This window comes from Drosophila teissieri, chromosome 2L (assembly GCF_016746235.2).
Source record: "Drosophila teissieri strain GT53w chromosome 2L, Prin_Dtei_1.1, whole genome shotgun sequence".
NCBI classification, from domain to species: Eukaryota; Metazoa; Arthropoda; class Insecta; order Diptera; family Drosophilidae; genus Drosophila; species Drosophila teissieri.
Window position 1 is genome coordinate 4,134,973 of NC_053029.1, and position 129,764 is coordinate 4,264,736.

The window sequence follows — 129,764 nt, forward strand, 5'->3', positions numbered from 1 at the left end:
TTACAACAGGTTGTACCGTGGATTTCTAATCTTCGGTAGATAATACAAAATTTAAAAAAAATTTAGTTTATTATGTTATATTTTAAATAATGTAAATTGCAAGTTGCCAGAAAAACAGTATGCTTTTGTATTTTTAAACAGCACTAAAGAGCACTTAAGCGGCTAGAACTTTCTTTTTGTTCCCAGCTGCATGGCTAGTCGAGCATACCCCTTGAACTAACTGCAAAAAAGGGCGTTCTAAACAAAAGTGAGAAGCCAAGAAGGCCTTTCGGCGACCCTCTGACATAACTGCGAGTCAGTCACTCATCGGTGGCAAAGAACCTGGCCACCTGTGGCCACCGCAACAGAGAGGGCAATACGCCGCGCGAAAGAGACGGCTATAGCCGGGGTGCATCGGCGTTCCGCTTGAGATGCACTTACAAATGGAATGCTTTGCATATGAGACGGGCAACGTCGCAACTGAAAGACAACACAAAACCTGACCTAACCAACGGCAACTTCCGGTTTCTCGAAGCGCGTTGAAAGTCAGTCCATTTCACTGAGTCCGTCTCTTTCTCCGCGCCTATCGCCATCTCTTTCGCCATTGTTGCGCACTTCACACACATGCGATAATCATTTCACATTACGGTGAAGATAATGATTTCATTATGTATTTTTCATGTTATTAATTATATATTTCATACTCACCCGCGCCCGCGCCGCGCTCCGCGTTGGAAAATAGTGGGAAAATAATTATCGGTCTACGAAATTTCCCTCCTTAAGACAATATCATGCGGATAATTGTATGTGCGCGCCCCTTGTGAAAAGGAAGTTGAGCTGGGCTCGAAGGCAGAGGAAAATACACGGCATCTCCTAACGACAGTTGCGTGTTGCTTGATCTTGGACCAAAACTTGTATCATTTTCCAGTTTGCCACTGTAGGATGTTAAGATGGCTTTTTAATGGCATTAGAAATTAACTGCGTTCTCTCTTTTAGCATGGAGAAGAAAATTGGAGTTGCGATCAGTGACCCTGAACTTGAGTTCGATGGTAAATAGTCTTTCATTTGGGGTTGTAATATATTGAGTGAGTTTAATAGTAAATAGTCATTAATTTGGATTGTAATATATTTATGGAGTTTAATAGTAAATAGTCTTTAATTTGGGTTGTAATATATTTAGTAAGTTTAATAGTAAATAGTCTTTAATTTGGGGTTGTAATATATTTAGTGAGTTTAATAGTAAATAGTCTTTATTTTAGGGTTGTAATATATTTAGTAGATCCACGAACTTTATAAACATATGCGTTTCTTACTTTTTTGAATATATTTACTGTTTAAAAGATTTCTAAGCCTAAATAGCTGCATTAATATTTAGAATTTGATGCCCAAGTTTTAAAAATAGGTTAATTACCACCATTAAATATTCGATCAATCAAAGATAGAACTTTCCACCTTCAGGCATAATTATTCAAAGCAGACCAAACTTAATCCCTGAATTCGAATAGTGCTATTGCCTTCAGGTCAGCTCACACTTTCTTTGTTGGCTTTCTTTGATCTTCTGAAGGCGTTTTCATTGGCGCCAGTTTTTACTTTGCTCCCAAATTTATATGGGATGCTACTGCCATGTGATGGTAATTAATCAATTAGAAAAGTGAACACTTCAGCCGACAGAACTGAATCTTAAAATCTAACAAACCTTGTCATTAATACGATATTAGTTGAGTTTTCAGACTTTCCAAATGAAAATGTTTCTTGGTGTCTGCCATTTTAGAGACACTCTTATTCACAGTGCTTGGCATGGCATTTTCCTGGAAAATTCGAAATAGAAATTGCGGTCAGTAACTTGATGTGTTTTCATTGCCCAAATCGAAATCAAAGGTTTCGATGTGTTTGTTGCCCTTGTTGAGTTTGCAATTAAACCACAAATGAAGTCACTTCGCCAGAGACAGAGACACATGCACATCGCAATAAGTCACGCACAATTGCACAACCACTCGAGCACCCCTCGTTGGTGTTAACCCTCCGCTGGCCACCGCTTTGCCGCCCTTAACCCTGCAAACGCCTGCATTTGTTGTCTGTCCCCGAGGTGAAGAGAAGCCAACAAGAGCAATTATTAACCATAAACAATTGAGAAGTTCCCACAGTTCGAGTGGGTTTCCCTCGAGGAAAGAGCAGCTGTACAAGCACTTTGAAAAGCGGGGGGTGGGGTTCCGCCTACCGGGGGGAGGGCAGCGGACGGGGTTGGGACCTGTAGCAGGTGCAGGGGCGCTGCAGGGTTAAGGGTACGGTCGAAGGTGAGGGTGAGGGCGAGGGTGGGTAAGAAGCCAGTGAAGAAACCCAAGGAAAACTTGTTGAGCTGGACGACGTTTTCGTACCGCTTCGTTGACTTTTTGCCTGCACGTTGTTCCGGGGGTTATGGGTTAAGGCAGCAGACGGGGGGGTTAAGGCAAATGATCAGGGTGCGAGGGTCGCAAGACATATTACTTAACCCTGGGGAGTTCCCGGCAACGGTCCACTCCTCATCATCCTCAACCTCATCCCCATCATCATCATCATCGCCGCCATCAACGGTGCTGAAACAAAATAGCTGTTAACACAACACAAGGTGGAAAAAAGAGTGGGCTGCGGTGGGTTAACAAGGGGTGACAGGGGGCCAAGGAGGGTGGTTTCCAGTCGACAGGGGGTGGTGGTTGGGTCACACGGAGAATAAATCACGCAAAGTATCAATTTCACAGTAAACGGTGAGAACCACACTCGCCACAGGATAAAAAATATTCTGCATTATTTTATTGAAAAAGCAATTTTAAATATAAAATACATTTTAACTTAAATGAATTAATTACCTAGAATTATATTTTTTATAAACTTGTTTTATTTTGACAGTGCAGCGAGCATTTCAGTTGAGACTTTTGTTAGTTTGGCTTCTTCGGCGCCCCCCAAAAAATAAACAAAATCAAATTTCTATAAACAAAAACAGCGGCCTGCAATTGGCAAATGCCAAAAAGGGTCATCAGGTGAACAAACAGTGGTAAAAATAACAAAAATCAAGGGGTGCTCAAGGGGTTGTCCCGACAACCTGAAGACCAATTAATTGCAGCCATGGCAAAACAGTTTTGCCGGTCTTCCTTAAGTAAGCAACCCAAGACTGCGGGCGGGGAGAAGTGGAAAATGCCAAGGACGCATCGAGTTTTCCACTTCGGAAAAGGAGTCAATGCCTCACAGAGATGCGGAGGTGTGGTGGGGGGAACAAAAAATGGGAGAAACTGAGGAGTGGATGACGTGATAGGGACGAGGGCTATAAAAGTATCAAAGGCCCGGAGAGAGGAGCCCATTTTAAAAGCCTTTAATGGAACCGGCGCGTTAAGAGGTTTAGCCGGGCAAAAGATAACGCTTGGAGTCGACAAAGGAATATGGCTTCATAAAATGTGTCCAAGTGGGAAAACTACACGATTAATGCTAAGACTGCCTATTGCGCCATATGCATCTAGATTATTTCGTTTTCTTCATATAAAATGCATCTAGATTATTTAGTTTTCCTTACTAAAATACATATTTTCATCTATTTTATTTTGTTTTCTTCATATAAAATGTATATTTTCATTTAGATTACTTCGTCCTTTTAAATAAAATGCATATTTTCATATAGATTATTTCGTTTTCTTTACTAAAATGTATAGTTTCATTTATATTATTTAGTTTTCTTTATATAAAAGGCATACTTTCATTTAGATTATTTCGTTTTCTTCGCTATAATGCATATTTTCATTCATATTATTAAGTTTTCTTTATATAAAATGCATATTTTGATTTAGATTATTTCGTTTTCTTCACTATAATTCATATTTTCATTTAGATTAATTCGTTTTCTTCACTAAACTGCATATTTTCATTTAGATTATTTTGTTTTCTTCATATAAAATGAATATTTTTATGTAGATTACTTCGTTCTCTTTACTAAAATGCATATTTTCATTTATATTATTAAGTTTTCTTCACTAAAATGCATAAGTTCAATTAGATTACTTCGTAGTCTTCATATAAAATGTATATTTTTATTAAGATTATTTCGTTTTCTTCACTAAAATGCATATTTTTATTTAGATTATTTCGTTTGCTTCACTAAAACTCATATTTTCATTTGGATTATTTCGTTTTCTTCATATAAAATGCATTCTTTCATTTAGATTATTTCGTTTTCTTCACTATAATGCATATTTTCATTCGTGTTATTTCATTTTCTTCACTGAAATGCATATTTTCATTTATATTATTTAGTTTTCTCTATATAAAATGCATATTTTCATTAAGATTATTTAGTTTTCTTCACTAAAATGCTTATTTTCATTTAGATTACTTCGTTCTCTTCACTAAAATGTATATTTTCATATAGACTCCTTCGTTTTCTTCATAAAAAATACATATTTTCATTTTGAGTACTTCATTTTCTTCATATAAAATGCATATTTTCAATTAGGGTTTCTTCACTAAAATGCCAAATTTCATCTAGACTACTGCGTTTTCTTCATATAAAATGCATATTTTCATATAGATTAATTCGTTTTCTTCACTAAAATCCACATTTTCATTTCGATTACTTCGTTTTATTCATATAAAATGCATATTTTCGGGATTGCTACTACCTATTTACGAGTATGCACCACCTATCGACCAGAATTTGGACCGCTTTTCCTCCCTTTTAGCCACTTTCACGTGCGATCGGCGATATTGCGGTTTGCTGGCCGGCAATTTGCTGAACTTTGATGTATCAATAACGAGTCTCTCTCGAAACGGGCGAAACAGTATTCCCTCGCTACTCCTGCCAGAGTTGTCCCCATATGAGGTCAGCTAACGGGACGCCGGTTTTCCCCCCTTTTTCCGCACCTAATTTGGCTCCATTTTCGTTCGTCTGCCGTTGGCCAAAAACGAGTCTTCTTCTTTGTTGCATGCGTCTCATAACGGCAACCGGTCGCATGAGTATGCTACTACACTGCGAAAAATATTGGCAAAATATATTCTTACAAGTATAAATGGTTACAAATAAGTTCCAGAATGAAGAAAATCATTGTTCATGTCTTGACAAAAAAAAATTACTTTTGTGATTCTTATTCTTTCTTTATTGGTTTTAGGCTTAGATTTTCTACTACAGTAAACATTTTTCCAATTTTAAAACATAATTTGGCTGTTTAATGTTTACAAAATTTGCTATTTATTTGATATGTATATAACATCTTAAGTATTTATAGTAACTATTTAGAGTAATAATGATAGCTTTCTAAGTCTTTGATTATCAAAAAAAAAGTTATTGGCTAATTGTAATTGTTAACTGAAACTTCCCTACCATATTGGTAAGAGCATCGATGAGTTGGCCGAATGATGGGGGAGTACAATTAACCCACTGGGAACTGGTAATGGACTCAAAATCATTAATCCAGAAAGCCGTCACTTGGGTGTGAAAATCACTTCTCGGGAGAATCGAAGTGTGCGGAGCAAACTGCTCACCGAAATTAGACGCTTTTTGGGGTTTTTCGTAGGCTAAATCGTAAGGTACTTTTCGATTGTAAGGCAAAAGGTAAAGGGAAAGGAGAAATGGGGGAAAAATCGAGAAAATCGAGACACACAAAGTTGTTGATACATTGGCCCCGAAAATGCTGGGTATTGTGCCACTTGCTCCTAATTGAGCGCCAGTTTCAGTTTCTGTTTCTGTTTCGGTTGCAGTTGCAGTTGCAGGAGCCAATCCAATTATGCAGGCACACTAAACGGAAAAGCTCTGACCAAGGCATTTTCCTACTCTCCATTTTCCACATCCCATTTCCCAATTTCCCCGGTTTCGCAGTTCTCAGTTTCCATTCCGTTTGCCTTCAGCTTTGTTTGCTGAGCTGTTTTGGGCATTTCGATCACGTAAAATGTGTTGAATTAAGCCATGGCGAATTATTAATTTCCAGCAAAGACAACGTGTTTCGTGTTTAACCCATGTTCCAACCGTGTGGATCACTTGCCTTTTCCTTCTCGCAATTAGTAAAATTAGCCAAAAAACGGATACATTTTCCCCCCCTTTCCCATTTTTCTCACCTCCTTCTTGCATTTGGATAATTGTGTACATCGATTGAGGTGGGAGTTTCGGTTTTTGGCTCACTTCGTTTCTTTCTTTTTTCTTTTTTGGTGGTCGGGGGCCGCAATTAGCAACTCGAAGCGGGCCAATTTACACAAGGCCAATAGCAGTTGCTTCCGCTGACCATCGCCCACTTTTCCACCGCTTTCCCGCTTTTCCGAACCATCCTCTTCGTGTGTGTGTCTGTGTGTGTTTGTGTGGAAATGAGCCATTTTTGCATGTGAGTGGGCGGTCTGCGAAACTTCTTCCGAGTTTTACACTGTAATTCTGGGCGGGCAGTTTGGGGGAGAGGTGAGAAGGGCAAATAGGGGTATGAAGGGCTATTTAAGTGGCTTGGAAAAGATTACTGCCGGTTTGTGGTAACAGTTTCTTGAGCAAAAGGCCATTGGCCCTTGTTATATGTTTAAAATCATGTAAGTCAGCTGCTAATAAAAAGAAAATTTGTTATATGTTTCAAATACTCATTAAAAGAGATTAAAAGAGATCTAAGCTTATAATGTTATTAAAAGATATTGAGCAATATGCCACATTAGTTTCCCGAAATGAAGTTTATCTACCATCTAATATTAGAAACATTTTGTGGCTGCAAACAGACTCCCACTCATCTCCATTTGGGGTCATTTTCCCACCCACTTTCACCCATTTTCCGCACCCAATCCCTGGGAGCAGATGACTTCAAGGGGAAATTGCCTGGCAAATTGTGTTTCGCAAATGTCAAATGAAATATGCAATGCATCTAATGGATTAACTGGCTACGAGAACCATCAACCATCAATGCATCAACCATCAATGCATCAAACTCGCTCCCAGGGAAATGACAAGGGGATATATGTATTATATTTTGGAGGATGGTAAATGGTAGATGGTAGATGTTAGCTGGTTTGACGTTTGGTCAGTTGCTAAAAAGTTCGCAATTACTTTTTAGTTTGCCCCGCAAAGTTGGCTGCAAGTTTTTATTTAATTTTTATTACATTTTTATATGCCATGGGAATAGTGCGAGTAAAAATGAAATATAAACTTTGGTCCATGGATTGGCATTTTTGAGATAAACTGCATACTATGGTTTTATTATATAAAATAAATAAAACGGCATAAATCTAAGCAATTTCTGTGAATGACACATTTGTATTATATTATTTTCTATGCTTCTGCACAATAAAATGTGGCTTGAAATTTTCGATGAAGCTGGGCAAACACCTTCCAACTCTCTTTATGCGCATTTCCCTCGGCAATTACAGAGTTTTCCTATTATGTTCTCTTTTCTTTTTTTTTTTATTATTTACGCATCAAAATTTCACGACAAATACTTGAAAGGCCCCAAAACGGATTATGTGCAATTCGAAATTAAATTAGAGAAAAAAATGCGAGGGGCGATGAGTGGTTGTATTTTTGGATTAGCAGGAAAAGGAAAATCAATTGGAGATCTCAAGTGGCGGGCACAGTGGGCACCAAAAGAATTTGTACACCACTGTGTGTGTGTGTGTGTGTGTGGTTATTGTTCCGCCAGCTTCTTATTCTTCGATTTTGTGCTTGGAAAAGGAAAACAAACATTTTAATTCCCATTGAGTTCCTTATGGAGCAATTTCCAGTGGAGCTGTGTCCGCAGCAGCAACAAAAGCACTGAAAGAACCCAGAAAATTGCGTTCTAATCGAAGCGAATGAGCAGTCCCCCTCCCCCCATTTTCCGAAACCCCCCCCCCTCTCCCCTCCGCTGCTGCCATTAAAATGCATCCCTCAAGTGATTCCTCTTTTTTTCCTGCATGTTTCACGAGTCGAGTTACAGCAGAAGAAACATTGGAAACAGAAACAGCAACAGAAACGCACACGAGGCAATTATATAGAACTCGATTCCTGGTCGGAGGTCCAGGTACAGGTTACAGTGAGCATATCTGAATAATCGCAGCAGTTTTTGATAGAAATTATTTAAAGAATTAGTAACTATAATCCTTGGTGTCTGAAAATAGTTACATATTTAATTATTCATTTAATAAATAAATGAACTAGAAATCCTCCATTAGTAAGTTATACACACTTTGAATATGGTTATTTCAACTTACATATTTAATTATTAATTTAATAAATGAATGAACTAGAAATACTCCATTTTGAAGTGTATAATTGTAGGTAAATATTAGTTATTTAATTGATTTTAGTTGAGCTCTACTGTACCTTTGTGTGGCATATGGTTACGACCCCCGACCGCAGGCTGAACCAATTTTCATAGAGATTGCAATTTAGCCCCCAACCTTAACCCTCAACGCCCCCCGTCCCCCTCCTCATTCCCCTGCTACCCCACAAAAGCCAGCCGTCTCTTTCCTTCGCAATTTCTTCTCCTTCTGCCAGCTGCCGACGCTGCGGACGGAGTTGGGTTCGAAAACCTCAAACCCATAATTAACTTGGCCAACGCGAAGTGGCCAAGACAGGCGACAGGCTGCACTTTGAAGAGCAGAAGACTGGAGACAGAAGACTGCAGGCAGGAGACTGGAGACTAAAGACAAGAGACTGAAGACAGGAGAGAGAAGACTGGAGACAGGAGACTGAAGACAAAAGACAGGAGACTGAAGACTGGAGACTGAAGACTGCGACTTGTGGCAACTAACTAGTCATGTATGTGCTGTGAAAAGAGAAGTTTTCAGTATTATATTAACAATAAGCAAACTTTTCTATGTAATAAGAAATCATTTATAAGAATAATTCTTTCATAATATTAAATATTATATTAGAAAAAGGATTTACCTTTTTTAAACCCCTTGAGTGTAGCAACTTTGTATATGTTTGTATTGTTGTCTTTTGAGCCCCTTTATTTTACTGCTTCTTTGGACTTCTTGAACTTGACTGACAGGGCTGCTCCATCTCACTCGCTCACCCTTTTTCCCTCTCTTTCTTGCCAATCTTCTTACCCATCTTCTCTTACCAATCTTGGTTACATGGAGTGAGTTGCAACAAGAAGTGGTAGGTGAAAAGCAGAATAAGAAGGTAAGAAACGAAGAAGTGGCTTAGGTAGAAGAATTGCTCCTTCTTTCTTTCGTCTTCCACTTTTTTCTTTTCTTTTCTTCATGGATATTCTTATTGTACTTTTTGGTGGTTGTCTTCTTGTTGTTGTCTTGTTTACTACCTGTTTTTTTTGTACTTAGCTTATACTCCTACAACTTTACCTAATTTTTTTATTATTTTGTGTATATTTTAATCCGAATCTTATTGTAATTCAAGTAGTCTTCAAAACCGCAGATCATGTTTTGGGTTCTCAATTTTGACCGCCAGTTTCTTTTTCAGCTTCATTTTCAACTTTAACTCCTTGTTTTCAATCTTTAGCTACTTCTGATGTTTTTGTTTTGTTTTTTTCTTCTGATTCCAGATTAAGAGTTGGGTTTCTTTTGGAATTACTCTTTTTTTCTGCCCTTTGATTTTTGATTTCCAATAAGAAGATTAAGCAATCAAGTCATGGAAATGGGCATTGATTTTCAGGGAGAAGAGTTGTAGTTGTAATAAATTAGATAGACTACGGAAGTATAAAAATGTTTGCATATTTTATCCTTATTCCATGGCGATTAATATGCAAGGAAAACAAAGTTAAGGAAATTACCAGGACCTACGAGAAATCAGCAGCGAAAAACAAGGGATAGGGATAATTAAGCTGGATTTTCGTGCGTTCCTAGTGAAAAGTACCAAAAGTGGGCGTGATGTCTAGTCGGTAGTCGGCTTTTCACCTGAGGGAAATGGGGGCGGGGCCAGGCCGCCCAGAGGTCATTTGTATGCGTCTTAAGTAGCGGGACATGTCCGGCGTGTTATGATGAGGAGAAATCGCCCCCGGGGCCCAAATCAAAAATCAAAAATTCAATAAACATTGAGCAGCGCCAAAGAACCAGACAGAACGAGCAGAAAATCTGTTTTCAAATTATTTACCATTCTTGGCCCGCTTGTAAGTCCCATGCATTCATTATGCAAAGCGCGTGGCCTGACTTCTAAATCAAAAAAAAATATATTGAATATGCAGGCGCACTTCAGCTGCTCACAAGCAAAGCGGAAAAAATCAATCATTCGCGGTATTTACTTGGTATCACTTTTTAAATCATAAACACTTGCGTTTAATACATCTTGTGTTTTCAGTGTATAACTAACAGCAAGTGTTTCTGTAAATCTATGCATCTATTATCTATATAATACTATCAATGATAAATGTTAGTTTATGTACAGAAAATTTCAATGTTAAATACATTTACTTATTTAGTGTATAATTAACATCAGATACTTCTTTAAATCTGTAAATCAATTATCTATGTTATTGAACAAAATGTTAGTTGAAAGTACACAAAGTTTGAAGGTTTTCATTAACATGCGTTTAATGCTACTAACAACAGATATTTCTTTAAATCTGTAAATCTATGTTATAGAAAAAACTGTTATTTGAAAGTACAGCAAATTGTAATGTTTTTTTTGTTAACATGGCTCGTGGGTGTGGTCACATAAAAAGTCTAAGAAAGGTTTAAGCCGCCGAGTGTCGCAACAGCGAGGTTTTCGTCTGGCACATAACGTGTTTTATAGAAAACGGGTTTACTTGAGGTGTGGAAAAGGTGAAGGAGTGGATGGAGGGAGGGTGTGAGGCAGGGGAACAGCGGGCAAAGCAAACATGAACTCGGCGACGAAAACCGCAAAAAGATTGAAACAACAACTTGTACCTTTGAAAAGGGCTTTGATACAAAATACAAGACCAGTAAGCTATTCTAATGTTCTTTGCGCAAGATCAAACAGCAAATCAAGAAATTACCAACTAAAAACCAACGTATAGCTACACTTTTTGTTTAGTGTATAACCTCTTTCTTTTCATACTCCTTCTTCTCCTTCTGTTCGCCTCCTCGCTGCACAACGTCTTAAGATAACTGGTTAAATGTAGATCGCTACAGGGGGTGCGAAAGAGACGGACACACACATGTGTGCGAACTTAACGAAGTTTACTTGCTCAGACTCAAGCTCAAACTTGTTGCATGTACACTATCGCCGCACCTTTCGCACCTATTTTATACCCAACTTGTTGCTGGCCGTTACTATTTTTATTTTTCTTGACTAATTTTCCCGACTGGTTTTTCTTGTTGGCCACAGAAACTAGTTTTCTTGGAAAAACGCACTCAAAACCTCTGGCAAAATGCAACATGTTGCTAAAGGCAAGCTGAATTTCCATTAAAACTTTTCTTCTATTTGTTTTTGCTTTGGGCTCATTTTCACTATTTCTCTGCATTTACCAACGGCATACAAAATATATTATTAAAAAATATAAACTCATAGGATTTTTAAACAAAATTGTGCTTGCGCCTCATTTAATGTATATTTTTAGCTGCTTTTCCAACTGCAAATGGAACTATTTACATTAGCCGCAGATAATAATAAAATATTATTTTTAAATATTTTTAAATCTATTAGTGTTTTAGGACCGCCTAAAAATAAATGTAACTAATTTATTATTTGAATTCTGAACGTATTCAAACTTAAGAGAACTATGGTGTTTGGTTCTCTTAATAAAAGTCGCATCGAACATGTTAACTCCTTTTAACAGCGCTGTTAGCCGCTCTCATCGAACGTGCTCGATTCGAACGTGTGCGGACTGTGTGTGGAACTTGAATTTTGCGGCTGCGGCTCAAATTTTCGTTTCTCTTTCTCTGTGTGTTTTCCCATTTCGGATCGAACGCTTCGTGGAAAAGTGAGTGCGCGTTGTCTGAATTTCCCGCCGCGTTTTACGTCGATTTCCGCGTGTGTGCGAACAACAACTCACCAGCAGCAGCAACAACAGTCCCAAATTATTGGGTAAAACACAGAAAATATACTAAATTTGAGGTATACAATTAATATTTTACAATATTACTGTGCAAAGTGTGTGTGTGCTTTCAGTGGCATCAAAAGACCAAAAGCAGCGGAATACAAAATCAAAACAATACAAACAAACAACAGTAAATACTATAAAAAAATGTATTTTATTTAAAATAAACAACAGTTAAAACTTTAAGAAAAGGAAACAAAGCTAAAATAAATAAGAAAAAACGCAGCATCTGCGTCATCTCTATCTCGCTCCCTCCCTCCCGTTCAATCCTCGATCTCTGGCGATCGCGCTGTCCCCCTCGCACTCGCACACCTTTACCAATTTACCTGGGAAACAGGTTTGGCGTCGATTTCGTGTGTGTGTGTGCGATTGTGTGATTGTGTGCTAAGGTGTATTGGTGTGTTTCTTGGAAACCTTTTAAGTGATTTTCTTACCTGCTCAAAAGTACAACAAAAGCAATAAAAACATGTTGCAACTCTGAAGCAACAACAACCACGAAAAAGTGTGAAGCATAAATGCAGTTATAACTGTGAAAAAGGAGAGGTAGATAAAGGTGAAGCAAAGATATGTGTAGATAAAAGTGACGCAAAAGAAAACTCAAGCAAAGTAAAGAAACCTGTTACTTTTTTTTCGAAGTCTCTCGCATCAACAAAAATTAAATAAATAATACAAAATATTCAAAGAATTAGTGCCAACTTCTAGTAAACAATGCCTAGTGCAAATAATACAAATGTATTAGAATTTAAAAGATAAATATAAATAAAAAATAACAAATTATCTCTACAAGGACATGGATTATTAAGGACCAAAAAGCGATAACTTAAACTAAAACATCATTTGAATAAACAATTAAATGCAAGAGTGTCCATCTTAACCCTACAAAGCCGAGCCAGTTCTAATCGACATCATCATTCTTAACCCGTTTCAGTTGTTCTCCTTCGTTTTCGGATACCCGTTCAAAGTTTCGAGTGCAATAAATACAAAATTCTACATCATCGAACGCATAAAAACATTTACCAACGCAATGGAGCGTTGCAACAACATCAGTAACTGCGAATCGGAATCGGAATAAGAAGTCCAGCGAAAATCGCAAACTTGTTTTTGCACAGGGAATTGGAAGTAGCAGCCACCCAACGATAAGAAAAACATCAGAAACACATAAAATATATATTCAAAATATAGTCACAAAATGAGGCGAAAAACTGCCATGAAAAGGATGGCAATAGTCAGCAGCAGGAGTGCGAGGAGTGCAGCAACAAATATGTGCAACTTTTTTCTCATCGGTGAGTTTACTTTATTGTTTTTTGTTTGCAAGAAAACTATATACAATTGCTAAGAAGATTACGCAGATTTTTTAAATATTTATAGGGTTAACACTGAGTTATTTTACTTATCAGTAAGATTAAGATCTCCCTATAAATCCCAATCCCTTTTTGTTCGGCACACGCATATCACAAATCAATTAAAAGTTTCGGTTCCGCCCTTGACATCTCCTGTTTATGACGGCTCCCCATTTTCCGCCATTTTCTTCCGGCGTTTTCCCCCTGTTTTTCCAAACTCGCCTTTGCTGTTGTCACCTTGCGACGTCAGTTTAGTTTTTTGTTGATCTAGGTTGTTGCAGCTTGACGTCAGCGTAAAGTTTTTTATCAGCTCCCCAAGCCTCCCCCAATTTTCCACGCCATTTTCCGCCCCCCTGCCCCGCTCTGTTGAATCCTGTCAATTGGCAGCATTTACTACGAAGCTATTGAATCTGAAGCTGAAGTACAGTACATATTCCATAAATAAAACGGGCTTATATACTTTACCGCTTTAAGGAAACAAGTATCGTTTTAATTAAAAATGCCATCGTAATTTTTCACTTTCCATATGCTCCGCATCAGTTAGAAAATGCGCTTATTATGCAAGAATATTTACTGTGTCACAAAAAAAAAAAAAGACGCATAACTGGGGGAGCCAGTGGCATAAGTATAAGAAAACTTTAGTTTGGCACGCTTCGGCAAAGTTTTTCCCCTCTCACACACATAATACTTTGCTTACAAAATGCTTTTTAATACTTAAAGAACCCCTGGAAAAACCTGCTAACCGGCAAAGGGCTGGGGCTAAATTTAAATGTGAATTATATCCACTCAATCGGGCAAATCGGTCAAGGGAACTTGAAAAAGGGGAGCAATTCCTTTATTAATTTGTCTGCGATTAGTTGGGGGCTCTCAGTTTCCCGCTGAGTTTTCACCCCCCTCAAAAGATATATTGCACCATTAACTTTATGGCACTTTGCCGCGTTTTCAGCTTGTGTTTTCTGTTCTCTGTTTTTCCTGTGTGTGTGTGCAATCAGTTAATAAACAAAACGTGTTGATTTGACATCTTAATTGGGCCTTTGACACGCGTTTTCCAGCGCTTTCATACGAACTACTCGTAAAAGTCGACTTTGCAGCTTAACTGTCAACGCCTCCGACCAAAAAAAAAAAAAATAAAGAATAAAGTGGCCAGAAGCAGAAATCAATGAACTCTCTGTGGAGGTTTTTTGGCCTCAAGCTTCTGGGGAATTGCTCCACTCGGGGGCATTATTGGATTTGATGACACTGGCCAAGAGGGAATTGACATCATTCAAGGGAGGCGGGGGGATCAGGAGATCAGACATTAAAAACGCATTAAAAGATTAGCAACGCGGAATGTGCAAAACTTGAGACCTTTTGCGGCTTAGGATAATAATTACTGGGTAATGGCAAATAGGCTGAACTAATAACCTTGGCTTCCAAGTACGCAACTGGCATTAGTTTATAATTTTAAATTCATTTCTTTATTTATAAAGGTTCTATACCACCATTTTCCCAACCGCCCTTGCAAGATTTAGTTTTATCCTGGTCTTGTGTCTTTTTCTCTACACCATCTCCTCGATTGTCACCACACATTTATCCTGTTGATCCTGTTGAAGTGCATTCCAATTTGGCTGAGTTTTCCTTGGAAAATCCTCGGTGCGCCTCTGTGTGTGTACAATAAAATGCTCGAGGAGCCGCACAGGATATTGCTTAAGAAGTGCTTGAAAAGGCAGTTTGCAACAATTTGTGTGCGTCTCCTTCTTCGGTTTTTATGTTTATTTCGCCTGCGTTTGGTTTTTATTTTCGTTTGTCTACCTGCTAACTGTCGTCCTTTTCCTTTATTTCCATGCCGCTTTTCCCTTTGAGTTTTCCACATTCATTTCATTTCCTGGCTTTTCCAAATGCCTGCGCTCCTAAAATTTCCTTTGCCCCGCCGTTTTTCCACTTTTCCCTTCGTGTTTTTAGCGCGTGAATTATGATTGTAGCTTAGTTTTTCTCACTTTTCCGGAGTTGTTATTGTCCCTGTTTTTTTTCTCTTCTTTTGGCCTCTGTCACATCCTTTTTCACACATACACACACACACACGTTTCTGCTCCAAAAATATCTGCAACTGCTGCAACTTTGAAATTAAAATAAATTAAACAAATATTTTGTTTGTTTCAAACATTTTTTACGTGCAAAATTCAGCGACGTGAGCGGAAATGGGTTGCCCCAAAAGAGAGCAAGAGAGAAGGGTGTAGGGGTGGCAGGGGTGTAGAAAGAGACAGGTGGAGCTGAGGCTAGCAACAGATGCAGTGGAAATGAGAAGCGCTTTTCCTGCAGAGCAAAATTTATCTATATGCGCAATTTGCATTTGCAAAATCAAAGCTGGAGTCGAGTCCACAGGAAAGTGGAAAAGTGGAAAAGAGAAGGCCAGAGGCAGTGGCTACAAAGGGGTTTTCAGATACAATAAATTGGTTTAGCTAGCTGGCACTTTGTTGTGCGTTGTGGCAATATTGATACTTAGAGGGTTGGGTTTAATAAACAACACAAGAAATGACAAACTAAAGTTGAAATGTGTTTTTTGGGCATTTCTGCACAATTATTCGAGTTATTTTGCGCACAAAGAGGCATTAAATCAATACTGTCACTAAACTAAACTAAACAAGCTGTATAGATGGAGAAGTAGTACTGCGTATTATAAGTTTGGAATTTAAAAAGTGACTACAATTTAGTTTATGTTTCCCCGAATTTCAATCTAACCCCATGGCATCAGCCACAGCTTTTTTGCCCCTCAAAGTTTTGTTTTGGCAGCGCAGAACTAAAGAACTCGTACCCCTTTTTGTTTTGATGCTTTGGCATATGGAATTTATAACACGCAAGCGGAGAATTTATATCTCTCGGTTCGTATATCTGTAGTCATGTTTATGCACTCCATATTTTTCCCTTTTTTTCTTATTTTATTTTATTTTTTTGAAGGTGGGTGGCGGATTTAAACTCGCAGCTGTTTAAACACGTTTCGTACGCAGCCGAAATGCAGTCTGAATGCCACAACATACAAATGATGTTGCTCGCGGGTCGTAGACAATAAAATAGTGAATAAATATAAATATTATAATAAAAATTCAATAACATTTGCTGACTGATGACGAAGCTGCCGGGTTTTATTTTGTTTAACCCTCCCAGCGACCTCGTCATTGGTTTCGGTTACAGAAAAATTTTCACCAGCACTTGCAGAAAATAAATATTTTTCTAAACTTTTGTACTTCTCATTGCCTTTGCACGCGGTGTTTTTTGAAATCGACATGGCAATGATTTTTATAGTTTTTTGTCGTCATTGCAGCAAGCCAATTTTGCTCTTCGCTTTGACGATTGGCAGTATGTGAAAAATTAATTTCTGTAAATATTTGCATGAAGCGTTGATAGAAAAGCGCTTTTGCATTTCAATTAATGCTGAATAATCTCTGTAATGGTGTTCTGCATTCCACAAAGCTGCAGGTTTGCAGTCGCCAAAAGGTGACTACTACAGCTACTGGCTCAACGGCTTATGAATATTAATTGATTTACCATTTTATGGACATTTTATTTGTTTATTTATTTATTTTGTTTTTGCATTCCACATGCGATTAAAGTCGCTGGAAAGACGCGTGACGTGATGGCATTTCTTGACCAACTCCACAGCGATTGTCATGCCTGAATAACCGAGCGAACCTCACCCAAAAGTCCCCTCACCTTTCCTCACCTTTTGCTAATTGCGTGGCTACTGGAATTGGAAATGGAAATGGTATTGAGGGGGGGGAGGGGAACCTGTCTTCGAGACACTTTGGATCATTAGCATGGATTGTGTTTTGGGTACTTGATGATGCCAATAGTTTTTGTGCACCTCTGCTGAATTTCTATGCGAAATTCTTGATTAGATGGCAGCGTTGCGTGTTTTTGCTTTAAGCATTAATGCTCTTTTTTACCTCCGAATGTTACTTTTGTGTTGCTACGCATGCTAGGCTAGTGGTTTTCATAAAATATGGTACAAAATATATTATAAATGGTAATACTTTATTACAAATAAAGTAAGTGCAAAAAGTTCACTATCACAAAAGAAATCAATAAAATATAGAAAAAAGCATGCAAAATAATGTAAAACACCTATTGCGCATTATATGATTATTAAAATTGCTTATTCCATATGAATTTGAAAGCATTGAATAATGGTTTCTGTTTATCAATATCAAAATGTTTGATAGCGAGCCTGCCTTTTGAAGAGCATTTTTCATTCGCCCACGTTGTGGGTTCTTTTGAATGTTTATTTTTTCTGGATTTTGCGATACTTATTCGTACCCTTTCAGCAATTTTTTCACTCGCTTCTTCGTTTTGCCCATGCTGTTTTTATTTATATATATAATTCTTTCTTTCTTTAACTGCTTCAATCTTTCTTTGGCTTCTGTTTGCCGCGTTTTGCTTTCAGTTCTCCTTTTCTGCCTTTCCTTGGCTTCTTTATTGGGGATTGCTTTTCGCTTTTTCGCTTTCAAATGAGCCGCAGAGAGAAAATCAGAGAAAAAATGTTAAAGGCTGGTGGCAGCAATGAAGGGGCAGCCTGCTCTAATTTGTATGCGTAGCATGTCAAAAATCGTAGTGGTCAATACACTGATTGCTTTTGCATGTATCTTTATATTTATCTGGATCTGGATCCGTATCCGTATCTATATCTGCTTTGGGTATCTCTCCCCCATCGGAGTATCTCACACTGCACAAACGTATCTGAGTATCTTTTTTTTTTTGGCCACTCGCACGTTTCATGTTTCGCTGATAAATTTATAGCTGACTGTTTTTCGCCACCGGTTTTTTTTTGCCTTGATTGGAGTTAGCGGGTTAAGTGGACTTGGGGCTTAAGAGGCTGAAAAGGCTGGTTTCAGGTTGAAGAGGGTTTTTTTCAGAGGGCGGAGTATCTATGGGGAAGTTGGCCAAGTCTTGATCAACTGGAATGAGCTTAGAAGGAGGAGGGTCTATCTCAGAGTTTTTCAACTTATTTCGTTGTAAAGTACTTATGGATTTATAAAGAATGCTTCTCTACACTGAAAAAGTGCTTTTAGTTTTAAATAATGCATCTGCCCATGCATAATAATTCCTTATTAAATGACTATATTTATATTTTAACCACCCTTTTGGGAAATTATTCTCTATTATCATAAAATGCCTCTGAAATGCGCAATCCGCCTAAATAAATAGATTAATTAGACCTCATCCGAATGTTTCGATTTCGCAGTTAAAGCCTGCAGGCCATAAACCTTAACCCTCTACAACCCCCGGTCTGGCTAAAACCTCATAATGATCGTTTAGCACTCGAATTTGTTCAAATCGCTGTAGAGCGGGGAAAAGAACAACAAAGGCGGTGGAAAATGTGTAAAGTTTTCCCAATGGGCTGCAACCCTCGGTGGAAAATTGAAGACACCGAAATCAGTGCATCCCTTAACCCACTCCATGCGCTAAAAATGTACAAAATGCAATCCCCTTTGGTTCAATCCAATCCAATCCTATGCCTTTGTTACTTTTGCCGGGTTTCTCAAGCATATCAATTCGCTTTTTTAGGGTTGTGCATCTGCCAGAAAAGAGCAGGGGGTGGCAGTGGTGGGTTAAGGGGTTTAAGGGGGCTTGGGGGGGTTAAGGGGTGTCCCCGTTTCGGTATCCGTCTGAGAAAAATGCAAAGCAACATTGTAAAAATTACGCAAAATGAACTGTGAAAACCTTTTTTGTGAAACGCATTTCGTTTCCAACGTTTAAGTCGTCACACAGGGGTTAAAAAAGTACTCCCCCGTCCCCTTTCGACACGCCCATTACGAATGGGGAAAGGAATATAAAATTTTACGCTATGCGAAACATTTTTCTAATCAAACATTCCATTTCATTTGCTCAATCGAGAAGAAGAGGGGTAGGATTTATCCTAAGGGTGGCTGTGTTTCAAGGGTTTTTGTCTTTGGCCACAGTTGAAGTTTTAATTTCGTCTCAAGTGTAAAAAACTCATTTCAAATCCGGCTGCTGACTGTCATTCTTCATTCTAATGGGGAAACACACACAAAAACACCCCTCGTAATGCTCATTTGGCCGACAGAAATTAAGACTCGGTGAAAATATTTCAACTCCACAAATAATAAATTCTTAAACTGGATATTAAAAAAAGAAGAAAGGTTGGGCTATAATTTTGCAACCCCCACGAATCGAATCGATCTGGCGAACGAACCCCAGAAGTGTTTTTATTAATTTCACTTTGCACTCGGAATATTTATATATTTTATTTTTATGCATTGCACAAAATTGATTTCACTACGGAATCAAACAGAAAAGATTGGCGCAGAATGGTGGTATTGTGGAAAAAAACCTGCGGGAAAAGTGTAAAAAATTGCATTTGCTTATTTCCATTTTTAATCATTTCGCCAATATTTTTTCTATCCATTGTTTGTCGTCTGCATTTATTATATAACACTCATTGCACTCTCCGAATCTACCAACCCCTTGCCACGATTTATTTTTAAATTTTTGCATTAAACTGGCCTTTCGTTTTCAACTGGGGAAAAAAATGTGTACATTTTTATTAAGTTTCAGTGAAGCGCATGAAATGGCAATAAAAGTCTATGAATGGGATAAAAACCCAGCTCTCTATCCCCCGCTCCTTTTCACTTGATCATTTTTGAATTATAAATGGAAATACAGAGCAATGCGCGTTTAATTAAAAACTCTAAAGTTTCCTTAATCAGCCGGGTGTGGTGGGGGGTGAGTTCAAGTTGGGGGGTTAAATTAATCCGCAAGACGCGGAAGAACAATAAGACTACGAAGAGAATGGGGTGAGAAAAGTTGCTTCGATAAATTAAAGATGAATTATGAATGCGTTAATTAATTGCTGTTCAGCTTCAGCTGGGTTTAAAGATCAAAATGATTAATGCAAATTATGCGCCGGATCAAATTTCAATTTATGGTTATGACGGCCAACGAAAATATAAGTCAAACTTAGATGGCAATTATATTCTTTAATTATTTTCATCTTGTGTAATGCTCATATTAAATATCCAGTATTATTTTCCGCTACTGCGCATTTTATTTAGAGTATATATATTTATATATATTTTAAGGTATTTAATTATCCTCTCGTAATCACCTGCCAAAAGCGTAAAAGGCGCTGACAAATGATGGCTGTGCTTGAGTATCAGATTCTTAAAAAAAAATGAAAAAAAAATTGAACCAGAAAAAATACAAATAAAATAAGGAAGGCAAATAATGCGCACTGAATTCAATTGACAACCAAGAAGGGCGGCAAAAAATCAATTTCCAGTGAAAATGTATGCGAAACATTTTTTCGGCGCCAATTTGACTTGGTCTTCGCCCTTATTTCCCAGCCCTGATTTTCCCTTGCTCTTTGTCTGGCAATGAAAATGCGCTTGTAATAATAACTTTGGGGAGATGGGTGGGAGAAATTCGGGTTGGCTTTTGCGGCCATAGAAGGCTAAATTCAAGGACAAACAAACAGAATGTGAAGTCAAACAGTTTCGTTTCTTTTCTGGCTCCTTACTAAAACCCCCGCGTTCCACTGATTTTCCATCGCTTTTTGGGCTGGCAAACATTTTCTCCTTCAGGCTGCCGAGCAGGCATAACTCTGCTTAGAAGTACAAGGCTGTATTTTCCTGCCTTCTTTTTTCTTGTTTAAGTAATTTTCATTACACTAACCTCAAGGCTGGGAAAGTGCACTTCAACAAAATAACTATGACTGCTAGATTAAGTAACAATCAAACTAAAATAGGTTTTAAATGTAACATATATTATTACACAACAGTTTACAAGCTACACCTGAAAATTGTTTGTTGTTGTACTTATTTTTCCAGTGTACCGCCCCCAAAAATCGTGGTAAATGCTCTAGCAGGTTGAATAAATTTGGGAATGGCTCGGCATAGGGAATTTCAGTTTCAGCAAAGGCAGCAATAAATTTTAAAGACGCCTCCAGGGCAATTTTAAAGCCTAATTTCCATTTTGGGGCGGTTGGGGTTGCAGGTGAACAACGAGGAGGGTGTGTGTTGTGGGGCAGGTCTAATCTAAGTTGAAAAACTTTTGCCTACCTTGAGTGAAAGTCTTGGAAATGGAGAGGAACTACTTTGCGTAATTATGTCAATTGCCATTAGGGAAATGTTTTTTGGGGGCCAAATACCCTTAAACCTCCTATTTAAACACCCCCCTTTTGGCAGCCATCGATATGTTTCGCCTTCCCCCTCGGATTTTCACCCCCCGCGTTTGCCTGTCTGTGTGTGTTTTGTCCTTTGACTTCCATCTATTCGAGGAATATGTCTTTGTCTGCTTTCCCGACTAGAATGCTTGGGGGATTGCTTTCGTGGAGGAGGGAGCCTTGCTAACCAGCATAATCCCTAACACTTCAAGGACGAAGCGGGTAGAACAGAATCGCTGTTGCGTGCCCAAAGACATTCCAGTCGAAATACGCTTAACTAGTGCCGCAAAATCAATCAAAAGTCAGTTTACGATAGCTGGGGATTCAAATGGGTGGGTGGTGGTTAAAGTGGCTGGGATAAGCGAAGTAAAGCCTGATTAACAAACATGCCGCCAAAACGTTTGTCATTAATTTTGCACATAATTGAAAATTGATTACACACGCGTGGAAAATGTCAAAAAGACTGAGAAAATATTCACTAAATTAAAAATAAAAGCGACCTTTAAGCATGGCACTTTTTTTTTATATTTTGCGGCGAAAGCTTATTAAATATGAATTAATTTCAATTAATTTGTCATTTGTGAAGGTGATGCGCACCACTATGATCACACATGATTTTATGTTGATATCTAAAGGGGTACTTGTGCTAATTGGATTCTTAGCATAAGTAATAGTTAAGTGGCTTTAAATAACCAAGAAATGCTGATTATTATACATTGAGTGACTTGGTTTTGTACGTACTCTTGTTGTCTTATATCACTTAAGTAAAATGATATGTTTAAGGGTATTTAGCAGGTCGCATTTGCTGTTCAAACAGCACTCCTGTTAAATTTCATAAATAAAATGCATTTTAATTAATTTTACACAATTTGATGCGTTTGTCAGAGTCTGTGAATGTCCTCAACTCACCATTACCATTCAAGCCCACATTTATGTGTTTGTCAATGTTTACATAAATGTTTAATAGACCAGATAAATTTCAATGAATTGACTTTGCAACGGACACTTTAGCCATTTTAATGCCAGACATAAGCAAATTAATTTATTTATTTGCAAAGATAAAAGTTTGGCTCGTTTGTTTGCAAATTATATATACATTTGTTATGTTATAGGAATATTTCCCTTTTTATTTGCCCATAATGTGTGTTTATTTCGCTTGTTTAATTATAACTAAAAATTCATCGAAAGTGTGTCCTTTTATTTTTTTTAGTTCCTAGCACAGAGAATAATTTAATTATGCGAGCTGAAACTGGCCTAAAGAAAGAATTTGGAAATTATTCATAGAAATTCCGTATTCGGTGCCAGAATTTGTATGTTTTTATTGCGAAAATTTAAACAGGGAAAAGCCGAAAATTAAGTGAATTTTTTATGAATAAAATAATTGCCCGAAGCTTTAAGGATTTGTGCGAATGTTTAATGAACATGCAATGCACATTCAAGGTTTTATTGGGGCAAATGAGTGGCTAAAAGCATTTAACAAAATCTTTAAATGGCAATTAAGTGTGTTTTCATTTTATTTCAAAGTTATTATAAAATATAATTTTTTTAAATTTTCACCAAATTTTAATTATTTGCTGGCAAGATATCCGCAACAAAATAGCTGGCTGCCTTTATTAGTGGTTTCACAGCAAATCATAAAAAGCTTGCAGCACATTGCTAATTTATTCATTGTTGGTAGATTTTTTATGCCCCGGCGACAAGGGGCATATAAAAAGCAAAGAACTTTACACTTCACAGCCAGCGAAATGATAAATAAACAAACTGCAATACTAGAAATTCTTCACGATTGTTTATTAGCGAAGTGTATAAATATTTAAAAGGCTCTAACCAATTGCGATGACGTGCCTCACCTTCCAATTATACGTGCCCCAATTTCTGGGCTTCTTTTTCTGGCCTCCCGCCTTGTTCTTGTTCGTTACAAATTTTGAAATGAACCCGAACTCTGGGAGAGAAAGCAAACAATAAACAAAAGCATAAAATTGTCGGTGTAAATGGGGTTTATTACAGCGCATCAGCACGAAGGGAGAAACCTGTACATAGCTACATATGTACCTACATACATACATGTGTGGAAAAGCAGCTGTCCAAGCAGAAAAGTGGGAAAAGGTGTGAAAATTAAGCACCGCACCTGGGGAGAATGCGGCCCACCATCGATTAGTACACTGAAAACAAACATTGCATTTGCTACGCAGATGTCACAAAAGTATAGTTGCAAGTGCATAAAAATCAGTCCTTAGCTATCTTTGCTTTAGTTTCTGCACAGATTTGTATATTTCAGCTGCAGAAGATACATTTAGTTAGCTTTAGTATTTGTTGTAGATCTTAAGTCATCATTGGCATATACATATAACCTATTCATTATGGTAATACTAGAATGTGATTCAATTTGCTGGTAATACGCTGTCCCACTTGGCAAGCGGTGTACAGTCGCAGCAACAGCATTTCTTTTTAGCTTTAGCAACACTTACAGTAATCTTCAAAGGCAATGAACACTGTACGTGACTTGCGCTTGATTTATAACAGTAAAAAGAATGTCACAAGCGGAAAAATAAATAAAGTAAGAGAACATACAAGAAGTGTTGTAAGAAGTGGCTCAAAGAATCAGTGGGAAAACGGTAGTTGTGGCTGGTTTTGCTTAGTCAGTTTATGTTTATCACCGGAGCGTTGCGAGAAGACCGAAAAGACTGGTGACTAAACTCGGAAGACCGAAGACTGAAGACCAAAGACACTCTTCCCCCGCCTGTGGTACTTAAAAGATCATTAGCAAGCGAAAGAGTGGCAGATTGGGAAAACAGCACAAGAACTAGAGAAGCAGAGAAGAGGAAATGAAATCCAGCTAAATTGTCAACTTGTTGCGCCAGCCACGCCCACACAGACACAAATGGGAAAACACATCCAATCATAACGCCTATAAACCACAAAAAAGCAAAAAACACAAAAAAAACAAAAAAAGCGGAAAAGAAAACTAACAAAAAAAGGAAGAACGCTGCCAGCAGCTGCCTAAAACAGTTGGCCTACAATTTACTAAACCGAGTGCCCTATCTCTCGAAGTAAATACTCTTATTTCGGGCTATAATGGGTTAAGGTGATGGAGTCAGTGATTACTATCTTTTTTACTTCCTTCAAATAGTTTAGATTGAGATCATATAGGGTAATATAGAGAAGGGTGCCTCGTAATTCGGCTATTATGCTTTTGGGGATTTTGTCAGCTTCTCCTCTTTGAGTTGCCACCAATGCTAAATCCACTTGTCAAATGCAGACGCCAAAAAAAAAGAAGAAGCGAGTGGCGGAGGGGGGATATTCTGGGGGCTGGGGCTCCACATGGAGAAGTGGATATAGGAGAAATGGACAGAGGAGCACTGGACTGGGAATTAAGTGGAGAAGGGAGCCGCAGATGCGCCGCTGACATCTCCGCCTTAAGAGTGTCAAAACAAAACTATTTCTTTCCCTCACTCGCAACCGACAAAGACGAAGAGTGCATTCTCTATACCCACTGCCACTTCCACTCCCACTTTTTCCCCTTGTTGCATTTCTTTTTAAATTGCGGCGACATTGAAATTAAATTGTCTGTGTGGCGTCTTCAAAAAAAAAATGAGGGGGAAGTTGAGCACAAAATAAATGCTGCTGTGCGGCAATGAAGAATTATTCGTAGAGTCGTCAAGATCTCATCTAAATTGCCAGCTCCACTATTTTTGTGTACGCTTTTTTGGTCGAAAGAATGGCCAATTTCGAGCGATAAAACGCATTATGAATGAGTTTAATGCATAAACATTTTATTTCGTTTCTATGCTTACAAAAATGTTATCAATGGTTGCATTTTTGTACGTTCTATTTGATGGCTGAATTATTCGTTTTGCTAATAGCCAATAAAGCTGTGCAAAAACAAAGTATACAATTTTGGATACACATAAGAAGATTATAAATAAATTGCGTTGATTACGTTTATGTGAAAATAATTGTATGTGCTATATGAAAAATCAGAAGCAAACTCTTTAAACTAATAAAATAATTGAGTTAATATTCGGTTCAATTGATTGCCGGTTGCCAGGTTAAAAGAAACAGATACTTTGCATTCACAATGTATAAATCCGCACAATTAGATTGTTTTCGAAAATTTTTAAAGCCCCCCTGGAATAGAACTGAAAAATTGTCGGAAAATTCCACAAAAGGATGTGTACCTCAAATGGAAAAGTAGAAAATCCACAAAAAAGCCAACCAGCAGCACCAGCAACTTGCAACTGACAACATGCAACTTGTGTTGCTGCCGCTTACTTTAAGTGGCTTTTCTGCTGCTGTGGCAAAATAACTGGAAAAAGCATCAGCCACATGAGGGGCGGCAGGGGGCAGGGGGCGTGGCCGGAGGCGGTGGGTGGTGCTATATTAGCAGGGGGATTCCCATGCGAGGGGGGCGACAGAGAAAGCAGAATGAGAAACAGCAAAATTGACAAGCGCAACATTGAAATTGCTACAATGACAAACTGCAATGTGGCACAGGCGGTGCGAAAGAGAGGGGCGATGCGGCGGGCAAAAGAGACGGGCGCTGCAGTGCCACTTGACAGAGACGAATGGTGAAAGAGAGGAGAGGGACATGGTGGGTGGCAGGGGGAGCCAAGAAGTGCTGCACGTGCGTCTCTGGCACACAGACATTTAAATATAACCAAAGATTGCCGCAGATGCTGCAGATGCACTTAGGAAAATGAATACACTTTTTGCTGAAAACCGAAAAGAAACACAAGTTTTGCAACTGAAAAATGTTGTCTTATCTTATATTAAATCTTCTTTCATTTGAGTATCTGAATAAGAAGAAGTGTAGTTTCCTTTTTGATTGTAGTGCTAGTTTTTTTCTCAGTGCTTCTGAGGAAGAGTCGAAAAATCTACACCAAGTTGATGAGCTGGGGGACGGGGCAAGGAGGAGGGGGATCTCTGAGTAGGTGGCAGGGCATGTTTAATTAATGCAAAGTAAATAAGAAAAACGAAGGAGACGCCAGAGGAAACCAACAAAATTGATTGAGGAATGCACCACAGAGGGGAATATGCAACTCCACCCCCTCTCCCCTTTCCACGCCTCTGCCTTCCTGTTGCATTGTTTTCCTGGCTATTTATAAAGTTCAGCTTCCTCCGACGCCCGTAGATCGAGCAAAAATTGCTGGTAAATTGGTTTTTGGTGTTTTATGGTCGAAAATTCCCGGGGATGAGAGACAGTTTCGTAATTGCTGTGGGTTCCGTTCTTAAGACTCATATTGGTTCCAATAAAGATCTACTCTAAACGTGTGTGATTGTAATTTATGCAGAAACATCGATTATTTCAACAGAGGTAATTGCGCACATCATAATTAATACAGTCTTGACATTCTCGTTCTGAATGAACTTTATACAAACTGGTATTCAATGATGATGCATTAATAAAACTACCACATACTTGATGATAAATGTCGGAGATATAAGAAACATTATTACCTTAAAGGTCAAGTTATATGCTTTTAGCAAACTAAAGTCAGTAAATTGCATTTAATTTAAAGCACATTTACAGCATTTAATTACACAACTTATATTTTAAAGCGTTACTTTCCTCATTTAGATAAATATATTTTTATTGTTGACAAAGCAATTAATGATAAAATATTGACTAATTAATTTTATTTCCATCTCATTTTAGGTAAGTCCACTTAATGATGCAAAATTCAAATAAAAAGCGCCTAAAATGTCTTGTGAAAGGCCTTTTTTTGTTGTAAGTTTTTCCACTTCACTTCGTAAATTAACAATGCTTTTCCAAGATTTATAAATTATTTTCACAGAAAAAAAGAAAGTGCCAACTAAAATAGTTGAAAAGCAGTACAAAAATAACTAATCAACTTCAAATATTTCACTGTTACAAAAGCGAAAAGTAAAAGTTGTCGCTCCATCTCTTTGCACTAAGTAGCTTTCGGCAGCTGCTCTCAAAGTAATTGTAATTGGCAGAAAAAGCAGATAGATAGATGAAATAGAAAAACATAAATAAATCCTAATCAAGTGTAACCAAAAGAGGAAAGGAGTAGTAAATCGAATTATAGCGTAGCAAGAATTAGTTTCGTATTTCGCTCTGCAGCATTTTAAATGGATGCGACAGACATCAATCTCCTCAACTCCTCATCTTCGTCACATGCGTAAAGCTCATTTCATTCATGACAAATAACCCCATGAAAACCCCGCCGGAATACTACACCCCCTCCATTCTCCCCTCTACTCGCCAACCAAAAAAACAAGCTAGCTCCGAGTTCAAATTTCGAAATTCGAAACGCTGCAAAAGAAGAGCTGTGAACGAGCTAGTCTGAGTTTGCTATTGGTTTCATCTCGGCACAGTTGCCATCATTGATATGAGTCTTAGCCCCTTTTAGCCCCCCTCTTAACCCCTCCTAGCCCCCTTTTAGCCAACCCATTCCACCCCCCTTTTAGCACCCCGCCCCTCGCTGTGCTGTCCTCGATTCAATGATGCGCAATAATTAGCGCAGCTATCGCTCGTTCCTGGAAGTGTACACGATCTTCACTCTGGGTTTTCATTTACCAGCACCCACCCACCGCCCTTTGCATTTCCCTCTTTGACGTCTTTCAAATCAAAAACAGACGCATCCAGTGCATTTTCCTTCGTGCTGCTGCATTCGAAAAATCAGCAATGATTCTCGCTGTTTTCCATCGTTTGCACCACATTTGCAAGTTTACCAGAGCAGTGAAAACTTTTCTTTGCACGGTGAAAATAGGGAACTTGTATGCCATTATTATGGAATATAAAAAAAAAATAAAGAAGGAATTATTTTAAATTTATAAATATACAAATGAAATAAACTGTAAGACCCTGTAATTCCGAAATTGTATCTTAAAACTTGTGAGAGACCCAATTTAGTTTTCAATTCAATTTCATCCCTGAGTTTCAATCAGCTGTTTTTGCCCCAGAAACAGTTGCGTAAATCAGAAAATGCAATGCACTCTGCACTCATTTCCCCATTAGCTGCCATGTTTTCTCTGCTGTTTTGCTGTTTTGCTGCTCGCACATTCACAAATTCGCGCATAAACAATTGACCCACGGATGCAGCCCTCTCCATTTTCCGAAACTTGTCCTGTAGCCGTCCATGTGTTTTCCCCTTTGGGCGACCAGCTAACCGCAAATGTACAGGCAATAAAATGGCTCATCTGCCATGGCTGGCAATTCGCGATGTCCTTGCCGAGCCACGCCCATAAACCCCCCTTTGGAGCCCCTTTTTGGACCCCCTTTGGCGCCTTCCGTTGCATGTTTGCCAAATGCCAAGCATCATCATAATAATTATGGCAAAAATCGTCGCTGTCAATGGACACATGAACACAGTCGGGAAGTGGGTGGTGCTGGGCGCAAAGAAGCGGTGGATTGTGGGTGGTGTGTTGGGTGTTAAGTGGGCTGAAAGGATGCCACTTCAAAATGGCAGCCAACATTCGATGGTCTCTCGAAGCCAAGTGGGTGGTTTTCTTTTTTTTTTTTGTTTTTTCGGAGGTGCCCTGATGAGCCCCCGAACCACACACAAAACCACAATTTCATGCGAATTTTCACCAGGACCACGCCCGCTTGGCTGCACCAGCCCTTTCACCGCCCACTTTTCAGGCCTTTCACTTTTTTTGACCCTATTTTCGCATTTTTGGAATGCGTGTCTCGTAAAATTTTCCCTCTGCCGCTGCACTTTTTTTTTGTGTTAGTGCTGCAACAAAAACAGGTGCCTGCCAATTTGCCGGCCACGCCTACGTTTTTCCACTTTTCCAGGCATAAAAAAAAAGAACAACAAATGTGACATACAAAATCCTTTGCTCGTCCGAAAATGGAGTGAAAAAATTATACTTTTACATTCCAATTTTCGTTTCTTGGTCCTTTGTCATTTGGCCCATAAATCATTTAATATGCACTGCCTTTCCTTTGGCACCAAAAATACCCTGTTCTAAAAGTCAGTTTTCAGTTTTTTTCTAAATGCTAATTAAAAAAGTCTTTGGCAAACAATTCGCTAAGTACTTTTTTTTATTCAAGCTCATGTGCTTGTTCGTTATCTGTTTTCGTCGCAGTGCATTTGCCAAGAGATTTCACTTCACCTGCATTGTTGGATTAAGATAAGAAAATGCATTTAAAACGTTTCCCACACGCACTTAAAAAAAAAGTTGAATTCAGAAAAAAAAACTTTAAACGAAGAAGCCAAGCCTAATGCTGATATAAATCTGTTGACGGTTTATTTTGGTTTTTTGTTTCTTTCCCATGATTTTTTCTCTGTTTGTGCACAAATGTCATTAGGTCTCTTCTTCTCCATCTAGGCACTTGTCTCTCTTTCTAGATATTTTCCTATCTTTGCCACTGCACAAACAATGCAACAATGCTGCGGAGAATTTTCCTCCTAAGCTGCTAAAGTTTTTCTTTTTAATCTTACGGCAAGTGCATTTTGTGTGCCGCCATCTCTTTCACTTCCCATCTACCCGTCTTTTTCGTCGTGTAGCAGATTGACATACAAACACAATTACAATGATCACGAAACACAGCTCTAAAAAAAATCGAGGAAAAAAAACCTTAGAAACCTAAGAAGCAGTAAAACCTTGTGATACGATTTTGGCCTCCAGTTGATGGGAATTGAATTTTGACTTCAGTTTATCGAATTGCAATCATAAAGAACTGAATGCAATAACCGCAGATGGCATCAAATAAATTTGGGAATAAAATCAAGTTTCCCATACTGGCTGCTTCAACTTTAATTTATTATATTTTCAACAATATGTAGGTTATATTTCTTGACTCAACATCAAATTATATTTTCTCTCTGATCTGCCAATGGAATATTTGTACTTGGCTTAGTCAGCGTGACATTGAGTCAACGTAACAAACTGCTACTTAAACTTACATACACAAGCTACCGAAAAGTAATGAAAAAAAGGGGGAAAATATTTTACGCCTTAGTCAGCCGTCTATTTAGACCAACTTTAGATGGCACACATAATAATAATAAAGTTTATAATTATAAAAACCAAACGAGCCGACATTTCCGCTTTCAGTGAGTCACAAAATTGCGAAAATCCCAGAAAGAAACTTTCTGTTTAAACTTTTGGCTTAATGTGTGGCGTGAGTCATATTTAAGCCAAAATAGGTAGTATATTTTTTACATTTAATTTCGGCAACAAAAGCTGCAGAAATTTAACCCAAGTTCTTTAAGATGCGCTGGGTGTTGGGAAAACCGTGTCAAGCCGGAAAATTCGTTTAGGTGGGCGGTAGATGGGAAATGGGGGCGTGGCGGGCGTCTGTCTACGAAAGAAAAGAAAAACTTGTCTCTCGCTTTTCACGAGCGCGTCATGCATAATAAGAGGAAAATGGAAGGTTGAATGGCACGGAGAGGGGGTGGAAAATCGGGAAGAGGAAGCACGGGGTGCCACACATGTGCGTAGGTGCGAATGAGACGGTTGCGTGAGGAAGCGAAAAGGAGCAGGAGTCACATGAGTGCATTCAAATATTAAAAAACACCTCAGGATACTAGGTTAAAGAGGTGGTGGAGGGGTGATGGGAGATGGGGGGAAAATGGGGCGGAAAACTGAGTGGGATGCCTGAGAGGCGTGAAAGAAGGGGTGTGCCACTTAGCCGAAATTAACTAAAGTTGAGTTCGCCACTTTTGTTGCTGAAAAGCAGCAACTGATGACAGCTGAAAAGCGGCGAAAAGCTACGAAAAGCGCAGCTGGACACGGTGAAAATGCGAGGGATATGCCCGCCCTGTAAGCAAACTCCTCTGCCTTACTCATTTTCCACTATTTTCCCCTCTTGCGCCTCTGTGCCAACTCTTCTTTGTCACCATTTTCATTTGCCAAAGTGAAAAATAATTAAAAAGGCGTTAAAAATGACAACAAACTAAGCGACAAGAGAAAGGGGCAAATATACCAGGAAAAGCGGTCCAACGACCAAGGACCAAGATATCCTGAGATATCCTTTTGGCCCAGCCGTTCTGGCGTTGACACTTTAAATCATTTTGGTGCTGGCCCAGGATATTTTAATTATTAAATGCAAAGGATCCGCAGGATTTGCCGGGTTTGCCACACGGGATGGAGGTGCAAGCAACACAACTACACAACGGGTGCAAAACGGACGCCACGCGTGGAAATTGCTGAGGAAAGCCTGCGGCAGCTCTAGCCTTATCTAAGGAAAAGCGAAATGAGAGCGAAGGCAGTGGGGGAAAGCGGAATAGGTGCGAGAAAATGGTGGAAAACCCACCTGCTGCGAAGTCACAGGTGCAGGTGCAGACTGTTTGTCAAGAACCGACCAGGAAGTATTTAGAGCGACCGAATGCACAGCCAGAAGAAAGCGAAATGAAGCGGAAAAGTCTAGGGAAAACAGGCTTAAACCGAATAATGTAGTACCTTATTTAGATGGTGCAAGATGCAATTCCCCGCGAACTATTTAATTTATTTTCAATGAACTAGCTTTATTTAAGTACATTTATATTAGACAAGAAGTTAAGGGATATAGTCTTTCCATGAGCTTGATTATTCCCTGTAACAATATTCTACATTCCGCACTAAATATGCCTTTGGATGATAAATACCCTTTCTACCCGCAATTACCGAGCAACCGAGAAACGTCAAAAGAAGAGCGCAGTGAAAGCGAGAAAATCTAAACGCAAATGGAGCGACAAGGATGCTGAGCCAAGGATAAGCAGCAAGCAGCAAGCAGCCGCGGCTTTTCCAACTGGACGAAAGCGAAGGAAAAGCTGGGGAAATCGTGGGGGAAAATCCCAGGTAGCCCAAGGATTTGTTGGGTGCCATAACAAAGTGTCTGCCTCTCACTCAAGGATCCTCTTTGGCTTTCCCCGGATTGCTTCTTTATACAATATATATATATATATATTTTTTTTTTGTGGTAAAATTATGGACACGCGACAGAGGAGAGGACAAGCCGCATCATTTTCTAATTTGTAGCTAATTCCCCGAACAAGTCGCTGCTTCAAAATAAATTCTCCCATAAATTATAAATTTATATTTCCATTTCTTTCTGGGGACTTTAAGGCGCAATTAGCATTAGCCTCGCACTGGGAATTCTCGGAGCCAACTTCTTTGGCCCCTTGTCTTGGTCTCTGTGACCCATCAAATGCCTATCAGCAGCAGGTCAGAATCGGAATTGCCTGCATTTACATAATTCTATAAAATTCCCATTAGAGCCAGTCGATGACCAAAAATATCTCGCAGAGCCCATAAAATGACTAATTAACTTTAAGCGCCTTTTTGGCTTTTTTTTTTTCTTTTCAACTTTGTTGCCTCGTTCGACTTCTTTTGTTAATGATGATTTCGGTTACACCTGCTCTTCGGTTTGCATATCATATTCATATGTATATGTATGTTTTATGCATATGTAGATGTGAGCCGAAAATATCACATTTTTGAGACATTGGCTTATTATCTGCCGGTTTCATAATCGCTCAAAACCCGTCCTCCAAACAATACAAAAGACGAACTTGTCTCTATAACAGCAACATGAGTTTTATGTGGACAAGGCTTAAATGCGCTAGACAATAAAAACTTCAACACAATTCAATAGAAAAATATGATATAAGAATCAAAACAAGAGATCAACTAATTTGATGTTGGCTTTTTAATGTATATTAATATGCAAACCTGATTACATTGCTTTGCAATTAAATAAAAAACCAACTTTGATCGCCACATCTGAACATCTCTTAAATGGCTTCAAACCACTTTTAAATTGTATAATGCCCCTTGTCTTGAAGCACCATAAAAATATAAAATATCATCTTCAAATTTAACCACAGACATGCGACTACTTCGCATGCATATTTCGGTTGTTGGTTTTTTTTTCGTGTCTGTAAGATGAAACGTCATAAAAAAGACAAAGCCAAAAAATGGGGGAAAAAACACAAAAAGTGTGGAAATATTACCAGCGAGTGAGGCAATGGGTTGCCATGTGTTGTGACGGCTTTCGGACGTCTTCTCTGATGCTCTGATGGCTTTTGATGGAGGAATACGGAACATGGAATACGGAATACCAAGGGGCACCGAGGGACCAAATAAACCCAGCACCACATAAGAAACAAATTAGAAACGGGCTATTAAAAGTGGAGTGGGAGGCAGGAGCCGCGGGGCTGACTTATAGAAGATGATTATGATGGATTAATCGATGGGTGAATTTTTGGGAAGATTGACTGAGTTAAAAGTGGCATGAAGTTGGGCAACACCTAGTGGAAAATTGCTGTGCTCTTAACTTTTAGTTGAAGATTTTCAGCTTGGGAAACTTGAATTTATACCACAGTTTGATGTGGCAGCGTTATATATCACGCCTTATAGAAAGCATCTTAACTTTCTCATTATAGCATCTCCGTTTTTAATATACCTTTACTTCCTTTATATTTACCTTTTAAGCTGTTGTGTTTGCATTGCTGCCTCATTATTTGTATTTTCTCCAATTTCAACTATCCCAGTTTTTGATTAAATTTGATTGTTGTTGGCCTTTTGTGTGCTGCCCGCTTCCTCTTCATTTTTTCAACTTCTAATTTGATTTTGGAAAGGTTATCGCGCCGTTTGGGCCTTCTTTTAGTCTTTTTTTTGCCTTGCCCCCCATTTTCTATTTGTTGTAGGTGTGGAGACATGCGGCTTCTTCTTCTCCGACTTCTATATACCACTAGTGTTGTTGTTGTTGTTGTTGAACTATGCAAATGACTTTATCGCTTGCCTATCATTCTCCTCCTTTTTTTGCTTCGCTTCTCTGGGGCTTCTTTGCCTCTTGGCTTTCAGTTCTATTCTCCAAGAGATTTATAGACGAGCAGCAGACAAAAAGGGGGAACAACAACAATAGGTTCCACAGCAGATACAACTACACTTGGAGAAATTATAACAGTTTTTCAAGATATGCGCAATCATATTTCATTTATTTATCATAACTCTTTTATTTGTCTTTTCCAACATGAATCAACAAATATAAATACAATTTTAAACTGAAACTAACAACTAAGTTGTGCAAATTGTACCTAATTTTTTTTGCCGTGCACTACAAATATGGTCCATGACTTGACTCTTGTTGGCTCTTCCTCGTTCACCTACCTGTTTCCAGCTGCCCCTTCCTCAGCTTCTTCTTCTTCTTCTGGCCCAACTCTCTTTTTGTATGTGGATGTATGCATGTACATACATACCACATGTTTGCTTGTTTGTATGTTTGCTCGCATCATCATCTTCTTCTTCTGCAGCTGCTGCTGGTGCTGCGGCTTCTTCCTCATCTGTTGGCATTTCGTTGACCTAAAAAACGTTCAAGCCAAGAAAAAAGCCGAACAACAAATTGTTAAAAAATGCCAGCGAAGGAGACAAACATAAATTGTTATTGTTGTTGCTGTTGCTGTTGCCGTTGTCGCCGGCGTTTATTAAGATTCGTTGATGATGCAGCATGCAGCATGCAGCATGCAGCCCAGCAGCAACATCAACATCTGAGGCAGTTGCATATTCCGCTGCAGCTTTCTTACCTGTTTTCTTTTCCTTCTTTTTCCTTTTTGTTGTGGCTGTTATATCTTTTACATAAAAAGGCAACTGCAGCAGCAGCTGCTTCCCTAAAAGATACTTAAAGTGTGGCGCCCCTTCCTTCCGCAAGTCGCCGTTTTGTATGTGCATCGCTTCCCTGTCTCCGTTTCGGCCTTCAATCTCGGCTTTAAAGTGCCAATCTAAAGTGTAATTAAGTCTTTTTTTTGGCTTGCTGCTCTGGCAAAACATCTGCCTGTGGAATTTTTCGCTTCATTTTAAAGTGGTTAAGAAAGGGGCGAAGCGCAGGGCTTTTTCATGGAACGGGGCAGTTTGGTAGGATACGCCTTCCAGGAACTCCTCATAATCGTCTTCATTGTCAGCATCACTTTTTGCGCTTTTTTTATATAGCTTAGCTGGTTGCCAAATATTTACCTCCTGCCTTCCAAGTATCGGTATCTGAAAAGAGATAAATAACCACAAAAAAAGACTTCAAAAAAGAAAGTACAGAGTAGCTTAAAGTTTGAAATTTTAATGCTTAAATAGATACCTATAAAAATATCCATAGATAGATTGCTTCCGTAATAAAGTTGCCATTAACACTCGGCTATTCATTTTGTGCAGCTTGTGTTTTATAACTTTTACAAACTACGCCCAAATTACCAGAATTAATTAAAAGTGTTCGAAAAACCTGTTTGAAAAATGTCCATTTCCTTTCCACTTCTTTTCTCAGCTGGCCCAAAACTCGAAAAAGAAAACATCTGCCCCTTTTTTGTAGTTCTTGTTGTTCTTTATTGCCGCCTTTGTTTGGGATTCCTCATTTCGTTTTAGGCTCTCAAACATTTACCTAGGCCATCCAAACATTTCCATTTCAACTTTCCGCCAGCTCCCGTGCTCCTCGGAAAACGTGTGCTGCCCTTTTTCGAAATTTAATTTTGATTTTAATTTGATTTGGGCTCCTCTTTTCTCGATTGTGTTGTGTAGCTGCTCTTCGTTTCTGTATCTGCCGGAAATTGTTTTTTAATTGGCGGGCGAGGGGAACGGGTGTAAATCTGAAATGATTTGTGGTCTAGGGCTGCATATAAATATTTATTGCGGGTCAGATGGGATCGTCATCCTTATCGGGCGCATCAAAAGTTGCAGTTTGCAGTTTGTAGTTTGCAATTTGCACTTGCTGCTGCAGTTAGCAGTTTTCTCTGTGGATTCCCTTCTTCTGTTGATTTCTTTGTTCCAGTTTATCAACTTTTGTCATCTCTAAAGAAACACCGCAGGCCAAGAGAATATGTGCATCTATCAACTTCAGACGGTTTCCCATTCTTCTTGTTGAGTTTTCCCTGGGATTTCGCCATCAAACATTCTTTGGTGGCAGATTCCTATTGTTATTTATGCACAGAAAAAACTTAAACAAAATAGTTGGCAATACTGCTCAATTGTTATTTACTTTTTATCTTATTAACTTTATATCAATATAATTAAAGAACCCTTTTTCTGTTGAATTAAAAATACACTTTGAAGCGGAGTGTTTTCTTTTTAAGAGCCTCTTTTTTTCCAAGTGTCGTGTTGCCGTTTGCGAGTTTCTTTCCTGAGTTCCCACTGCATTATGATGCATATTCATATTTCTCTGCTGCATTTCTACCCTGCTGCCTGTTCGTCTGTCACATGTAAATGTTATTATTAGCCCTGGTCTCGTTTTCCTGGCCCTAATCCGCACTTGTTCATTTTCCATGTAGTGTCCCATTACATACTTCTTTTTTCTGCTGTTTCTGCCTGCATCTGGGTTTGAAATCCGAGCTTCCTGTTCAATGTCAGCTATACAAAATCACACACATACCTGCTAGATGGCCATCTCTTTCGCTCACCCTCGTGCTATCTCGCTTCGAGCACTTGGGAAAATTGTGTGTAATTAGATGAAATTTTACACTCGCCATTTGAGGTGACAACCAACGATTTTGTGTTCCTTTTTTTTGGTTACCTTTCTATTAGAGTCTAATCTTTTAATTAAATGCAAATTCCAGTGACTTAGCAGAATGATTTCGCTTTTTATCTGATACAATACACTTACACTCTTTTTACTATCTTCTCTTTGCAGGTAAGCTTTGATTTCGCTTTATTGGACCAAAGAGGAATATTCAGACTGAGGTTATATGTGTAAGCGGGCTTAGGAAAATCAATTTTGTTTATAGCTTTGAGTGAAACTTAAATTGAATCAACAAAGGAAGGACGCTTAGTGTGCTCCTTTCCTTCTTAATATCAAAGCAGCTTGAAGTGCCTCGTCCTGCTGCCTTAGTATCCTTTTTCCACTGCCTTCCCCCCATTTCCCCTCCTGTTTCCCCGCCTTCTACTGTCACGCATCACTTATATGGGGCCCACAACTCACTCTAGACTTCTGTAGCACGTTGCTGCCATTTTCAATTTTGCATTTTAATAATAAAATTTTGCACAGCAGCAGTGCATGGAAAAAAGAAAGCACAAGAAAGTAGGAATAAAAAACACAGGATGCTTCGGCAGGAGAAAAAAAAAGCCGACAGCTGGGCAAACTTTTAACGCCAGACGACGATGCATGATTACTTTGTTGATGATGACAACCCTGGTGTAACCCGAAAGGTTACTGAAAAATATCAGGGGACACGAAAAAATATTCAAATATTTTCATTTTTACTAAACTATACAAGAAAAACATAAAGCTCCTTTGTACGTATTCCAATCGATAGTGCCGTAAAAACACTGGAGATTTAAATTCGCGCATAAAGGCACTTAAAAATAATCCCCATACTTAATATTTAATGCATTTTTTTTCAAGCGCATCTGGTTTATAAAAGTAATTCTTCAGCTTACGATTACGCTGTTGTATTTATGTATGTACTTTATATGTTAAGTCCCCCTTATTTTTTCTGAGTGCACGTGCTGTGCGAGTGCATGAGTGATGGGCGTGGGGCCGTGTGGGCGTGGCAACATGCTGTTGTCTGCGCCACAAAGTATGCAATACATTTTGGCACGTGGCTTGCTCTTTGTCTCAACTTTTTCGGCAGTCGAGTCCGTAGTTTGGAGTTTGGAGTTTGCAGCTTGCACTTTTCCCCTGTTGTTTATCATTTCGCTGCGTGCTGCCTTCAATTTGCTGCAACATTCTCCCTCCACTAAAATGCTCCTCACGTTTCCCGCTTCTCGTACCTATTTTCCTCTATATTTCTTTTATTTTTGGGTCTTCTTAATTACGCTTCGCTTTGACGTAGACTTTTTTTCTAGTTGCTCAGCAGAAACTGGCTGCTCCGACTTAAACGCGATGTTTACATTAATTTTACTTATCGGAGAGCACGGGACTTTTGTTTATTTAAAATTTCCGCTCGCATTCTTGGGCACTTGAAGTACGTTTATTCGGAAATTTTGATTGTTGATTTAGACACAGCTTCTTGTTTTCTTTGCGGGTTTTGCGAAACGCAATTCGGTTGGATGAATTACACAACCTTGTGTGTCATGTGCATAAATTTCGCGATGGTTTTTGTTTTATCTTGGAACACATGTTTCAACCCTATTTTTGAGGGCGACCGAAAAAACGCGAAAAGCGCTTCAAATTTTACACTAAATTGACTTTTGGGCGCACAAATTTCGCATGCACAATTACACATTCGCCGTTCTGCGCTGTAATTGTTGAAATATTTCACAAATTAAATTATGCAGGAATGACACTTGTGAAGCATTTGTCATATAAACTGGTATTTTCGTGTAAATTGTTCGCGGTCAAACGAAAGCTAATCGTTCGATTAAATGGGCGTTAATATGATCAAATGGGTTTTTCATTGCTTTAAATATTTCAAATTTCTGTATGTAGGGCAACTCAATATGTTCGACTTTAAGCAAACTATGCAATCATCGTTACTGATGCACACTTATATTGCACAACAAGGCTTCATAAGATTCCAACCTAAATGTGCACTTATTTTGATAGCTATTTTGTAATGTCAGTCGTATATATTCAAGTCTAGACTAATTTCCCAATTAGGCAGTACAAATAAGTTGAGAAAGTGGCCAAATATTTGACCATTGAAGATAAGATGGTAATTATAGTTTGTTGAGCAAATTATGTGCGGGTTCACTTTCGGTTTTTCACCTGCTCAGCTGGCCGTAAAGAAAATTGCCGATGGAGGAGGGGCCAAACATGTGTGGCAATCCCAGGTGAATGAGATGTAAAGCAAAAATCGTGTAAACTTCATGCACAATGAGCAGATATCCATGGTCAGTCGGTTGCCACCCCCTTTTCGCCCCTTTTTCGCCACTTTTCCATCACTTTCCCATCACTTTTCCTCACTTTTCTCCACTTGTCTGGTTGTTCATAATGCGCTTAACAAAGTTTTTGATTGCATTACAACGGGTATTTAGATGGAGAGTCTGCCTCTGTCTCTTATGCAATTTATTTAAACGCACACACGTACATGTATATAAATTGCATCGATTATGGGATTACATCTTTAATATAAATAAATGCGTTATGTTTTGCCGTCTTACACAACCACAAACAATTTGCTCAAAGTGCGTTTAAGATATTTGTCTAATGTGCAGCAGAAGTTTCACAATTCAGAATTCCGAATTTCAGATCACTCTGTGCTGGTCACGAAAACAGATTAAAGTTTCATAATTTCTGCCTCAGAAGGAAAGATTAAGTTGTCATTCAAATTTTCCAAGATTTTTTTGTGTCTTTGCTTTGAATTTTTATCTTGTGCATCATTTACAAATTGTTTTGCTTGGGAAAATCCACATAATTGCTGGCTTAAATGTAAATGAATTTCAATTAGTGTGGAGCAGAGCAATATGCAAATTTAAATGTCTGCGTTTATCGTCTTCATTTTATTTCGATTTATACATGCCCAAACTTTTCCCAAGCCTCTCGATGCCCAAGACTCACACATAATTCTTTGTCGTGTCAGCTGATTAAGCTTCTTCGTTCTGTCAACTCGACTCTATAAATATTTTATTTAAATCACTTTTAACCAAGTTCGAGGCTTGAAGTCTGTGAGAATTCGAATATCAACTTTGAGACCGCAAATCTTTTTCTGGTTAAAAAATATCTGCACCTAAAGTGAAACTTAAAACGGAGCACTGAACAATTGCACACTTTTTGTTCTGCAGCATCCAAGCAATTAAAAACCTTGCACCATATTTTCTCATAAAACAATGCAGGAAGGCAAAAAATGGTTAAACAAAATATACGTGTAAAAGTATGGAAAATATTTTGGCACTTACTTTGACCAAAGCCGTAAAATGTGCGCACTAAAAAATACAAATTTTCCCCCTCTGGTAAAAACCGAGCAGAAATGGTTTCATTGGGACTAAGGATTGTGTTCTGCTCCATTAGGGGTGCAATCCCTCCTACTTTTTTTTCGCTTTATTTCGTATTGATTAACCAGAGCAAATCCATCATTGTCAATGCGGTCTGGTTGCCTCAGTCTCATTAGACATTTGTGGGGACATAATGGGGAGATAAATGGAAGGGTCTCTGTTTTTGCATCCAGCCAAAGAGAAAAGGGGGCAACAAAACCATTAGATGCCGGCACCAGTGGATGAAGGACTATAAAAAAAATGGCATGGGGACTTTGACCAGGTGAGAATGTGCGAACAGCGACGGTCGAAAGGGGGAAGCTGGGGACCCTTTCCTTGCATAAACTTGACTTAATTAGCTGCGCAACTAACTTGGGTATTTAAACAGGTGCAAAGGGGACCAAGACTTGAAAAAAAAAGAAAAAACACAGAACAGGAGCATGAGTAAGTGCAACAGGAAAGGAGCCAAACAGGAGCAAAAAGAACAAAGCCCCGCCCGACAATTGCCATTTTCCCATTTGCTTTTGGGCTTTTAAGTGCCGCAAATGGCTATTAAAATGCAAAAAATCCTGTGACTTTAAGCCTCCATTTGGATTGTGATTGCGATTGTGAGTGTGAGTGTGGAAAACGCAAAGCCGAAAGCTCATGTATGCGAGTGCAGTGTAAATGGGGCTTAAATACAGATTTGGTCTTGGCCAAATGAAAACCAAATTCAATTCCGGACCACAGCAATTAAAGTGAGTGTAAATGGGACTTAACTCCAAGGAACGTAAAGGGGTTTTACACGAAATATCTATGTATATTAAGCCCATGGTGTCACAGAATTCACTGATCATTTTAATTAAAAATTGGAATGTGAATTGTTTATAATATACGTTGTTGCTGCTGCAACATATTTTATCTTTTGCTTAATAAAATCACTTCGAATGAAATATCAAAGAGTTGATAAAGGTCCCCACACAATCATCGAAAGCTCTAACCAAACGAATGATAAAGTTTTTATCCCCGACCAGATTCAAGAAATATCTGGCCAACAAATTGAGCTTGACCCCGGGCCAAGTTGTAATAAAAGGAATAAGTTCAAAAACAGGAGGGCAAATGCAATGCTGGTTGATTTTTGTTACAATTTTTGGTCGTGATATTTTTCTAAACTTGTTGTTGCTGCGGTTGTTGTCATTGTGCTTTAACCCTTGTCAAATCCCTGCCCACTGCATGGACATACAAATACTGGTATAAAAAGCACGCAAAAAAAAAACCACAACAACAAAAAACTCACGAAGAACCCAAAAATAATGTGGGTCACTTGACGCACAACAACAAGAGGAACACGACAGGAAAAACAGTTGGAAAATTTATTGTCGCCGGTAAGTTTTTTTTTGTATTTGTTTTTGGTTTTTTCACTTTTGTGTCGTCGGTGGAAAGAGCTGCTGCACAAGAGCTGCCAAAAAAGAGCGACACCAACAACTGAAAATGTTGTCATGCATTTGCTCCACTTTGCTCTACCCATCTCGCTCTCACTGCACATAGCTATCTCTCTCGGTGAACCCATAGCTATCTCTCTCTACTTTCATGTCTATCGCTGGTTTATTGAGTGTCGCAACAGCGGGACTTCCACAGAAATTGGGGATTTTGGCCCGTATATAGAGAGGGATTGGGTTTATGTTTTTCCAGTTCGTTTTTGAGGGGGAGAGGGGAGCTTTCGATTTCGTATCCGAGCAGTTCTAATTTCTCGGCTGGGCATTTTGTTTTTAATTTATTGTGGCACTTTTGGTTTGGTTCGGTTTGGTTTGGTTTGGCGCGCCATAGAGATAATATTAATAGCCGACCGCCCAAGTGGTCAGCAGGGGAAAATCGGAAAGGTAAGCGACTCCTAATGGCTGGGAAAATGGAGATAGGCCAGCCAGCATTTGCGTGAAAAGATGTCACGCCATAAAGCTGCTTTATTGAACCATTTCGAGCCCATAGTTGCGATTTGGGCGCGGCTCGTAAATGTTTTCCGAGTGCTTTTCCTTGATAGCAGCGGCTTGACAAATGACCGGCAAAATAGATATACTTAACACTATTTTGAATGGATTGGAAAGTTCAAGGGGGAATGGGAAAACAGAATCAAACATTAAAAAACGATGATAAGTTAAAGCTTCAATACTACTACTTCAATATAGAGATACACATACTCCGCAAACTAAAGTTTTTTCACTTTCCTAAGTATATTTTGAAGTTTGCACCATATTTTTCCAGAGCAGCTTTCCAAGTATGCTAAAAACTTTCCTAAGCAACAGTTTGGAGCCAAGTTTCGCCCAATTCCTTTACGATGCACTTGGTTACTTTCGAACCCTCGATGATGTTCCACCTATTAATTACGCGATGTTTTTGGGGGTAGTTTTCCGGTGGAAACGGGTTGTAAATTGTGTATACGCCATGGTGGCATGCTTTGTACTGCGCTATTCCATCATTTCGGCAATTTTTCTTCCTTCTTACTATATGTTCTGCATAGTTTGCAGCGTTTTTATGATGATTTTTAGTATTATTGCATTGCAATTTTAAGTGGCAAACATTTTGTTGCTGTCAGCAACTGTTGAAGTTTCCTTCTGCTGCTGCTGCTGCTGCTGCCTTTTCCCTTTTATCTTGCGCTTTTCGCTGGCGCATTCCCGACTCCCTCTGACTTTTATTATATGTATATTTTAATGCTAAATGGGAAAAATTACTTTCATTTTCCTCGGAATTGGTTTTACAAGCAGTAGTAGCTGTAGCTGTAGCAGTAGCAGTAGTAGCAGCAAAAGTTGAGCAAAACAAGCGGCAAAAACAGCGAGCCAAAACTTTTTGTTGAGTGAAAAATGCACCAGAGAAGGGAGCAGAAGAGCTCCTCTGTTTTCCCCCGGATTCCTTGTGCGTTTCCCTCGAGCTTTGCCCAGCTGCATTTCTGCGACTACGACTCTGATCCTCTCGTGCAATATATGTAATGCAAAAGTTTTTAATTTAGCGCCAACTTAGCGCCGAGACTCGCAAAACGCAAAGCAACTGGAAGGGAAATGCCAGAAAAGGCAGGGAACAGGAAAAACTGAGGAGATTTTTTGAAATATGCTTTAAAAAATAATCAACTTGCCAAGATTGCCAACGCGCGGCGTACATGCAAAGCTGAGAAGTGGAGAAAATCTTGGGGAAAAAGGAGTCGAGTCTTTGCTTCAAGAAATCTGCCCCAGTAGCTTTGCCAAAAGTTTCCCTTTTCTTCCGTTTTTGTTTTACATTCTTTGGCAATTTTTTGCTTGTGATTGTTTGGAAATTAAGTATAAGATCTGATTTATTAGCTTCTCTTCCTCAGACTTTTTGAAGGCATTTAACAAAGGCTCAAACAAAATTAATATAGATTTTTCTACAAAACTCCTCTTATATTTACACTATTTGTTTTATGGATATATAGTAGTACTGCGGCAACTTTCTGACCCAAAATTTCTGCTCCAAAACTGAAGTTATGCAATTTGGCAATGCGAAAGGCGCTGGCCAAATGAACTGCTGCGGTTTTCCCCAGCCGTTGACTCCGCCCTCGCACCGATTTTTCCTGCTTTTCCAGGCGCAGCTGCTGCTCCACAATTCTTTTGTCAGCATTCGGAATCAAAAACACGAGGTGAATGGCGGCCGTGGCCAAAACCAAGTTCCATGAGTAACAAGCGTGGAAAAGCTTGTCGAGTGGTCAGTAACCAAACTAGCGCAAAAAAAAAAAAAGTGTATATAAAAATAAATGCGGGCGAACAAAAAATAAAGTAAAGGGGGAGCTCAAGTGGGCGGCGGTGTGTGTAGGTGTGTGTGTGTGTGGGTGGGCGTGCCGGCATGGCTGAAAATTAAATTTGCACCACGCAAAAACACGGAAAGTTGGGGCAACGAAAATTGCGATACAGATAGAGAAACAGCGCGGTGAATTTGCAACTAAGCTGCAGTTGAGAACCGCAGGACAAATGAATGAAATGCCATGAAAGGACATGCTTTATACGCGAGTGCGACTACTGCCGGGAACAATGCAGAGGATGAGTGAGGCTTTGCTGACATATTCCCAGTGTCGTCTCACAGGATCTCTGGATGCCAGTGGACACACACAAAAAAAAAGGATAAAAAAGGAAGAGGGAACAGCTGTTGTGGGTGCCGAACTACTCCTCCTTTGCCAAAGCCAAAGCTGCTAAGTCCTTGTGCCGACCCATATCAACAAGGAATGTTGAAGATTCCTACGGCGACTCAATCTGGTTTTCTATTTAAGACAACAGCATGGGATAAAATGTTGGCAGTGATAGTTTTCATTATTATGACTTAAGCATCAGCTGCATGGAATTAGTTCAATGCAACAAAAATCTACAATTTTAATTTAAAATAACAGATTTTAGTAAAACATATAACGTGTATACGGTTTTTCATTAGGTTCTGAATGTTTCTATAAGTTTTGCCGTATCTGTATGTTTTGCGTGAGTTATGGTCTTCGGTTGAGCTTGGTTTTCTGCTCTCGGTTGCGTGGATATATTTTTATGGCATACTTTGCGGCATTTCTTTGGAGTCGACTCCCCTTTTGTGTCTCAACTTCACTTTGGCGGCACAAATTTGAATACAAACATTGTTGTTGTTGTTGCTCCTCACTCGTTTCCACATGAAATATGATAATTCATTACACGAGCTTCAAGATATTGCAGGGCGTACGGGAAATCGGGGAAAATGGGGGAAAACAGGGAAAAAAGGAAGCGGCAGGAAAGGACAAAAAATGGAGAAGGAAAATATAAAGAAACGACACTCACTCAATTGTATCTTATGCAAATTGCCAGTGATTTTTCCTCCAAGTACTTTTTTTTTTGCCCTTCCTTCTTTTTCTTTCCTGTTTCCTGTGTGCTTAGAATGATGCTTCCTTTGTGAAAAAAAGGGAAAATCTTTTGCATGCAAGGAGATACAGGTTTTCCTTTTGCTCAGCTGTTGTTGATTTTTTTGCGTTTAAACAGCAAAGCAAAACATTTAGAAATATTTATGACATGCAATGCTGATTTTTAACTGAATCAAAGAGCGTGTGTGTGGCTTCCATAAAGGAATATTAAATACAAAGAAAATATTATACACAGACAACGATGCCTAATGTATTTGTTTATCATTAATCAAGCGATGATGTGAATGCGTTCTGTCTCCAAAATTAAATGTCTTGAATTAAGTATGTCAGGCATATTTTGAAATTCATTAAATGTGAACAGTTTCCACTGTTTTTAAATTGAAAATAAACGAGAAGGGAGCGTTGTAAATAAAATGGCAAATTGCTTTTCCAAGTGCAACGGATTCAATCAGAGGAAAAAAAAGGGGATGAAGTATTTTAATTAGCTGTGAGAAAAGTGTCCACGTGGCTGAAGCTTTGATTCCCCGGTAATGAGAAAATCGTTTCACCCTTGGAGCAGACGTCCTCACCCACACTCAGTCGAGAAGATTGTCAACAACTTGGAGTTGGTCAAGCAATGGGTTTTCCGGCCATTCCTTACCTGACTTTTTATCGCTTTTCTCGGCTTTTCTCTGACGGCGCGAGGAATGAGGAGCTCTATGCACCCAGCCATGTACGCCTGCACTTGGGTAAACAAAAGTTTCTGCTGGCCGCACTCTGGTGGTTTATTTGTTTGGCCAGCAAACTTTGCTACTACCTTCGTATCTATCCAGCAGATACTTTCTGCCGTATTTGTGCGGACTGCAATCGATGAAGCGTAAATGTTCAAATATTGCCAGAGATATTTCAGCCCTCCGCCGCCGTCCCGGAAAACAAAACGTGCTCTGGTCATTACCAGCGGACAACCGCAATCCCAGTGCAGTGGCAGCACAAAAGATACAAAAGTATCTTGCAGATTGCCTTGGGGTATTTTTCAGTAGTTCCAGTTCAAGCGAAACTACTTCGACTTGTTCTATTTCTTCGCCAGCTGCTGCTGTTCTTTTCTCTTCTTATCCTTTTTTTTTCATTTTTTTTTTGCATTTTGTGTGGGTCTATCTGGGGAGTGCCAAGTGATAAAGTGGTCACCAAAGCTGGAGGCAATTTATGAAGTGCAGTGGAAAAAATAAGGGGGGCATTACTAAAAAGGTGGCAACTGTTTGTTTAATTTAACTTACAGATTTCTAAGAGAATAATTAACTAACATTTTATTATAACAATGAAGAAAGTTCTTAACTAACGAAGTATATTTCTCAGCCTCCGAGTTTCCAACTATTTTCTTTATCTGTACTCGCCTTTACCGTCTCTATTTTTCCACCCAGTTTTTCGCTTCATTTTCGAATGCATTTTTAATAGACTCCACCTGCTAAAGTGTTGAACTTTGCAATGCCAAAAGTTTGCGCGAATATGATAAGTGCCACGCCCCCCGGGGCACTGCCATCGCCTGCATATGGGCAAGTGAAATTGAATTTTCCCCAGTGTTGATAAAGTGATACGCAGGGCGGGGTGGAAAAATTGGGGGAAAACTCTGACCCAAAAGTCAACAGCGAAAAAGGAAAATTCTTGGTGTACTTTTCCTGTATCCCTTTGCATTTTTCTTTTTTTTTTTTTTATTTCCTTTCCGCCTTCTTTGGCTTCTCTTCTGGGCTTTTTCGAGTGCAAAAGTTTGGCGCACTTGGCCCGCTTTTGATTTGGTCGACAGAGGGTTAAGAGAAGGGGTGAAGTGCGGGCTGGGTGCGTTCCATGCATGTGCAACTTTTTGTGGCAGCAAGAAAAATTTCAGCTGCCTTTGGCTCGTTGGTTTTGCGGTTTGTCAAGAGGGGGTGGCAATCCTAGAGCTAGCTGGCGAAAATTGCCAAAGTTGCCAGGCTTATTTATTAATATTTCAACACCAGTTCGGCTGCGGCCCCTTTTCTCTCTTTGGCAGCATATCAACAAGTGTTTGTTTTGCTTTTGAAAATTGCATTTTCATTCGACTTTTTCTTGCCGAAATGTATGCCAAAAAAAGAAGGAGGAGGAGGGCAAAAAACGAAGAGGAGGTCCCTTGTAAACAAGAAAAAAGAGGCAGCAAGAATAAAGAGCTACGAAAACATTTCAGTTCTTGTGGAACTTTCGAAAGTTGCAACTTATCTGTTGTTGCTTATATTTCCTTATTTTTTTTGGGGGGGCACAAAAGTTTCTTAAGCCATGTTAACCACACACATTCGCACCAGAGGGTTAAGACCGGGGGTTAAGGGGTTTCATGTGAGTATCGTGCAGCCAAAGTTGCAACTCGAACTGGTTTTTCCACTTTGGCCAAAGCAATTTGGTGCCCGCTGCATAAAAACGCATAAATGCCGCTGCAGTTGCAAAAAAAAAAGTTGCCTTTTCATATATACACACACGTAGATATTTTTCCCTCTGTGAGATACAACTTGTATATCTCCTCGACTTTGGTTGCGAATCTTGTGCCTGCTTTTTTCACCGGAGAAAGAAAAGAGAATTTCTCGTTTGCAGCTTCTTATGTTCTCCCACTTTTCCGCATTGTCATGCAAAAGTTGTAATGAAATAACGGTAGGTAGATACATATATGTACGTAGGTGTCCCCATCTGCCAATGTCTTAACCCCTGTCGCCCCACCTTCCGTTTGCCAACATTCGATATTCGCAGTGGAACAGCTGCAACATGCGATTTTCTCTTGCTTTTAACCCATGGCTGGCCTAATTTATTCATGTTCGTTTTTTGCGGTATGTAAAGGAAATACATTTAAAATGTGTTTCCATCTTACTCACTACGGGTTTTCCTGAAACGAAAATCAGCTAATTATAAAGCAATAAATATCTGAGAAATACTTCAATGGATTACCCGTTAGTGGAAGTTTTTGATATTTATTGCCAAGTACAATCTTTACTTTTATAATTTATAATAATACCGATTTATAATAAATACCCTTTGCTTAATAAGTTCCAAAAGACAATTAAATGAATACCATGCTGCTAGCTTCAGTTGGATTAAGATTTCGATTATTTCGTTCTTCCATAGGCCTTTGAATGGGTTAAGTGTGCCACATAAATGTGGTCACGTTTCTCCCCACACCTCTCCTCAAGATTTCTGATTTCGCGCAACTGAGGCTTCTTCGTTTCGTATTATTTTTATTCTTGGCCCAAGGAGCTTGCAACTTGGCCATCAATATTTCTCTGTACTCCTGCTCTGCAGACACACAGAAAACCAGTTTGCCGCACCTTAACCCACCGCTGGCCCCACGTTCCTTTTGCGCCGCCTTTAAATTGCAATCTTCTTCCGTTTCGTTGACTTTTGCTGTCTCAGACTCTCGGCTTTTGCTTTTATTTGGGCTTTGCCTTTGCTCTTGCTTTTTGGTAGCCAGGATAAACGGGAGCGCCGTTTAAAACAGATAACATTCATTGTAACAGTAGCGGATTCCGACCCCCTTCTCTTAACCCCTTAACACCTAACCCACTCTTACCTCTTTGGAATCGTTTGGTTTGATTTTTTGCTCGCAGCGATTTTTTCTCCTTTCTGTTTTTTTTTTGTCTATCTGTGTGAGTCATAAGAAAATTATGTTGCATTTTATGGGCCAGGAGCAGGAGCATTTGCAGTTTTTATCGACTGTGCTTTTGGCCAAAAGCGTCTTAGAGTTGGCAAGGACCGAAGAAAAGGCCAAGTATTTTGTGCAGAGAGCCAAAAACTGGAAACTAATTCGACTCATGTGCGAGTTAAATTATTACAAAATCTTTGAATTTTATATCATTACATATAGAACATTTAAAAATATCTTAATCCGAAATAAGACGATTATCTTTTTACCTAGTACGTACTGCTCCAATGTTTTTCTCTGTGTGGCGATTCTATGGAGCAGCCAACATTTGGCCGAAGCATAAAGACATTAAAGACAAGTCAGGCAGAGAGACAGAATGGAGGCGTTGAGATTGCGACTTTGGTGCAGTGCCAGGACAACAACCCGATTGCCGGCTTTAGAGTCCTAGAGTCCTGCTTTTGGTCCTGGCTGTGTGATTTGCCATTGTTCTTCGCCTCGTCCACAGGCTGCAGGCAAAATAATAAGACATAATTCCTAAGCTTCTGTTGGTCCTGCTTCTGGTTTTGGTCCTTCGTCCTTTGGCATCTCCTCGCTGTGCTGTGTCCACATTATGCATAACTTTGCAGACCTCTCACTCTCTGTATCTTTATCCCTGTAGCTGCTGCAGGAGGGCGTTCCCAACCTTTAAGAAAATAGGAAAAATAATCAGAAAATAGCAATATTTACTTTATCAGTGATTTTTACACTTTAAGGTAATTAAGCGTTGATAGTACAAACAACTTTTTTCCGTAACTGTAACTGGAATACCGAATGTTTTACCAACTTGTACTCCCAATTAAACTCTAAAATCTATGCCAACTTACTTTGTAATCAGTGTGTGAACGAGATAGATGGAGGAGTAAAAGACAGAGACAGAGAGAGCCTAGGTATTTCTTACATTTTATGGCCAAATTCAATGCTGGTAATTAACTCTGAAAATCCAATTATGGCAAACTTTTCCCAAAGTCTTCGTAGCTCCACACATATACCCATCCCTCTCGTTTTCCATGACGCCGTCTCTGTCTTGTGCATGTGTACTGACATGTGAGGCAAGGTGTCTATGTAAGTGCGAAGTTGACGGGCTGAGATGGTGTGTGGGTGCATTTATAAGTGATATGCAGAACATGCAATTAACAAGGGCAAAATTCAGTGCCGTAGAATTGGTCTCATACTCGGCTTCTACACTGAAAATAAAGTTACCTCGGGCCTCACACGGTGTATTGATATATGAAAATTTCTATGTGATCAATACGTTATAAAAAAGCTGCAACAAATTGAAATCTTTTGTAGTCCCCGCTTTATTTTTATCAGTGTACGCTCTTCGTTCCTATATTCTACGTTCCCTTAGTTCTCGAGTTTCCCCAAAGGCAGCCGCAAAAGGGCTCACAGCCTGGGTTTTCCCACCTCATCTGCCGCTTTGGCCCCCTACCCCTCCTACTCGCCTTCGTCATTGTTTCCATTTTAATATAATTCCCACGTCATAATTGCGTATTGTAGCTGCTGCAACAGAAGCTGCACTGTAGCAAAAGGTGTTGGCCTGAGAATTCTTGGCCCACAGAGACAACAATGCCCCCAATGCAGAGGCCGTTGACCAAATGTTCCAGAAAATTTTCCAGCTCTTGCCATTCGGACGAAATTCGATTGCTCCGTTTGAACTGAAATGAACCGAAAATGAACTTTGAATAAAACGATATACGGAATAAATAAATAAGAGAAATTCAACAACTATACGGTTGTTAATTTTGAGTAGAACAAATATTCAATCAAAAACGAATTATACAGTTTGAAGTACTTATTCTACACTGAAACCCGTATCTATAATACGCTACTTTTACTATTTCTAACTTAATGAGCAACTTAAACACATAAATAATAACTTAGCTTTTTCTTTCGGTTCCATTAGCTTTCAGTTGCGATAAATTTGTTAGCTTTTGACCTGACCCCCTCCTGGGCGGAAATGAATTTTTTAGACTTTTAGTGAGCTGCCTTTGCAATCGTAGCTCCTTTTGCATATTATTTTTAATTTCGAGCAATTACAAGAAATTTTTCTTTCAGCTTTTCCTTCGTGCGCCTTCTTTAACGATAATTTAATTAGTTGCAAGTGGCTGGTTGGTTGGCCATTGCCTTTTTACCATTTTTGCATTCGCCTCATTAATTGCACTTAACATTTCGTGAATTCTTAATGTCAGACAATAAAGAAGAAGTAATCGAAGCTGTAAAGACGCGTTGAGATTTGCTCGTTGTTTATTTATTTCAGTTAAATGACGATTTCGGATTACTAATTTAAAAAATACCCAAGCAAACCAATAGTAAAGAAAAAGAAATTGAAACGAAAGCCTCACAAATTGTTATATGTTCTTAGGGCAATGCACATTTCACATCTTTTTAATAGTTGACCCAACATATTTAGAAGCATAATTCAGTGGAACAGGACAACATCTGGCAATTTGCCTAAGTGCAGCGAGCTGAACTTCTTCGTCTCTTTCTCTTTCTCTGTCTAAAGTTTTTAATTAGAAACGCATCCTGTGAAAATGGACAGCGCGAGCTCTCTCTCTCTCTCCCTCTCGCTTTCTTACCCCTGATTTTCCACGGTTTTTCCCGCGCTTTCCCCTCGTCATTCGTTCCGCTAAGCAGTCAAGTGAAATGAGCAAAGAAATGCGTTGACAACCAGGCCAAAAGCTCCACAAAAGTAACTTTAATGGCAGACAGAGACGGCCAGAATAAATGAATGAAATGGGCACAGCGCCCAGGACTTGGAAAAATAACAAGAAACGAAACTTTTGACATAAATTCCCGGCCCAAAAAGATAGAAAACTCGGGCGCAAAATGAGAAGTGAAGGCTGCTTCGGCCGCGTTGCCAGAGTTGCCACCTTGACGTGTGATGCTATTATCCATCGGATTAGATAAGGATATTTAGGGGCCTTCAGCGAAGTGCCAAATTAATTTTAATGCGATTTTCATGGGCTGCATAACTTTGGGACTTTAACGACTATTGGCCCTAATGCAAATCCCGCGAAACAGACCGAAACAATCTTTAAATTTGGCACAGTCTGAAATACAGTCTGGAGTTGCAGCTCAAATACAAAAATTTATTGCCTCTCAAACACTTTTTTGCGCTTTTTTTCTGGAGTGGCTTAAACGCCGCCTCATGCATATTTGATGCCAAATATAAAGCGGCTATAAATTCCACTCGAAATTTACGCGCCAAAGTAAGAGCAATGCGCCAGGGGTCGACAAAAAAAAAGGAGAAAAAGGAGAAGTGAGCAGCAAAGCGAATCCTTGAATCCTTGGGATACGCATGTGTTCAAGGTGCGCTTAAAGGTAGGCAATGTATCTGAAACTTTGTCGCCCAAGCATGTGAAAAAGTTACTGGAAATTGTTTTCATTTTTCTTTATTCGAAGCACTCCCTTTCATTTTGTTCCATTTTTTTCTTGACAAGTTTAGAACTTGGTTGTTGGTAAAATGCATTATTAAGAATTAAACAAAATTCGTTGAATTTTTCTTTCTTTTTTTTTGTTTTTCTTACGGTCTCTTTTTATTTTAAACCGATTTTTCTGCTTTTGGTAAAGAAAGAGCAACAGCTGATAAAATTTTCATGAGCACTGAGAAAGTTCTTATGTCGTCGGTTTTGGATTGGAGTGAAAAGTTATAAATCTTTTCGATTTAGGTCTTATGAAAATTTGATTAGGTGGTTTTGTGGTGTGGTTAAAAATTAAATACTGCTATCTTGGGAAGAGAAATCCCCTTGATTTGTGACGAAACGAGTTTTTAATAGTAAATTAATATTATATATTTGGTTATATCTATCTTTTCAGCACTCGTAGCTCTGAGTTCCACGATTCTGGCCGATGAATCTATTGACACACGTGAGAACGCCGACTTAACCCTCAAGTGCCGATTTAACGACAAGTATGAGGCGAATGACTTCTCCTTTTTCTGGACCCGCTGGACAGCGAATCCCGCCCAATTCGATAACGTGGCCATCGGAGAAGTGCAGTTGAGTTCCGGCTATAGGTGAGTAAACTGCAGCAATATCATAAGCATAGTTATACAATATAAAGTACAAATTTAAAAACAATGTACAACGGTATCCATACTATCGATGGTGCCTACTATCGATGTTTCATCAACCCGAGTTGGTAACGGATATGAAAGAGCGACCTGGCAACATGCATGATAATTGCGGAAAAGACTGGCTTTGAGGGATGTTAAATGCCGGCCATAAAGCTGATGTCCTTAATGGGAGTATGTGTGGGGTCATAAAGTGAATCGTGGAGGGAAATCCCGCAGCCTCTATCCTTCTGTGGCATTAACGGTTATCCTTTTGCCGACCAGCACAGCAAGTACAGTTTATCCCGGCAGCAGCAGTTGGCAGCCATTTGTTAAGTTAATTAAATGTTTCACACTCCTCTCTCTTCGCCCAACCGACCTGGATAATGCGATTTATGCATGTGACTGACTGGGCTGGCAACTTAATTAAAATCAAGTTCTTGGCAGTTTAAACAAATGCCGTTGCTACGGCTTTGCATTTGCAATGGAATATGATGGTTAATTAATATGAAAATCGTCGTTAAAGTGTTATGACTAACGTATATAGTATAGTTACATGACAGTCACAGTATCTTAGCATAGAGCAATTCTTTCAAATCATTTATTTAAGTACTAATGGTGCTCGGTTTTCCAAACTATCGTTTAGTGGGAAGTGAAACCCTTGGTTCCTTGACTATTTACACACCCCAGTAGGTTTCTCATCAAAGCTTATTTCTACGATTAATGGCGCTCCGTGAGGGCATCACTATTGCCCATGTTCTGCCTTAATCCTTAATGTCAAAGCCGCGTGTTGCACGTTGAGACTTGCAGATACACACATGGCCTACCGCCTCCTGGTGTTTGTGTTTATGTTTCATTTTCATTTTCATTGCCCCCCTTGTATCCCCAGATTTCAATTGTATTTTTATTTGCCTGGTGCCAGCGACTTCCGTTTCCCGTTGGCCGCCTGCTTTTTAATGTTCGGTTTGGTTTCTTTATGTGGAAACGCATAAATTTTAAGTGCCAACTGTGCCACACGGACCTCCATCTTCTTCCTCTTCCTCGCGAGAAATGCAACCCACCGTCCATTCCGTTCCATTCCGTGTCGGTTGCGTTTCCGTTTCATTCCGTTCCGTTTCATTCTGCATGCAGCTTGCCAAATAAAATGGCCACATGCCAGCGTTAGTATAACGCCATATACATTTTATGACTGCACTGGGGAAAAAAGCTATGAAAAGAATAAACAAAAATGCATACCATTATATTTTGTGTAACTTCAAAGAAAATCGTATATGTGGTTTAGAATTTTTTCTAAAAAGTTCTGCGAAATTGTAACATTAAATTTTACTACCTAATTTTCTATCTGTACGCATTGGCATGAGTGTGGGCATAATAAAAGCAAATCAACAAATAGAAAAGCGGCGTATAGAGGCGTTGAGGGGCAAAAGAAATCGCGCTGCGGGCACAGGCGAATTGTAAAATATATTTTTACTGCAATTTGTGCCGAAAGCTAACAAGGAGCCGAAAACAAGCAGCCAACAAGGACAAATAACAGGACGAGAAACAGCAGCCAGGACACGAGAACACGGCTCAAGGAGGCTAAAACGAAACTGGCCACATAATGAAGGCGAAGATAGTACCCAACCCAAAAGAACCCCCCTGGAAATTCCTATCTGTGCAAAAGTGAAATTACTGCAAATTTGCTGGCAATGCCAAACAACACACACAAAACACACACAAAAAAGGAAGAAAAAAAATAAATAAAGGGAATTACAGATTTTTTCTCTGGGCCAAAATGTCGCGACAGGTCGAAGGGAAAAAGAAAAGCTCTGGGCTAATATTTCGCTGAACATTTAATTTAACGAGACATCAGGGGAATGCTCTTCTCACAGAGATTGAGAAACAATGAGAGCGGCATTTAGATTGCAGGAGACCCAGGGAAAACGATTCCCACGAATGCCAAATTGTACATGGAAAGGAATTATTTCCGGGGAACGTATACGGTTGCATACTTGGGAGAAAATATGTTGGAATATCCATTTTCAGTAGCTAAAATCTGATCATGTGGTTTGCCATTTCACGGAATTTGCAGCTGGTGATCCAAGTACAATTTAGCTGAATGAAACATTTGAGCTCCAGCTTTAGATCTTTACATTCATGTGCCTTCCGTAAGGCGAATAATTGGCGGCCGTTTAAGGATGTCCTCTGTCCTAGTATAAAAGTTATAAAAAAAGTTTACTTTCTGCCCAGAGGGAGCAACAAAGAATGGGAATCGAGGGCAGCGCTGTGGTAGCAACAACAAATCACAAATTGCACTGCAGGAGGAGAACTTTTTGGGGAGGAGGGAGGTAGGAAGGGGTGATATAAATAAAGCCAGGGGACTATTGGGGATAAACTTGAAAATTGCAACAAGAATAAGGCAGCCGTGGGGCCTTTTGCTTATCCCTCTGGAGTCCATTTTTTGTTGTAACGCTCAAGGACACGCGTCCTTCCCCCCCCCACCCCCCTCGTTTTCCGCGGCTCGTTTAAAGCGCTTTTCATTTGCCGATAGGAGGTGGAAAATTGCGGGGATTCCCCAGAGCGACGGCAATGACGATGACGATGACTGCGCTTTGCCAGCAGTTTTTATAATTTGCACTTTTTTTATTTCCACCGAGCACGTGTCCCGAGAATTCTATCTATCCCAGCTGCAAATGAGCAAATCGCCAGAGACTTGGCCCCAAAAACTGTGCAGAAAGTGGGCAAGGCTGGGGAATCAGCTGCAAATAGAAAAATGCTCGTAGTAATAAAAAAAAAAAAACAACTAGACAAGGAGGGACAAGGACACGCGGTTTTGGGCGGCAAAAGGAGGTTAGCGGGCATGTCTGTGGAGAGTTTACTCAATTCGCTGTCTGCTGCAGAGCCAGAAAAGGTAGGTTAGTTAGAGTAACTATATAAAACTGAGAACTGACCAGTCAAAGCCTATTTAAAAGCTAAAGTCATAAATACTTATATTTTAACATTTTAAAGAGGTGTTTAGACTTCATAGCAAGTGTAAAAGATTTGTAGATTTAATGGATCTTTAAGCTTTATATGTAACTTAGTTACATATATATTCATTACATATTACATGTACTTAAATATTTACATATTTTATAATATGAAGCTTTGCATTTTCTTGAGTGCATTTTACGTTGCCTTCTGGATTTCGTTTGCCACTGTTTTTCTTCTTTACCCAGAATTTTTTGGCCTGTCTGCGCGTTCAGTTTAGGGATTTCAAGACCATGAGACCTGGGCAGTTACAGTATTTTTTCTTTCGTCCTGCTGCGGTTTGCTGCTTGGCAAATTAAATTTTCACACAAACGCGTGTTTTATTTTCCTTTTTTTCCCATGGCACTGCGGTTTTTGGCAGCAATTAGCACAAGAGTGAAATGAGTGAGTAAATAAAACGAACTGGCGACCGAGCTAATCAGTGTTGAGCCCTAAGCCAGGCCAATTAGAATCGCAAAATTGTCTAGACCAAAAGTGCACAAAGCTAAGATGTCTTGGAAAATCTGACGGAAAAGTGCCACCCACCTCGCTGAAAATCCTCGAGATGAGAACCAATTTCAGTGTCAGTCAAAAGTCCACTTGCAGCTTGACAAACGAACTCGGAACACTCAAAGTCTCTGCAAATGGAAAATGAAAATTTTATCTGTGGGCTGGCAGTGGGTAGAGGGGTGGAGTGGAGAAGGGAGAAGGGAGGGGCATCTTGTTTGCCAATCTAATAAACTGCTGACTGGCCAGCGAGGAAAAGCCGAGAATCCAGCGAAGCGCATTTGGGCGGCATCAATTTTCAGTAGTTGTCCAGGACAACGACGATGACGACCAAATAATCATCGTCATCCTATTGAAAAATTGTGAAAAATGGCAGCACCCCACGAAAAAAAAAAAAAAAATCGTAAATGGAGGACACTGAAGTGGCCTTGAAATATTAAGACATTGGCAAAATGAAGCCAAGATAAATGAAGGAGGGGAATGAATGTCTGACAGAAGCCAAGAGAAGAAAATTGACAAACTTGTCCCTCTTTGCTTTCGACAAATAAAAGGAAGCGAATTTTCTATATATTGCGTATTGAACTTAAAACTTGTTGGAGCTTTAAGATCGCGAATTATTCATTATTACAGAATGTGTTAAAAACACTTTAAATTTAATTAAAACGGAAGCATACTACAACTGCAAAATCAATAACTAAAAACTAAAAGGACTTATAGTTCTGGTCACATACAAACTGTGAGAAAATAAATTATATTTACTGCTTCTCTATTTGTATATTTGAACAAGAAACAATGAACTCTTGCTTAGCAAATTTGGCATATTGAATAATAATACAAAGAATGAAAATTGATTTTCCAATTATAAATTTTTTTGCAATTAATTTGGTTTACGAGGCTGCAAAGCAATTACGCCATAAGAGCCCTCCGAGCTTAATAGTCCGGCACATAAAAATAACAATAAGGTAAACATTGGTAAAATTCCAGAGACTGTGTGAAAATTACTTTCGTTCTTTCCCTGTTTACCTTTCACTTGAGTTGCCAGTGTCTGAGACCCAGGTTCTTATTGAAAATTGTCTAGGAAAAATATGCAAACATTTATTCGAACGTTGATTTTATTTATATTGGTCCTTCGTCGCTCCCCCCTGAAAACTCCTTGTCGTTGGTCTCTCTCGTTCCTCGTCAAATATTACCATTTCGTATTTATTTATATTACGAGCGTTCAAAGTTTGGCCACCTGCGGGCAGAAAACAGGAAGCAAATCAAGGACAAGAGTGGGAAAATCCAATATTAGCACAATTAGTGACGGCCACTGAGGAGTCGAGAAGCGGGAGTCTGGAGTCGGGCATGGCGCACAGAAGTCGCCTGCAAGTTTTCAAATAAAAATAAATTGATTTCGAGGCAAATGGAAATTGATTGACTGGATTTTGACATTCAACCTTTGAAGCTTGTTTCCTCTTCCGGTTTTCCCAAAAATTACGCAGTACGCAGCACAAGCATTGCTTCAATTTATATTTTTAAGTATTTAAATGCATAGCTTACTTATGTTATTTCCCTTCTACTTTTCAGACTCGACTTTCAACCGGAGCGTGGCATTTACGATCTGCAGATCAAGAACGTGTCCTACAACCGCGACAATGGACGCTTTGAATGCCGCATTAAGGCCAAGGGAACGGGCGCGGACGTCCATCAGGAGTTCCACAACCTCACGGTGCTCACACCACCTCATCCGCCCGTGATCTCGCCCGGAAACATTGCCGTGGCCACCGAGGACAAGCCCATGGAGCTCACATGCAGCAGCATCGGTGGCTCCCCCGATCCCACCATCACGTAAGTTCCGAATATATTTGTACCCATTGGAAATACACTCATCCTTTAACCATTCATGTAGTTGGTATCGCGAGGGTTCCAATGCTCCACTGCCAGCGACGGTGTTGAAGGGCGGCACCAAGGATCAGCCCACCAATGCCACACTGTCCATTATTCCGCGCCGGGAGGATGACGGTGCCAAGTACAAGTGTGTGGTCAGAAATCGCGCCATGAACGAGGGCAAACGATTGGAGGCCACGGCCACTTTGAATGTAAACTGTGAGTAGAAAGATCTTGAATATATATTTCATACTTACGGCATACTCAGAGCGTTAGCATCTTTTAAAATAAACAAGGGAGTGCATTTAGAATGCGATTAATACAACCCTCAATGAAGTATAAGCATAGCGATACGATGCGCCCACTTGCAATCCCCCTGGTAATCTTTGCAATTACTCACACCCAAACCACTTGAGCATCATTAATAATTTCCAACAGTCTGACATGGAAAATAATTTCCATAAATGGCGAGTCTTGACCATTGCTAATTAGTGCCAATGGGGGGAGTAGTCTTTGGGTATTTTGTAGTGCTCTTCCACGCGGAGTCATTCATGCGACAAGTCGACCTTCTCTTAATTTGCATGCTATGCGGCAATTACAACACCATCTGAATATCTGGAAATTAGCATAATGTAGGAAGGAGACAATGAACAGCCAGTCCTCGGCGTTTAACCCTGTGTTTTTCGCATTTCCCATCGCAAATGCACATGACACATTTCGTTTAAAGTATTTAGATGCAACCAGCCACACCACGAAACACACCAGCAACACACAGCAATACACCAGCAATACATCAGCAGTAAACAGCAACGAGCAGCACGACCGGCAATCGCATAATCGCATATATCTTTTTTAAAAAGCCAACAAAACCCAGGCACATAAATTACAAATGCTGACCTGAACCGACGACCTGCTGCTGACTGAACGCAAGTAATTAGAATACAAATTTATGTGCCACTCGTCGCAGTTCTTGTTGTTTAATTGTTGTTTTTGTTGTCGTTGCTGTTGTTGTTGTTGGTGCTGTTGTTGTTGTTGCAACAAGTGGCGGTGTATTAGTGAAACTGCGTGCGTGTGTGTGACCTGCTAGCTGTTAACGCTGGCTATTAGGGCTAATCAAAAGGCAAATAAAGTGAAATATTGCCTCGGTCGCCGTGGCAAGGCAATCGACTGTTTGGGCCTACACTACACACCTATGCACATAGCGAAAAGAGGTCTTAGAATCACTTTAGAAAGTTTCTAATAGTATGCTATCAAGTTCTTTACAGCTGAAGATCCCTAGCATTTATTTTAAACAAGTGCATACATCTTTTGAAACGCAGAAAAGCAAATACTTGAACTAATGTTGCAAGTATGTTTTTCACTGTAGCATTGGCTTTATAGCCCTACTATTACCTATCGCCATGGCTATCAACTGTGTAATTAATTCAAAAACAACGCACACACATGCAGAGGCCACTGTAATGGCTGTAGAATCAGTGCTAGTGTTAGTGCTCGCATTAGTATTGGTAGTGGAAAGAGGACAAAATGCAAGTGGTCAGAAGAAGAAGAAGACTGTGCTAATTGCTGGGAGAGAGGGGGAAAAATGAAGGGAGAGTTTTGTGGAAATTCACAATAGTTTGTAGAAAAGGATTTAAATAAATTGTTAAAATTAAAATGTATAATGCATAAATGGAGCTAAGCAGCTTTTATTTTTGCTTTAGAACCAGCTCTAATTTTCCATATAAGGATTGGGGAATGAGCTGCTCTATAAAACCGCATTCCAAGCAAATATAAACAAACCACGGCTCATATTTCCACAACCACAGTGAGCCAATAAATATGTAGGGTAAACAACAACAGCGGCTGGAAATGCATTAAAGCCAACCGCCAACGTCGTCACACACGTCGTATGAGTAATGCCCACCTGACTCTGTTAAAACTACACGAACGCATCATAAACAGATAGATATACACCTATGCATATACATATGTATGTACCACATCTGGACGCACCGCTAATTAACCGCCTCTTGGAACGACCACGCCCACTTACAATGGATTCCATCCAATGGAGGGGCATTTACCAAACTAAAAATTGGATACACGTGTAAGAATTTGTGTGAATTATGTAGGTCGCCTACGGTTTAATTAGTCGGCCTTTGGCCACGCCCACGCCCACAGCCACCCACATTTGCATAAGCCACATTAAATGAATGCCTATATAGATACAGGCATCATCAAATTCATTATGTTTATCTAAAGTGTTTGTTTACTCGAAAGGGTTTAATTGCGAAAATGTTGGAAAAAGTCAGTGGAGAAAAACCATGAAACCGCAAAGTAAATTTCGACGGCTTTGTATTTGTAAATGTTTATTAATTGCTTGCGTTTAGTTTTGTTGGATGGAGTTTTAATAAATTTCGTAACGACAACAGGAACCGCAAAAAGTGCAGGAAAAATCAGAAAAAAATCATCAGAAAAACGAAAAAGGTTAGCAGGCAGAACAAACAAATCGAGACCGTAAAGGATATGTGAACTCTGATTGTGGCTAAGGATTTCCACTTGCGGTCACCTCCGGTTTTCACTGGGGTTTCCTTTGGCCATTTTCCCCCACTTGTCCTTCAGTAATGCGTTTTTAAGCAAGCAGAGCCGGGTCCCGAGTAGATCAAACAGGGAAATGATGTCCTGCCAGTGTCCTGTCCTCTTTTCCTTTTGCCAGCCTTCAGGCATTTTGCGGTTGCTGCGGGCAAGAAATCCACAGGGATTGAATGGAGGGAAAAAAGGACTTAGGCTACTGAGAAATAAGGTGTATACTGAGAAAAGCTGGGCTTTTCTCCGAAAAAATGGTCATCACAATCAAAGTTTTAGATATGCTATGATATGCATAAACTTTTCCATAATATTGTTAATATTATTTATAGGTAAATCAATGCTCACTTTGATTACACAAATGAAAGATGAATCAACTGGTTTTTGGTTTTTCTCTGTGCAATATACTGAAACCCAAACAGACAGTTGAACCCTCTCCGGTTTTGTTTGTTTAGCCAACAGTTTGAGCTCTGAAATTAAATCAAAAGCAATTTAATTGAAATAAGGAGAGGAGGAGAAGTGGGAAACACCGAGAGACAATCTTGGCTGTTATCCTTTTTCCCAGTGATTTACGTGGGGCAATAAAAATTCACTTTTCCCTGGCACTGGCAGTGGCACTCGCTCTTCGGCCCATTGACACCTACAAATTAATCAGAAAATGAGCCACGTTCTTGGCCTAATCTGCCGTAATAACTCATTCCCAAATGGCCGGCAATAAATCGCAGGCAAAAGCAGTGGAAATTGTCGCGCTAATAACCGCAAAACAACAAAATTGCCACGAAAAATCAACGATGGCAATAATTTCAAATTTCTCTGATGGCCTCTGGATAAAATGGAAGCGCCAAAGTCAAGTTTAATCTGGCCAGGCTCTAATGTATTGCCTTTGGCCTGAAGGGTCGTTCCTTACCTTACCTTTTACACTCCTGATGAAGCCAATCGGATCTGAGGAGCGTGGAAACGGGGGAATGGTGGATGAGTTTCCCATTTTCCACCTGCAAAAAGTAGGCAAGCAACAGACAGCTGCTCTGCAGGGATATATGGAAAGGGGCTTTTGTTTTTGATTCTAAGCTGACAAGGCAGGGCCAAATCTTGCACGGTCTATACATTCTCTTCTCTCTTTTTTTTTTTTTTTTTTTTTTGCTGTCAAATCTTTGTCCTCAGCTCGAAAACCGCTTAAGTTTGTTGGCGGCTTAGCGCCTGCTGCAAAAAAAAAAGAAAATACTAAAATGCGGAAATTGTAGGGAATTCACAGGTTACTTTTGCAGATGAAGGGAAATGGGCTGAAAAAGCCTATTAGTAGTGCACACAAACGGATTTCTATTTTAGATGTATTTAGGCAGTTAGAAGTGCTTTGAGATTCAGAGAATAAATTAATATAATATAATGAATATACATAATACAGATTATACTTTCATATTTAATTCATGTAATTTAAAAAGCTTAATCAAGCGTAATTTCATTTAATTTACTACTTCCCATTTGGCCACAGAAACAGTTCGTAAACCATTTAAAGCAACTTGACTCGCCTTAATGGTGATGCTCTTTAAAAATAATAATTAAGAGATACTTGCTGCAGGGCTTGCAGCCACAGGAAACTCAATTTTTCCAACTCCTTTCCCAGGGGTCCATCGTTTCCATAGTTTAATGCCAGGCAATTAACTTTTGTCTTGCCCCCCGAGAAGAGCGGAAAAACAAAATGGAGAGAAAATGGGGGAAAAATTGGAGGGGAAGGGGACCGTCGGGTTCAAAGAGGAGTAGGCCTGTCACATGACCTGCCAGTCAGCGATGAGATCATGCATAAAAAAGCCAAAGGAAAAGCCGGGAGGAAAACCGAAGCGAGCCCAAACCCAAACCAAAATCCAAAGCGAACCGAACCGAAGCACGTCCTCAAATGGGAATGGAAATGTTAAATGTAAATGCGGCATATGGAAAAACGGGAAACGACCTTGCTCTGTGTTTGGGCCTTAACACCCGCAGTGGGTGGCGTTGGGCGGAAAATGGAGCGAAAATCAGGGGGAGGGGAGGAGGGTGGTGAGCAGATTGGTAGATTGTCACAGGCAAATAGGCGGGACAACATGAAAATCAACCAAGCAAATGCCAATACACATGCAACGCCGGAAAGAAGCTGCCACGCACTGAAACAAATAATGTTTCCAAATTCGAAGCACCCATTAAAGTTCTCTGGTCAACTTTACATATATCTAAGTCGTCACAGTATTTACCGAAAATAGTACTTGCACACGCTTTTTATCCAAGTGTAAAAGTAGAAATGGTCGAGGATGTTGCGGCTGTGGCATTCAAGGATTCGAGGCTTAACATGGCGTAAACACAAAAGCCTCTAAAGGCATCAACTGCGGCATATAAAGTGGCATTACATTAGAGTACGAACCGGGAACAAAAAACCAAAAAAAAAAAGAAGAAGAAAAAAAACATGCACACAGAAAATAAACGCAAACATGTCCTTTGGCAGGAAGTGCCGCAAAGACAAAAAGAGATTGTCGAGTGGCATCGTCGACGCATTAAATTGAAGATGATGACGATAATGCGCCAGATAAGTCCGGAGTCTGGAGTCTGGGTTCTGAGTTCTGGAGTGTGGAGAGTCTGGGGGGCGCAGGAGGTCTGGGAGTCCATGGGGTCATAGGTAACAGCCAACTTAACGTCAATAAACGGGAGCTGAGGGGCGGAAAGGTCGCTCTTCGGTCCGCAACAAGCCATGAAAAGAGGGAAAGCTGAGGGGAAAAGCAGCCTGGGCCACAGGATAACATCTGCCATTTGCGGCCAGAACGAAAGATGAAACAATGGGGCAGGAAGACAAGAGGACATGTGGATGTCGGTTACTATTTACTTGGCATTAAGCGAACTTCAAATAAAAAGGATAACGAGCGCATTGCGAGACACGCAGGCAACTCAAAATGCCACTGGAACTGGCTCAACAATATGAACGAAAAAAAAGCGAGCAATCAGGGGGGCAAAAAGGGGGGCGGAAAAAGAAAAGCTGAGTGACATTCCCAAGTTGAGGAAATTCGAGGGATACTTCGAGGGACTTCGAGACAAAAGGCTGCCATGAAAGGCACGACAATTGCACACAATTTTCATTTATTGTTGGGCTACACATTTGGCCACATTATGTCAGACATTCTTCCTTTTTTTTTTTTTTTGCCACCCCCTCTCGATGAGCAGAAACAAAAAAGCTTGCCCCCACAAATAATCGTACATTGCTCTGCCCCTCAAACACAAAAAACAAAAAAAATAAATAAATAAAAGGAAACTTTCTAAGGACATGTGTGTGCGTGTGTGGGGAAATTTTCCGCAAATATGTATCCTTAACCATCCAGAAAAGAGTATTTCCCTCTCGCAGGGGAAACCAAAAATGCCGCCTCACATTTTGACGCTTCATTTCCATTCCTCTCGATTTTGCGTGTTGAGGTCACTTTCGGTTTTTGGGTTTTGGGTTTCGGATTGTCGGGTTAGGATAGGTTTCGAATTCGGGCATTTTGGGGGCCAAGATTTTGGGTTGAGCAAGGGCTGAGCTGAAGTTTGATAAGGTTGCAGACATGCGGTTGAAATGTTTTCTTTGTTTGACATTTGAGGCGATTAAAATTAGAGACTTATGTAAAAGCCAAGACAACATTCCTTGGGGCAAAAATCACTCCCACCCTCTAACATAATGCATATTTTAAACTGGGCAATGTCATTAATTGAAATGGAATAGAATACATATATGCAAGACTTTAGCTTTTGATGAATTAAATTGCATAATGGAAACCGACCTTTCTTATTAAAACACAATAGAGAAAGAAACTCCCCCATGGAAACACCGTATATAACCGATAGCGTTAGCGACAACTGAACAAATAGAAAACGCATAAAGCCCCCCGTTTTTGGAGTGGGGAAAACATTTCAATTTCGCTGCGGGCTTCTGTTTTATTTCTGTGCTCTCTTCGGTTCCTCAGTTCAGTTCGATGATATGCCAAACGACCAAAACAAACTTTGCATTGTTAGTCATGATGATGGCGATATACGCATATATCCCCCTCCCCCCTCCCCTCTCACATATCAGGTCCTATTGTTGCCATACATATGGCGATGATGGCGATGATGGCGATGATGGCGATGATGACGATGATGAGGATGATAACGATGATGATGAGGATATGTGTATGATGTCAACAGAGCAAACAGCACGCGTCGCTTGTCGCAGTTTCTAGGGTTAAGAGGGAGGGGGGGCTTTTCAGGGGCTCCAAAGGATGGACAATGATTCGGCATTGTTTTGGACTGGACTGGAAAACAAACGCCAACTGCCACGCCCACCTAAACCCGTTGGCAACCGGAATGACAATGATCATTAATATCTGCTGCTAATTAAAGTAAATTTTGCGATTCAATAAAACCGGTTGAGGGACTCGCACAACAACGTAGCTATGAAATCACCAAACACACACCCACCCACATCCGAAAAACACTACATACTATACTCCCAAAAATACACATGCATGTATGTACGTACGTAAACATGTCAATAATATTCAAAATTGAAATGTCAAAATGCTAATTTTGCACATTTGTTTGACTCTTGCAGTAAAGGCAGGTACACAGAGCAAAATTTAGGTCGCATTCTTTCACCTACAAAAGGGGGCTGGCATATTTTAATATAATTTGATTTTTTCATCATGTCCGGATTTGCATATTTAATATATTTAAACTTTATATTAGCCTGTGTATTTTCTTTATGTGCCTCCCACTTTTCCCACTTTCAACCGAACCTCTTCTTCCTTCTCCCATCTCGTTTTCGGGAGGAGAATGCAATGCAATTTGCGCAATGTGTGCAAATTTGCACAAGCCGCACCAAAAATTTTATTTACAAAATTTTCGTGCCAAATTTGACTTTTGCCAACGCACAAGAGCAGCTCGACAGCATGATGGTGAAGTCAGGGGGCGAAGCGGAATAGAAATGCCTGATATTTCTGCACTTTTCCAGCTGCAGCTGCAGTCCAAATATTTTTCCACTGACTAACTAATGAATTGAGCACTGGGACCCACAAACCGAGTGCAACTGATGATCAGCTTACCAATTGTACACCAAAAAAAAAAATTAAGGACATTTTCCCCATTTCATTTCTCCCTCATTGGACAGAAGAGTGAGCCTCATTATGCACATCTCATTTGTGAACGCTTTCCAAAAATGTTGGACCCAAATTTAAAGGGCAAATTTAAAAGGTGAATTTATTTGTTTAAACAACCAAACTATATGAGAGTTTTTTATTATGACGAGTACAATCCTTACTGACAATTTAGAAAAGTCCATTCCGTGGGGTATGTTCTACAAAAGAAGTTTACCGCCAAAGCTATAGATTGAATAAAATAAAAAACAATCCGGTTTAAGCCACCTAAACTATCCAAGGGATTTCGGTCAGTTGATAAAAAGTTTTTGGACAAAAATGGCAGCCAAAAACCGAAAGGAATTAGGGATATATATCCGTTTATAAATTGAAAACTAAACAGATTTTATTGTTCGGTAGTTCCATTGTTTTTACTTTCCGCAAAACATGATTTCCATTAATTGCATTGCGCACTTTGGCTAAAACTGGCCTCGGGATTTGTCCATTTTTCGTGTAAATTGAATTGTAAATTTGACCAGAAATATGAATGGTTTTGGTTTTGTTTTGAATTGTATTTTAATTAAATTTTTTGCACATTTGCCGTCAGACCTTTTTTTTAGCTAATTAAAAGTTTTTTTTTTTTATTTGGCTTTCCACAATCTCTACATATCAAGCTAATTAGGTCAAACAGGAAAAATGCCTTACATCCCGGCGGTCAGAAATCAAAACTTAAATTAAATTTCCGTTTCAATGTTATTTTTCTTGTTGGCATATGCTGAAGACTGCGAAATGCTAAATATTTACAGCCATATATAAATTTATTGTGCCAGTAAAAGAGTTGCAAACAAGGAATTCTCGATGAGGCAGGCGAAGCTGCAGAATGTGGCGTAACATTGGAGTACTAAAGTTTTTGGGGCACACATGTTGCTCGGGGCATGTTGCAGTCCAATTTTAAGGAATTTATGGCAAACTTTTAATACTCTCCCGCAGGAACGGTTGCATATAATAGGAGTAGTGTATGGCGAAAACTTACATGCAAGATCATAAATACATTATAAATCTAACTTGATATAACTAATCACTTATACGCGATGCACACAATCACTTATATAAAGGACAGCTTAATTTGGAGTTACATATTTTTGGGGGTATACTAAGAATTCTAACCCTCCGGCATTTGATGCCAATTTCCTAGTTCCCCGATCGAACTGCGGGAAAATGACTTCCATAAATTTATTTTCCTTCAAGTTCCTTGGTGGATCCCCCAAGTTAGAGGGGCCATAAATCATCATTATCATGTGTGGTAACTCGAAGGATAATACCCCGCAAAGTTAGTAGAGTGCATAACAATTGACAGCCAACTGGCTGGAGGTCCTTACTTCTGCGGTCGCGTGTGTTTCGCATATAAGGAATTTCTTTGGGGGGAGCCAAATGGAGCCAAGGCAGTAAACGAAAGTATGAAAAATCTGCAGGCAAATAAAGCCAGCAAATGTGGCAGAACGAACTGCAAAACTATCGAGGTTGCAGGGCGGCAAAGGCCAAAAGAACAAAACAGAAAAAAAAGAAAAGAAAAAAGCGCAAATGGAATATAAAAAAGGATAGCAAACGCACAGCAAGAAAACTACGCAAAGTGCTGAACAAATGGAACAACTTACAGAAGCTAAAATGGCAAACAACCAGCAGTACAACAACAACAGTGGGCAACAACAACAACTGGCAGCAATATGAACAACAATCTTGAATATTGCACGTTTACATATGTAGATACATTTCCTGCAGCAAATGCGGCAGATGCAGATGCTTCTGCCAGCAGTAGTAAATGCAACTGAACCGGAGTTCAACTCAACCGAAGCTGAAACAGAATTGAACGAAAGAAATTGCTGGAAAAATGCGAAGGCTGTGCACTGGGAGAAATGCAATGCTATGCAATGCAAATCCTAGAAATTGCTGATATAAATAATATAAGTATATACACACATTTCTTGCTATTAAAGAGCTTCCTTGATTTTCAAATAGCTTTAAAGCCTCATTAAAGTTTACAGATTATTAGGTATTGTTACACGTTTATGGATGTTTTTCAAATTCTTTTATATACCTTTATTTCTATCTACTTTTAATATTATTACTTTACTGCACGCACACGTGGCAGCCGCTGGGTAAATTTAAAAATTTTATTTACATTTCGCCTGCTGTCGCTGCAGCCGTGGGAGGAATAGAAGGCTTTCGAGGGACCGGGGCTTTGTTTACATTTAGTGCAGCTTCTACTTGACTTGCACCAGCAAATAGAGCAGAGAAGAACTGCACAACTATAGAGGCCCCCCCCTTTATGGAGGGGAAATGGCAGCTGATGTGACCCGGGGGCCAAAACCAAAAGGCTGAAACGGTGGCGACTTTGGTTCCGACTTTGCCCGCTGGCCTCTGATAACAAAAACAGAACAACATCGACCAGAGAGAGAGAGAAGAGCAACAGCAACACTGAGGCGCACAACTGAAATAGCAGTGGATTCCAGTATGTTCAGTAGTTTTTGTAGCCGGCGTTTTGTCCCCAGAGGGTTAAATTCTTGCCACACACACCGATGATGAAGCGCCCCAAGTTATGCAACTGAAACGGCAACAAAAGCAGCTGGTGTTGCAATCATGACTGACTCAAAACCAGAAAATCGAATGGGGAAATAAGAATAATCATGGGGAAAATGCTGCCTTTTCGGGATGATCTCTACATCTCTACAACATTGAAATTATTAAAAAGTACCTATTCAAGTATAAGATGCTTTCAATTGCCTTTCATATTTGGCTAAGAACAATTATTTTCCCAATGCTAATACTTACTCTATACTGAACACAAAATCCAAAAACAATAGGCACACTCACTTGCCATGTCAGCAGAGCCCACGTGGCCCAATTAAGCCATAATCTGTTCTTTGTTACAGCCCGTAGTCCAAGCCCTATTTATGTATATCTACATTGGCTATCTGGTGAAACAAAATCCATTCCCATTCAGGATTGCTATGGCAGCGAGACAGTAACCTCTTGTATCTCAGATCTGTAGACCCAAACTAAACTTCCTGCCAGACGAAAAGTTTTCCATCATCACACGCCCACATTGCCATTGCCTGTTCAGACACCTCTTGAGGAAATTAAAGTAAATGTGTCACTGGCAGATACAGATACAGATACGCACTGCAGATTTCCATTTCCGCCCTAATGCAATTTGCCGGACTGACAAAAGAAGCAGAAATCTTGTCAAATTAACTAAATATTTACAAAGGCAATGAAATTCTGTCTGGGCATCTTGGTTTTTTTCTCTTCTATTGCTATGAAGCCAAGGAGTTGCAGCGGCAAATTAATTTAACATAAAATTAAAGGAAACGAAATAAAATGCAGGGGCGAAATTAAAAGCAAAGTTTAGTTTCCCATTTCCTTAGAGGTTTCTTGTTCTTGTTCATGTTTCTTTTGCTTTTTCTGCGCTCCTTGTCTTGTCTTTTTGTGGCCCTTCAATGAATTTAATTATTTAGGTCAAAAGACAGGACAATGCATTAGCAAAAATGGAGGAAGGGTGATGGGTGATATTGAGTTTATTATGGTGCAAGGTTATGACTCGATGGGGTTCCCCTTAATTTTCATCTTCCTTTTTCGCCCACAGCAGGATTTGTTGAAAAACTTTTGCTTTTCTTCTTGCCTTATTTTGCCCTCCCTTATTTGCTTTATTTTTCGCAAAGTCTTGCGCCTAATTCTCGAATACAATTTCCCGCAGTCTTTTCATGTTCGCCGAAACATTTTCACTCGAAAGTTAAACAAAGCAGCCTGCTGCAATTGCTCAACTGTTCCATCATCATTGGCATCGTGATCATTATCTTCATCATCGCTTTTTCCTGCTGCTGGAAAATTACGCCATTCAAGAATTTGCTTTACGTGTGCTCTCATTTTTTTTTTTATTTAGTCGAGCCTTGCAAATCGCTTGACCCATATAATTGAATACTCTAAAGGATAAATGCCAGTTGGTCAAGTCAAGCTTACAAATATTAACATGTGCAAATTTTATCACAGTGATTACGTTTTTAATTTTTGGTCTAACATATTCGGCTGTTAAATAATTAAAGGTTGTTAGGTAAATATTTAATTTGCTTGCAAAACCAAGTAACGTTTCCTTTTAATTTGGGCCTGCAGTATTTAAAATACATTTCTGCCCCACAAGGGTATTTCAACTTTTCCTACACTCAAAAAGAACTCCCTGGAGCTTCTAAATTTTTCGCCAGCCTATCCAGAACTTTTGTTTACCTACATTTTTTTTCGCCCTCGTTTCAGAACCTATTTTTTTTTTTGTACGTCTGTGTTTTGTTGCGCGTCAAGTAAATAAATAAAAGCAAAAGTTTTTTGGCCCACGACTCGAACTGTTACTTTTTGGACCGGCTACTCGTATTTTCCCCCCCTTTTCCCTCAGCAATTTTCCCAACACTAATGACATCGTTTGCGGGCTCTGCTATTCCCTTTCCCTTTTTTTTTCTATCCAGATCTCCATGTGTGCGCCTGGAAAACTTTGTCAATAATTTTACTGCCTATTTAAAGCAGCCTCCTTCTCCGGGATTTTCCTATTTTCCATTTGCACAGCTCCCTTTTTTTTTGGTGTTCTTGTTGTTGTTGGTTTTTGTTGTTTACCATTAAAATTCCAACCAGACAATTTACAAAAATTTGTGATGTTTAAATAGCGGGGCAGGAACTTTTTGTTCCTTTTAAATTAATTTGGGGCAGCTTTGATTGCGTCTGCTTTTCTCAGAGGTGAAGATCCGAAATTGTTTACGCCGAAAAACATGTGGAGGCCCATAAAATTAGAAGAACTTTTCATTGATTTGCCACAAATTGTGTGCCATAAAAATAAACTGGACAGATGGGAATGCGTTGCTCTCCAATTATGTTGTGTTTGCTCATTTGTATCTTTGTACAGTCGATGCACAGATACATCTGTTTGTTTACACGTTCATTTGCAGCAGTTTCTGTTTGTCGGCTCTGTAGCTGTAGTTTATCAATATGTTTTTCGCTTCGGGGAAATCGGGGAGTTCATAAGGCCATGCAACATTTATTAAATCTTTTGCTTGATTTTTCCCAACAATTTTCTTCGGATACGGATACTGTGTGTGTTTTTGACCAAACATTTGCTTTGGTCGGCACAATTTGATTTCATTTTATGGCCAGCCATTGTCAGATTTATAGTATATATGTATCTACATATATATACAAGTATCTTAGGCTGTCGTATCTGTATCTGTCTCTGGTATCTGGTATCTGCATGTGTGCGGCCAATAAAATTTTTAGTACAATAAACATTTGTCCTTTTATCAGTTGGTCTTGCTCTCTTATTGCTTTTTTCAAAAGCTTTTTGCACATTTCAACGGTAGGCAAGAGGAAAACCAGGAACTCTGGAGATTTTTCCATTGAAAATGACACAGAAACCTGAAACAACAAAGCCTTAAATTTTGCTCGGAAAACGTACATATGTACGTATTTTTGTATCTTTATATCTTTAGAATGTAGTATGCTTCGCTTTGATCCACTTCGTGATCGCTTTAAAGTGTTTTCACTTTGGACAACTCATGAGTGTATTTTTTATGTGCTTTTTGCTTTTTCAGGCACGTTTTTGAGTTTGTGTTTTATGTGCGGGTTCAGTTTTGGGCACGTTCGCATGGATTAGATCCATTTATGCATTTAAAGATACAAGTGGAGAACCTTTGATTTGATTAGTAATGTTGTAATTTAGCTTGGATTTGAATTGGCATTCAGTGTGGGTATCTCAAATGTTTTTCTAAATTTAAATTTACCTGAATATACAGCACACAGTAGAGTCGTTCCTTCAAAAACAATTATCACTTCGTTGAGAAATCGCCAACTACTCTTAATGGAGATTCTTCAGAGCAGCAAGCCATGTATGTTCACAGCTTCTGAGTATCTTCTTCTGTTTCCTGCGAATCTCTTAATATCCAACTGGTTAGATCTGTTCAATTAAATGATTTTCTTGTTACCAACCTAATGTGACAGCTAAATACAGTCCTCCCAACTGGGAATGAACAATGGGGACAATGGGGACCGAGAAGGGAGGGATCTTGTTTATTTGTCTCCGTAGAATATGTCTTCCTGTAATTTATGAGCAGTGGCCAACGAGTTTCCTTTGCTATTTTTCCATTGCTACGGCTATTTGCTATTCTTGTTTCTGTGTTTTTTTTTCTGCCCCCCTGTTGCCATCTCCTGGACCGCAGTTGTTTTAGTTTATGCGCTCAATTTAGTAACTAGTTAGCCAGAAATGGGCAGTACTGCTGGTCACTTTGCTCACACTCCACACTCCACACACACAAGTCCCCGAAAAGCAAACAAGAAACTAATAAAAAGCCGAACCAGAAACCACAAGAGCTCATAGCTCAAATGCGCTGACAGCAGGCACGAGTTATGCGTACGTACTACGTATCTCCACTCGAAAAAGAAGATGGAATCGGAATCATCGGGGCAAATCGGGAGGGGGGCACAAGTAGGGGACGGAGTAGGTAGAAGTATGTGCAGCTTTTCCAACTAAATGCTATAAAAATTCTTGACTTAATAGCAAAACAAGACAGGGAACAAGCGTTCCTATGCGAGTGCCGGGAGTGTGTTTGACTAGGCACAGTTGCGGCTGAGAAATTAGAGCCAGGGTTTCAAAAGCGCCTATATGCATGCCTATGCCATCTAGAACCTAAAATATTAAACTGAGCTAATGGTTGTCATATAATAATAATTTGAAAACCTATAAGAAACATTAAAAAGTAAAACTGCAAGCATCTGGCGCTATTCTGTTGACCAGTGCTTTTCATTTGACCGCAGCTGTTTGGCCTGCGTGTGTCTCTGATGGAGAAACCAAGCCGTGTAGGGCCACTAAAGAAAACTAACAAGTTACACAAGCAAACCATCTGGTAGAGATGGCTACGTTGCGAATGGCAGGAGACCGGCTCCTCCAAAGAAGGAGGAGTGGAGCTTCAGCAGCTGGAGAAGATGCTGAAAGAAGTTCGAGGAGCTGTTTGTGGATCCACATCCATATGTAGCAGTTTGGAAACAAGAAAAACTTGAAAGGCCAAGGAAAACATTTAGTAGATGATGAAAATCATGGCAACATCAACTTGAAGATGCCACACAACTGCCAAGCCGGGGGATGCACTAGATGGATGGGGGGATGGTTGAAGAATAAAGGAGAATCCAGGAGAGATTCCTGTTGATAAGACTGTGATTGGAAGAGGAAACTCAGCTCGACACTCGATGGGTCAATAACATTTTAAGACACTTGTCTACTTAAAGTTAAGCGTTAATTGTTTTGGGTAGGTGAACACACACACACACACACATTGTCTGGCCGACATAACTTGGTATCGATTTTATATACACATGTTAGTATATGTTAGTGTCCAAGTTATTTATTGGTTATTTCGAATGAATTTGGTAATAAATTATTGTCAATTTATATAAGTTGATTCAAAATATAAGTTGACTTCTTGGCTTGACAACACAACTTTAATTCAAGCATAAATTCTTGGCCTCTGGGAACTTGTAGAGGCCTTGCCTATAGCTTTTCTTAAATTTTTTGAAACTGCTGCAAAATTTGTGTATCTTTTTAAACTTAACATTCATTAGTTACGAATAGAAGGGCCGCAGGCGAAACCGAAAAGAGAAGGTGGCGGTGGAGGAGAAACTGAACTGGGGATAAGTCGTAGTCGCCTTATCATTTATCTTGAACCTCGGGCCAAATGTTTTCTGGCCTGCCAATTTCGCGTGTCTTGAATGGATGGTGGGTTAAATTGGAGGATGGATAACAGGGGGCGGTGGTGGAGATGGAGCTCGAGCTGGAGATGTAGATGGAGGCGGGACAAGGACGAGTTGTTCGTTCGGTTTGGTTTGGTTTGGTTTTGCGCTGGTTGGTCATATCAAATCGCTTTTGCCTTGGCTGCCTTGACTGCCATGGCTTTTGTGGCCTGTGGCTCAGCGCGTGCCTTCCACAATTTTCCCGCTTTTCCGGCGACCGCTATTCCGCCCCCGCTATTCCACCCGCGCAGCCCACACATCAAAATTGGATTTGGCCAAGTTAAGCAACGGCCATTGAGGGAGTTAAAGCTCTGTCGATTATTTTTAATGGATCTGCTGCTCGCGCGCGCCACATTCTCTTTTATTTTTTCATTGCCTTGCTGGTAATTAAAATTAAAATTAATATTAGCTGACTGCTGTTTTCTCTAATTTCATTGCTCTTTTGATAGTTGTTTTCTGGCTGTTCAAATTGCCCATTTTTTTTCTTTAACAATACTTTGTTAGCTCTTAAGAAATAATATTTTAAGCTTGACTTGTCCTCATTCATTTAGTCGCCTAATTCCCCAAATCCGTTAGGCACACGAAACAAGTTTGGACCCAGCTAATTGCTTCAGAAGATCCTTGGATAAATTGCGTTAGACCCCATCGCATTTATCCGAGTTGCCAAATTGAGTTAGACGAATGTGAAAAATACCAAATTAAATTTAGCCTATTTGTCTCTTTACTCAAATGAATTGTACAACTGTACATTTCCAGATCTGAACTACATTTTTAATTTTTCTCTACTTAGGTTGTCGGTTTAGGAGATGATTTTCCTTCCTTTTTTTCTCCATCTATTTTTGTTTGGGCGTCCATTGTGTTTGCTAATAGTATTTTCCAAGTGAATGGTTGGGTCGTATTTTTTTTTTTTTTGAGTACTTGAAAATGGGGGAAAAGGCAGAGACCTGGCAACAATTTGGCAATTGATTGGAAAAATATTTCTAACACGATTTTCAGGGGTCCGCCTATTTTGCGCATCGCTTTTTTTTTTTTTGTTCTGTAAACTAATTCAATTATTTGCGTACATAATTTAAGGACCATGTCCAAGGGCGTTGAGCAAAAAATTTATATGCAAAACACGCATAAAATTGTTTGCTCCTTCTCTTTCATTTCCCTGCCGTTCATTTTGGTTGATTATTTATGAACACGAAGCGTCGGCTATGGAAATAATTGAAGGAACTTCACTTCACTCCACTCCTCTCCATTCCACTCGTCGACTGCTGTTTGCCGGGGTCCATTTTAAAGTAATCAAGGGAATGAAGGGCCTATTTTCAGGTCACTACCCCTTGGTTTTTCCCGCCCCGGAAAATCCCAGGAATGCAGTGCAGAACGGGCCTGGCCCAAATGTTGAAAACATGTTCGCAAAGTGACAATTAAGCCAATTTGAAGCCATTTAGCGGGCAAGAACGCAAACAAAAACTGTGGCAAGCTCTCGGCAACTGAATGAAAACAGCGCAGTAGGTTCGGTTAATACATTGTACGAGTATATACCCTTTATATAGAGAACAGAACAGAACAGAACAGAAAACGGGCCAGAACAAAGTGAAACAGAAGCAGGTCTTGATTTCTAACCAAACAATGCTTTAATGGTCGCCGACTCGGCGAACAAAAGCCAGACAATCAAATGTAATTACACGCACATAAACACGCAAAGACGATTCTGCGACTTGAGCTGGGGTTAAAGGTACACGTTGAGAAAATGCTATGAGCAATGGATATTGTCTTAAAAACATAATAGTAGCTATCAATACACTTAAGATGTAAGGATGCCATACTATTATGCAGCAAATGAGTTCAACTCTTGCCTTTTGCTCAATGAACAAATACATTACTTTAAGTATACATCTAGTTAGTTCTTTGTCGCCGAAAAAAGCCACAATTTGTTGGAGTGCTGGGACACCTGAACCCGCTGCTTAGACCTTTCATAAGAGGTAGCCACGAGAGAATCGCGCAATTTACTATAATTTGCAGGAGGAGATTGCGCAAGAGGAGATGGATGGAGGGATTGAGGGATGGTTGGATGGGGTAAAGGTTTCCCAGTCGAAGACCGTGCTCCAGTTTCTCAAGATTGCGGCTGCTAAAGTTCTCTAGACTGCCGCCACATTTCCACTTCTTTCGCCGGCCGTCAATGGTGCGGATTGCGGAGTGAAGCGGATTGCGGAGTGGTGCGGGTTTATGGGCAGAGTCATTAGGCAGCTGGCGACACTCCAGGGGGCAGTTAATTACAAAGTGGTTGCGGTGGCTCAGACATAATTTCACGCCATTTGCGGTGCATAAGAGGTTGCTAATGCTGGACTATGACTTGCAGTCAGCAACTTCAACTTGGCCACTAACTCGCTGATGAAGTGCAGGGGCGGAGTTTTCCGCGGGCGCCGGGAAAGTGCGAGGGAAATTACCTGCAGGTGAAAAAGATTGCTGGGCTAAACTTATTTTTAAGCGACACGGATATCCTTAAGCACATTAAAATGGCGTAATTTAATGTAAAGGTATTGGAAATTTTATATAATAATATAGAGCTCAAGAGCTGCCACTTTTATTGATTGAAATATCCAAAGGATGACCCCTTATAAATAGCTTACCACTTCCATTAACAACAAATTATCTCAGCAAGGCCCCAGTCAGTGCGCCTCTCTTTTAACTTTGCTAATGAGTCCGTAGGAGAGACCTACAGACACTTCATTAGTTTAATTAATAATTGACAAATTTCGTGTCTAATCAGCAGACTAATCATAACCACCAGTGCCTCCGCTCCACTCTCGTTTTCCCTGACTAATTCAATTAGAAGTTTCGGATTATGCCGCCTGATTATGCCAAAAATGCTGCGTGTTTATTAATTTTCATCCAGCGGTTTGCTTTGATTCCAATTCTGCCTGTGTGACTTGACTAATTTTGCCTACTTTTCTGTTTCTGTTTTTCCCTCTGCGTTTTTTTCCCAGATTACCCCCGAGTCGAGGTTGGACCCGAGAATCCTTTGCGGGTGGAACGTGACCGGACTGCCAAGCTGGAGTGTAATGTGGATGCCAAGCCGAAGGTTCCCAATGTCCGTTGGAATCGCAATGGTCGCTTCATCAGCTCCTCATTAGTTCACACGATCCATCGGGTGAGCGTTCAAGATGCCGGCAAGTACACCTGCATTGCGGACAACGGTCTGGGCAAGACTGGCGAACAGGAGCTAATCCTGGACATCCTCTATCCACCCATGGTGGTCATCGAGTCCAAGACCCGCGAGGCCGAAGAGGGCGATACAGTGACCATTCGCTGCAATGTCACCGCCAATCCGGCACCCGTGACCATCGAATGGCTCAAGGAGAACAGTCCCGACTTTCGCTACAACGGCGATGTGCTGACCCTGAACTCCGTGCGAGCCGATCATGCCGGCAACTACATCTGCCGAGCCGTGAACATAATGCAGAGCCAGGGAATGGAGCGCAGCGAACGGGTGGGCAACTCCACGGTGGCCCTTCTAGTTCGCCACCGACCAGGACAGGCATACATCACGCCCAACAAGCCCGTGGTTCATGTGGGCAACGGCGTAACCCTGACCTGCTCCGCCAATCCGCCAGGATGGCCCGTGCCGCAGTACAGATGGTTCAGGGACATGGACGGAGAGTTCTCCAGCACGCAGAAAATCCTTGCACAAGGTCCGCAGTACTCAATACCCAAAGCTCACTTGGGCAACGAGGGCAAGTACCATTGCCATGCCGTGAACGAGCTGGGCATCGGAATGATGGCCACCATTGTGCTCGAGATCCACCAGCCGCCACAGTTCTTGGCAAAGTTGCAGCAGCATATGACGCGAAGAGTGGGCGATACGGATTACACGGTCACCTGCAGTGCCAAGGGAAAGCCAGCACCCAGTGTTAAGTGGCTGAAGGACGCCGTGGAAATCCTGCCCGAGGAAAACCTCTACGAAGTGCAGACCAATCCCGATCAGGGTCTCAACGGCATGGTCACGGTGCAGAGTCAACTCAAGTTCCGTGGCAAGGCCAGACCGAGTGGCAATGCGCTGGTGCCCGGAGATCGTGGCTTGTACACCTGTTTGTACCAGAATGAAGTCAACTCGGCCAACTCATCCATGCAGCTGAGGATCGAGCATGAGCCCATTGTGCTCCATCAATACAACAAGGTGGCCTTTGATATCAGGGAGACAGCCGAGGTGGTGTGCAAGGTGCAGGCCTATCCCAAGCCCGAATTCCAATGGCAGTTTGGCAACAATCCATCGCCCTTGACCATGTCCTCGGATGGTCACTACGAGATTAGCACCACCACCGATAACAATGACATCTATACGTCCGTGCTCAAGATTAACTCGCTGACTCACTCGGATTACGGCGAGTACACCTGCCGGGTGGCCAACACCTTGGACACGATTCGAGCGCCCATTAGGCTGCAGCAGAAGGGACCCCCGGAGAAACCCACAAACCTGAGAGCCACCGCTGTGGGCCACAATTACGTGTCACTGAGTTGGGATCCCGGTTTCGATGGCGGTCTGAGCAAGACCAAATTCTTTGTCAGCTATCGCCGTGTGGCGATGCCGAGGGAGGAGCAATTGATACCGGACTGCGCCACGTTGGCCAACTCGAATTCAGCCTGGGTGGAAGTCGATTGCCAGCAGGATATTCCCTGCAAGGTAACCGCCCTGGAGCAGCACCAGAGCTATGCCTTTAAGGTCAAGGCACTGAATCCCAAGAGTGACTCGCCGTACTCCAGTGAAATCATGGTGACGACCAAGGTCAGCAGGATACCGCCACCATTGCAGGTGACCTATGAGCCCAGCACTCGAACCATCGGCATCGATGTGGGCGCCACGTGCCTGAATCTGGTGGCCGTTGTGGAGACGATGGTGAATGCCGACTCTCCGATGGCCGCCTGGGAGGTGGTGACCACCATGGACAACCTGCAGCTGTCCGGCAATGGACCCACCCACAAGGAGAAGATCATCGACAGAATAATTGGAGCCCGGCGAGTTGGAGGAGGACGTGCTCTGGGGCACACCATCAGCGAGGACGAGGATGACAATGGTCTCAACTCGCTGGCCCTCGAGGACGAGAACAGTCCCACTGTGCGAGTCAAATTGTGCCTGAGGACCAATCCCGACCACTGCGGCGACTACACGGACGCGGAAAGTAAGTACAAAAAAACATTTCACAATAGTAAGTTAATCTTGAAAACGAAACACAATCACAACAAAGACTCGCAGTTAAATATTGAGATTCTTGAAATGCGGAATGCGCCGGAGTGAAGTGGGTGGCAAATGAATAGAGTATTTTAACGAAAATACCGAGTATTGGCTGGTTGGCTGGCTGGTTGGAAACTCTCGCCGATGCTGATGATTTCCATTATATGCAAAGCCATTACGAGCAATTGCACCACTTGAATGACCGGCTGCCGGCGGACCATCAATCACTCATCCCGTCAGTGGTCTCTCCACTCCCTGCCACCCATCTTTCAAACTGCGAGCCATCTATCCGACCATCCAACTCAGCCATCCAACCATCCAGCCATCCAAGCTTCCACCAAGCAACCATTCATCCATCCACTTCAGCTCCTCGCGATGCATTTTTCATGGCTTCATTTCGTACCGCCCTCGAATACAGAGCCGAAAACTGGAATGGAATTAAGAAATTTCCTTGGAAATGCTTAATAATTAAAAAAAATATACTTTTATCAATTATCAAGGATATGGTAATATTAATGTCTACTTTTTCAATATATTTGCAATCTACTGTTAAGTAACAGAGCTGTTAAGTAATAGAGCTTTTCAGTAACAGATATGTTAAGTAACATAGCTGTTAAGTAACAGAGGTTTACTGATTACAATAATTCCCCATTTTTGACTTGCTTAACTAAACCCGCCTCTTTTTTTTACCCCCATAGTTGGCCGGCCGTATATAGCGGAGGCTAGTGCCCTGGCCACGCCCACTTTGATTGCGATAATCGTGTCCTGCGTGGTGTTTGCCCTCTTCGCTGGCCTTATCCTCATGTTCTGCCGCTGCAAGCGCAATCAATCGAAGAAGAGCGCCGCCGCCAAGGATTACGAGATGGACTCGGTGCGTCCTTCGATTGTGGCCGCCCAGCAGAACCAGGCGCCACCGCCCTATTACCCCGCCTCTGGGCTGGACAACAAGGCGCTGGAGCACTCGATGGATCTCGCCCTCAGCATGGAGGATCAGAAGACGGCCCTGTACGCCACCCAGAATGGATACAGCTATCACCCGGGCAGTGGGGTGGTGGGCGTGGGCATGGGTGGCGGCGTGGTGGGCGTGGGTGTGGGCGGAAGCGTGGTCAGCGGCATGGGCGGCGGAGTGGGCGGCATCGGCGGCAGTGGCGTCGGCGTCAATGGAATACCTGGACTCAGCGCACACACGATGCCCGGAAATGAATGTGAGTACAAAGAATCAACTATATACTGCATGCTATATAGAAATATATAATACAGTAAGGTACTAAAGAGTTTAAAATTGTCACAACTGAATTTTTTGTGAACAAGATAGGATTGGGCTTTTGGAAACCCATTTAATACCTATAGTATGTAAAGTGTTACCCACGTGCAGGTGTCAAACACAGCGAACTAAAAGATCGAAAACCAAAGTGAGAAATACTTCCGGTTGGGACGTGTCCTTAGGGTCCCTTTTTTTTTTTTGTCCAAAAGGAATTGGGGCACTCACCTCCGTTTGGTTTGCGGTGATTTTTCATTGTCCACACAAATACGTACACTTCCGCACAAAATGAAATCCGTGCTGACGTTTAAAAGGAACATTTTTCGGTGTGGATTGTGGGGGGGTGTGGTGGCATCCGAAGGGGGATTTCCATGGCTATTTTTCTTTGCTCTCGAAATTATGCTGGCCCTGAAAACGGGAAAAGTGCGAAATGGAGTTGAGTGCAAATCGATGGCGGGCGAGAGCATTCATCAAGCGCGGTTTGTGTTCTGTCAGACACCCTGCCCCCTTCTACGCACCTGGAAAAGTGGCGGGGGCGGGGGGCAAAAGCACTTTCCACTTTCCACTTCCGTTGTAAATTTGTTGAAACAGCAATTTTTTTCTAAACGCTGCAACATTTGCTGCTACGTTTTTTTCCCTCCCCCCTCGTACTGTTGTTTGTTGTTGGGTCGGTAGCATTTTGTAATACACTTTCCATTTTGCAATTGTAGCTGTCGTCCATTCATCGTGACGTCCCGTCCCCGCCGCCCACTTGTCCTCCCATTTCCCATTTTCCTGGCGTCCCTTCAAGTGGGGGGAATCCCCCAGTTTCCTTTCACCGTGACTCTTGTACTCGGTTTGAATGCGTAAAACTGGACTGAAGCTTTCCGTTCAGTAAAAGTAAAAACCTCCCTCGCTTTCACCCCTCAGCGGTTTTGCACAATTCATTATTAATTGTGCTGGTTTTCGTTTACTTTATTTTTTGCCCACTCACCCACCTACACACTCTTTTTTTTGCGTGGAGACTGTAACCTTTCACATGCGGAGGTATAGAACGCAAGGCACTTCCTAATAATGTGAACATTAAAAATTCTTCTTTCAACCGCATAGATAGGAGAAAAAATTTGTATTTTACTGGACGTATTTTACGTATTTTAAGCCTCCTATTTGGAGGAAGCAATTTGCTTTGCCAATTTCGTGTTTCAATTGTTTTCGAAGGCCAATTAAAATTTAAGGCGCTTAGTCTGGCGCGGGGCTCACTTAGGGGGCATTAAGGGGTTAAGGGGGCTGCCACTTAATTGCATTTAAAAACGATTGTGGGAGGAGGATGGAGAAGGAGTTGCAGTAACAGCTAATTTGCCAAGTGAAAGTGGCATGAATAATAAAGGGTTGCAAGTGCACGAAACGAAAAAGGAGCCAGAGTGTTGCAAAACTCCCTTTTCCCCCCCTTTTCACCCCCTTTTCACCCATTTCCCTGCCCCATTGTGAGCGCTAATTGCCGCTTAAGGAGCAGAGCAGCCACAAGCGAAGAGCCAAAACACACGGCTCCCGACCAAAATGTCCTTTGGCTGCTGCTGATGCAGATGCTCCCCCCGCACCCACGGGCACCAACGTCGTGTGCACTGCACCAAAAATCATATACTTGCTTTTCAGTGGCGGGTATATCAATGAAATGTTACTAATATCACTGTAAAAGAAAGTAAATTTGCACAAGAAACTCCATAGATTTTCTATTCACATTTAAAGTGTGATTATATTTAGTTTTTTCTGGGTGTAGAAACCCCTTAATTTTGCACTTCGTCTACGACTGAGAGTTCTCTCGCTTCATTGTAGTAGTTGCCTGCACTTTTCGGGCTCGTTAACAGCCGCCCAATTCGAGTCCTTTGGTGTGCCACCCCCCCTCGTGGCAACCCCTTCACCTCTCCCCCATGGCCACAATTGCTTTCGACCTAGGCTAAAAACCTAATGAACTTTGCATGTAAACCGGCGACGGCAATAAAAACAATCAAGCGAAAGTTCAGCCCACGAAAGGAGTGCGGCAAGGGGTCAACTGGAGTTGTGGAATGGCACATAAGTGAAACTGAAATTAAACAATGAATCTTTTGATAGAGAAAAACTGTTTCAGTAATTATTGTATTTCAATAATTATGTAACACTGTAGTTACATTTTTAAACTTTCTTAGCTGAGTTCTGTTTTCCATAAACTTATTTACCAGCTCTTATCACGTCCCTCGGCTTAAGTTATGCCAGTCAGACTTGCTGCAAAGTTTCTTGCACTCTGCAGATAAAGAATCAGAAGTCATGGTCCTTGGGTTGTGCATATATATATAAATATATGTGTATATATATATTTAAATATGGAATACGCCCACGGCTAGACGACGGCTAGGACATGTTCCTGCAAACAAATGCGCAACAACACAAAACAAGCAGCCTGGAATTCGGCAAACCAAATAAATGCAAACAAATGTCGTCACACACACACAGAAGGGGGGGCAACCAACCGGCCAAAATAGAGAGAAGGTAAAATACAAAAAAATAGGAACAAATAGCTGGGGAAAAAAAAAACCGAACACTAGGAATGCCGCGCTCGCCAAATTTATGCGCTAAATAAATAAAGCCATGAACCCGCGCGTCGAGCCAACAAATGTCTGCCATGTTTTAGTTGGGTTTGGTTTAGTTTAGTTCGTTTGGGATTCCGCTGGTGGGGGGTATTTCTTTTTTTTTTCTGAATGCAATTCTGGGGGCTCAGTTCAGTTCAGTTCGCCAGTATTCTGGGCTCAACATGCAGCCTCGCAAAGCAAATAGCCGCAAAATAGTTTTGCGCGCACCAAAAACGTAGCTCAAAATAAGAGAACAAAAAATGATCTATTAAAGCATACACAAGTTCTTAAAAACATTGGTTTACAATAAAAAAGTTTGTAAATTGCTTTTGGTCCAGTACAAATTTTTAAAATAAAACTCTTTAAAATAACAATATATCCAAAAGCCATTAAATACATTTCTTTGAGTGCATGTGTGATGCCAAGTTTTAAGCTGCCTTTGCGGCAGTCCACCCTTCTTTTTTTTGCAGTGATTGCCTGTCGAGCATGTTTGTCTTGTGTCCAGTTGTAGTGAAGGGTTAACACGATGGGTTCAAGGGGGGTCATCGGCAGCCTTGGCACAGCTGACTGAATGACCAACTAACCAACCAACCAACCAACCAACCAACCAACCAACCAACCAACCAACCAACCAACCAACCGACTGACCAACCAAACGACCCCAACTAAACCAAAACAAGCCAAAATCCGACCGCACACTAACAACATTTCGAAGACACCAACTATGGGTTCCAATTTGCTGGCATTTTTTTGCAGCTGGCCAAACTAATTGGCTTAAAACTAAAGACCCTTGGGGCACTGCCACTGACGAAGACTTTAAATTATTACTAAAAAAAAAAAGAGGGAAAAATCATCAATACCCTTGACCTGTCGCTGGCGTTTTTATCAACACACTTTCTGGACTGGCAATTCTGTCATGCTCAGCTGATCAGGAACAACAAGGCGAATTCCGGGGAGAGTTGCGCTAACAAAGTTATTTTACTTTCCCTTCTACGCCTCCACAGGCTTTTCATTCATTATCCTAGCGAGCGAACAAAAAATCTGAGAAACTGAAGCTGAAGCTGAAGCTGTTGCAGCGCAGCGAGCCAAACTTTTTGGCCAACTCGGGGCAACACAAAAGGAGCTGGCAGGAAGAGCGGATGGAGCGGCGGAAGAGTGCAACACGGCAAGTGCAGGAACTCGGCACTAGTGCGCTGCCTTCTTCTCCTTCTCCATCTTCCACTTCCACTTTCCACGGGTTTTCCCGCGCCCTTTTCCCTTAAAATACGACCCTTGTTGTGCCTGCTACATTTAAGCGCATTTAGGGCAAATGCCAAGCAGCCTCCGACTCTCAACTCCCAACTCGCAACTCTCGAATCTCGGAGTCTACGAGTCGCGTCGCTAATTAAAAGTGCAACAAGGAAAAGGTCACCAGGGGCTGCTGAGGTCGTAGGGAAAATCACAGCTGCATGGAAAACTCTGTTGTTTGAAAGTCAGCAAAATTAGGTCTCACAAGATTCAATAGATGGTGTTTAAAGCAACTATCTCTTACTGAATTCACAACTCTTTATGTATTGAAATATTATAACCCTTAGAGATTGCTACTGCATAATATTTAAGTGTTTGTCCCCGTTTTTCGCAGTGCAACGTGAGAAACCTAGATAAGGAGCGAACTAGTGCTATTAACACCCCAAAAGTAGTGAACTGGGCTCGACTTCAGTTCGAATGAGTTGAGTTGGGCTGGCATGGGTTAAGTGGCAAGTAGGGCCGGCCGAGTGAGTTCTGCTGGCAGCAAAAGTGAGGCAGCAGAAGTTGGCCCCATCCTTAACCCTTGTGGTTGCCGAGCCACGGCCTGCTATTTAGTTAACCGTTAATGGCATTTGAAACTGTTTTTATTGTGCGTCTGCTGCTGCTGCTGCTGCTGCTGGTGCTGCTCTGCAGTTTCTGCTGCTTGTGCTGCACAAAAATGTTGCATAATTGTAAGCGCTTCCGGTTGAAAAGTTTGTCGAGTGAATTAGAGGGAAAACTTTCCACCAGCCCAGGCACTTTTACATGAAAAGATTTCGCAAGAGTGGGGAGTGGGTTTTAATAATAAGCTGTGCAGCGAGGAGGGTGGGGCGGGAAAATTGCGGAAAATGGAGGCGTGACTGGGCCAGAAGTATGCCGCAACTGTTGTTGTTATTTGCACAAATCAATGCACAAAACTTTGACAAACTTTAATTGCTAAAAAAATGGAAAATAAGTAGTAGGCAAAATGCTTGCCTCCAGACAATGGAAATGCATTAAAATTTCCATCAGCTAGGAAGGGGAAATTTTGTTATTTCGGTCAAATATTTTGGCAAACTTGAGCAATCAAAAGTTGCCGCCGACAAAAGATTTGATGCTTATCAAATTGAAAAGTTTCAGTATTTCTTTTTTCCTTCCCTCCTGCGCATTGCAATTGGAAAATGTATATAAACAGAATGTTGTGGAATAAAATTACTCAAGCAAATATGTAAATTGGCTGGGCGAATAAAGAGCGCCGAAAAGTTGGCCGCATGAAATGTAAATGAAGTTAATATTATTACTGTTTTAGTTTTATGGCTGATCATAAAAATTATCACGCCCACCAAAACGAGGCATAAAATCGCGGCCCTAAAACTCGAGTAGCAGTTCCAGCTGAGGACACGCAAAAACTTGGGCCCAAACTTGCCATGAAAATGGCCGCCCAAAGACCACGCAACACACATATAGTAAGAGTGAGGGGGGGATAGGGTATATGATCCTATATCCTGAATCACCCATTATTTCATACACTCTGTGAAAACTCACTAATAACGAACATTTTTATTGCATACTTTTTGTTGCAAGAGTTTTCGCGGTTTAAGGTGTTGAACAAAAAAGGCGCATGCATCAAAGCAACGATTAATTTTGTGTGAATTTCAATTTTTAAATAATTAAATGACAGCGGATTCTGCGTGAATAAACACGCAACAAAAAACAGCGTTTGAGTTAAATGAAAAGTCGTCACATCCTTTCAAAAGTGACAAATCCCCTAAAATGCCGTAGATTATTAACTTTTGGGAACACTTTTTCCGCAGGCAGCTCTAAACTCGAAAAGTTTTTTGTTTGCCGGCAAGCGTGCGTTTAATATTTATGAGTGATTTATCACGATATAAAAATAATAATAAATGCGTCCAGGCAGCGAGCACGCACCAGCCAAAGGCATAGGGAACAATGAATGAGAATGGAAAAATCGGTGGGCAGGAGTGGGAAAATGGGAACACCAGCTGCTCCTCGTTGAAGGACAAAGACTTCTCTCCATTCGCTTACCCCATAAAAATTTGTCAAAATGGCTGATGGAAGGTGGAAGAAGGAGTAGAAGTAGAAGTAGAAGAATTCGAACTCAAGGAACCTCAAGGATTTACGACATTAGGATGGATTTTAAGTGGCGCACGCGGCGTATACGCAATGTGATAAACTATTAATTACGCCTTGTCTACGACTCGAAGTTCATAAATTGTATGCCGATGTCGTTTTTATGTGTTAATCAATAAAAATCCGGCCCAAAAGTTGGCTCCCATCGAGAACTTCAACTTTGTTTTCGGGCCAAACTTTGGCTTAATTTTAATTAAATTTTATTTTACTGCCAACGAGGGAAAGTTTTCTTGGCCAAAGGCCAAGTAGTCAATACTTTACATGTGAGCGATGGAGCTTTCAAAAGTGGTGATTTAAGCAACATGAAATCTATAAAAATATATTTAAAATTACTGAAAACCACATAGAAATCCTGCTTTATACGCATATTGTTTGCACCTATTTTGTATTGCAGTATTTTCTGCGAATCGCGTACAACATCTTCATGAATTAATGCGCTGTTCGATAAATATCCATTCATCATTTATGGCTTTTGTTGTTATTTTATTCCAGGGGTCAACATGGGCTACATGGAGAACAACTATTCGAATTCGAACAACGGCGGCAGTGTCAACTCGCAGGACTCGCTGTGGCAGGTGAAGATGTCAGCTGCCGCGGTGGGCAACCAGCAGGGCATGGTGCAGGCCCCAATGAATCAGTATGTGGAGCAGCAGCCCGCCTACGGATACGATCCGTTGACCCATGGTGGCTATGGGGCGGTGGACGACTACGCCCCCTATCCCCACCTCACGGCCACGCCCAGCCAGGTGGGCGATGAGTACCACAACTTGCGCAACAGCCAGAATCCGTCCCGGCAGGACTACTGCAGCGATCCCTATGCCTCCGTGCAAAAGCCCAAAAAGCGAGTCGATCAGCATTTAGGTAAGTCACGTTTGTATTTTACTACTAAGAACTAGCTTAATTTACAGTGGTGCTAGCCTAAACGAGACAGAATTCCATTCAATTCTCTGTAAAATAGAGTTGGCAAAATCATATTTGCATCTGAGTGATAGTCTTGCCAAAGGAAAATCCGTTGACGCATGGATAACGAAACTTATTAGCACAAATTGCACTCATTCGTCAGAGCTGTGTGAATATATGCGCAGTGAATAAATGCCGATGAAATAATGAGAAAGAAAGCAAACTGGAGAAAATTACGCATAGATTGCGAAGAGATTTGTTCGAGTAACTTTTCCCTTATTTTGATTGATAAACTTTTGTCGAGCCGAGGAACCAACCAACAACCAACAGCCAACGACTACCCAAAGTTTCTATTTTCTGACACATTAAGCTGGTAGACTTTCAGACTAGGACTTTCCGTCCTACGAAAAGAGTACGGTCCCGGCTTTCACATTCTCTAAGTTTTCGTTAGCCTATGTCAGAAACTGTGGACCGATGGCAGTGAGGCAGTGAGGTGGAGGGAGGGGGGAAAAACATTTTGGGCCAACATTTCTGTTGGCGTTTTGGGCTTTGGCTCGCTTTCAGTTATGACAAGTTAAGCACTGGGCATCTAAAATGTTTTGCGCCCTTTTCCATGCTAATTAAAGGAGTTCAAGGGGGCGAAACATGTTGCAAATAAATATTATTCGGCAACGTGCTGTTCGAACATTTGGACTCGGCTTAAAGTCTTCGCAGCTCTTGCTTAAAGTTCAACCGAGCACAAAACACCAACCACAGGAAAAGCAACAGCAAAAGCAAGAGCAGCAAGGACCAAGTGGGTGGCAGGATGTGGTCGGGAAGGATGGGCATGCCCTTTGGCATCCACAGCTTGTTTTTTGGGATTGTCTATGGATGTGCGAGTGTGTCTCTCCTGCGTGTGTGTGTGTGTACTCGATTTTTTGCCGAATCCATTTCTGCCGCATGGCTCATGTTGTTATGTGTGTTTTATTATTTGTATACTCTACTGTACTCCAAGGTACAGTGTATTCCAATATAGGTTTATATAATAATATGGCTCATTTAGCATTCCTGTACTTTTATCGTAAACAAAAAACATTTATTTCTATAAAATTAAATAATAACTGAGCAGTTCATTCATAAACTTGTTATTTATCCACGAAAACGAAATTTGTGTATTTGTGTTGCAGAAAATTATGTAATTCAAAAGTTCTAGTGTAATCAAATGTGGTATATACCCGTTGCTTACTTTTCATATTGTTTGTTGTTGTTATTGTGATGCCAATAACACCGCAAGTGTTTTAAAATATTAAATAATAAAAAATGGAACGGACTGAACCGAACCGCACCGAATGAAAGCCCAAGATGAACAGCCACTGTGAGAGTTTTGAGTTGGATCAGCAGCAGTGGTGACTGTAAAGCGCCCACGGGTCGTATGCGTAATATCCCCCTCTTGTTTTTTGTGTGTGCGAGTGTGTTTCTCTGTGTGTATATGTTGGCCACAACTATGAGCGGTGTGTTTGTGTGTTTGTGTGTTATCTTTACGCTTTATGAGCACCAAAACTCGGAAAAAAAACACATTTTTGGTAGCAGCTTCTTGTTGTTCTTAGCCGTTTTTATTGCCCTGGACTCGCAGGACGTTATTATTGTTTTTGTTGCTACTTGCCGTTGAATACAGCTGGCCTTTTTTTCCGCTCTGCTTTCACTCACTTTTTGCATATGAAATGCAATAAAAAGGGAGGCAAAAAAACACTGGAGGCTGCCCTCTATGTGCCTTACTCATTCTTATACACTACTCTAGAATTTGCATGCCTAATATCAACGCACATAGATTTCAACGAATCTGGAATGCCCTTTAACTCTATAGTTATACCTCAACTATTCGCTCGCGTCAATAAATTAAAGCAGCACTATCGGAGAAGCGCCAGCCACAATTTACAATCCAGCAGATAGAAGATATATCCCCCATGAGAGCCATCAAAAGCAAAGCAAACTCAAGGGGTAGTGCCTCTGAAGAGGGTTAATGTAGAAAGTCGGGGGTTAAGAGCAGGACAGCGAGCAAAAGGGGGGCCAAGAGTGGAGGGGTGAGGAACCCAGCAGATTGACAGTGCTACAATATGCAAATACATCTTCATTACATTGATGTCAGCTTATGCACAGCTTGCAAATGCAACTGAATGTCGTCTCTCTCTGTATGTGTGCGTGTGTCTGTGTGTGAGTGGGGGAATATGTGTGTGTGTATGACTGGAGGAATGTGTGTGCGCCTGTCTGTGTTTGTATGTTTAAAAGCTTTTACACTTGCCAAACTCACATTTGAGACCCCTCATCGCTCATTCTACGACCTGCTATCCCCATTCCCAGACTTGCAAAACCCACAGCTGACTTTTGCGCCATGCAAAATGCAGTCAGAATGCAGAGGAAGAAAAAATGTAAACTTTGAATGGCGACACAAAATGTTGTAGCCTTGTGTTCAAGATTTATATCGTAAGCAGAAAAGTATGCTGTAAAAATATTACGTTGCCATAAACACTTATATAATTTTAGGGTCTTATAAAAAGCTAGATAACTAGAAATGTAAAGTATTTTTTCTTTGTGTAAAATGGCGGTGGGGAGGGGGATGCATAAGGGATGATCGAGGGGTGCTGGCCATGGCCGGAAGGAAGTCTGCGGAAGGCGCCAAAAAGCTGCGTAAGCAAATTTTTTGCTCATCTGTTAACATGCAAAGAAGGCTGCACAGAATAAAGATTGGGGCATACATGTATGTACCTACATACATATGTGGGGGGAAATTTTTGGGGGGACAGAAAGACCGAGCGACCGACAGAGCGACAGAACGACAGAGCGACAGACCGACTGATTGATTATGCAGACTTTTGTGTCAGTTGGTTGAGCGCCTTTGTTTGGTCTTTTGTCAAACACTCTCTCGCACACACACAGTGGCCCACAGGAAATGGCTTTAATTCATCATTAAACAGGGGAAGGAGTGGAGAAAGCCAACCACAAGATGGGGAACAAGACGGAGATTATCCCGGGCTTTTAGCAAATTATTCAAATTGCTACTTCATGAATATACATAAACGATTTTGATTAATATCTGCACATGTGCTTGATATACTTTTTACTCTGAAATGAAATTGGGGCAAATGTATGACTCAGAAACATCAGAAGATTTCTACGTGAATTTTGTGCTGTCGAATAAAATAGAAATTTATACAAAATGGAAACTACATATAATTCAGCCCCATGAGTCACCTGTTACTGGGCTTTGCCAACTATCTGATTTATATCCGAAGAAATCTGTTTTCGCCACTTCGAAGACATCGTTCTGCGTGCTTATCGCTGCGCTGAAAGGCTCATAATGCAGTTTGCTCTTGGGCTGAGCAATAAATGCCAAGAAAACTTATTCAAAGTGCCATAAGAATCTAGTCCTGGCGTAGCTTATTCGCTTTCTCCTCTCTTCTGGATAGCTTCCAAATAGTTGAAAGGATGTGGGAACGGGGAACACATAAATCACATGAGTCAGGATTTTCGCAACAAGAAAAAAGTAAGGCACAAGCAGCAGGAGGCGAAACATACACTCCACAGCACTAAACACACACTAAGTGGATTTGTGAATAGGAGTTGGGTGGTCGAAAGCCCAGAAGAATCGGTGGGAAGGCAGGAGAAAGCCACTGTCCAAAAGGCAACAAATGATAAGCGTTTTAACCCCTTGTTCTATGCATGAGAAAACGTTGCTGCCAGCCAGCTATCCAGCTAGCCTGCTAGCCAGTTTGTTTGTGTGTGTTGCTGGGATAAACTCATCTGCAATTTGTTTACTTTCGACGCTTCCGAAAATTTACTAAAAAAGAATGGGTTATTACGAGCTTAGCTTCGCAAAAAACTTGGCCAAAAGGGGCTAAAAGCAACACACACACTAACACGATTTGCATGCAAAGACAGCTGGGAAAAAAGGCAACAGTGCGTATGCTTAACGCAGAAACGATTAAGTTGTTGAGACAGAGACAGAGATAGAGAGAGAGCCTCTGAATGGAAATTGAAAAACAGCAGGAAAAACCACTAGCCAAAGGGGGTGGGGCTGTGGCACAATAAAGTTATGCGCATAATATCCACAGCTCACGTATTGGCCATAAAATGCGGGCAGGAGAGGATTGCAAACAGGAGCGAAATCTTTGAACAGTTGAAAATCTAGGAAAGGAAATAGTTGGGCAAAAAGGATTCGCTTTCCTGGCTAGCTGGCTTTCCCTTTTTTCCCCATCGCTTTTTGGGTCAAGTTTATGCAGATGCCAAAGTGGAGTGGAAAAAAATCCAAAGCGTTGGGGCGATGGCGACAAACGCGCTTAGGAATTTTCACACGACCAAGAAGCCGGGGAAAATCGGGAAGCAGTTCGGTGAGGAAAAGCTAGTCGAACGAGACGGAATATGTTAAAGAGCTGTTGTTAAAAGGATTTACGTTTTAGATTTGCAAGCACAGGGAGAAAGGTCCTGAATTTGTGCTCTGAGATTTTAAAACAAATGATTACTTTTACTCAGTTACTTCAGTTTTGCATAAAATAGTTTTATTACAATCTGCATGTATTTACCAGATTCAATTGGTATGCAAAAATTCATTCATATTGCATATTGAGAGTGTGCAATTAAATGGGTTTAACAAACTGTAAGTAGTAATAAGTCCGCTTTCATGGTTTTTAAAATCGATATGCACATAAATCTTAAATCAGATATTAATCGTTAATTCATGGATATATCAGTTTGCCAACAAGAGCCCTTGATTTGTTCTCTGTGCAGAAATAGGTCAAAAAAAAAGATAGCCAGTAGTGAGAAATTCACACATTGGTATTTTGCCAAAAAAAACCTTTCGATGCGGCGATTTCGTTTTAGCTCCACTTTTTCCCTTATTTTGAAATTCAAATTCCAATAAATTTTCCAACGATTTGGCACACAAAGCAATCCAAAGCAGGGCAGCCAAAAAAAAAGGGGGCTCAAGTGTGGGAATGCGTTGGTACGGGGTTGTTAGTGCTGAATCCTTTGCCGGATTTGCATGGCCAAAAGAGCTGCGGACATGGCTCGAAGTGGAGAAGTGGAGGGGTGGAGAAGTGGGGATGCGCTTAAATATGCAACAATTTGTAGCAGACAAAGATGTTTGCCAAAGTGGCGGGGAATGGGTACAGTGCCATTTCAACAGCCAAGTCCTTTGATTATAAATTAATGTCCTGTTTACCAGAGACAGTATCCCCAGTATCCCACCAGCAGCAACCAAATGCCAGAAAATGCCTCTAATTCGTTTACGATTTCAATGGGGGCGACAAATGCAGCAATCTGAACTGCAATTGGATGTCGTTAGTGAGACCAATCAACTGGTAAATTAAAACAATTGCTTTTCGGACCAAACAAAAAAATCGCTCACAGTTTAAAGCTTCAATAAACGAAATAGTTAATTGAAAAATACCATTCCATTTTATGAGACTTTAAGTGCGTTTGCTTTCATTTTAAGCTAGACCTTAAGTATTAGCGTGTATTATCTTTTCCCTAACATGGCTATTTTTCTCTACTACTCTCACACATGTCTTGCCCACTCATAAATCAAAAAAAAAAAATGTATATACCATAAACAAATCTATAGCGGACATTATACAGGATGTTACGCTCTAACGGAGCGCGCAGGCTGAAGTAAGTTAAAGTCGGCAAGGATTTCGTACGAAAGTTGGTTTCATTACTGTGATGATGCAGAATTTTTGAGTTGCCTAAGTTTGCTATGATTTTTCACAGACAGCCTCTAGTGCACAGCCCAGCAACCCAAACACACTGTTTTGATTAGCATTTTGTTTTTAATTGTTTGCGCATGACTTTGCCTCTTTTCCGCCCATTTTGGTAAACTAATTTAAACAATTCCCACAATATTCTCTCTCTCCACAGATTCACCATATCACGACGTAAGCGGTCTGCCCAATCCCTACAACATGGAGCACTTGGAACAGGACGAGGTCCTTCCCCCGCAGCAGCACATGTCCTTGAGCTACGACGACAGCTTCGAGGGCGAATATTCGACAACGCCGAATGCCAGAAATCGTCGCGTCATACGCGAGATTATTGTCTAGGAAATTCTAGTTGGGAAATCGCAAACAACTGAAAATCAGCACTCAAATATTTTCCACACACACTTACACACACACACACACACGCTAAATTCCATGATCATCGACTCTAAACCCATTCGAATTATCATTTTAACTTCCTGCTCAACTGCCAGCAGCAGATCTTTTGAAAAGTGGCCATTTTGAATACTTTTTAATATATTACTTCGATGTAAGCTTAGTTTGAGGGATACGACGAACGTGTGTTGAGTTTTATTGGCAACGAAACGAATACCATATACCATAGGATTAGAGTTGCGATCTATCATCATTGCTCTAGTTCAGCACTTTGTTGACATAATACACTGAGAGAAATACAACCCCCGAGATACACACACGGATTAAAACCATCACTGGACAAGCACTAAATGTTACGATTTACCAATGTAGCATAGAGCTAAGTAGTAGTTAATGGTCATCTAGGTCCCAGTTGCAACAAACGAACTTTAAATTGTAAGGCGGAATTTCGGAGGGCAGGCGATCGAAAACAAAATCTCACTTTTCACCTAGGCTTAGGCTAATTAACTCGTAAGTGATTCTTGTTGGTTCTGTGCAATATTACCAGCACAGATCGACAAAAGATAAAATATATACATAAACAGTACGACCTGCCACAAAAACAAAAAAAAAAACATCAAGAAAATATATAAAAAAAAATCGAAACAAAAGGAAACAAAACTTACCTTAACTTAATTTTAAACTTTTAAATAAATACGAGAAAAAAAGAAAAACGTTGCTTTAAGTAAGATATATAATAAAACACACAAAAAAAGTACAGAAAACTTTAAAAAAATTATTGAAAATAATTGAAAAATATTACGATAAAAGGTAAAACAAAAAAGAAACCAACTCCTCCATTCTGAAAACTTTAATTTAATTTACAAAATTTACCAACTAACTAAACTATTTGTTCTGTTTTCCATTTGTTCAAACTTTGTGTTGAAATTCAAAATTTTACTTGTAATTATGGTTAGGTCAACTAGAGAAGGATTGGTTAAGTTAATATAAATGTTTTGTTTGTGCATTACGTTGTGTTTTTAACCCTTATCATGTGTTTTGCAACTTTTTGACAATGGCACAGACACAAAGTGAGAAGATCGAGAGAAAAACATTTTATGTAGCTAAGATTTAAATGTAAATACATGTGTAATTGTATATATTTACTTGACTTGCAAAGTAAATAAGCAGCAGCGGCAAACTTAAATTAAATTGTAGTTAATTTTAAACAATTTTGAAATGAATTTAATTAGTAAGCAAGTGTTTAAGAGCAAATGCCACAAAATAAAGCGAAAAAAACGAATTAAGAACTCTTAAGCGAATAAGAAAAATCTCGTCGAATGAACAAAACAAAATATAAACAAGAAGAGAAAAAAACGAGAAACTTTATGATATAAATTATACACTCTAAACCAGATAAGCGGATATACATTATATATATATACATATACACTTACATATACATCTACTTATTATTTGTAAATAAGTAAAGCATAATTTTTCATTTAAAACCCCGAAAGAAATCGGAATCCATTAAATCTATATTTCCAAACACTACAAAAAGGCGAAACAAAAATCAAAGTAAATTTTTTATTTAGCAAAAATATTTATATATATGTATATATATATACTTTTTGCAATTTGACTGACGGCAGTGGAAGTGGCACACAAGCGATAAATCCATGAACAAAAAAGTATAGACAGAATTTGAGGCCCCTGGGCTATGCAAACAATAAAACACTTTGTTAACTATTTTGTATGCATTTCTGATTTCATTCAATTCAACAAATTGCCACCCCACAAAACAGAAAGGAAAACATAAGCTAAAATATTTATGCATACACACAAACACTCTCATGCAGTCACACACATAAAAACAAAACATATAATATTTTTTTATTCAGTTTTAAAACGAAAGGTAAAAATAAAGCAAAACATCAAAAACGAAGAATTTAAATTAAATGCCCTGTGTTTTGATTTGCGGTGGTTGGACATTTTTAGATCAAAATTGTGGTCATTGGAATCCAATTCTTTTATAGCTCACATTTTTTATTTGCAATAAATGCAGTGAAATTAAAGTTTATAGGTACAGATATAATGGCAAATGACGAATATAAATGTATGTTTATTTTAAAAAATAATTCCCTAAAACTCACTCAAGTTTAAGGACCTCGCACTCAGTTTTCCCTCGGCGGGAAAGCGGATAGCTCGCCCCAAAAGGGGCCGGTGGGCGTGGCGGTATACATCAGCATTTATAACAAAGAAGAAAGAAAGCTGCAGCTGCAGGCGGTTCATAATGTGCCATGTTTAAGTTGATTGGCACCAAATTTATAGCATGCAATTTGACTTAAGTGGCAGTGCTGCACTCCTGCACTCCGGCGCTCTGGCAACCCTGGCGGGCAATCCTGGCGCCGGAAGTAACACGACACTGACATTTTAATTTAGTGCCAAGCGCAGGATCTCGGTCTTCCCTCCCAGTGCCACACCCACTCCGCCTCCTCGTTGATATCCCCTTCCTGTTCGTGTCACTTCTGCAGTTTTGCGTAAGAAACGAAAGTCAGCCACTTCGAATACCGCTGACAGCTGGGAAATGCGGAAAAATCCGAGCGGAGGAAAATTCCAGCTGACGCGCCGGCCCGAAATCAAAATGAAAGCATTAACAAGCAGATAAGTGGATTAAATCGAGTTATTTAAGCAGATATACAAATGGTACATGTACACCACATTCCGAAAGAAATTTCAATGCATTTTAAAGGCAGCACATTATTTTGTTTTGAAATGGAACGTAAACTAATGTCTTGCCATTTCTCCTGGTGCTCCAGCTGCAATTTGTGAAATGTAGGCCACAGAACAGGAACAGGCGCTGTCAGTCGTCCCATATAGACCCATATGATAAACCCACAAAGAGCCAGGGAACCACCACTCCACACGACACCACACCGCACCACACTGAACTGAACTGAACTGAAGCGCACCGCAGTCATTCATTCATTCATTCATATCTCGGTGGCGAAAACAAAAGCGCCATATGGAAATTCATTTACTCCGCTTGGCTCCATCCGTTCATCCATCCCCCCTCAATCCTCAATTTCCTGCGAGGGGTAACCCCCGACACCTTAACCCGCCCGTGACCAAGGGTGGCTCATCCAGCACGTAGGCGGCAACCGCCGTCAATTAAAGCGCTGCCGGTGGCGCCTAATTGGATTTATGCCACATTTATGTGTGTAGGTGCAAATTCGCGGAATCGTGCTAAAAATCAGCAGGATAATGAGCGAGCATTGGTGCGCTGCCATTCGGTGCGGCAAAAACACTAAGAACCACAAACTTAGTGCCTTCTCGTCAGCGTCAGCGTCCGCGTCCGCGTCCAACACACAGCAACAATTGCAACTTTCGAGGACTTTAAATGAAATTACGCGAAAACTTTCGGACTGCCATCAGAAATGGCAACTTTTTCAAGAGATCGCCGCGCGGAATGGCAACCGAATCCCACGCCTGCAGCCGATGGCACGACCGCTAACATAATGAGTTCCATAAACTGCCGCAAATTAAATCGGGTCGATGAGTAGACATCCTTGTTCGCAAGTGGATGCCCCACCTGGATGCCTCACAAACTGGGCTGTCGCGCGGCAATTAATTATTACGGGCAGAAACACAAATTAGATCATAAATCAAAAACATCTAGTACTAATCAGCTTTCTGAATTTGTATTACAGATTTGTATAGATTGTATTTATTTAAGAGGAAAGTTTTATTAATCAATAGTGAACTTATTGAAAATCTTATAGCTTCTCTGTTATTTCTCTTTTATTCCAAAAGCGAATTCCCCATATTCCCCCATCGCGCATTCTGTTTGTGTGTGCTTTGCGGTCATTGCTTTGTAATTAATGCCACCAGAAGCTGACCAAAGAGCGACTTGGCACGCCCGAGGCGGCCTAATGCGGTGCGGGTCCGGAGGTCGAGCCCAAAGCGCCGGAGTTGGAGCAAATTGCCGGAATCCCCCGGCTGTCTGCGGTCATCCTTCGGCGATGAGCGGGGAGTCGGGAGGCACAGACATCTCCGATGCCTCGTTGAGTGCTTTTATGTTTAATTTTATTAATTATCGAGGTAATCTTTGAAGTTTGCGACCCCAACTCGCGTGGAACTTCAACGTTCGCGCCTGCCATCTCTCCGAAGAGCAAGGCGGTGCCTCCATTAACCGTGTTAATTCGAACGTGTGTGGCAGTTCTGGGCGTGAAATTCGCCTACACAACTTGGCAGCGAAAGTTCCAACAAAACGCAATTAGGTTTTGGCATATGCAAGGAGTGAGCAGCTGACGAGGAAGTTAAGTTTTGTATTAACTTGATTTAATGCGCGATTCATTTATTTAGTGCCATGAGCCACAATTATTTCGTAGATAACTCAACGAGCAAGAACCCTTAAAAACCCAACAAATTTTTAAAAAGTTTCCATTCAATTTTCGTGAAATAAAACCATTGAAGTCGAGTTGCGTCACTATAGCGGTTAGGAATTAATTAATGTTAATTTTTTTATCACAAAACATAAAAAAATAAATAGGAAGTACATGGAAAAGACTTATCAAGCCTTCAATAAGCGTGTGGAGCATAAAACATACATATATGCACCAAGCTTTTTATTTTATTATCAGCCATGGTTCCGAATAAAAATTTTAACCCATTCCACCCGATAATAAGTTCTATGGTTATCAACAATATGCCAAATTGATTCGCTGCGTTGCTATGTCAGGCCTTCATCCGGAACTTTCAACCTTTCGCAAAACGCTCCCTAGACCCATTGCCCCATCTACGGAACTCCCCTGCCACCAGCTGCTCATTTGCTGCTAATCCTGAGACCTCTGAAAGGATTCCTACCATCCGAACCACCTTCATTGCCCGGCAACCAGAAGGGCAGTTCGGTGGTTGAGCTGCGTAATTTGAGCGCAAATATTGAAGTTTCAAAACCACTGGCAACAGTGGCCACGCCGCAAATAAAAGAATAATAATAATAATGAGCAAATATTTAAGCAGCCGGGAACTTATCTGTGAAATGGCGGCAGCGAATAGAGGCCAAGCTCCCGATCAAGCTACACTGTACAAATTAAAAGACTCTTTCCAAATATTGAAAGTCTATTATTTACTCCATCAGGATTTTAACGTATTTATTATGTGCGTTATTTTACCATAAATTCTATTACCTGTGCATTTAACAACGAAGCTTAAAAAGGGAAATATCCCAAATATAAAAATGAAAGCGGTATATTTTATAAATATTTTTTTGTTTTCAGTGCATTGAGAATAATGTTCGCTTTTAAGAGTCCCACAGCCAGAAACCTCCCTTAAGTTCCATCCCTTTCGCTTTGCTTTGCACTGATTGTAATTATGAATGAAATTTGAATTGCTGACAATGAATCGGGGAATCGGAGACGGGGAATTCGCTACACTTTCCGTTGCATTTCGCCGGACACGTGGCAGTTCCTGATCCCCGGTCACGTGTCCCTCGCCACCCCAGTCCTAACCAGTCCATTCCGCCCACTCCACCCACTCCGCCCCAATCCGCGCTCATCGGAAGTGCCAATAAGTAGTTGTCAATATTGACTGATTATCTCGACACGACGAAAGTGAGGGAGATTTGGAAAGAGATGCGGAGGCGGCGACCGTCATGATTGCAAGTTGTTTGAGACTTAAGCGGAAGTAAACATAAATCACAGCCAGTAGCGCCACCCGAACCCTCGACAATTATCTTCCGGGATCTTGCAGCACATGGCCATAATTTAAGCTTGCAGGCGACAGGAAGAAGATGCTTCTACTTAGTTCCATATTCCTGCAACACAATTCCGACCGGAGATGCGAATAATTGCATTTGAATGGCGTCCCAAGACTAAACGATAATGCCAGTTTAGTGGTGTTATATGGGGATGAACTAAACGAATAATTTATCTTTCACTAACAAAAAGATTTCGCACAGGATCGAACGATAAGTATGGCCCATAGAACTCCAATGCTAATTTTACCAGCATTCAATTTCAAAGATAAGCTCTAATCATTTTGTTATGACCCAATATACATATATAATGACTCATGTTAAAAATAATACGTATGTACATTTCTTCGGCCCCAAAAGATTACGGATTTTTTCCCAATAAAATAAGCTCAAGATGAAGTCGATAATCAAAAAAGGGGTATATAAAGCGATCAAGTTTAGGTCGCAGCTCAGTCGCTTTTTTACTTTCAAGCCCAAAATACACTTTTAGTTTTCAGAAAAAAATGAAACTGATCTGCGCTTTTGTAATTCTTTTCAACTTGGTCCTAGTATATGGGTCCAGTAGTGAACAACAACCACTAAATACCACAACAGTAACAACCACCGAGGCGACAACAACAACAACAATAACAACATGTATCACTAATCCACCAAGTAACAGTTCTGCAGATGTGACGACAACAAGTATACCCCCGAGTGCCAATGCAACGAGCACTCAAGGTCCTGCAGCAGGAAATAATAGTACCAATAATGCCAAAAATGGTGTAATAAGCGTAAATGAGTGGAGACAAAGTATTTTCACCCTGGTAGCTTCAATGATAATGGTTCTATTGCATAAGTAAGGTACTGCATTCATTCATTTCGGTCTACTAAAAGTAAAAAGACTTGTAAACCATTTTGTAAAAATCTATGTATTTCAATAAACAAGAGCATGCTTGAAAACGAAATTCTGTGTTTTATTGAAACTAACATAAGGAAACATAATGTCTGGTAATGTGTAACATATATGTGTAACATATTTCTAGCCACATCCTTTTCACCTTATCTCCCGAGTACTGATATTAATGATCAAAACTCGAATCATTACCCAAAAGGTTTTTTCTCCTAATTTTTTTTAAATTAAATTCTATAACCGCGATTCCTGAGGTCAGTTTGCACTACTATCTAGTTGAGGACTTTTTCTCTCAACCTAACCTGAAATGCTCGTTGCGCAGAGAATTACTTTCCACTTAAAACACTTGGGTTCCCATCAGTTAATCCCCCCCGATCAAGGTCATCCAGATCCAAAGCCCGAGAGAAATTGTAGAACTTACCTTAACGTTCCGCATGCAAATTTCGACTTCCTTTCGCCAATTTCTAAAAATAAGGTGTAGTAGTAGTTATTAAAAATACAATATAGGATATAGAGAAAAATAGCTGAATTATGAGTATGAAGTAAACAGATGTTGTTCCGAATATTGATGTCTTTAGTTTAAAATTGTTTTTGCCTGATAAGGAAATGTAAGTATATTTTTACAAAAGCTTTTCTAAGATCAGGCCAAATTTATACAACGGCAATGGTTCCTGCGCTGAGGCTTTTTATGATATATATCGTGATCCAACCGATTACCAGTTGTGAGCTGGACATTTAGTTACGCAACGGGAAAGTTACAGAGTCATCATATAAAACGACTTAAGTGGTGTTATATGGGGATGAACTAAACGAGTAATTTATCATAAACTGAAAAACAAATCGGGATAGGCCGTACTGCTCATATGGTAATTTTACAAGCATTAAATTTCAAAGCAAAGCATTAATAATTTTATTATGACTCAATACATAATGGCTCATGCTAAAAATGTTAAGTGTGCATTTAACTTGGGGTCAAAGTGATTACGAATATGTTGTCAAATAAAATGAACTTCAGATTAAGCCGATAATATGAACTAGTAATACAAAAAAAGGGGTATTTAAAGAGATCTAGTTTAGGACGCAGCTCAGTCGCATTTTTACTCTCAAGCCCTTAGCCACTATTAGTTTTCTGAAAAATGAAACTGTTTTGCGCTGTTGCAATACTTTTCAACTTGATCCTAGTATATGGGTCCGATAGTGAACAACACAAAAATGTCAATGGGACCCAAAAGACGTCACAACAACCACTTAATACCACTAAAATAACACCCACAGAGGAGCCAACACAACCACTTAATACCACTAAAATAACACCCACAGAGGAGTCAACACAACCACTTAATACCACTAAAATAACACCCACAGAGGAGCCAACACAACCACTTAATACCACTAAAATAACACCCACAGAGGAGCCATCACAACCACAAAGGTCCAGTACAGAAAACCCCATAGAGGCGTCAACAGAACTACAAAGTTCCAGTACAGAAAACCCCATAGAGGCGCCAAAACAACCTCAAAGATTCAGTACAGAAAACCCCATAGAGGAGCCACATACACCTCAAAGTTCCAGTACAGAAAACCCCATAAAAGCGCCACAACTCTCACTAGGGACCAGTACAGTAAGCCCCATAGGGTATACTGAAGTCGCGAGCAATGCAGAAAAACTAACAAATAAACGGACGAGTGTCAGTGCAGAGGGCACAAGTAGTCCTGCACCACTGACGAGGAGTGTAGAAAAAAATGTATTAAAAGCAACCAATGCAAATGGCCAGTTATTGGAAAACGCGGGCTACAAGAATAGTGCCAATGCAACGGGCATTCAAGGTCCTGCACCAGGAAAAAAAAACACCATAAATGGTGTAACTAGCTTAAATGAATCGAGACAAACTATTTTTATCCTTGTTGCTTCAGTGATAATTGCTATACTGCATAAGTAAGGTACTGCATCCATGCATTTTGGTCTATTAATAACGTGTTGCAAGTCTACTATTTTATAAAAATATGTAACATGTATAAATATACTAATAAATATATAAATAAATAAATAACACTTGAAAACGAAATTATTTCATTGACAAAAGGAAACATCGTAATTTTTGGTAATGTGTTCAAACAAGAAAACTTGTCGAACTTGCCGTAACTTCCCTTCGCCAATTACTAGAAATAAGCAGTAGCAGTTATTTAATATACAATATCGGGAAATCGATCAAAATTAGTGAAGAAAGAGTAAGAAGTAAACAGGCGTTGTTCCAAGCATATATTGTGTAAGCATATACAATGTAGATCAAATACGTTGGAAGTGGGCGATAAGCTTCTTATCGTCGTCGTTTTGAGGTACTCAAATGTTAGGATCCATAAGTGTGAACTTCAAAAAACTTCAAATCAAATGATTAACAAGTTGTACATTTTTTAATATTACTAACATTATGCTAAATCCGATAAAGGGAAGTAAGTAAGTTAAGTATCCCCTGTACCAAAACGGATTTGACTTAAAATATTCCTAAGTGGACCAACTGTAAAGTTAATAAGAGTGTTTAGCCCTGCAGTTTATAAGGAGGGATAACACTTTAATGACATTGAAGACTTTACAATTTATAACTGCCGTCGAGACACCCTGTATAAAATTTAAGAAGCCTTGTATGCGTTCAAATTAAACATTCTTTGTGTTTTTGGCACAAAAAATGTTTGCCTGATAAGGAAATGTAAATATATTTGTACAGAAGCTTTTCTCAGTTCAGTCGTTTAAAAAGCATCCAAATTTATACAACGGCAATGGTTCCAGCGCTGAAACTATTTCTGATATGCATAGTGATTCAACCAATTGCCAGTTGTAAAGTGGACATAAAGTTGCCCAACGGACAAGTTACAGAGTCAGCTAGCTGGTACCTAGGTTACAACATCAAATTCGAGTGCAATCGTGGATTTTCTTTGCAGGGCAAGTTGTGGCACCTTGGCAACGGAAATATAGCGAAGCGATACTGTGCCAGTGAGTTGAAATGAGTAATATAACAAAAAAACTAAAATATAAATATAAAAATGTAAAACTTTCAGAGGCGGGTTGTACTGATATTGAGAAACCGGACAACGGAGTTGTTTACACGGCAACGGATGGCTTAGTGGCGGAAATCGACTGCGATGTAGGATTTGTTCTCAGCGGAAATCCTGTTACCTACTGCAATGGAACGAAGTGGATCCTCAAGTTGGGAACTTGCCAGATGGCCAACCATACCGGTGACTATTCCTGCGACTTCGAGAGGGAGGATCAGTGCGGCTGGATTGCCAGTAAAGCCATACCACAGCCATGGAAGCGGATTAGTGCTGCGGCAGACTTTCGCAAGGACAAGTGTCTGCAGCAGGATCACACCTTCCAGAGCGATGTCGAAGGACACTTTATTCGCTTGCAGTCGCAGGTACATGCTTCCAGGACATACCACTTCATATCGCCGATCTATCCCAGGAGCCTCACGTTGGGCCATTCCTTGTGGTTTCAGTTCCAACTCTTCATGTCTGGAACGCAAGTAGGAGACCTGACCATATCGGCCAAACCCTCTTCAGTGGCGGTCGAGGATATGTGGAACAGTTTAGGAAATAAGTAAGCGAAATGCTTAAATCACCAAATCTTTAAATACATCAAATGTTATCTTTCAGCTGCACCAAACTCACCGTGTCCGGCGATCAGGGGCCAGACTGGAGAAGCCAGTCGATCTTCATCGATGAAATGGAGTCGGACTTCCAGGTGGTCTTCACATTCACGGACCCAAGCTCTCTCCACGGCGACATTGGTATCGACGATGTAAAATTCATAAAAACCGAAAATCTTGGCTCAAAGTATATAAGTTAAGCTGCGCATAAATGCAGCGCAATAAAGTAAGAGCTAAATATTTCACAGCTTGCGAGGTTTTAATCTATATTTATAAACTTAGCAACACAACAATATTATACATAAATTCCGTGTATATTTTTATAACATTAAGAGTGAATTAAGAATGACCAATATAGCGGTTATCCGCTCTTCTTTCTGTGAGAATCGGTCAGACTTCCATATCTTACGATGTTGTAAGACCCGCTCTTCGTTGCTTCCAATGGATAAGTTTCGACTTGAGAAAATGTCGACTGCATTCGACTCTCAGTCTTTAAACAGCCTTCAGACTATATATACATACATTCAGTTCGTATTATCTCTGCAGCATGGAACTTTTCTGGACTCTGGCAGTGATTGTGATATATAGTATAGGTCCCATTAATGGACGATGTGAAAGAAATTTAGATTTGGATCATGGAAGTATAAACTATCGAGCGCGAAATATCGTGAGGTTCCGATGCAATCGCGGCTACTATTTGCAGGGAACAGGTTTGCGAACTTGCGACCGAGACGGCTCCGTTCGAGGTGAAAAGCCTTTCTGTGCCAGTAAGTGCCATAAATACCTATTCAACCTTCTTCAATTCACAATTAGCCATCATTGCCCTTGGATGTTTCAATATGTCTTACGTGTTCACATTATTAGGGAGGGGCTGCGTGAGGCCGAAGGATCCGGATAACGGATACGTTGAAAATGATGCCCTGAAAACGGATGTCGTGTGCCGCGATGGCTTTGTCTTGGTAGGAAGTCGCACTGCCTACTGCGATGGCAAAAACTGGAGCACCCTGCTGGGATCCTGTCGGAGGAGCAACCACACAGGGGACCATTCTTGCGATTTCGAGAGCGAGGATCAGTGCGGTTGGGGGGCGGAAACGACTTTCCGGCAACCTTGGAAGCGGGTCAGTCCGGCATCCAATTTCCATTCCCTCAGAACGGGACCCCCTCACGATCACACCTTTAAAAGCGAGTCCGGTGGTCACTACATGCGAATGGAAACCCAAATTGGGGCTTATGGAAGCTACCATTTGATATCGCCGATCTATCCCAGATACCTCACCCTGAAGACCGCCTGCTGCTTCCGATTCCACTACTTCATGTATGGATCGGGTGTGGATAGTCTGGTGGTGTCCGTAAAACCAGTTTCGATGCTAATGACAACCATGTGGAATACGTTTAGAGCCAAGTGAGTTTTGCCGAAGCGGAAGAGGAAATAGATTAAGATTAGATTAGATGCTGTCTAAAGCATTACAACAATGCTAATGATTATTTATTATCAGTTTCGACATATTCGTTGTATATCAGTGTTTTGTGAAAAGTACTTTAAAGTTAATGTGCCTTAATTCGCTGTTTTTTTCTTAGTTCCAGCAAATTTGAGATAGCTGGGGAACAGGGAACCCAGTGGCTGGAGCACACGATCACCATTGACGAAATGCAGGAGGACTTTCAGGTGATCTTCACGGCCACGGATGCCAGATCCCAATTCGGAGATATTGCAATCGATGATGTAAAGCTAATGACAGGCAGCGACTGTGGCACAAACGGGTTTACCACCACCACCGAACCACCGGCACCACCGACGGCCAGCAGCGAGCCACCGCTGGTGCACGACATGATGAGTTGTTCGGGTCGATGCGGAGACTCACCCGTGGCTGCCAAACTAACCAGCAGTGGTGTAGTCATGGGATGTGCATGCAATGACGACTGCATTTGGAATGACAATTGTTGCCTAAATTATTTCGAGGAGTGCATGACACAAATGCCCGAGGATGATCTAAGTTTCCCAGAACCAACTGCCACTGCGACAACCACAAGCACTACGGAGAAGCCGACAACCACAACTCCAACATCTACAACTACAACTACAACAACAACTACAACTAAAAGGCCAACCACACCAACAACTACCACAACAACAACAACGACAACAAAGGCCACAACCACAAAGCGAACAACAAGACAAACAACTACTAAAAAACCAACAACAACTACTAAAAAACCAACAACAACTACTAAAAAAACAACAACAACTACTAAAAAACCAACAACAACTTCAGCAACGCCGAAACCAACAACAAGGACTTCAACAACACCAAAGCCTACAACCAGTTCAACAACACCAACGACAACAACCACAAGAAAAGTGTTTACAACGAAGAAAACAACAACAACCTCTAAAGTGTATAATGCGACTACAACTCCTCGAACAACAACGATAGGACCGACTTCCAGTACCGAAATGGAGACAGGTAAGACTTATAGGCGTTTTTAATTTTTACGATTTAAGCGATAAAAGAAGACATGACAACTTATAATTGAATCCCATTGGGGTCTGGTCTCTCCTCTCTTCTATATAAAAATATATAGAAATATAAAAACTAATCTGAATAATGAATTCCTTAAATACAAATTTACAACATAATACCTTAGGCATCGACGCCACAAAGAAGACAAGAAAGCGCATCACTTGGAAAGTTGACCCCCAGGACATCGATGGCCACATGGACACAAGCGGAAGTACCCCCAATCCAGCTTTGGTAGTGCTCTACCTGCTCATCGGCGTTGTTCTAGTGATTGTTCTGGCCAACGTGGTCAATCGCTGGATAATTCCAATCAGTGGATCGAGGACCGGCAGCGAGAAGGCTGTGCGATTTAAGAAGGCATTCGAGAGTCTGAGGAAAAGAAATGGGAAACGAAATAGCATGGAGCAGCCGATATGCGACACCGATAACGAGGATGGAGATTATTTTGAGGAAATGGGCGTGGACATTCGCCATAGGAACGACCTATGAGGGCGATATCCCTTGGTACCGAAAAACGCTATCTGCTTTGTTTGTGCCTTTGGTATGGAAAGTTTCTAAGAATTTATGCAAGAATCAAATAAAAGAATATATGCAAACCCTACTTTTGAGATAAAGCACTGATAACTTTCTGCTTACATTCAAACAATGAAATTCTTAGTTAGTGAATATTATTGCGATAAATGTAGTATGTGGACAAACAATCTGTCAAGCAACTAAGATAAGATCTCATAATCAACGCCTTTCGGGGTATGGCTTCATTAGTCATTTGTTGATTTAAATGGGTAGTGTCGACCACGACGTTGTGCTACAAAGTCTTAGTTGGTTTGCATTTAACATTCGGAAGTACTCACATTATACAACCCGTGATGATTCACAAAACTGTTCGTTATAAATAATGGGTGCAAAAGTGCGTAAGTTTTGGGTCATTTAGTATATATTACTTAAATTACTGGAGGTATATAAATTTCATATAAATAAAATGATTATGTTCCTTACAAGTTAGGAATTCTAAACCCTTTTTTCAAAATTATACCATTAACTGCATGCTGTGCATAATAAAATGCAGCATTGGGCAATAACCTTTTAATTTTCTAAAAAGCGCTCAAAGCCTTCGATCCCTCTAGTGGAGCACCCCTAAGAATAACTATATGAATAACCCAATCAAATTAGGTTATATTGTGTTTGCGAAAAGGGCAGGAAAATTGAATTCGCGAAGGGCAGGTGGGAAGTAAGTAGCTGATATATGTACATTGTGAGGCCGGAAAGTTAACCCCTCCAATATGAATCACTTTTGGACGCATTTAACGAGCTCCGAAGAAGTTCCGCAGCCAGCCCGATCTCCGTCTATAATCAAATCTTGTGGGGAGTGTCAGTTACTAGGAAAGGCCTCCGGCTCCTGGTTCCTGCGGATTCAGATGCTGCTGTCAGTCAGTCACCCCATGCCGTTCAATTTCTCCGCCCTCTGCTTCGATTCCGGGTGTTGCACGTGTCCTGCCAGCGGCTGTTGCAACCACCGACTGCCGTCGAGCAGCAAAAAGAAAACGCTCGAGACCCAAGGACCCAATAACCTAACCGAAAACCCAAGCCAAAGCAACCACCAACAGAGTTTTCCGAGTTTTCTGAGTTTTCCGGGGGCAGGCTCGTGTTTTAACAGCGGCTTTCGGTTGTGATTTACTGGCAGCTTAGCGTCTGGCACGGGACCAGTTACCAGTAACCAGACAACCGCTATCACACCCCTTCCTCTACACTGCAAGAAATACTTAATAGAGCAAATAAATATATTAAAGCCCTAACCTTAAACCATGAACAATAAATTGTCTATATTTCATATGAAACTTGCAATAACTAGATTAAGTTAGTTTTGCAATTCATTTTGCTATTTAGTATTCTGTGAAGTAAAATAAAAACGTTTTCTCGCCGTGTAAGAGCGATTTGTGCGGCTCTCAGCAGAATTATTTTTCTGGGCATTCTATGCAATTATAGCTCCTGGCCAGACGAGTCCCAGACCGAAACCTCAACGCAACCCAACGGAATAGCAAGTTTGCAGGCTCAACAAATTTTCACACAAGATTTTCCAGCCTTGAGTTTTCCACAGCGTTTTGCATGCACCCTTGTCCGATTTTTTGGGATTTTCCCACTCTAGAGCTCAATTTTTCCTTGACTTCCTGTTTGCCATTGTGATTTAACGCCCGCCGTCGCTCTCTATCGACTTCTCACACATCATTTGGCGGCGAAAATTTTCCTGTTTTTTTTCCTCCGCTTCGGGTTTTAATTAAAAAGGCATTTTGATGGGCCAGACAGGGGGCGTGCCTCGAGTTGCTGTTGCCGCATTTTCACCCTAATGCTCATTGAGGCCCTAATTAAATGGTAAGTAAGTCGCCTTATCTGCAAACTGAAGGGGGTTAACGAGGGTATCGCTGTGCTGTATATATATTTTGGTTCGGCTGCATTGCCTGTGGTGGAGCATCGTTAAATTTCCAGGGGACAAATTTTTGCATGGAAAATGGCGTGGTAATGGGCGCTTCAAGGGGCTCACCTTATCTGCCGCATTCCGAACAAGCCCACATACGTTGCCATAAAAAGGGGACGCACCCTTGACACCCTGTTGTATTCCTCCCAAGTCCCTAGGCCTCTTGCTGTCCCGTTCTTATCGCGGCAATAAATCGCATTAATTTATTGTTGTCGCCGCATATTTGGCGGCACTGTGCAAATCCCCACCCACTCAGGTCTTTTTCCCCTTAATGGGCTTGTCCACTAACTGGTGGAAATGTTAGGGTTTTGGGGAAAAACGACAGCAACTGCAATATTATTGTTTTCGAATTTGCACTTTCTTCTAAGGCTCACATGCACATGGTACTTTCTGCAAATTGGGGGAGATAGGTGTATACTCTCAGTTATAAACACCTTAGCTTTAAAAACAAAGTGAATTGAATTCCACATTTTTGCAATAATGCTTTCGTAGTATTCAAATAAAGGCTTTGCAGCCAGCTAATTTTATAAGTTTAGCATTCCAGCGCACTTTTTTGTAAGTGCTTCAATGGCAGGGTATATATCATTGCGCAATACGTCCCAGGACATAAAAATGTCTCTGCATTACGTTTTTATTGTTTTCTCAATTCTATCAGCTGCGTCAGCGTTTCAGTTACGTCCTTTAATCTCCATGTGCGAAACTGTAGCCTAAGATCGCAATCGTAGGAGGAATATGGAAAATGGACGACTCAGGGGCCTGCGAATATTTATAACACTACGGCTGCAATTTATTATGCAGTGTCTGGACATTGGTCAGTGGCAGTGGAAGCGAAATTGGAGTGGAGTCCAGTTTTGGCTACTTTAACGTGCCACTCACCAAAGATGTCACCGTGTGCAGGACTTCGGGGGCCCAAAGGGGGCCATAGTAGGGGGGCCACACTATGCTGGCTGGCAAGGGCTGTTTCAGGCAACACACCGAGCCTGGCCAAGATTTATGCACTCAAGTTATGGCGAAGCAGACTGCAACTTTATCGGTGGCACTGGGACGTCGCACTTGGAGAAAAACAGCAGTCAGCACAGCAAGAGTGAAATATTAGTGAATCTCTTTCCTAATTTCTCTAATTCACTATTTTTATTGCAGAAAGATCTCTTCTTTTATATCAACATGGAATTAGTAAATTTTTCTGTTAGAAAGCTTATACTTAGTTGATTCATTTACTCACATCAAAGTAGCAAGTACTGCTTATAAGATATTTCTTTCACTGTATACAGCTGGTTTTCCCTTTGCCAGCTTGACCAAAGGTTCTAGTTCCCTGCCCCGATTTTCCACCCCTCCCCTTGACTGCAGTTGTTGTTCCCTGGTCTCGACATTTCCTGTTGCCGTCCGTTATCAGTTTTCCAAAGTTGTTGTCGACTGCAGATCTTTTGCACTTCTTGTGTGTGTCAAGCAGTATTTTTGCATTTAAATATATACGCAGAGGAAGAAGTTTTCTCAATAAATTGTTGGAAAGATGACCTTCAAATGAATTTATTAACTCAATCGAATTTTGTGTAAATTGGAACATTGTAAAAGTGTTTACAAACAAGAAGATAGCAGCAAAGTTATTTAAAGATATTATATTTCGTTAGAAATCCGCTTACAGGCCATGCCAAAAATAAATAAACCTTCTGAACACAAAGTGTTTTTCCTGACCAGTTCCCACTTCCCATATCCATCGACGTCATTATCGGGATCAGGATCATCGACGTAATCACCAGGAGCAGCATAAAACTAATTAAGCATCACATTTCATTCCAATTCGGCATCTTGGTCCCCTGAGTATCCGCAAATGGCAGGAAAAATAATCTTGGCGCAAAAAAAATGTAAGCAGCGGAAAGGAAAAACAAAACCGTAATCGAAATATAAGCCAAATAAATTTTCCGTTCACCAAATGCGCTTTCATAATTAATATGAAAAACAGGAGAAGGAGAAACAAGTAGCACAGTCATAGCTGCCATGACAACAAATGAAAATGAAAAGGGAAAATGGATGGTCGGAGTGCACAAGTTTTCCATCCTTCAATATTTTCAGGGTCTGGCTTCCGGATTGATGTGGATTACACAAGGACTAATCTGCACTCGCATCCTCAACAGAATGAAAAGTGCAGCGAAGGCAGAATTACTAAGAGTTTGGCACACACTGAAAGAAATGTTTGTTTGTATATAGCTATTGGCAAAGTTTCCATGCTATTATACACAAGCAAATTTCAATTTTAATTTAAAGAACATGTTCAATGTCTTTTGAATAATGTGTTAATAATGTTTTGTTTTGTATGAACTCCATTTAATTATAATCTTGATTGTGAGAAACAAAAGCTACGCACATAGTAATAATACGTGAAATGATTTTCTTTCACTGCTTCTTCTCAAAAACATATCGAGAATCAAACAATTGTCTTTCTTACAATGGCACACAACATTCATTGTGCTGACACACCCGGCAATTGATGTGTTGTTTTTCCACCAGCTGCTGGAGGAGCTGGAAAAGTCAGAGGAAAATCTGGCGGGAAAGCCGGGAAACGGAGAGAAAAGCCAAACGAAGCTGCAACATTGCATGGTTTAATCAGCAGCTTACAAGGGCAAACAAAGGGAATGGAAAGCCAAAAAGTGCACGAATCGTGGAAAAGTGGGCAGAAAAGTGGGCGGGCAAATGCGATCAATCAAAATGAAATTGAAATCTTTTGCTCATTTTTGAGCTTTGCAAATCGGGGATGAAAGGAATCCTCGGGTCGGCGGGGTAGGAAGATACAAAAATTGGGATTGAAACTCGCATTTGGCATTGCAGTTTGTCTTTGGCCTGACTTGGCTGCTCCAGCAACTGTGCTCCTCCAGAACCTGCTCCTGGTTCTGCAGGATGCTGCCAGCTTCCCAGTTTCCCAACCTCCTGCTACATTCCCACTCCCCTGCCATGTCAATCAATGTCAATAAAACAATTACTGTCACTTGCATCTGGGCAACAGCCAAGGACAACCGAAAGGGAAAAGGGGGTGCAAATGTGGGATGTGAGCGGTGAGCTGTGGGCGGTGGGAGTGGCAGCGGGATGAAAAGGATGAACAGCCAACGACTTTGGACTTGGTGTCATGTTCGAGTAGCTGCATAAGGGAGTCAAGGGAGTCAAGGGAGCAGCGAAGGACGAAGGACATCGTACTCCCTGCAGTTGTCCCAGCTGGAGTTTTCAAATCGAAGCGGGCTGGCCACTCAACAAAAACCCGCCCACACGCCGAGCAGGATGCACTGGCAGAAAACAGGCGAGAGTTACGTAGTATAAACTCTTGTTGGGAAAGAGGTTTTTACATATAAATCGTAACGATTGCTACGTTTCTTCCTCGCGTGTAAGCTCCCTTTGCCGCAATTCAGGAGCCAAGGAGGAAGTTCTCACTCTGCTGCATTTTGGGGTAAAGTGTTTGCGGTTCTGCATCCCTGTGGCCCCACTTCCCCGCCCGCTGCCATCGCCCCTTATTGGCAATAAAACCCGATGCCCCACAACCAACTCCACCGAAATACGGAACTCCACACCGCCGGAGAACTCGACTCAACTCCATTGGCACTGTGACAAATCGTTTGCTTTAGACATGGCCTGCCATTGGCATAATCGTTCAGTCATTGCAGTTTCTGTTCCACAGCTCGACATTTGGGTTGTTGTTACAGGGGTTTCACCCCATCCCCCACACCCCCCCCCCCCCCTTTTTGGTTGCCCCTGGAGCCTGCAACATTGTATCTTGCTTTGAGTTACATTGTCTCCGCATCGAAGTTGCGTTGACAGCAGTCGACATTTGCTGGAGGTTTTTGGTCCTCTGCAGCTGCATGCATTATACATGAACCTCAAAAACTCACCAAAAAACCCTGCAAGTTCAGATGAAAGTGGCTATATTGGAGGCAGGAGAAGAGCCAGGAAAAGTGAAGGGAAGTGGCAGGCAGGAGAAGTCTTACGGCAAGCCATCACAAACTTTGCGTTTAGCCAACATGCGAAATTAAAAGTAAGGGCAGATTCTGGGAATACCAAGCCGAAACAGTGAAAGCGGAATGCAGTTAGAGAAAAATATAATAGTAATATTATGCACTGGACTTTAACATAATCTTATATTTAACAATTAACCAAAAAAATACAGTTTTCAAAACACTAAATGGAATAAGGTGACCTAATAATAACACACAATACTTTTGGTACTTTTTCGGTGCAATGGCGATTCATGTGCATTTTTCTTTAAGTGATCAGGTATGTAAGGAGCTTGTAAATATTTTGTTTGACTTAATAATTAGGTTTTGTGAAAGTGTTTAGTATTAGTAGCAGGAAAATTTCTGGGAGAAAGCAGAAGAAAGGATAGGAAAATCGGGAGAGCCAGGAAAACAGTCGCCTAGGGGTTTCCATTCGGTTCGACTCAATAAGAAAATCTGGGATTGTGCATATGCCACGGTGATGAGATCAGGACTCACAGGAGTGTGCTGCACTCCGCCATAATCCGACTGGCATTGAAGATTCCAGTGCCTTGTTCAATTATTGTCCAGGAAGGCCCAAGCATGGGACTTCATCTACGAAGGTGGTCGTCTAATGAAAGAGGATGCCAAAAATGCAGGTATTAGCAAATTGGTAATTCCGTTATCACATTGCCATATTTTGAAGTTTCAACAACACCAATCTACATGCTAGGAATAGGAAGAACTGTACCATTGATCGCATAAAAGTCTGCAACTCTTAGCACTATGATTACACACTCTTCAATGCACTGACCCAACCAGAAATCTAATTAATTGATTGATTATGATTTCCTGACCACCCCACCCCTTTGCCCCTAATGAATACAATTACGATTAGTCGATTAGCTAATCGTCTTTGCCTCTCGACGGTGAATAAACCGATTCAGTTCAAATGTATCTGACGGATGCATAAGTATGCATATACTCGGAGTTCCGTGGGTGGGTATCTGGGCATCTGTGGTATCTGTGACAGATTCCGCCCACAGATCGGATCACTGCATTATTCATGCAGACTACATGCGGTTTCGAGACGGGAAATGGGAGATGTGAGGAAAAAGCGGAGAAAACGAGCGGTACGAGGTGGGAAAGTGACAAACGAGCTGTAAAAATTGTTCCACACGAAACCAAATGAAATATTCACGAAATTGTTGAAGGAACTGCAAATGAATTATAAAACGTGCACGCTTACTGAAGGCGACAGATGAATAGAGATGAATTCGGCGGGGGATCTCCATCTATGGATAGATGTCAATGTTGATGGTGATGTGTCATTCAATGATGATGGATTTTGACAAGCGTTCGAACGAAGGAAACGCTCTGATGTCAATAGTAACGGAAATATATCGCAAAATGGGACAGTGAATGCTCGAAAATATAATGTGGGAATATATTACTTAAAAAGGCGATGCAAAGCTAATAATAGTTTTGCAGCTAACATACACTACTTTTTATCCACGAATTTGTTCGTACGCAACAGCATACATTTTAAGTTTCAGTTCTCTTAGGAAATGTTTCGCAAGTTTATAGATAATGTGTAGCTTCTGGAGGGCTCTAAATGTACTAACAAAGTACCATCTACATTGCGCTTCGATTAAACTTTGTCTGCCATTTCGTGCCCAAGATAAGTGCCGCGTAAAGTAAAACTAATCAAATAATCATAAGCTCCAATTTCAATTCAACAATTCGGCAACAAAGTGCCGTTCGCCCACGATTTTGTGGGCACAACAAAGTCCGTCTCCAAAGAGTCTTCGATCTGAGGAATGGAGTACTTGGCATTCCCATTTGCATTCTGGTGGAAAATTGCCGTGTGGACAATGCGGCGATGACTAGAAGCGGGCAACAAAATGCCATAAAGTAGTGGCATCGGTATTGGGATGCATCTGCCACAGGCAGAGGCATAATGCCACAACATCGCAGTTGCACCACACTCCTCCACAATGCGCACCATCCACCGAATTCCCGAACCCAACTCCCAGACATCGAGAACTCTTGTCGCCACTGACACGTAAACTATTTGGCACGCAATGCACTTGGCGACTTGCTGATGTAGACGCACATAAAATGCCAAATGCTGTGAAGGATGTCGATGGCTGCGCTCGTGCCTGTGCCTGTGCTGATGCCGATGCTGATGCTGATGCTGGGGCTCCTCCTACTTTAGATACTGCCCCTGTCGCCAGTATTTTGCAGCTTTCCCGCACAGGCACCCCACTTTCGCTGGCGGAAAAGCCACCAAGCAATTTTCCTCAGGACTCTCGCTTCTGGCAGCGGCATAATGCGATTTGGGAATTGATTGCGCCAGGCACTCGACAAATGCGTGCAGGGGGTGCACCGCAAAAAAGCCGTGATGGATGCACTAGGGATTAGCACCTGCAGCACAAAAAACCATTTATAAAATAATGAAACATAATATAAGCCATCTATTGTCAGCGATCGCTTAAATGGGAACAAAATTTTAAGGATAGAAAGTAAGCAACAAGAGTCCTTTTGTATTGGAAATCTATGTATTACCCTAAAGACCTATAAAATAGAAGCTATAACATTTTGGCGTATATTCGGTTGTCCTGCAGTGTATCACTTTTTGGTAAAAGTGGAACAACACTTCTTCACAAAACATCAACTAGCTGAGCTCCCCTTCTCACCAAATTCCACACTCATTTTACGCAAATTACATTTTGCGTTGCGCTGGTCGGTCGAGCAACCCGAAAAACCGAGCGGAAAAAACCACAAAAGGCAAAACCATTTGCTATACACTTTTTAATATGCCATTCATCAGGGCGAGATGTGAGAAATGTGAGAGCTGCCAGGGGAAGCCACTTGTAGACGGTTTGTAGGCCTGTCATTCACTCCGACTTTATTGACGGGGCGTCCGTCCGGTCACGTGTTGGCAACAATTCAATTTGAAACTCGTAACTCCACCAGCACCACTACCACCAAGCACTCCACCACCACATTTTGCCAGCATGACGCATTCATTCATCTGCAGAGCTGCTCCTTCGATGAGCAATACTATCCTCTGTCCACTTGTCCCGTACACTTTTGTTCTGCAACAACTAACACAAGGGGGCGAAACAACATGAGTAGCAACTACTGTGGGCTGCTGATTGCGTTGACAACTTTGTGACATTGTGTGCCAGGACATAACGCAAATAGAGATGGGCCAATCACAGCACGCAGGTCCTGCAGAAGTTCCTGTAAAAACAAAGTCACCTAAAAACATACATTCCCAGGCGACAATTACAGCTTTAGCTGAGCATCTTGTTGAAGCAGCTTTGTTTTTAATATCTGCTCTTATCATTTATCTTATCTTTTCACTTTATTGTAGTTTCTAACCACAAACCGACCTATAAACTTGAGGGAATCCCTCTTTTAATCATCCCGTGTCACGTCATATGTTCTATTCGATGTGACCAGCCTTCTTTGATCCGCAGCTCGGTCACAGTCATCGGCGTCATCATCGTCATCGTCATCTCCATCGTATCAGATCCGCCGGCCTATATGAGACAGCTCGTAAATCACGCAAATGTATGCACCCCTTGGCACGCCCCCACCACCCACAATTCAGAGGGGTGGTTGCCACCCATGTTTACCGTAGCAACAACTGGCGGCGAACGGCAGTTTTCTGGCCCCGTCAGTGGTTCCAAAAATACACTGCTCGAACATTCCCGCTCGAAAACATTGCATTTATAAATCATTGAGAGGGCCACCCACTTGATAATTTACAATTTACTACAAAATTTGCCACGTTTAATTTTAAACATTTGTGCGAATTTATTTTATTATTATTTTTCCGGTGTATGGGGAGTGTTTGAAAGGAGTCCTTCTTTTGAAACCCTGGGCGATTCCAATTTGAATGGTCGGAGGGCATCATTTTGGCATTGTGTTTATGGAAATTCCGGGCAGCTTCTGCTTTTCCCCAGCTTGTTCCATTTTTGCTTTTCCACTCATTGTTGGTTGCTTACAGCGACGTAATTGCAACAATTTTCCGATGACGCAGGCTGTATGTGTCTGTCTGTCTGTCGGTTGCGCCCACTTTTCCGTAGACCGCCCCCTTTTTGTGGAGCTTCTGGATTTGCTTGATTTACTTGTTTGGGTTTTGATTTCCGTTTGATTTGTTCGCAGAGTTTTGCAGCTCAACGCCGGAAAGCGTCTTTCGTTAATCGCCTCCATTACAGACGGAGTCTGTCTAATGGTTTAATGAATTCACTGTCTGGCCTCCCATTCTGCTCTCCATTCCAAGTCCCCCATTTCGTTCGCTTTTACGAGCAAAACACTTAAATGCAATGGCCAAGGATATTTCACAATGGAGTGCGATTGCCGCTTAATTATGCGCAGGCAGAAGCCAGACCGAATCACCAAAGCCCAAAACCCAAAACTCATACCCAAAAGCTGGGATATAAAAGTGGGCTCCCCCCAGATAGACTAAAAAGTGGAGTGAAGGACACGGTTCGGCATTTCAAAAATTTGTGCGCAAGGCTCAAAGACAACTAGCAACAATTATTAATGGGTGTAAAAGCAGGGCTTTTGTGATGAGTACGAACTATAGTCATACCCTGGGCATAATCAAAGTGCAAAGAGTAAGTATGTAGTGTTGATATCTAATGAAGTAATAACAGATATATGGATAATATGGAACAAGGCATAGTATTTATATTTAAATATGTCATTAGGTAAAAAGCTTTCTTCAGTTCGAATACTCCCTGTATATTTATAGACAAATGAGCTGAGTACGAAGTGAAGGGCTGGTCGTCTGTTCGACATCACTCCTTCCATATTTATCATTACCGTCTGCCGCCGTCCTCTCATCTATTCAATGTTTGCAGTCATGGCAGAATCAGAGGGAGGACCTGATGTTAAAGCCAAAGTAATAAGAGAAACAAAAGTGGGGAAAAAGGAAAAGGCAGTGGGAACCGAAGCGAGAGCTGAAACAGAAGCTTTGACCATCTTGGCTGGCATTTTCCATAAGGACTTTATTACTTTTTCATCTCGTTTCATTTCGTTTTAATTTTGTTATGAGCCAAAATGGCAATGGCACTCCACTGGACTGGCCCAACTTCATCGTTCTCTGCACTGGCAAAACAAACAACAGCAAGGACGAAACAAGTGTAAGGAAGTGTCCAAAGGACAAAGGGAATTATGCCAATGAAAATGGAGATGACGACGACGACTCCCCTTTTCGGTCGGTCGCAGTGAACAATTTTTAATTAAATTCTGCGTGTATTTAATACAAATATGAATAATTGCTTATGACAGACACAGTCGAGGCAAACAGATACTGGCTGGCATTGGCATATACTAAGATACAATGAATATGCGTAGGCAGTTAATGCCAACCGGCAGCCATATATATTATCTGTCTTAAAATAGAAAATGAACATAAGGCGCACATTTGGCATATTTTATGAAGAGATAAAATGGGGCGAGGGCGAGGGCGAGTGCGAGTGGTATTTCAACGATTAATTGTCGGGGCTCTGGCCAAAGTGTTGTTGTGCATTTAAATTGCAGATGATTATTTAAATTTCGCATACAATTTACATAATGAAGGTCTTCCCCCTGGCTCACCCCCCTTTGGTCCACTGTGCAAATTAATCAAACAAATTGCTTTTGCCATGGATCTCTGACTCTTCTACATTCGCTGGCGAAATGGGTATTTTGTTATTGGAGCCGCGTCTTTTCCGTTTCAGCCTTCAAAATGTAATTTGCAAAAATATTTGCTTTCAATAAAATCTAGAGACGAGCGGGGAAGCTGGGCCCAATAACACTGGCTGAAAGAAAATGGCTTTCTTTTTCTGCTGAGCTCAGCTTGGTCCATACCATGCATGTTTTTTTCCATTCCCGGAGTTCCCAAAAACATTCTGTCGAATTTACTCGCGAATTGAGATAGAAAAGTCATTCTACAAAGAAAGGATCGTTCTTTAAAGATACAAAGGTTGCCTTATTTTAGACACTTCATTGAAATGAAATGATTTTTGGGCGGATTTTGATTGCAGAACACCTTCTTTTGCCCATAAATATGGCAAAGTTTCGCTATTACCGAATTTCAATCAGTTTTCAATCAGTTTGCCCATTTCATTCGATTCGCTCGCATTGGCATTTTGTGCCGGAGCCGCGGGGAAAACGGCTTTTCTGTGGCAATTAGCTTAATTCTATTAAAATTCGATGCGGCCAAAAATGGCCATTGCTGGAAAAGCTTTGAATGCAAAATGCTGCTTCGTTGTAATGTGCTTTTCAGCGTATTATATTCATCGCGGGCATAAAAGTGTATTATGGACCACATAATGATAACGATTAAAAAAACAAGCACAAACAAGTGTAATCAATGCATTTACAATGCTTCGCAGAATATCAATTTACATTTAGCATATTAATTGAATTTTTGCTTTTGCTTTTGTCATATTGTCTATTTGGGCTGACGATTTGTGTACACTTTTCCGTAGTGGCCCCTCATGTGCCCTCTTCGGTAATTTCGATGCGTAATTGGAATATTTATATTTCATCCAAACCGCAGTGAGAAAAACACCATGCCCATGTCCTTTGTCCTTCAAACTGCCATGGGCACTCGCACACACAAAGGTAATTGTCATTCATTTGGCGTGTCTGTCTTGGACATTGCAAATGTCCTTGCCGTCCTGTTTGCCAATTTGCCAAAGTTCTGCGTTAATTATGAGCCAAAATCAACGCGTGGCAAAAATGCCTTTGTCTCCACAAATATATCATGCATGAACAGCTGCGGTCAGAATAATAGCAGAGCTAGCAATTAGTTGCAAAATGATTGCCACACATTCGAGGGAAATGGCGATACATGTGGCCAAAAAAATGCTGCTCTGTACATCGCGGTAAAAATGAGAATTGTTTTTTAATTTTTTGTATTTGTTTATTTAGAGAATTGCTCTATTGTGCTAGCTTTAATAGTGCTTATTAGAGAAATTCACTTTTGTTTTTGTGCATTTGCTTTCGATTAGCTGCAAGCGACAAAGTCAACAAATCAATGCAACTTCAATAGGAGCTGGCAAACACTATTTTGAAGGGATGAAGGTGTGCAATGGCAATATCTATTTGCATGAGCACCGAAATGGCCGCAGGGCCTCTCACATTTTGCGCTCTAAATTTCATTCGCTTTGTTATCGAGCAACCGAAAATATCAGTCGGAAAATGTAACCAATCATCGCCAGACTTTTCAACGCCCAGCATCCGCCCATCAAAACCGACCCCCCTTTGGCGCGCCCCTGCAGGCACAATGGATACAAAGTTGCAATTAGCGTTGCAAATCGAACGTTTTGCAATTAATTATAAAGCATGGCAAAGAAATCATGTGCAGTTTCAACAAAGGATGTATAATCCATGAAAGCAGTCGAAACATCACGACAGAAAGGGATGCACAGTAAATTTCTGCGAAAATGCTTTAAATTTGAAAATAAATACACATTTGAATAGGCTTAGCTCATAGGTAGGTAAATATTGACATTTTTGGAATGTGGGTAAACGCGAATAAACTGCCGCGTTATTTAGACAAATATATTGGCTGCTTAGTTACGTATTTATTATTATAATTTATTTAATACTATCCCTTTATTAGGAAACGATTCTATCTGTACTCATTATCCCACCGAATGTCGCCGTAAAGGCACGAGGTATTATCCGGAAATTCCCAGAGAGCCATTTTCCATTTAAACCAACCTCGGACATGTTCTCGCAATGATTTCCCCAGATGGCACTTAAGGCTCTTAAGCGGGGAAAAGCTGAGAAAAGAAATCCCGCACATAAATAAGGGGAAGCCGACATACACAAACGCACACACAAACAACACACACTGTGTATAAATAAAAATGTCATCAAAAGCATTTAAAAATTTTCAAAAAATGCGAAATACGAAACGAGCTAGTAATTCAATTCTGGCCCGGACCGCAAGTCATAAGTAGGCTAAGGCCACCCCCCTTTCCCCCCTCCCTTTTTCGCCAGAAATTTTCGCATTTCCTTGCAGAGATTTTCCGGGCAAAAGGGAATTACGACGATTAGATTATTACGCATACTTGACGATTTATGCGATTAAGAATACGAGTGATATGAAATAAAAGCAGAGGGTTGAAGAATGCACTTTCTAGTGGGGTTGAAACTTAAGCCGGGACCAGAAATTGTTATTGTTCAACATCAAAAAATGGTAGAAATGCGGGGAAAGCGAGAAAGGATGAGCTCAGCTGACGTCGTCTGGTTTTTTATACACCCAGTAACTGAAATACCAGCAGAATCATATTAAAAAATGCCAAATGCTGAGGCAACCGTCAAATCATCTGCGGAATTGTCATCAAATTGAAAGCCCTAACTTCCAGCTTTTTTGCCAGCTAAGCTGCAACGCGTGGCTGCCTGGTATATTTTCCTTTTTATTGTCATCATTTATGGCTTTTGCAGGATGGCTCTAGAGAAATACCCTTTTCCCTTTTCCTTGTTCCCCCTCTTTGCTGAAAACTGGAAAATCAATCGCTGCTGCTTCAGCATTTGGGTCAAGACCTGGTTGCTGCTGCTCTCTTGTAATTAGCACAGATAAGAAGCAAGCCATCAAGGCTTTGTGCATTAAGCTGGTATTCAATTCCAACAGCTGGCTGGATATTTTTGAGCCATTAATGTAATTCTCAGGTTCTTTAATGCCCCAGTTAGCCGGTATAATCGACCGTGGCATTTATCAAAACAGCACCGTGAACTGGTCTCGCTTCAGGATTCATTACAAATCCCTTGATGTGATCCTTTTAACAGGTCTTAAGGCGAGTGTAACCAGCAAATTAGATTTACATTTTGCAATACAAATGCAACTAGTTAAATTTTCCATTTAAATTCGCTGAATTTGAAGGCTTTCCAGTTGCTGCAAAGGACATTGCACTGAGTGTCGGGCGAGTTTCGCCCATTCCTTGGCATTTTTTACCACTTGGCTGGCACTTCTTTGGCCGCATTCACGTCGCGACAGTTTTTGTCTGGCCGGCGGCTGTTGAATGATTGTAAAATGGACGCAAGGGCTTCTTGCGACCTGTGACCCCCTGATGGCACTTTTGGCACAAACCGTCTTTTGTGGCCATTGTTTATTGAGCATTTAAACTGAACAAGTTGGCAATCGATTGCCGACGTTGTTGTCGTTGTTGCCCTGGGCGTGTTAATAAATCGAGTGACTCTCATGTGTCGATAATTATGCCATTGATTGCTTAATTGCAATGCATATGCATTTCCCTCACTTCATCCCCTCAGCTGCTCCTTACACTCGTTCGTAATTCCCCGTGCGACTCGTCCTGCAATTTAATTGCGAGCTTAAAGTACACACTCAGGACCCTCGAACTCACAGAGGAAAATTCCAATACCAAATAAAATGTGAATATTTTATAAGAGTAAATATAATACTTCACTGACTTAAAAATGCAGATTTGGCCAATGAATTGGATTTTCAATTGTGAATTTAAAGCTGTAGCAAAGAAATGACTATAGTTTTCTTCAGTGCATAAAAAAAGGACGAAGGCCATGGAGAGGCTGTCATATTTTTTTGTATTTTTTTCCCTCTGTCGCTGTGGCACTTTGCATGCATTTCATTTTAATTTAATTTCAGCCGCCTTTTGCTTTCATCTTGCGCCTGCCAAAGGACACTTGGCATCCTGGCAGCACAGGACTCGCAGCCCGGGACTTGTAGCCCAGGACTCTCGAGTGTCCCGCATGTGTGGCATGTGCAACAACTTGAATTATGCACATGAGACTTGGCTGCCAGCCCACAGGACAGCCCCACCAACCAGCCGCCCTCCTCCGTGCGACACGCCTCCTGCGACCTTCAACGATTTACCCAAAACGCAACACTCGTACTCAGGAACCAGGAATCAGCATAATGAAGAATCCCACTGTAATGGAGATGCTCGAGGAGATGCAGATAATGGAATGCCAATCAGGGGATGCATTTCTGAGCTCGAGTGCAGAGAAAGAGGAATCGAAATTGCATTATCCTGCAGAGGGATAATGCTCCTCAGTCGAAGCGAGATGTTCAATATATTTATTTGTAATCTTAATGAATGAAACTGGAAATTTCCGAGCCCTCAAGGCAATTATTCTGTACCAGACATATATGTACATACATACCCCTATTTTATGTAAAATCTTAGTGCTGTGAACTAAATAACATAATTAACTATATAAAGTACGCATTGAGTATTGCGAATTCTCAGTTCTAACAAGCATACTGTATTACATTTGGTTTCTAATTTAAATGATCCAAAGAGTTTGCTCAATTTGGTTGAATACGAATTGAGGTTAGTGATTAACAGACTTAGATGTATCTGTTAATGCAGTTCTCGGCTTGGAAAAAACCCATTTCGAAATAATTACACGTAAAGGACGACGACGACTAACCTACTAATACAGGCACACAAGTGCCATGGAACTGACAGCCATTTCCGGAGCTTCGTGAGACAGGATACTTTGGCATTTAGTCACATTTAGACGTATTCAGTCACATTTGCCAAGTGCTTTCGCCACTTTCCATTCAAACCATTCGACCAAATGGCTGCTGTTCGATCCATTCAATGGCCAACACTCAAACACTCGACGAAAACCACATGCACACACATTTGGTTTATTAAATAATTACGCTCTAATTGCAAAAGTGACTGCGGTTGGGCGAGCTTTTGGCCTCTCCAAAAATAATGCCAGAGTCTTGTTGGATCGAATGTGTGAATAATGTGGGCTACGGAACGTAGGTTTGATGAATTTTAGCCAGGGAACTGCCACAGTTCGTGCCTCATTTGCTTGATTGAGTGGCGAAAATGGAAAACCTCTGGCTCCCTTTGCGGTACAGTTGCCGAAATCACAATTTGTCCTTAGCTAAATATGGTTGTTTTTTTCCAATAACTTTGTTGACCCTAAACAATACACAGCAGCAAAATGAATTCAATGAAATGCAATTTCTGTACTTTCTGCACTATTTCCAATATTCGCTGGTGTGTCAATATTCGCCTGCACCATGGAATATAGAATTTTCACGTGTATTTACACGACCTGCGCTGCTCTGAATGTTCTACTTTTTTCCCATGCTGGATGGCAAATTCTAGGCAAGTGAAACCTTGTTAATTAAATAAAATAAAACTGAAATTTATTCAACTGCGAAGGATGCACTTCGTTGGCGATTAATGGCATAGAATATAAAAATCAAATTTTGTGCATGTAAACTCAGTTAGTTTTCATTGGCGAAGACCTATAATATTCATAGAAAAATCTTTAAAATAATCATATTCTAAAAGAGTTGGTTGTTCCAACCCAACTGGTACGTACTGTACTTGCCCCCTTGACCCCTTGCTTGTGTGCGTGCCCTTGTCCTGAATGTATTGGTAACGTGTGTGTGCATGTGCATGTGCGGGTGTGTACGTGAACTAGTGTGCTGCGTGCAACATTTGCAACACTCCGCGGACAGTACGTGGCCATAATTAAATGTCGACATGCAACGCAGCGCTGGAAAGTATGCTATACAGCGGCAGCAGGGATTTCCTTTTGGTGGAAAGTGGGAAATGCAAGAAGATGCGAACTAGGACAGCAAAAAAAAAAGGAAAAGGGTTCCTAAAGGGAAATGGGATGGAGATTTCAAAGCAATGCCTCTCCCTGCACGTAATGATGTAATAAAATCATTTCACACCTCATGAAATGTCGGCAATTTCCGTTGAAATTCGATTGAACTTCCTGCCCTCCATTGAAACCGAGTGGCCAAAGGCGGCGCGGAATGGAGGAAATAGTGGACTTGGCACGACCCCGAATTGCATACGTGGCATGTATATCATTATACAGCCATTCACACACAGGCTAACACAGAGGAAATACATTCCGATTCCCAAACGCCGCTGACGTTTTAATTTTATTCCATTCCCTCTACCGAATCGAACGAGAGAGCTGAGGAAAAGAAATTCCTGACTTTAAATTGATTGGCATAGGCGTGTGCATACACTAAAAGAAAACCGCATATTTAGATAAGCACGAATCTGTCAAGATTTCATCTTTTATTAGAAATATAAACTGTCGTATATTAAAGCTTGGCATAATTCATAGGCTGACTTTGAGGAATTACACTTATCACATAAAAAAGTGTTGAGATTAAAGTTATTCATCTACGTTCCATTGCAATTTATCCTGTGACAGAGACATGTAACTAGGACCCGTACAAATAAGACCTACCAATTACAAATAAATGGGATATTCTTTCAAATAAGAAATCTTTACACTGTAAATGCGTGGGTGCTGAGCGATGGTGGCCCCAATTCTCCCAGTTGGAATCGTAAAAAACAGGAAATCATTTCGTCATTCCATAAATTGTTATGCCGTAAATCTCAGCAATCAAATGGGCTGCACACGTACGCACACATACGCAGCGGCTCCCTCCTTATCAATGTGTGGGTGTGAATGTCCTTGGGGCTGTCTTATGTCTCAACCGTCCCGCCCTGTGTTTCATATTACTTTCCGTTGTCTGTGGCCAAATTGTTGCCTTGGTCTCGGTTTCCTTGCGATTGTGTGACTTTCGGCCCACAGTGATTTGACCAACTAACCGAAAAACCTGCGGGCTACTGAGGATGATCTTTTTCTCTAGAAATTGTATATAAGTAATTCAAATTGGTAGCCTCTTTAAAGTGTACTCATGTTTCTCAGAAACTCAAAAACCTTTTCAACACCTTGCTCTAAAGTATTATATTTATAAAAAATACAGGTGTCTGAAGACAGTTTGTTTGACATTTATTACACGTGCGGAGTTCAACTGAAATAACAGTTCTTCACAAAACCTGAAGCTGAGTTTAGGCCACAGCGGATATTGCAGTTGGATAAACAGAAAAAGCAACAGCGAAACGGATGTGTAGTTCATAAATTTTGTCAACTGCCACAATAACAAACTAGGGAGTCGCCAGAAATTGACTTGTCGCAGATTACACAACATAACACAGATTCAAGAGAAGCAATCATAACTATTTGAAAGGTATATATTACTACAGGTAATAAACAAAAATAAGAACTAAACAAGAAGAAATATATATAAGTATCAAATAAAAAACGGCAATATGTTCCTCTTTTAAGTTTAAGTAAACTAAGTGAAATATGATGCGGCCCCTTTTTTCTCTCTGAACAAAGATTTTTTCAATATAGCGGAACTATTAAGGCAGTTTAATGATAAATTATGCGCCACAATAAGCAGTTGGCGCAAGTCAGGAGCTGTGAAAGCATTTTATGATGACGCACTTCCGGCCGGTTCCCCGGTTTCCGGTTGCCAATTCTTGTCTGTCTACGGAATCGCTGCCCTTCCCCCAGCTTTTCCCTTGACTTTCGTCGCCTCACCACTGATGGTCAACCGAAGCTGAAGTTCTCTGCGGGCGTGCGACTCAATTGCGACTTTTATGGCACATCAATCGTAGTCATCGTCCTCCATCGTTCGAAGCCGTTAAGTTTTATTGATTTCAATGGCCGGGATTTGCTCAGTGATTGTCCACAGTCCACAGTCCGGTGTCCAGAGTCCAGAGTCCAGAGTCCCGAGTCCATGGAAACTGACCAGGACTCCAGACTGCCGGCTCATAAAGTGCCTTCAACGCCTTTTGACTTGACCGCTCGCTTTGTCTTTCCCTTTTCGCATCCCCCTCCCCCACCACTACTTTATTATTCCTGCACTATCACCCTTCTTTTTCCTCAGTGGAGGTCATTAAGTCAATCTGTGGACATAAATAACCCGCAGGACATTGCAAAAGTTTCTGGGGCTCTTTAAGGATTGCCCGCTAAAGACTCCTGCAGGTGTTGAGCCTTTGGCTTTCGCAGCTGGTTTGCGATAATGTTCCTGTTCCTGCTCCATCAAAATGTGGTTAACTCTCCTTTGAACGAGGCAATCAACTGGGGAAGCTAGGGATTACCATTGATAGGAGGGACTGAGAAGCATCTAAGTAACTAGGAGGATGGGATATGCAAATATAGGATAATAGGAACGAAAACCAATTGAATGCTGTTCAAAAAAACTCCGTTTTAACAAAGATACAATAAACTTTCTATATCTTATACATGTAATTAAAGTCATAGTTAACTGAAAAACCCTACACAAATCACTGGATTACATTTTTTCTAAGCATGCAAGCTCACAAGCATTTTAAATAACTTTTATTTAAGCTTGAGTGCTGTGGGCAGACCAAAGAAAATTTGGTAAGTAAACATTTCAGCCTCTAGACTTATCCTCATAGCCTCATTCTCACTCGAAAGCTACTTCAATTGAAACCAATGTTGTCGGGCATGTTTTGGAAGCCCATACTCGCAATTTTTGGATCTCGGATGTGTGAGAACTGTCTGTGGATATGTGGCCAAGTGCATTGTGTTTCCGCTTAGTGGTGGACTAATGCAAAAGCTTAAGGCCTCTACCCATTTGTACTGCAGCTGGAACACGTAACTGGTGTGCACTGAGTGAAAAAATATAATTAGGCTGTCACCTACTCAAAGAAACAATATTATCAAGGTTTCCAGTTCCAGTTTATGCTCATAGTACCAATACAATTTAATTTATATGAAACTTATATGAAACGCGCACCTACATATATGGTAATGTGGTACTTAAATATATTTGTACTACCCATTTTTTGCAGTGCCCAGCTAAACCCTCAAGCCGAGTTCAGTTGCCTAGTGTTTTGTAATTAACATGGCATTCAAAGTTAAATCTCTGCACCATGTTCTCCCCTTTCGCCTGCTTGTTTTGTGTCTGCGGTTGCCAAAGAGATTTCAAATTGAAATGCTAAGAAATGTTTAAATACATTCCCGGGTCTCGACAGTCAACACCTTTTCACTACTTTTCACTTGGAGTTGCAGCATGCAACATGTCAATTAGTCAGAGTTTGGCAGCAGCTGCCAAATTTAATTTTCCGAACCCATTCCCCTGGCTTTTCTGCTCTTTCCTGTCTGCTGTCTGCTGTCTACCGCCTGCTGAATGGATTCAAAGCATTTTCATGTCGCACACACAAACACAAAAAATGGCAAAACGAAGCGAAAACTTTCCAACATGTGTTGGCAGCTTTTTGGTCGAAAGGCGAGAGAAAAATGTCGAAGAAAACTCCTTCAAAGTTGTAGAAAAAAAAGAAGAGGTGCCAAGTGGCAAGTGGCAGGTAATAATCTATGCATGTGTGGGTGGGTGGACCAGGGGCTTAGAAAGGGGGGTTGCGGACTCAGCCGACACTTGGCAGCACTTTACATTTATTGTGGCAGTCGAGGATGCGAGATCTGAAGGCGGAGGAATGCATCCGAAAGTGCCTGTCACGGGGAAAAAAGGCAAAAATAAAAACGAAAGCATTCCCACAGCAGCGGGCAGCAGAACAATTATAATAAATGTAAACTGTTAGCTATGTTGGAGTTTAGAAATATTTAATCAATTCTTTAGCAGAAGAGCTAAGTTTAAATTAATTTAGAAAGGCAGTAACCATTTGAACGAGATTTAAATCCTCTTAATTTTTAAAATTTCTGATACCGCAACTATATCTTTCACCCCATGTGTGAAAAGCCAGTGAGTTCTTGCTGTAAGAGCAGGACATGGCCACAGTTCTAAGCTTTCTTAGTTGCTTATTATGCAACCCCCTCTCGCCGGCTTTCCATTGCCAAGTCATCGTCGCTGAGCGTGCGGAAATGAGCAGCTGTCTTGGCCTGCTTTCCCCGTTCGCCCCCTGACTTTCTACCAATTCTCCTCAATGGCAAAAACAGAAATAAAAAAAAAAAACCTTGCTCAAGTTTAAGCCAGGTCCACAGAACCCCCCAAACCCCTATGCCCCACAAATTCCAGATGCCTTCGGGGGCTCACTTGTGCTAAGTAGTCACAGCAGTCGAGTGCAATGAAATTTTAGCTGCTGCCTCAGCTGGCGTTTCGAGCACAGCTACTAAGTCAAACTTACATGAACACGTAGAAAAATCCAAAAACGTTCCGAAATTTTGAGCCTCCTAAGATGGCAGCAAGAACAGGAAGAGTTTTTCTTTCTCTACTACTATCTTAATCACTTTGATTTGAAAGGCCATGGCAATATATCAATTTACCTAAAATGCAAAGAATTTATGCCTTTTAATTGTCAACAATATGTCTTCGAATGTCTAGCAACGTTATCAAGCTTCAAAAGAAGTGCAATCAGTTTAATGGCTGTCATGATCAGAAGGGAGACCAAATATTTTTCTATCTGCACACACATACACACACAAACCTACTCTAACACACACACAAACACAGTCACACACACAAACACAGTCACACACACACACATGTCATAAACACACACAGAGTGGGAGGGGGAAAGATGGAGAGTGCTGAACAGCAGCTGCAGCTGCAGCAGCCATTTTTTATCATCATTTCCGGAACTCGTTGACAAACGAAAGCGACGAGCCGAGTGCAAAAGGGGTCGATGATTGCACAGGAGCGGGGTGCGGTGGGGTGTGGCAGGGTGGCGGGGTGGCGGGGTGGTGGGGTGATGGGCTCGTGACCCAAAGGAGGCCAGGAGCACATTAAGCGAGGAGAGGTCGGCGGGCGGTAGGAAGCGGATATGACCGAAATAGCATAGCCATTGCTTATAATTTTACATTTGGAAACTACACTTTGAACTACTTTCCCATGTAAGTATGCACTTACTTATACGACCATCGAACGAGCGATTATCCCTTCAGAAATACCCTTTTGAGTCCTTTCAGTGGCCTTTCAGCTGCGCCACTTGGCCGAAGTTCAACTGCAGAGCGAAGCAAAGAAAGCCAACTGAAAGAGATATTATAAGCTCTCGAAACACTTTTAGAAAATAAATCGCATATACCTGAATAGCTGTTGTAAAAATTTGTTAAGAAAAAGCTGCTATTTTTTGAGGAATCGTTGAAGAAGATTCTGATAAACAAATAATTAGTTGAAAATAATGTTTACATATATCGACGACAATGGAGGTAATCAAATACTTTGATGGCCCATTATATACACATGTATTTTATGTGTACCATTAATGATAACCGAATATATATTTATATTCAATCCTCGGCAAATACCAAACCCACATCATTCCGTTGGTGACAACTTTTTATGCCCCAGCTAGTGGGCATAAAAAAGTCATAAAACATCGATATCAATGAGCACATATTCGCCCATTCCTTCGAGCCACTCGAGTCGAAATCTACGGCTAATTTCTTGGCCCAAGCAGCGCATTCGCTTGGTCAACCATGGACGCGCTCAACACTTGGCCAAATCCCATGCCCGTACTCCGAATTCCCCCTTTTCGGCCATTTCTTTTGGCTACTTTCCGCAGTTACTGCCATTTACTCCATATCAGCAAATCCGAACCCAAACCACTCCAAATACCACGCCCAGCTCGTTCGACAGGACTTACTCTTTATGTATGTATGTACACTGGGAAATATTGGGGCAATCAACTGCTGCGTATGTGATTTAAATTGATAGAAAGATGAAAAATAAATCACAAAG

The 129,764-nt window shown here is 40.8% G+C and overlaps 3 protein-coding genes and 2 long non-coding RNA genes across 5 annotated transcripts; 3 read left to right on the forward strand and 2 right to left on the reverse strand.

Moving 5' to 3' along the window:
* Positions 1 to 11,753: 11,753 nt before the first annotated feature.
* LOC122615690 (Down syndrome cell adhesion molecule-like protein Dscam2) lies at positions 11,754 to 94,913 on the forward strand. Its single transcript, XM_043790742.1, has 9 exons — positions 11,754 to 11,914; positions 12,826 to 13,180; positions 52,490 to 52,688; positions 57,786 to 58,046; positions 58,108 to 58,304; positions 76,537 to 78,726; positions 79,478 to 79,984; positions 86,511 to 86,879; positions 92,808 to 94,913. The coding sequence occupies exons 2-9, from the start codon at positions 13,087 to 13,089 to the stop codon at positions 92,987 to 92,989; spliced, it is 3,999 nt and encodes a 1,332-aa protein (XP_043646677.1). The 5' UTR covers positions 11,754 to 11,914; positions 12,826 to 13,086; the 3' UTR covers positions 92,990 to 94,913.
* LOC122615699 lies at positions 48,796 to 49,484 on the reverse strand. Its single transcript, XR_006325866.1, has 2 exons — positions 49,379 to 49,484; positions 48,796 to 49,316 (listed from the first exon to the last, which is right to left on the reverse strand). It is a non-coding gene; the product is annotated as an uncharacterized LOC122615699 (long non-coding RNA).
* Positions 75,319 to 76,483, reverse strand: LOC122615703. Its single transcript, XR_006325867.1, has 2 exons — positions 76,180 to 76,483; positions 75,319 to 75,996 (listed from the first exon to the last, which is right to left on the reverse strand). It is a non-coding gene; the product is annotated as an uncharacterized LOC122615703 (long non-coding RNA).
* Positions 94,914 to 102,435: 7,522 nt separating the features above from the next.
* Positions 102,436 to 103,516, forward strand: LOC122611871 (MAM and LDL-receptor class A domain-containing protein 1). The gene is made up of 3 exons (XM_043785235.1): positions 102,436 to 102,661; positions 102,727 to 103,267; positions 103,324 to 103,516. Exons 1-3 carry the CDS (start codon positions 102,448 to 102,450, stop codon positions 103,514 to 103,516), a joined length of 948 nt encoding a protein of 315 aa, XP_043641170.1. The 5' UTR covers positions 102,436 to 102,447.
* A 347-nt stretch (positions 103,517 to 103,863) lies between these two features.
* LOC122625870 lies at positions 103,864 to 106,428 on the forward strand. Its single transcript, XM_043805916.1, has 4 exons — positions 103,864 to 104,083; positions 104,181 to 104,718; positions 104,895 to 105,781; positions 105,963 to 106,428. Exons 1-4 carry the CDS (start codon positions 103,864 to 103,866, stop codon positions 106,322 to 106,324), a joined length of 2,007 nt encoding a protein of 668 aa, XP_043661851.1. The 3' UTR covers positions 106,325 to 106,428.
* Positions 106,429 to 129,764: the final 23,336 nt, after the last annotated feature.

What these genes read in the sequence shown, in the direction of transcription:
- LOC122615690 (XM_043790742.1), top strand. Translation starts at nt 13,087, where the DNA reads ATGAGGCGAAAAACTGCCATGAAAAGGATGGCAATAGTCAGCAGCAGG. An exon ending in CAGTTGAGTTCCGGCTATAG is followed by an intron (nt 52,689 to 57,785) that starts GTGAGTAAACTG and finishes TCTACTTTTCAG; the next exon opens with ACTCGACTTTCAACCGGAGC. An exon ending in TCCCCCGATCCCACCATCAC is followed by an intron (nt 58,047 to 58,107) that starts GTAAGTTCCGAA and finishes CCATTCATGTAG; the next exon opens with TTGGTATCGCGAGGGTTCCA.
- LOC122611871 (XM_043785235.1), top strand. Translation starts at nt 102,448, where the DNA reads ATGGTTCCAGCGCTGAAACTATTTCTGATATGCATAGTGATTCAACCA. An exon ending in AGCGAAGCGATACTGTGCCA is followed by an intron (nt 102,662 to 102,726) that starts GTGAGTTGAAAT and finishes TAAAACTTTCAG; the next exon opens with AGGCGGGTTGTACTGATATT. An exon ending in TGGAACAGTTTAGGAAATAA is followed by an intron (nt 103,268 to 103,323) that starts GTAAGCGAAATG and finishes GTTATCTTTCAG; the next exon opens with CTGCACCAAACTCACCGTGT.
- LOC122625870 (XM_043805916.1), top strand. Translation starts at nt 103,864, where the DNA reads ATGGAACTTTTCTGGACTCTGGCAGTGATTGTGATATATAGTATAGGT. An exon ending in TGAAAAGCCTTTCTGTGCCA is followed by an intron (nt 104,084 to 104,180) that starts GTAAGTGCCATA and finishes TCACATTATTAG; the next exon opens with GGAGGGGCTGCGTGAGGCCG. An exon ending in TGGAATACGTTTAGAGCCAA is followed by an intron (nt 104,719 to 104,894) that starts GTGAGTTTTGCC and finishes TTTTTTTCTTAG; the next exon opens with TTCCAGCAAATTTGAGATAG.